A 113,407-nucleotide genomic window follows, 5' to 3' on the forward strand; every position below is an offset into this window, starting at 1 on the left:
GCAGGGGGAACCCCGGGATGGTGGGGAGGGTCGACCCTCACCCGGCTGACCGCCGCTTCTCCTCCTCCCCCTCCCTCTGCAGGGCAGCCTCGAGGGGCCGGGGGGAGGGATCCGCCGGCTCCTCCCGGGCGGTCGATGGAAACGGCCGGCCGCGCCGGACCGGGGTCGGGGCATCCGCACACGCGTGCCTGAGCCCGGCGCTCCCCCCGGACGTCGCCGCCGCTGTCTTGCCACGCCGATGACGTGACGCCGCCCGCGGGCTGACGCGGCCCGGGGGCGTACGTGCCCCGATCGGCGGCCGGACCCCCGGGCCCGGTGGGGGGTGGGGGAGGGAGGGGGGCACCGACCGGCCCCGCGCGGGCCGGGACCATGAAATTCCCATTCTACCGGGGCCTCGGGGAGACGGCTCAGTAGCGCGGGTCTGGCGGTCGCGAGCCCCCGGCCCGGGATCATGGCCCCCGAGCCGCCGTGACCGGCCGGGGTGACGGCCGCGCTGGGCCCGGGGCCGGGCTGGACCATGTGGCGGGGCGGGGGGCCGGCGGCGGCGGCGGCGGGGGCGGCGACCGGGGCCGCCCAGCCCTGGCTGCTGCGGCTGTCCAGCCGCGTCCGCCTGACGTGGCTGAGCTTCACGCTCCTGGTCATCCTGGTGTTCTTCCCGCTCATCGCCCACCACTACCTGACGACGCTGGACGAGGCGGACGAGGCGGGCAAGCGGCTGTTCGGGCCGCGGGCGGGCGGGGAGCTGTGCGAGGCCCGGCACGTGCTGGACCTGTGCCGCATCCGCGAGTCGGTGAGCGAGGAGCTGCTGACGCTGGAGGCCAAGCGGCAGGAGCTGAACGGCGAGATCGGGCGGCTGAACGTGAAGGCGGAGGCGTGCCGCAAGAGCATCGAGGGCGCCAAGCAGGACCTGCTGCAGCTGCGCAGCGTCATCAGCCAGACGGAGCACTCCTACAAGGAGCTGGTGGCCCAGAACCAGCCCAAGCTCTCGCTGCCCGTCCGCCTGCTGCCCGACAAGGAGGACCCCGGCCTGCCCCCGCCCCCGCCCCGGCGCAGCCGCGCCTGCCGCCTGCACGACTGCTTCGACTACTCGCGCTGCCCGCTCACCTCGGGCTTCCCTGTCTTCGTCTACGACAGCGAGCGGCCGCCCCTGGCCGCCCGCCTGGACCCGCTGGTCAAGCAGGCCTTCGAGGCCGCGGCCCGGGCCGACCCTTACGTGACGCGGGACCCGGACGTGGCCTGCCTGTACGTCGTCCTGGCCGGGGAGCTGCGGGAGCCCGGCCCGCCCGGCGAGCTGGAGCGGCAGCTGCGGGCCCTGCCCCACTGGCGGGCCGACGGGCACAACCACCTGGTGCTGCACCTGGCGCGCCGGCCCGGGGGCCCCGACCCGCTGGCCAACGTGAGCACGGGCCGGGCCATGGTGGCCCAGGCCACATTCCACGCCGCCCGCTACCGGCCGGGCTTTGACCTGGTGGTGTCCCCGCTGGTCCACGCCATGGCCGAACCCAACTTCCTGGAGATCCCGCCCCAGGCGCCGGCCAAGCGCAAGTACCTGTTCACCTTCCAGGGCGAGCGGGTGGAGGCGCCTCGCCCCCCGGGCGGCGGGGGGCCGCGGGGCGGCCGCGGGGCCGGGGCGGAGGCGGAGGCCGAGGCCGACGACGACGAGGAGGAGGAGGAGGAGGGGCGGGGCGGGGCGGCGGCCCCGGCCGACTACGACGACCGCATCGTGGCCACGCTCAAGGCCGTGCAGGACAGCAAGCTGGACCCGGTGCTGGCCGAGTTCACCTGCAAGCTCCCGGCCCAGCCCGGCCTGCCCGGCGAGTGGGCGCTCTGCGGCCGGCGGGAGGACCGACTGCGCCTGCTCCGCGCCTCCACCTTCGCCCTGATCATCGCGCCCGGGGACCCGCGCCTGCTGGCCACGGCCGGGGCCGCCCTGCGGCTCTTCGAGGCCCTGGAGGCCGGGGCCGTGCCCGTGGTCCTGGGGGAGCAGCTGCGCCTGCCCTACCACGACGTGCTGCGCTGGAGCGAGGCGGCCCTGCTGCTGCCCAAGGCGCGCGTCACCGAGGCCCACTTCCTGCTGCGCAGCCTCTCGGACGGCGACCTGCTGGCCATGCGGCGCCAGGGCCGCTTCCTCTGGGAGACCTACCTGGCCACGGCGGCCAGCGTCTTCAGCACGGTCCTGGCCGTGGTGCGCACCCGCCTGCAGATCCCCGCCGCCCCCATCCGCGACGAGGCGGCCGCCGAGATCCCCCACCGCTCGGGCAAGGCGGCCGGCACGGACAACGCCAACCTGGCGGACAACGGCGATCTGGACCTGGGCCCCGTGGAGACGGAGCCGCCCTACGCCTCGCCCCGCTTCCTCCGCAACTTCACGCTCACGGCCGCCCACCTGCACCGCAGCTGGAACACGCCCCCCGGGCCCTTCCACCTGTTCCCCTACACGCCCTTCGACCCGGCGCTGCCCTCGGAGGCCAAGTTCCTGGGCTCGGGCACCGGCTTCCGGCCCATCGGGGGCGGGGCCGGCGGCTCGGGCAAGGAGTTCCAGGCGGCGCTGGGCGGCAACGTGCCCCGCGAGCAGTTCACCGTGGTCATGCTGACCTACGAGCGGGAGGAAGTGCTCATGAACTCGCTGGAGCGGCTCAACGGGCTGCCCTACCTCAACAAGGTGGTGGTGGTCTGGAACTCGCCCCGGCTGCCTTCCGAGGACCTGCTGTGGCCTGACATCGGCGTCCCTGTTGTGGTGAGTCTCCCCCGCCGCCCATCCCCTCCGCGACACCACCTCCTCCTCCCCCTTTTCCGGCCGGTGGAAGCGTGGGGGATTTGTTCCCCGGGAAGGCTGGGCCGTGGGAAATGTCAGCTGGTCGGGTGGGTGTGTGGGAGATGAGCCGACCGGTGTCCACGATGGAGAGGGGTGAGCGAGAGTCGTCTGGGACGAGTCCCTCGGGGGAATCGGGGGAGGCCCTGCACACGGTAAGCGTTTTATGAATGAATGAATGAACGAAGATGGGAGAGTCAGGGTGATGTGCTTAGTCACTGAGGGAGAGTCAAGGATGGAGAGGGCACAGTCGGGAGGTGTCGGTCCATTCCTACCCCCGAGCGCTGGGGTCCAGGAGAGCGGTCGGCTCCTCCCAGCACGGCGGTGTCCCTCTTGGAGACCGAGTCCCGGGCGGGAGGATGGCGGGCGTCCCGTCAGGGCGGCCGCTGGCCTGGCAGGTCCCTTCGGCCGGCCCCCCGCCCCCGCCGCGGCACGCCCCGAGTTGCAGCGAGCGGTCCTCCCCGTCCGCAGGTGGTGCGCACCGAGAAGAACAGCCTCAACAACCGCTTCTTGCCGTGGGACGCCATCGAGACGGAGGCCATCCTGTCCATCGACGACGACGCTCACCTCCGGCACGACGAGATCATGTTCGGGTTCCGGTGAGGGCGGGTGGGGGCCCCGGATGGGGTCGGGCCGGTCTGGGCGAGGACCGGCCTGCTCTCGCGGGCCTAGCGGGGCACGGCGTAGAAAAGGGCTGCCGGGGGACCTGGGGCTGGGCGAGGGGTGGCCAGGCGCGGACAGTTTCCGAGGCCCGCGGGGGCGGCCATACCGGTGCCGGCCAGCGGACTGGCTTCGTCGGCTCCTTCCTGGGAGGACCCCGGGAAGGGGCCGTACCCTCCTCCCGCCAGGCTGGCTCAACCTGCCCATCCCCTGGCTGGCGGGGGGAGCGGCCTCGAGCCAGGGAAAGGAGAGGGGCGGCGGCAGTCGGCGCTGACGTCCGCTGTGGTCCCAGGGTGTGGCGGGAGGCGCGAGACCGGATCGTGGGGTTCCCCGGGCGCTACCACGCGTGGGACGTCCCCCACCAGTCCTGGCTGTACAACTCCAACTACTCCTGCGAGCTGTCCATGGTGCTCACCGGCGCCGCCTTCTTTCACAAGGTCAGGGCCCCAGGCGCCCCCCGCCCCCACCGCCGCGCTCAGCTGGGTCAGGGGGAAGGGTCCCTGGGGGTCCCTCCCACTTCCCGCCCCATGTCTGACGCTCCCCCCCGCTTCCTCCGGCCGGGGTCGGCACCGCGGGAGGGGCGAACGGGGTCGGTCCCCCACGCTGCCCTTCCTCCTCCGTCCCCGGGGTGGGCCACTCGCCTTCCCCTGGGCCGGGCTGGTGTGTGAGGCTTCAGGGAGCCCGGAGGCCGGGGCCCCGGGGTCCGCGAGGGCGCCAAATCCTCGGGGGCCCGGCCCCACGCCGCTCTCTGGCCGGGGGAGGGTGGGGGGCCCTGACGGGCACGGCTTTTCCGTCCCGCAGTACTACGCCTACCTGTACTCGTACGTGATGCCTCAGGCCATCCGGGACGTGGTGGACGAGTACATCAACTGCGAGGACATCGCCATGAACTTCCTCGTCTCCCACATCACCCGCAAGCCCCCCATCAAGGTGAGCGGGCTGCCGGCCCCGGCCCCCCACCCTTTCTGGCACCGGGTCCCCGTCACCACCTCCACCACGAGACTCTCCCAGCCCCAGCAGCTCTCCTCAAAGAGGGCAGGGCTTGATGCCCACCCATCCCACCTCCCAACAGTACGTTGGAGAGGGCAGCCGTTGCCCTCTGGGCCCCAGCTAGCGTGGCCGGGCAAGACGTGCTGTGCTCCCAGGGTTGGGGCTCGGTCCTCCATCCTCGCCGGGGTTCAGGGGACCACACTGACCGCTCCCGATCCCTCCGGCCCAGGTGACCTCACGCTGGACGTTCCGCTGCCCGGGCTGCCCGCAGGCCCTGTCACACGACGACTCCCACTTCCACGAACGGCACAAGTGCATCAACTTCTTTGTGCGGGTGTACGGCTACATGCCGTTGCTCTACACGCAGTTCCGGGTGGACTCTGTGCTCTTCAAGACACGCCTGCCCCACGACAAGACTAAATGCTTCAAGTTCATCTAGGGCCCGGCCCGCCGGGCGAGGGGATGACGGGTTGGGTGCGGGGACGGCCGCCGGGCCAGGGAGGGCCCGGCCCCTCGGGCACCCGCAGGTGGGTGCCCCGACCCATCGTGACTGGGGATCGGGCACCTCAGGCAGACGGGGAATGCTGCGACCGGGCCTGACCCCGGGGTGTCCCTGCCCCTGGGGCCCGAGCTGGGCCCGACTGAGCCTTGGCCGCCCACGTTTGCACACGCGCGCACACACACACACACACACACACACACACACATGAGCGCATGGAACTGAGGAAACGCAGCAGCTGACAGTTGGACAGGACATGGGGATGCACCCGAATGGTTACTTGTCCAGGGTGACTGGTTTGAGGTGTTTTTTAATATTATTATTTAAAATGGAAGTGTTTCAGATCAGCCTCCCAGGGCTTCTATATATACATATATATCTGTTTGAGTGTGTGTGCGTATATGTATGTGTGCATAGCCTGCTCCCGTGTGCCTCTCCGCTCCTCTGTCTGTCTCTCCCCCTCAGCCCCGTGTCCCTTTGTTGCTGTTTCTCCCCCAGACCCGCGTCTTTCGCGACCCCCAGCCCCTCCCCGAGGCGGCACTCCCTGCTTTCGTGTGACCTGAGGAGGGGCCGCAGACTCCCACCTTTGGCGGATGTCGGGGAGGGGAAATCTTGACCCACTCCCCCCCGCCCCAGTGCTCCCATCTGTCGTGGGACATCAGGTCAGTGTCCCCCCCCATCGCTACAGTCCCTTTCTGCCCTGGGGGTCCCCAGGGCCAGGCTGGGGAGGCTGGAGCATGAGCTGGCCCCCCCCACCCATCCACACCCCCGCTTCGAGCTGTGTGGACTCAGTGCCTGTAGCTGCTGCTGCTGCCCAGTATGGGGGAAGGGGTCAGTAATGGTCAGGCAGGACCAGGGGTGGGTGGATCCGGGGGGGATTGGCTAACTGTCCCCCCAAGCAAAGGTTGGGAAGAGCTCCTTAACTAGGCTACTGCCTGGGAGCAGCCCTGGATCCCGCCCCGTGCGCTCCTGGACATCTTCGGCCCTACCGGTCGGCTCGGTGGCCTCCGCCCAGGCCCGGCTCTCCTCCGCCTTCTTCCCTGGGTCAGGGCTTTGGGTTGAGCTGCCCCACACCCCGCCATGGCCCCTTTCTGCCCCCCCTTCTCCCCCCTCTCCCCCCACAAAACGGGGCGTCTCTGCTGGGAACCCCTGGGCGCCCCTCACCCCAGCACAATGGTTCTGGTATCGGGTTTTGTAAGCAGATGAATAAACGGAAAGTTACCTCATGCGGGGCCCAGGCCCGGTGTCCGGGGTTTCTGAGGGTGGTGGGGGCACTGCCCCTCAGACTGGAGGATAGAAGGGATGGATGGCCAGAGGGGAAGTGGGTGGGAGGGGCAGAGGCTCTTAGCCAGCCTGGTGCCCTCCTGGGAGCGGCTGTGCGGGGAGGAAGTGGTGGCCTAGGAAGTAAGAGGCCGGCAGGCTCTGTGTCCCCTGGCCTGGGCGGGCCCGCCATGCTTGGCGAAGGAGGGTGAGGCGGCAACTTGCGGACTGGGGTTGGCGGGGCCGGGCCGGTGGAGGAACCGCTGAGACTAGCAACCTCCACCCCTTTTCCATGGGGACACGGAGGGTTTGGGACAAGCCCTTGAGTGTGGCTGCCCTCCACTGTGCCCCACAGAGGTTCGACACCCCGGCCCCGGAGAAAGGTTCTTTATTTGTGGGTGGTGTTTTGGGTAGCGCACACCCACATTCAGCAAACATGGACGTGGAAGCCAGACCTCCGCCTGCGGCAGTCACCTGCTCGGGCGGTCACCAGGGCCGAGGCCCGACCGGCCATGAGCTGCAGCCGTGGCCAGAGGCAGCTCCGTGCCACGATGGGCCCAGACCCCGTGGTTCCACCCCTGCGTGCACAGCCAGTCTCAAGTAACACGAGAGGGCACGGGGCCCGTTCTCTTTGCAACGATGCCCCCGAAGCAGGGTGATGGTGGCAATGGGGATGGGCACCCAGGCGGAGCTCTTCCCTTTCTAATGCTAGTTCTTAGCTGGCCCGGCCCGGGATGGGACAGGGTGATGGCGGGCTGGATACCAGCAGCATGGGGTGGGGGGCCGGAAGGCGGTCCTCGCTCTGCCTCCTGGACACGGAGTTCTGGGATGGGCCGAGCTGAGCCGGGCCCACCCACCGGCTCCTAGGTCCGGGCCGCAGCCAGGGGGTAGGCCGGCCGGCCGGCCGGAGGCCCCCTCAGAACTTCTGCAGGAAGTTGAGGACGAGGTCACGCAGGCGTCCCCGCAGCGGCTCATCATTGTCACAGATGATGTGGGTGGAGTCCTCCTCGATCTGGATCAGCGTCTCCGCCTCCTGCAGCAGCACGATGTGGCCCTTGGCCGTGTCCTCCACCTTCACGTCGCTGAAGCCGTGCTGCAGGAACGGACGCGGGGCTGGAGAAGGCGGCCCCACCGGGCGCCCGAGGGGAACGTGGGCCCCCCCTGACCCTGGCCTGCTCCCACTGACCTCCCCGAAGTCTCAGCACCAACCCCTTGGCTCCCTCTCAGCCCAGCCACCCCGACCCGATTTCAAGCTCTCTCTGCCCCAAGCACCTATGTACCCTTATTCAGTCTATTGGCCAAATCTGCTCCATTTCTCCTCTGTACTATCCCTCCACCTCCCCAAATGACCACCACGCTGGTCTAGGTGCATGTCACGTCTTGGCTTGCCTCCTCTCCTGCCTCTCTGGTCTGTACTTCGCTCTGCTGCCTGGGTCATTTTTCTAAAACGTGGTTTGTGCCTGTCTCCCCCATCCTCTACCACATCCAGCAGAAACTCCTTGCCATTAGCCTTCAGGCCCTCAATCGGTCCCCTGCCCCCTATTTATTCACACTCTTCTCCCACTACACCCCAGATCGTGCTCCCTCTTCCTGTCGAGCCGACCTACTCGCTGGGCCTCGTTCTCGTCTCTACTGTCTCCTGACTCCCTTTTCACAAGAAAACAGGCCTTGGCTCTCCCCAGATCCCACCTCCTGCAGCTTCTACACTGTGGTCAGAGTGTGGGTTGTCCCCTACGGCACTCCCTCAGGCAGCGGGCAGAGGGTCCCACTCACAGGAGGTGCTCAGTAAATGCCTGGGATGGATCGAAGTCTTCCCGATGACATCTCTTCCCTCATCCCAACTCTGCATTGGGGCCCTCATGCCCACCTGGGCATTCCCAGGCAGATCAATGGACGTGCCCTCTGGGGGCAGACCGGGAGTGGAGGTGGGCGCCCCGCTTGGGTGTGGCTGGGCAGGATTCCTGGGCCCACCCCGGGGCATTCCGGGAGCCGGCACTCACCTTCTCCAGGGCCTGAACAAACTGGTCCACGGGGATGGAGCCACTCAGCAAGGGCTTCAGCGGCTTGCAGTCCGGGATGTCGTCCGTCACCCGCTTCCGCTTCTTGCCGGGTGGAGCCGGGCAGGACTTGGGCGGGGGCTGGGGCGAGAGGAGGCCGCCGGGGCTGGGACTGCCCCCGGTCCTGGCACTGGCCAGCCAGGCCCCACCAGGACCGGGGGCACAGGGAGGGCACCGCGCTGGGTTTACTGCAGCCGGCCCAGATATGTTTCTTTTGGAGGTCCAGGAGTCCCGCAGCGAATTAAGCCGGGCCCTAAGTGGTGCAGCTGCCCACCAACAACCCTTGGGCCGACTTGGCCTGTCGACCCACGGGCGGTGACAGGCGTGTCCCGGTCTGGGCCCTCGCAGCTACCTGTGTGTGTATGTGTGTTTGTCCTCCTCTGCGTGCCCTGTCCCGTGTGCTTTGCTCCGCCCCACCGCCTACCTGTAGAACGTGCTTGTTATCTTTGGTGTGCAGCATGGCAGACACGGTTGCCAGGGAAATGCCAGGCTTGATCTCCATGGGCACCAGGGAGTCTGCAAGCTAAAGAGATGGGTGTGGGCCCTGGCTTCTCCGCAGAGTGGGGCCCGAGGTCCTGCTTTCGGGATGAGGTCGAGTGTGGCCTTGTGGCCGACAGCTGGGACAGCCAGAGGCAGCGTGACCGAGACGGCCCGTACATCTGTCCGGAGGGGCCCACGGACCCTCCTGGAATGGAGGAACGGCGATGAGGTAAAAGCCAAGACGGCGCCCAATGTGCCACATGGGCCAGGTCAGGCCAGGCCGGGCTCCGCCCTGTCCCGGACCTTCTCTTTCGCCCCAGAACGTAGCCTGACCCGAAGCAGCGCCGCCTTGGGCGGGGGACCAAGGGGAAGGGGCCCAGGGTCCCCACCCGCCCCGCCCCTCACCTCGGGGACGATCTCGATCTTCTCGTAGCGCCGCTTGAAGGGCAGCGTGAGCACCTCGGCCCGGCGGTAGGACATGGCGGGGGGGTGGCAGCTGATCACCAGGTCCACGCGGTGCGCCTGGGTCGGGGGTGGCTGCGTGTACTGCTCCGGGCACACCACGTGGAGAGGCTGCGCACACGGTGGGGACGGGGGAGGCGGTGAACCCGGAGGGCCTTCTTCGGTCTCACCCCCCGGGCTTTCCCCCCCTTCGCTGTGCCCTCACCCTGAACTCCTCCCGGGCTGCCCGCAGAGACACAGAGAGGATTGTCCAGGTGCAGCCCGGGGGCAGGAAGCTGGTTCGGCCACATGGAACGGGGAGATGCACAAATGCACGCTGACAGGCAGGCAAACAGGCAGGGAGGGGAGGGAGGGGAGGAGGGGCAGGAGGGAAAGGACCAAGTAAAGAGTGCTGAGGGCCACCGCTGCCCCCGGCTCCTCTCCCCAGATTCTCCCCCTTAACACGAAGAGAGCCCTAAGATGGCTCTCTACTCTGTCGGGCGCTGGCACCGTCCACTGCTCCGCTGGGCTCACGGCCATCTGTCCGACTCCCCAGCCGCAGCGGGGAGGTGTGGGGAGGCCCGGGGCCGGAGCGACGCACCTGCACTTCCTTGAGCAGCTTAGACACCTGGATGAAGTTGAGGCGCGTGTCTATGGGGCAGTAGACGCACTTCATGGCCAGTGGCTGGTAGGGAGCCAGGGCCTCCAAGTACGAGAAATCAGGCTCTGTGGGAGGGAGGGAGGCAAGGAGGGAAGGGACCTGCCCTGAGTCGCCTCGCCCGATGCAGACTGGCGTGTGGTCCCCACCGGCCCGGCCCCTCTCCTCGCCCACGGCCAACGTGGGCCCTCTGGGGACCCGCCGCCCCGCCGCCCCGTCCCGCCCCACCTTCACCGACCGGTGAATATGACGGTGTTGAGGCTGGACCTGCCCCAGAGCTCCATGAAGTGGACGACGTCCCCGCAGCGCAGGGAGGGGTGTCCGGTGAACACCACGCACGGCTGCTTGAAGTCGTTGCTGAAGTCCCCGGGGATGCTGGGGTAGTGCTTCAGCTTGTTCGTCTGAATGAGCTGCCACGGCGGGAAAAGCGCCCCGTCAGCCCGCCCGGGCCCCCCAGACCCAAAGCGGGGGTCTGGGCCTCACGGGGCAGACTGGGGGGGGGCCCAAGGCCTCCACTTGGGGGCAGGAAGGGGAGCGGAATCCCCTTCTCTTTAAGGGGCGCCCCTCCGCAAAGACAGAACTGGGGCGGGGCTGAGGTGCTGCCTGCCCCGAGAGCCCCAGGGCACATGGAGTTTGGGGGGTAAGAGGAGGGGGGTGGGGTGGAGGCAGGGGGTCGGGGGAGGCTCCACTGTTATGGAAACAGTGATGAGCTGAGAAACCTTGGGCAGCAGCATAGTTTGCCTTCCTGATTTGTTTTTGAAGGAAAGCCCAGTGTCACCAAAAGCAGCTTCCCGGCTCTAATGCCATGGAAAACCGGCTGGGCCCCCCTCCAACTCAGTTCGGGTGCCAGGAAGGGGCTTCCCTGTCGGCGAGGCTACCGGCATGGGGCCGGGACCCCGAGGATCCCCAGCCCCAAGAAGGGGCCCTTCCGGTGGCAGGGGAAGCCCGCTGGCTTCGGCCTTCTTGCGCATGGGAACCGGGCCAGAAGTAGTGCGTGGGAGGCCCCTTCTGGTGTCGTGACCCTGACCGAACCCCGATGGCTGACTCCTCTTTGGCTGTGCCCCAGCCCTCCCTGCCCCGCCGACGCATGGGGAGAGGTGCCCTGCACCTGCAGGGCCCAGGCCAGGGGAAATGGCTTTTCTTACCTCTGCGTGAGGAAAGGGAGGCTCCGGGAGGTACACCTTGGTCTGCTTGTTGTGACAGAGCCTGGGACAGAGAAGAAAAGCTGAAGACGGGGGTGGGGGGACCCGCCGGCTGGGCTCTGGGCCTGCTGCTGCCACCTGCTCGTCCAAGGAACTGCCTCCGCGGCAGGAGGCGGGTGGTCCTGACCGACTGGAAGAACGCAGGGTGCGGGGGAGGAGGGGACACGGAGGCCCGCGGTTCCCAGAGCTGTATCCTGCCCAGCCCCTGAGTCTCCCAGGACCACTTCCCTCTGCGGCGTGCTCCTACTTCCCCTGCCTATGCCGGTGCCAGTGACTGACAAGGCCCAGGGGCTGGGAACTTCTCTGTAAGAAAGCAGAGTTCTGGCCAGACGGCGCAATTGACCCAACTGCCTCTCCCAAACTACCCTCCCACCCCGTTGGGATACATTCGATGGCGGCAGCCCAGCCCAGCGGAAAGAGCCCAGGGCCTGGGTGTCGGGAGACATGGGGAGGAGAGGGGCTGTGGGGTGTCAACTGCGATGGAAAAGTTGGGTTGGAGAGAGGATTTGGGAGGGAGGATGAGGTGTTTGGAATGTGTTGAGCTCCCAGGGCCGTCAGGACGTCCGGGGAGAGATGTCCTGGGGGCCGGAGAAGGTGCAAGACTGCAGAGCAAGAAAGCGGATGGGGCTGGCGAGGGAGATTGGAGTGTCATCATTTAATAATAATGATACTAATAATAATAAAGATGGTATTTGTTAAGCGCTTACTATGTGCCAAGCACTGTTCTAAGCGCTGGGATAGATACAAGGTAATCAGGTTTCCCATGTGGGGCTCACAGACTTAATTCCCATTTTCCAGATGAGGTAACTGAGACACAGAGAAGCGAAGTGACTTGCCCCAAGTCACACAGCTGATAAGTGGCGGAGCTGGGATTAGAACTCAGGACCTTCGACTCCCGAGCCCATGCTCTTTTCAGTAAGCCACGCTGCTCCTCATGGTGCTTGTGGAGAGAGCACCCCAGCATCTCAAATGCATGCTTGAACTCCACAAGTGAAAGGACAGTGATATTCGTTAAGTGCTTAGTGTGTGTCAGGTAACCCTCTAAGAGCTAGGGAAGATACAAGGTAATCCATGCAGACACAGTCCCTGACCCATGTGGGGCTCACAGTTAAAATAATAACAATGATGACATTTCTTAAGCGCTTACTATGTGCAAAGCACTGTTCTAAGCGCTTGGGGGGGGATACAAGATGATCAAGTTTTCCCACGTGGGGCTCACAGTCTTAATCCCCATTTTACAGATGAGGTAACTGAAGCTCAGAGAAGTTAAGTGACTTGCCCAAGGTCACACAGCGGACATGTGGCAGAGCCGGGATTCAAACCCATGACCTCTGACTCCAAAGCCCGGGCTCTTTCCACAGAGCACGAGGGAGGAAGGACAGGTATTTTGTCCCTGTTTTACAGATGAGGAAACCGAGGCATTGAGAAGTTAAGTGACTTGCCCAAAGTCACGAAGCAGACAAGTGGCGGAGTCAGGATTGGAACACAGGTCCTTCTGTCCCCACCCCACCACGCACGCTTCGCTCCAATCGAACCAACCAACTCACTGAGCCTCGTCCTCGTCTCCCTGGACGCCAGCCTCTTGCTCGTGTCCTCTCCCCGGCCCAGAACTCCCTCCCCATTCCTGTCTGTCCCTTATCTCGAGTCGGTGTCCCCGGCTAGACGGTGAGATCCCTGAGGGTGGGGAGTCGTGTCCTCTAACTCCGCCGTGCCTCCCACACGCTCAGTGCAGTGCCCTGCACCCAGAAGGCACTCAGTCCAGAGGGCCGGTGGGCGCCCGGCCTGGGGGACAGGGCGGGGGACGGATGTACGGACGGACACCTACCACTCAGCAAAGATCTGGGAAAACTCGAGCGAGCTGTTGGCCACGGGGGAGATGAAGTAGAGGGGGACGTTGGAGAGGCCGGCCGAGTCCATGTACTGATAGAGACATTCCAGCAGGTCGTAGATGACTCCGGACGGGTAGCAGGGGACCAGGACGTTGCCGCCGTTCCGGACTGTCATGGCTGGGGTTGGAGGGGTCAGGAGGTGGAGGGCGGGACGGGGCGATGGGGAAGGTGGAAAGAACAGAAGTTGGTCTCTAGAAAGCCGCTGTGGACAAACTCCCCGAGGAAGCCTGCTTCCTCCCTGCTCCCATGCTCTTTGTTGGGAATGAGCAGCCTCTGCTCTGGCCACCTGCCTTGCCCCTGTCCACTGGCCAGAGCCTTCTGGGCAGGTGCCACGACTTTGGAACGAGCCCGTCGTTGGTCGCCAGGCCCGGACCGACCAGATCCCACCAGGTCGGGGCTGGGGGGCCCTCCTTTCCTGGGCCGGCCGGCAGGAATCCCGGGCTCCCGATTGTCCCAGGCTCTTTGGCTGTCGGGCATGGGGCTCTTTCAGCTTATCCAGGGCTTGCCCGAGTGCCCAATGAGTGCCAACACTGAGCTCTGCAGTTGGGAGAGACCCTTGGGAGTATGACTGGCTGCGAAGCCTGGTGGGCAGCTTCTGCAGGCTGGAGGATGGGGCTGAGGGGGCCAGATGGCGAGTAAGGACACCCCTGCCTCCCCCCAGGCATCGCAGGCCATGGTCAGTCGCAGCCCTGGGTTATCCTGTGCCGCAGGGGGGCTGGGAAGCCCCGTCCTCCCTCACGGTGGCCTCGGGTGACGGGTCTCTGGGCTGCGGAGCGGGGTCCCAGAGACCAGAGAGCCCGTCTGCCCATGGCCACGGGCTCGGGACCGATCTGCCCCAACGTGTTGGCTGGCAGCCAGGCGGGGCAATTCTGGAGAGAGCTCCCGGGACACCCCCACAGCCCAGGGTTTCACGGCTCACTCGAGAAAGCAGGTGGCCTCTCCACCCTCTTCTTCCTCCCTTCAGCGGCCACGTGCTCAGAGTCAGTGTCCCTCCGCTAGGCTGGAAGCTCCTCGAGGGCAGAAGAGGACCCTTTAACTGCTCTATTCTCCCCATCACCTAGTACAGGATGCTGCACGCAAGAGATGCTCAGTCCATCCCCCGGCCAGGCAGGCCGCCGGGCCTCTCGCCTCCCCACAGAGAACCTCCGCATTCCCGCCTCCCTGCATCCTGGACCGGGGCCCTACCGAGGCTGCTGCAGAATTCCCCCACCATGCCGTCTGGGTTCGCCGTGGGGATCTGCGTGAGGCCCGTCAGAATCAGGACGTCGCTGTTCTTCAGGGAGGCCTGGTCCATGGGCTGCAACACAGGACAGGCAGTCAGTCAGTCAGTGGTTATTTATTGAGTGCTTATTGTGTACAGAGCACTGTACTAAATGCTTGGGAGAGTAAAACAGAACAATATGACAGACACATTCCTTGCCCACATGAGCTTACAGTTTAGAGGGGGAGATGGGCATTAATGTAAATAAATTACGGATATGTACATATGTGCTAGGGGGTGGGGAGAGGGGATGAATAAAGGGAGCAAGTTAGGACAACGCAGAAGGGAGAAGGAGAAGAGGAAACAAGGGCTTAATTGAGGAAGACCTCTTGGAGGAGATGGGGCTTCGATAAGGCTTTGAAGTGGGGGAGAGTAATCGTCTGTTGGATTCGAAGAGGGAGGGCAGTCCAGGAGAGAAGCAGGATGTGGGTGGGAGGTCGGCGGCGAGACAGACAAGATCGAGGTACAGCAAGTGGGTTGGCGTTAGAGGAGCGAGGGGTGTGGGTTGGAGGAGAGCAGTGAGGTGAGGTAGGAGCTGTGGCAGGTGATGTGAGATTGCAGAGGAGACAAAATCGAGCTGGAGATTTCAATCAACCAAATTGTATTTATTGAGTGCTTACTGTGTGCAGACCACTGGACTCGGTGCTTGGGAAAGTACAATACAGTAGAGTCGGTAGACGCAGTCCATGCCCATGAAGAATAATAATAACTATGGTACTCGTTAAGGGCTTACTATGTGCCAAGCATTGTTCAAAGTGCTGGAGCACTGTTATACGCACTGGGGCTATTGTGTGCACAGCAGCACTGGACTGCTGTGTTTAAAGTACAATCCAAGAGAGTTGGTAGACGTGATCCCTGCCCAAAAGGAGCTTACAAGGCTATACGGTATTTGCCATGGAACTCTCTCCTACAGCTGGGCAACGATCATTCCCACTGTCCCAAACCCACAGGACAATTGAAGCTGACTCTTTTCATACCCCAGGTCTTTCCCAGTTTTCTCCTTCTGTTCTTATCTGGGAGAAATCAGTCCAGTTTCCAGTAAAGAGAAGGGAAATCCTCTCCCCACGTCAAGGACGGAAGAACATGAGAAATGAACTGTGTGAGTCAGGGAAATAAGGCCATCCGCCTTATCATCAAATTACCCGATTGAAAGACAACAACAGATCTGGAGAGGAGTTATTTATGTTTCTTGATTTAAGCCAAGACCCCGAGATTAAGATCTCATGAAATTTCTCTCGGAAAATCAGTTTAAAATTGCTCAGCTAAAGAACCTCTGGACTGATTTTAAGGAGAGGCCGTCTGGCCTCAAGGGAAGAGCACGGGGCTGGGGGCCTGGGATCAAGTCCTGGTTCCACCGATGACCTACTGTGTGACCTCAGGCCAGTCACTTAACCTCCCTGGGCCAGAAGCTTCTTCTGTAGTACACAGGGGATAAGACAGATCGTGGGCTCTGGGTCGGGCAGGGGTCAACCGGGTCCTAACTTTACATCTACCCGGGTGTCTAGCACATTGGTTCTGCTCACCCAACAGCATGATGACTGAGAAGATGGACACTCCTGCCGGACCCCAGGGGACACCCGGCTGGGCGTGTCTGACCCGGCTCCCAGTTTCTGGGAAGTGGCAGAGGCGAGCGAGGCAGGGGGACACAGAATGGGCGCCGGAGGCGGCGAGCTCTGAGCCGGGCCAAGGGCCGGAAGGGAGAGTTGGAGGGGGCCAAGAAGAAACCTGCCCGGCGTGAGGCAGTACCAGCTGACCGGAGGAGCCAGGGAGGGGCCGACCATGCACTTGGCACCGCTCAGGGCACTGACTCTTCCCCGCACCCGGGACTCACCCATTTGGGAAGCCCCTAGCCCGGACCATCTCTCCCCACTGAGTCAAGCTGCCCGCGGTCCAGCCTCTGGGCTGCCCTTCCCCTGCCCGGAGGGCCCTGCAGGGCCTCCGCCCCGCCCGGGGTCAGCTCATCTTTGCCCCTCCACCTCCGGGCCTGAGTGCCGGCTGATACCGTGTCATTGATCTGGATTCATCTGTCTTTGCCCGAGAAAAACCATTCTGGGCCCATTAGCTCTCTGGGCTCACATTATCTAATTGGATATTCCATTTCTATTAGATGTACCAGAGGCAAGTCATTCGTAATAGTCCAATTTATTGTTTAATCAAACCTTTCACCAGGAGCCAACATCCCTGCATGGGCTAGGCAAAGTGTAACCAACGCCAAGCCCGCTGCCGACTGCCCAGAGTATCCGTCCTGAGGAACCTTCCCGAGTATCCACCCTGAGTAGCGGTGAGTGTCCGCTCTGAGTAGCCACCCGAGCCCACTTCTGAGGTCAGGGGCCCAGGCGGTCCTGGCTGAAGAAGAGATCTCTCTCTGGGGCCATGTGTACTTCCAGATGCGAAGGTCTGGTTGGAAAGAGTCCAGGGCTGGGGTCAGGAGACCTGGGCACAGCCGGACCGCCGGCCCCACACCCCCAGACGAGTCCTGTCCCTTTCATCCACCCCCTCCCGGCCCCCCTGGGCCGGGGCCTTCCGGTCGGAGCAGGGTGGCCGAGAACCCAGGGCCCGGTCATGGGACATGGGAGCTGAGACTCCCTCTGCTCCTCCTCCTTCCCAGAGAGTTTTTGAGGACAAACAGTACGAAAGCGCTTTTGGAAAATTTACATTCCATGTTGATTTGAGGTAACATTATCATTCTCATGATAGCAAACTTGATCCAGAACACCACCCAACCTGGTCTAGGACACCGGCTCACCTGGAGGGACTACGTGCTGGTCGCCCTCCCGGCCTCCCACCCTCACGATTAGGGACGGACCGTCCCACGCCCCCTGACTCTACCCTCTCCATCCCTGACTCTCTCTCTAGGGACCGATAGTGGGCCGTAAGCCCACGAATTTCTCCAAACCCTCATGGAGCCCACGGATAGTTGTAGCCCGTCTGAATTCTTGTGGTTAAGCATTCCACGACTTTCCACACTGCTAAGTGAAGAGAGGGCAGAAAGTCATACTGTCACCCATGTTTTTGAGGAAGATGAATTTGGTTTCATAGCGGGGGGAGACTTGCCTCCCAAAATACAGGTGTCCGCCCTCTGGCTCAGGTTCTGCAGTGCTCCAGGTGTGGCCAGGAGGGGAGGGGAGGCCCCAGGAGAATAGCCTGGGTTGTGCCGACACAACTGTCTGCTGCTTGCTGCCTCGGTGCTGTTTCGACTTCAGCCTCCCTCATGATTTTCTCCAAAGTCCTCTGCTGAGAGGGCTGCTCCTTTCCGGGTGGCAGTGCCCGGGGCACAGACGCTGCTGCCCATGTAAAGCGGTGGATGGTCCACCACCAACTGTTCCACACTTTGGGCCCTGCCCCTCCGTGTTCCCGGGAATACCCATTCTTCTCCTGGCTGGAAGCATGCATTTATACAGACACACACGTGCAAGCACGTACATGATTCCAGGTGGGGCATGGTCCTCCCCAGGGAGGGTATGCATCTGCATGTGCAAGCACATGCTTGCGCGCACACTCTCCCTCTCTCTGTCTCTCGCTCTCTTCTGGCCAGTGCTCAGTCTTTCCACTCTTTGGGGAAATCGGTAACTTCCCGGTTAGACTTGAACATGTTTTCCGCGGGTGAGCTGTCCTGGCCTGTGGAACACCATTCGCTTGGAGGAAGGGTGCTGGGTCACAGAGAATTGTACCTGGGCTGTCGGGCAAGCAGGTGGGCATGGCTCTCCCAAGCTCCAGGGTAGTCCCTGCCCCACTGCAGGCTGGTACCAAAGGCTGGCAGGGGCTAGCAGGAGCAGAGGGGCTGCGTATGGACAGAGGTTGAAGACAGCAGCAGTTTGGGAGATGGAGCAAGTGCTGGCACTGGGGGTGGTAGGGGGGCAAGGGGGCACCGGCTCAGTGTTCAGGCTATGGGAGTCAGCAGGACCTGGGTTCTAATCTCTGCTCTGCCAACTGTTTACTGTGTGACCTTGGGCAAGTGGCTTAGCTTCTCTGGGCCTCAGTTTCCTCAACTGTAAAATGGGGATACCTGTTCTCCCTTCTTCTTAGACTGTGAGCCCCATGCGGTACAGGGACTGTGTCCGACCTAACTTGGACTTGCCCTGGTGCTTAAAACAGCATTTTAAGTAACACAGTAAGGGCTTCACAAATACCATGAAAAGCAAAAAGACCACAAACCTCCCAGAAGAGACATTCCCTCTGGGCGAGTCGCCTACTGGGGGCTAACTCGGGCCCCGAACTTGATGAAGACGGGGCCGCCTCCATCCCTGTGTAAGCACTGTCTTCTCAGGAAAACGCAGCCCCTAAAGGCAGCCTGGCAAGAGCTACCGCGGGCACCCCGACGACCAGTCCCACCCTCAGATCACGGTTCCAGCTCCTCCAGAGCCTTGCAGCCAGCCTCCGGCCGACTCCCAATGCCCATGGATAAGCTTCGGTGCCGCTCCTCTCCTCTCTTCCCCGACGCTGTCCTGGGGCTCCCGTGATGGACTGCTCATGGCACTGGTCTCTGGGACCCCTCAACAGCCCCTCCCGGTGACAGTGCTTTGCCGGCCCAGGCTAAGGGGGCACTTCGGCAGCTACTACTACCAGACCCATTAGGAGAAGGGAGGACCCAGGTTGGCACGTCCCAGCCACCTCACAAAGCCTCTTTCTCTTTCTTCTGAGGACTCGCAAAAAGGAAAACTGAGACAACTTTTGTCTATCTGCCTGTCTGTCTCTCTCAGGTGTAAAGCTGGGGAACAGACATAAACATAGAGCGTGGGCTCCAGCATCAGAGCCCACAGACCACCGAGCAGAAAATGGCAATCAGAGTTCGCTCTGGGGGCACTGCAACCGCGAATGCCAAGCCCCAGCCGGTGACCCGCCAGAATTTGTGCTGTACACGACGTCTCGCCCGCTAGAGCCCAGCCAAATTGGATTGTGGGCACCGTGCCCCGTCGGAGCCCTGAGGACGAGGGCCGTGGCCTGCGGGGAGCAATGGGGGTGGACATGGGAGTACCTGTGGGTGCGTGGTCAGCAGAGAGGATCCGGAAACGTATGACACCTTCTCGTAATGCGACTGGATAATCCAGTTGGAGCTTCCGAGGGCATAGCCAGAGCTCAGTGGGGTCACCTGGACGGCACCAAACAGCTCCTGCCACACCCCAGAAAAAATGAGAAAACACTTAATCACAATGCTCCAGGGCGGAAATCAATCTCTCTCTCTCTCTCTCTCTCTCATACACACACACATGCCCGCACACGACACACACACACAGCATGGCCTAGTGGACAGAGCAAAAGCCTGGAAGTTAGAAGGGCCTGGGTTCTAATCCCAGCTCCACCATTTGTCTGCTGTGTGACCGTGTGCAAATGACTTTGCTTCCCTGGGCCTCAGTTACTTCATCTGTAATAAGAGGATTAAGACTGTGAGCCCCATGTGGGACGTGGATTATATCCAACCTGATTATCTTGTAATTACCCCAGTGCTTAGTACAGAGCCTGGCACATAGTAAGCGCTTAGCAAATACCATTAACAACAAATACTCTTTCCCTCACACACCCCTACCCCTCCTGCTGAAAGCCAGCTGCATCACTACCCTCCAGAGTTGGGCTTGGAACGCCTGACCTCGGAAAAGAAGCAATGAAACGCCTGTCCTGCTCATCAGCTCACTTGTGTTTCCGTCAGTCTGGAGGTGCCCCAGGACATGGTAGGGTACAGTAGGGCAGAGAAGGCCCCCCACCCTCCACCCCCTGTGATAAGCGCTCTGTCACCACAGGTCCCTGAATATTACTGCCGGTGTTTCACGGAGCACGAGCGTGCCCTTTCTCGGATAGCGCTCTGGGGCTGTGACCCGGGCCAAGCTTCCCGCGGCTCACAGGCTGCCCTCCCCCTCGACTTCGGAAGCGTGAGCTCGTTGTGGGCAGGGATCATGCCTACCAACTCTGTTGTAGCGTACCCTCTCAAGCACTTGGTACCGTGCTCTGTACGCAGTAAGCACTCAATATATACTATCGATTGGTTGATTGATCCAGGTTGACTCCCACCAACCCTCCTTACTCATGGTTTTCCAGGCCCCAGCAGGAGGTTGCCCATCAGGGCCACAGCTTGCTGCCTCCCTTAGACTGTGGCCAGTGCCAGGGGTGGGCAGGGAGATGGCCGCGTCCCCAGCTACCCTGATGAGCAGTGGGGTTTTTGTTGCTTTTTTTAAAAAAAAATCATAATTGTTAAGTGCTTACTATGTGTCAGACACCGTATTAAATGCTGAGGAAGACATGCTAATCAGTTGGACACAGTCCTTTTGTCCCACGTGGGGCTCACAGCCTTAATCCTCATTTTACAGATGAAGTGAATGAGGCCCAGAGAAGTGAACTGACTGGCCCAAGGTCACACTACAGACAAGTGGCGGAGATGGGATTAGAACCCAGATCCTTCTGCCTCCCAAGCCTTTGCTCTTTCCACTAAGCTGTGCTGCTTCCAATTCTAAAGGCCAGTCCAGGAAGGAGACACGTCCGGCCCAGCAGGTGACGTGGGAACCGCCGGCCCCTGTCCCGCTGCCCACCCTGCTGCCCACCCGCCCGCTGGATCGGAAGTGGCTGGTGCCCGGTCGGAGCAGGTACTCACGATTTTCTGGGAGTAGCCCACCAGCTGGATCTTGCTGAGGGCGGAGTTCACTTCTGGCATCGTGTAGCACCTCCTCCACGTGGCCACTTCCACGGCATCTTTGAGGGGAGCGGGCAGCAGCCTGGGCGGGGAGCAGGGATAGGTTGGGGTGAGCGCCACCCTCTCAGTCGCTCCCTCCCCGCCAAGCCCTGCCCTCAGAGGAGTAGACCCAGTGTTGGGGGTGCCAAGAGCTGCCGCAGCACCGTGTCCAGCGAGTCACGGCAGGCTCAGCCCACCACCGGCAAAGGGAAAGTACAGGGCTAAGCCCTGCGCCCAGTCCCAACACAGCCAAGCGGAGCCAGGCCCCACCCACATGGGACTCCATTCCAATCTAGGTCCAGCCTGGGGCCACAACTCTCTTCCACCATCCCAGAAACAGGAAGAAACCTCTTGGCCCTGTCTGCTGCCAGAGCCGCCGCCGGGAATGTTGCAGCAACCCTTACTCCTGGAACACCTTGGAATTTCATTCCCAGAGACTGGCAGACCTCCTAAGGAGTACAGAGGGGTGCTCCAGGGAGGAGGAGGTGGAGCAGCAGGGGCAAGCCTTCCCGATTTTCATGGTCAGTGTTGCAGGATTGACCGTGGACAGGGGCAATGGGCAGGGCCAGGTCATCGAGGAGTCTCCCACTGGGGTGTGTTTGTAAAGGGCTTCGCCTGCTTGACCAAAGCATGCCCGCCAAGCTGATTTGCCATCAGAGAGGACAGGAGCAAGGTTCTTCAGCCCAGGGTCGGTGTGGCACGCAGGGCTCGGCGTGGTTGGAGCCAGAGAGAAACACAAAGCGGCTGTCAGAGACGGGAGAGGGACGGCTCGATCCCTGGGAATAAATCTCCAGCGGCGGCCCCTACCGAGGAGGGCCCGGCTGCCAGGAGCGCCCGAGGGATCGCTTTCTCGGGAGATAAACTAAAGCTAAATCAAACGCTAATTCAAACCCATTTCCAAAGATTTAGGGAAAGTGGGAGGGTTTCTTGGGTCGCTTAGTTCAAAAGGTTGGGATTTATCGTCCCGTCCCTGAGGCGGGTGAATTTGTGGCCTGTGATTTAAGATCTGGGAGGGAACGTCACGGCTGCCCGCGCTAAGGCTCCCCCAGAGACCCGGAGCGTCCACAGTCGGCACTCGAGCAGGGGCCGGCTGCAGCTCCGGGGGCTCCGAGGGGCCCATCGCCCCCGATCTGCCACGTCAAGTGACCGAGCGTGACAAGGGTGGGCAGCAAACTCTACCGGCCCAGCCACTGGGCCTCGGACAGAAGGGGTGGTGAGTCCACCGGAACCATACGCTTCTCTACGGACCCGATCACCCCGGATCGGATACGGTGGTCAGCAAGCTCTACAGGCCCAGCCGCCGGGGCTCGGACAGCAGGAGTCGGTAAGCTCCTCGGGCCTGCACCTTTCTCTTTGGACCCGATCGTTGGGAATCAGCTACGCTGGACTGCAAACAGTTTTGTTTCTGCAGGGACGTGGGGGACTGGGGGAATCCCCTCAGGGGGTGGGGCAGGGAGTGGGGTTCAAAAGGCCAGTTGGAGCTCGGTTAACCCTCAGGATAAGGAGAGCACACCCCTAAGCTAGGAAACTCGCAGAGGAGGGAGGGGGATGTATTTAAAGAACCCACTATTCCGCCACCCCCTGAACCCCGCAGTTCCGGTCTCCGGGACAAACGTCGCTGAGGCATTTTCTCCCCTAAAGTCTCCCTCACATCCCCCAACCCAACACCCGACCCAGAAGTCGACAGCCCAAAACACACGAAAAAGTTCCAAGTAAGAGGGGGCATGGGGCTAATCCCCGGTTACGGCAGCAGGGCTGTACTTTAACTCGCCCTTACTGCAGGTCCATAATGCAGCTATCGGAAATCTCGGCTTTGACTTTCTTAATATATTATAGGGAATGATAGTCTACATGCATATTAAATTACATTTATTACATATCGATTTCTCGATCCTGAATTTCTTGAGGTTTTTGCATATAATTAAAAGAGCACGAGGGAAGGCCAAATCCGCCTCTCTCGAACCACTCATTTTTAAACAGCTTCCAAAGCTGCCCACGTAAGCACAATGACCTAATCGGCAGGTCCATGAGGCCCGGCTGGCTCTGTGCCCTGAAGCGGGGGAGGCCCTCCCTCGCTGGGCATCTGGGCCGAGCCCTGGGCGGGGATGGGGCGGGGGCCGGGCCGCCCCAGAGGAGGGCAATGACTTGCTGAAATCAGAGACCGCGCAGGATGGGAGCTGGACTGTTCTGAGAATGCCCGGCCCTTGGAAATCCAAGTCCAGGTGGACTCTGCCAGGCCCTAGCCCCAGAGCCTCGGGCCAAACCCCAGGCGGCCAGCCTAGGCTGGCAGAGGAGGCCCTGGCCGAGGTTTTGGTCCCGATGCGACATGGTGGCAGGTAAACCAGTGGGCAGCTCGGCTGGCCGGGTACGTGGGCGCTTGTCAGAACCTGCTCCCCACGTCCCTCGGTGGCCTAGGAATGGCCTCTCCTGGGTCAGGACTTTGGGGCAGCCAGCCTGGCCTCCCAGCGATGGCAACAGTTGACCACCTCCCTCCCACCCCCGCACAGCAGGCCTGCCAATAACCTAAGGCGGGCCAGCTCCTGTCTGGGTCGCCTCTCTCTGATGAACGCTACTGCCAACCTCCTTCAGATTTCTGGAGGTTTCAGTCAGGTCCTCCCCACCCCGCCTGCCTGCGCTCGGCCCTTCGCCGTCTGGTCCGCACCACGGCCCAGCGGCTGGCTTCGACCCAGAGATGGGGCCTCTAGTTGTGACCGGCAGCTCCCGGCCTCTGGGAATTCTAGGACACCAGTCTCGCTTTTCCCTCAGTGCGTTGCTCCGCATTTTCTCACTGTGAAGCGAAGTCCAGGTTCTGGCCTGGTCACTCAGCTCTTAGGTGCTCGCTGCCACTTCCGATCCAACAGAGGTGCCGGAAAGCTTGCCCTTCACCTAAACGTCTCCCTTCCAAAAGTGCTCATCTGACTCCGTCCCCTCTAAAGAATACCTGTCTGGTCATAGTCAACTCAGCTACAGGTTCATAAAAAGAGCAAGAGCGACAGAGACAGAGAGTGACCACGTCTAAATTCCCAGAAACCTGCTGAGAAAACCTAGGCATCACTTGGCGGCTCGGGCCAGAGTGCCCCCCGCCACCCCAACCCCACCTCCGCCAAGTCTGGAGCGGCCCCTTACCGCTGCACTTCCTTATTTTTCCACAGGCAAGCGGACTGAGCCTTTGGGACTCGTTCAATGAAATTCACCAGCTCTTCCATGAGCAACCTGGGAAAGGAAAGAGATGAATTAGCCAAGAGCCCTTGGCCGGAGCAGGACGGCCGGGAGGCAGCAGGCCAGCTCCTCAAGCTCCCCCAGTTCCCGGGAGGAAAACCTTGGCTGGAAGAGGTTAACTTCCGCCCGGCTGCACCGCTCCACCTGGCAGGCCGTCACTCAAAGACGGATGCGATCCCGTCTTCCTCTTGGGACGGCAACACACAAAACCTCCCTAAGCCAGGCACAATCGGGGCTCCTGCCTTCACCGGGGAGAGATCTGCCAGGCCCTGGAAGGTGTGGGCTGCCCCCTAAGCCCGGAGCCCTCCGAGAGTGGGCCCGAGGAACTTTTTTTTTTTTTAATGGTGCTTGTTAAATGCTTACTCCTTGCCAGGCACTGTACTAAGCTCTGGGGAAAAAAATAAGATAATCAGATTGGACATAGCCCCTATCCCACATGGGGCTAACATGTGACGGGAACTGCGTCTGATATGCTTATCTTCTATCTACCCTCGCGCTGAGTCTAGTGTGTGGCTTAACCATGACCACGATTATAACCGTCTTTAGTTTTGCCCCCCCCCCCCAAGCGCTTAGTACAGCGCTCTGCCCACAGTGAGCGCCCGGCCCTCCCTACCGCCTGACTGAAGAGGAGCTGGAAATACCTTGGCTCTTGCTGTCACAAGAAATGGATGACGCTGAGCAGCAGAGAGGGCTGGAGAACCTCGAGGGGCCCCTAGCAAGGGTCACCCCCTCCCCGCCCGGGTCCCTACACAGGGTCCCACTGCTGCCAAGAAGCCAAAGGGACTCAGATCCCACGGCCCCAGAGGGGCACCTTCCAATCCCTTGGTGGTGGTGGTGGTGGGGGGGGCTGTGATACTGAAATCCCCTTCCCGTATTCCTGCCATGCTTCCCCTCTTTGCTGAACAGAGACGCACGTCTCTTGGACACACCCTTGCTTGGAGCTGGAGTCTCTTTCAGTGGGGGGCTGCCCGCCTCCACCGGCACCCCCCCACCCCCACCATCCAGTCCCCGGCTGCTCTGCTCGGAGGGGAGGGGAGGCTGGGCGAGGGGAGGGGGCAGAGCCGAGCTCACCTGCCGATCTGCACGGTTGGCTCGGTGGCGTACACGGTCCCGGTGAAGCCGGTGTGCTCGGTGATGTAGGGCAGGGCCATCATGCAGTGGTAGTTGGATATGAGGATCACATCCACTGTGGACAGATCTATCAGCTCCGTCTGGAACCAGAGGGGAGCCGAGGAGACGGACCCATTAGGAACACATGGATGAGTCGGGGGCGGCTTGTAGTCTGTATATTAATGTCTGTCTCCTCCTCTAGACTATAAGGTTTTTTTGGGCACGGAATGCGTCCGTTCTATTGTTACAGTGTACTCTCCCAAGCGCTTAGTACGGTGCTCTGCACACAGTAAGCGCTCAATAAATGTGATCGACTGACTGACACAGACACCAGGTTCAGATTGGCGGGGTACAGATGAGCAGTTCTTCCGCCAGCCAACTACGACCTCCTCCCACCTCCTGCCCGCCAGGGGAAGCTACTGCTGCCGCTCCTGGCCCGTCGGAAAATGATGTGCCGGGACAAGCAGCGCCCACTGGCAAGGAGGGCCCAGACCCCGACCAGCCTATGGGCACTGAAGTGGTGCCTGCTGCAACCCAGCCTCTGGGGCCCGCAGCTCCCTGGGGTCCATACCCATGCAGGGGAATTCTAGGGGCGCGGCTCACCGGTGGGGGACACGGCCAGCACAGGTCACCAGTATGGGGATGTGAGTGGGGAAACTTATTTTGTTAGTATGTTTGGTTTTGTTCTCTGTCTCCCCCTTTTAGACTGTGAGCCCACTGTTGGGTAGGGACTGTCTCTATATGTTGCCAACTTGTACTTCCCAAGCGCTTAGTACAGTGCTCTGCACACAGTACGTGCTCAATAAATACGATTGATTGATTGATTGATTGAAACCCAGGGGACCCATGCGGGCACGGCCTCAAGGAGCTGAGTGGCCCAGGGCATACTGGGAAACACAAAACAAGAGGAGTCAGTGGGGGGGGGGGGGGGGGGGGGGGCGGTCTCATGGGCCAAAGTCCTTGTGCTCTGATGGCACAAGGGCAGGTCCACCTGACTGAGCCCCTTGAACTACATTTGAAACAACTGCTCGGCCAGCAGTGGGATGGATGGACGGACTCTCTCTCTCTATCTCTCCCTCTTGTTTACCCCCAGACGTGAGTGTCCCCCCACCTCCCAGCTCCTCTCCACTACTTCAGCTCAAAGCTGGAAGGCAGTCTCCTTCAGGCCCTGTCCCTCCCCACCTTCAAATACAACTACTTCCTCCAGCCTCCAGGAAGCTTTCCTCAGACCTGTCACGCCACCTTCCAGCTTCAACAGACTGCAGGCACCTGTGTACAAACTCCCTCCACTCAGCCATCCATCTTGCCCTTCTCTGGCTGTCACCGGTTCTATCGAGGTTTCTCCTCCCAAATGAAATCTGTGCCTGCCGGTCTCTCCCAATAGATCGTAAGCGACTCGAGGGCAGGGATCTAGTCTTTCCCCTCGGCTGTTCGCTCCCGAGCGCCCAGCTCAAAGCTCAGGATACGATATGGAGGGGTGGACCGGGCAGACGTCCAGCTTACCTCTGGCAAACAGAATTCGGGCACGGAGTCTACAAACACGTGGCCGGAGCACTCCTTGAGCTCCTAGGAGAGAGAGGAAAAGGCCAAGGCAGAAGCAGAGGTGAGCTCTGGGCCTGACGTCCAGTAAAGCGAGCCACCGCGGAAGCCACCTTCTCCGGCCGGCCAGGAGTCCAGCATGTGGGTGACACTGGCTCGTCCCTCCCTTTTGGGGGTCACGGCTCAGGGCTCTGTGTCATTGGTGAATCAGCCATTTATTCTCCTGTTCAACGTGGGGCTCCCAGCGATGCTTGCTACCCACCCTCCCTCCAGCTTCTCCTGGGATCCTCTGGTGGGACAAGGGCCACACGTGAGCTATCTTGCACTAACCCTGGTGCTCAGCACGGCATCTGGCACAGAGTAGGAGCTCGATCAAGAGCGCCATTACTATTTCTCAAAATCAGTCCCCTGGGGTCTCCTAACAGAAGTTGTCCGACAGAGTTCTCCCCGCTGACCGGAGCCCTCGGCTGCTGGCTCTGCCGCCTCGGTCGAGGGAGAGGCGGCGACCGATGGCCGTGTGGGATGGGGCAGAATGAGGCTGGGGCTGATCCTCGGTTATCGGCTCGGCGGTTGCCCGCCCACCATCCCGAGGTGAGGTTCGGGTCAGTCGGGGCTGACTGACCTGCTTTCACACTGGCCCCAAATTTCCTGGCCGGCGTGCCCGAGCCAGGGGCCCTTCGGGATCACTTCTCTCACCCTTCTTCCCCACTTGCCATCCTATGTCGTTTCCCCCTTGAGCCACCTAGAGACACTAGGAGCGAGAGGGAGCAGCCCCATGTCCTGCCTGGGCCCACCTCCCTTCTACTCATGATCCCCCGGCTGGGGGAGGGAGGCCCAGTTGAAAGTGGGGGCCGAGAACCTCAGCGATCAGGAGGGAGGGAAAGGGGACTAGTCCGGCTGGAGATGGGTTGCGGGGGATTACCTTATCCAAGAAAGTGTTTCCATCCTTCAGGACCCAGCCCGGGAGGTTGGACAGCCTGGGGCTGAAAAACAAATACAAAAGATTAAATGGCCTCCAATAAATCATCCATACCCGGTGATTTCATTGCGACTGCACTGGCTCTCCGTAGACTTCCAAACAGGCTGCGATTCCTGGCAGTCCCGTTCATCCAGAGAGCCGTTCGTTTGGAGGGAGGGAGACGGAGCTTCCACAGACAACCACAAGAAGAGTTATGCGGCGGCAGGAGACGAGGGGTCAAACGGGGTCCGCGGAGAGCTCTGAATTGGACTGGGAAATGCACTGGATGCCAGGGAAGAGAAGGAAGGAGAGCGGGGGACGGGAGAAGGAGACGGAGAAGCAGTCCCGGTCTCCCCGACAGCCCTCCGAGGGGGGTCCCGAGCCGCAGCCCTGCTCCGTCCCGGACGCCCCGGCCCCTCTCCGTGCTGGTGGTCGGGGCCGCCAGCCACGGTGCAGAAGGACAGACGTTTGAGCATTGAGGGGCTCCTGCTTGGGAAAGGGACTCAGGCCCAATGACCCAAGAGGTGACCGTTGGGAATGCTCTTGAGGTCAGGAGCACGGGGCACAGAGAGCTGGATAAAGGAAGTCTTCGATCACCGCACCGTCTTTGGGAGGGGAAGGAATCAGCGCAAGTATCCGGGCAAGAATAAGAATGATGATGGTATTTGTTAAGTGCTTCCTATGTGCCAGGTACTGTACTAAGTGCTGGGGGGTGGATAAAAGCAAATCGAATTGGACATAGTCCCTGTCCCCTGTGGGGCTCACAGTCTCAATCCCCATTTTACAGGTGAGGGAACTGAGGCTCACAGAAGTGACATGACTTGCCCCAGGTCACACAGCTGACAAGTGGCAGACCCATCCAAATCGAGTTGGACATAGTCCCTGTCCCCTGTGGGGCTCACAGTCTCAATCCCCATTTTACAGGTGAGGGAACGGAGGCTCACAGAAGTGACGTGACTTGCCCCAGGTCGCACAGCCGACAAGTGGCAGACCCATGACCTTTTGACTCCGAGGCTTGGGCTCTAACAACTGCCCCATGCAGCTTCGGAAGAACACCTGGTGGCCACGCAGAGAGGAGAAGGGTGAGAGAGGGTGGGGGGGGTGGGGGTGCCCCGGCCCCCAATTCGGAAAGAGGTATAGAGACTGTAAGCTCCTTGTGGATAGGGAATGTGTCTGTTCTATAGAGCTCAGTACAGTGCTCTGCCCGCATCAAGTGCTCAATAAATATGATGGACTGAGTGAGACAGACCACGAGCCAGGGAGCACGGCGTGTTCAGACTGCAAATGGCAGTGTGGTCTTCACCCCCCTCCCCCGCCGCCTCGACATCAGCCGGCCTCATTCTGACACTGCGCCCGGGTGATTGATTGATCTGAAAGAGTCTGAACGGTCCCATAAATAATGTGAGCAAACGTGTCACTCCCCGAGACAGGTAAGGTTAAGAGCTGTCGGCGTTTTCATTTTGCCCGTTTCTCTCTGTCTTCCCACCTGGGAGAACTCGAGAGAGAAGAAGGCCAGCAATCAGCCTAGAAGCTGAGGAGGGGGGCTCAGATGCCACCTCTCCGCCCCACCCCCAGTCTTTAGTCCTGCTCAGCTCCCTTTGGTTTCGGAGGGGACGGAGAGGGGGTCTAGCTTGTCCTCCATAATGGGTTCGGTCTGACTTGTTTTTTTGAAGATGTCTGATCCCTGGGCCTTGGCCCTTGAGCCCGACGGTGATCACGGCCACGGCCTTCCCTCGACCCCGATTTCGGCCAGCAAGGGGCCAGGCCGGGCCAACCGACCGGACACATACGGCTCCAGGCAAGCGCCCGCCTTTGATTTCTCCATCTCAAATAACGGGGCTGGGGGTGGGAGCGGGGAGAAGGGTCTGGCTCAAATCCAGCTTGCTTGGGTGAATTGCCGCCCTCTGACAGATGACAGATCCATCCCCACTCCGGGGACACCACTGAAACGAACCGGAGAACGGAAAAGGCTCAGGGCTAGTGGGCAGGCTCTGCCCCGGCCTGGTCCGATAGCAGAGTTCCACGGTAGCCCAGGAGTCAAGCGAGACAACCAGTAGGACGCCCAGAAGAACGTCCAACAGTCTCCTTGGCCAGTCTAGCACCAAAGAGAGAATCCAAACAGTATCCTTGACCAGTCTAGCACCACGAACAGCATTCAAACAGTCTCCCAGGCCAGTTACACTAACATGCGCTAGACGGTAAGCTCCTGAAGGGCAAAGATCATGTACACTAAATCTACTGTCCTTGCCCAAGCGTTCACTATACTCTCCGAAGCGCTTATGATAGTGCTGTGCATACACCAAGCGCCCAATGAATATGATCAATTCCCAGTGCTCTGCACACCCTAACACCCGCTTAATCCCACTGATGGATGAGCCGCAGCGCAAGAGGGCGAGTTTCATTCGAAGGTGGGATTTCCTTCCCAAGGGAGAGTGACATTCAGACGGGAAATTTCTGGACTGTCTCCTGAAGAAACGAGCCTCCACGGGTCCGGGTCGGCTTAAAAGCGGCTGGGCCCCAAGTCCGGGGGTCGTGTCTCGACGACCTCTCTTATTGACCGTCAGGGCCTGGGCAGGACCGGGGAGGGGTCGACGAGAGGGAGCGGGTGCTTTGGGGCGGGCCGCCCCGGGCCTCCAGCCGCTTCGCGTCATGGGTTCCTGCGAGAGCGATGGACGACTGCGCCCGGCCGAGCGGTCGCGGCAGTAGGGTGGCATGGGGGGAATGACCGTGGGCGGGCTGGTCAACAAATCAACAGGACATCTTCCTTCTCCCCAGCCAAAGGAAGCTATTTCACTGGAGGGCAGGCTTCGGGGAACTGCGTCGACGCTGGCCGACAGGAGCGGTGCTGGGGACTGTAGGAAGATGCGCCCCTTGCCCCCCGCGCCCCTGGCTCCCGGCACCTACCTCTGGACCAGCGGCAGGGGAAGGAAGCTGAGAGTGGAGGTCATGTCCAGGCCACAGTCCAACATGATGGTGGTGGATTTGAATTTGAGCACGTTGCACGGGAGCGTCGGGTGCCCCGACAGGCAGTACTGGAAGGTGGAAGCGAGGTGCCATCAGTGAGGCCGGAGACAGTCGGCCGATCCTATTTATTGAGCGCTTACTGTGCGCAGAGCACTGTACTAAGCACTTGGGAGAGTACCATATAACAATAATCAGACACCTTCCTGCCCACAACAAGCTTACAGTCTAGAGGGAAAAACTAGGTGGGGACAGGAAACTCATTTTCATCCACTCTCTCTCTCTCTCTCACCTCGGCAGCCAGGTGGGTTCCCAACTTTCCCACTCTCAGGTCTCCCTGTCTCCCGGGTGGCACGCCAACTTTCCCACCCTCTGTGAATTCTGTTCCCCAACGAGGTTCAGGGCAGGCAGAGACCACCTCGTCCTGAGGTTTGGATTTCTTTTCTAGGGTTTACCCAATTTAACTGGAGAGCTCTAACTAGCTGGGGAGCCACGAAAAAACTCACTGGGGGGGAAAAATCCTCCTTGCCATTCGAAACTGGTAAAGAGAAGTTTAGCTGAGTTTCTGTTAACATTTCCACTGCAGCACAGTCTAGTGAAAAGAGCACAGGTCCTGGGAATCGGGAGAACTGGGTTCTAGTCCCTCTTCTCCCACTCCCTTCTGTGGCCCCCTTGCACTTGGATTTGCCCATTTTATTTACACCTCCCTCAGCCACTTAGCACTTGTGTACATACCTGTAATTTATTCATATTACTGCCTGGCACATATCACTATATTATGCAGCAGTATGAACCAAGCACTATATTAAGTGCTGGGGGCGATAAGGACAGAGTCCCTGCCCCACATGGGACAGATGAGGTAACCGAAGCACAGAGAAGTGAAGTTACTTGCCCGAGATCACACAGCAGACAAGTGACAGAGCCAAGATTAGAATAATAATAAGAAGAATGGTGGCATTTGTTAAGCGCTTATTATGTGCCAAGCACCGTTCTAAGCGCTGGGGTATATATAAGGTAATCAGGTTGTCCCACATGGGGCTCACAGTCTTAATCCCCATTTTACAGATGAGGTAACTGAGGTACAGAGAAGTGACGTGACTTGCCCAAGGTTACACAGCAGACAGGTGGTGAAGGTGGGATTAGAAGCCACAACCTCTGACTCCCAAGCCTGTGCTCTTTCCACTAAGCCACACTTGGTGGAACCCAGATCCTCGCTCTACCCACTAGCCACACCACTTCTCTACATGAAAAAGAACACCAGAAATGTTGGAAGCTTACACACAATTTTTACCCAAACTAAGCATCCCGAAAACGCCGCAGAGAATGACTTTCTTTGGCCTGTGACCCCCACATCCCTGTTATGACCCGAGGGGATTTCAGAGCCACCTCCTCCTGGACCGTAAGCTCGTTGCGGGCAGGGAATGTGTCTGTTTATTGTTGTACTGTCCTCTCCCAAGCGCTTAGTACAGTGCTCTGTACACAGTAGGCATTCAATAAATACAAAAGACCGACAGACTCTGGGCGCTTTCTTCACAGCTACGCTCGCCAGACGGTCTGTCAAAGGTTGGAGAACTGAGGAGAAGCTCTAAGGTTGTTTGTGAAGCGCCGACTCTTGTCCTCTCCGGAGGCCGGAAGGTCCCCGGAGTCCCTGGGATCCAGGGCCCTGGAGCTGGAAGGCCCAGATCCCATTGCCCAAGGGGTTTGTTCCTTCTTCCAAGGCATAGAAGGGGCACTGGGGTCATCTTTGTGCAGAAACCTGCCCGGCCCCTCTCCAGAGAATCAATCAATCGTATTTATTGAGCGCAACACATCCCCACCCCCACCCCCGTCCCCTCTGGAGGGGCAGGCTCTCTCCCTCTCCCAAGGCCTGCTTCCTGAACCACAACAACCTTGTAATGAGGTTGCCTCCTGCTCTCTAATAACGCACATCATCACCATCATGATTGCGCTCTGCCGAGCAAGTCACTTAATCAATCAATCATATTTATTGAGCGCTTACTATGTGCAGAGCACTGTACTAAGCGCTTGGGAAGTACAAATTGGCAACACTTAACTTCTCTGGGCCTCAGTGACCTCATCTGTAAAATGGGGATGAAGACTGTGGGCCCCCCCCCGTGGGACAACCTGATCACCCTGTAACGTCCCCAGCGCTTAGAACGGTGCTTTGCACATAGTAAGCGTTTAATAAATGCTATCATTATTATGGGTTCAAATCCTGTGCTGGAGTAGATACAAGATGATCAGATAGGACAGAGTCCCCATCCCACACAGGGCTGGAGTTTAAGGAGGGAGAGTAAGGATCTGATCCTCACTTTTCACTTCAGAGGAAGAAACTGAGGCCCAGAGAGATTAAGTGACTCATCCGAGGTCACAAAGCAGACTCAGACCTGGGTCTCTGTGCATTCTCCACGAGGCCATTTTGTTTTCTGTGGTATTTCTGAAGCGCTTACTATAATAATGATGGCATTTGTTGACTGCTTACTATGTGCCAAGCACCGTTCTAAGCACTGGGGGAGATACAAGGTAATCAGGCTGTTCCACAGTCTTAATTCCCATTTTATTCATTCATTCATTCAATCGTATTTATTGAGCGCTTACTGTACTAAGCGCTTGGGCAGTACAAGTTGGCAACAACTCACTTTACAGATGAGGCCCAAAGTCACACAGCTGACAAGCGATGGAGCCAGGATTAGAACCCATGACCTCTGACCCCCAAGCCCGGGCTCTTCCCCCTGAGCCTTGCTGCTTCTCTAGGCACTCAAGGTGCCTCGCACGTACTAAGAGCTGGAGTAGATACCAGCTAATCAGGTTGGACACAGTCCCCGTCCCACCTGGGGTTCGCGGCCTGGACCTCAGTTATCTCATCTGTAAAATGGAGACTAAGTGATGTGCCCAAGGTCACACAGCAGACAAGCAGTGGAACGGGCTTAGAATCTAACAAGCCCACGCTCTATCCATTTAGGCCACGCTGTTTCTCATTTAGACGGCCATTTAGCTTCCCAACCTCAAACCCTGTCTACCACCCAGGCTCTTGGAGAAAGTTGGCCCTGACCTTCATCCTCTCTTTCCCGAGGGCAGTGGGCCCTCACTCTCTTTCCTGTGGGCAGCAGGGCCCACAACGGGGCCTGTCGAAATGGTTGCCCTCGCTTCAGGCTCGGAGGTCTAGAGTAGCCTCGCCCAATATCGCAGCAGGGATGATTCCGCGCCACTCATCGATCGTATTTATTGAGCGCTTACTATGTGCAGAGCACTGTACTAAGCGCTTGGGAAGTACAAATTGGCAACATCTAGAGACAGTCCCTACCCAACGGTGGGCTCACAGTCTAAAAGACTCAGCGCAGGGAGGAGAGTGTCGCCTGCCAGGCACAACCTCTGGTAGGGGCGGCGACTCTGCCGACCTCCAGGAGGATGAAAGGATCAGGGGAGAGGCCAAGATCAGCGCTCTTCACGCCTTAAGCGCTCAATAAATATCACCGCCTAATCGATCACTCCGGTGGGTGTTAGCCGGGGAGGTGAGGCATCCTCACACAGTCCTAGATCCCACCGGCAAACACTGGGTCTGCTCCTGCTAAAATTAGGGGCAGGGGGAAAAGGGGAAATGGCCCATGCAGAAGATACTCGCTTGATTCCTTCAACTTGAGCATCTGGGTAATAATATATACCTGTATATATGTTTGTACATATTTATTACTCTATTTATTTATTTGTTTTACTTGTACATATCTATTCTATTTATTTTATTTTGTTAGTACGTTTGGTTTTGTTCTCTGTCTCCCCCTTTTAGACTGTGAGCCCACTGTTGGGTAGGGACTGTCTCTATATGTTGTCAATTTGTACTTCCCAAGCGCTTAGTACAGTGCTCTGCACATAGTAAGCGCTCAATAAATACGATTGATGATGATGATGATGATTACTCTATTTATCTTACTTGTACATATCTATTCTATTTATTTTATTTTGTTAGTACGTTTGGTTTTGTTCTCCGTCTCCCCCTTCTAGACCGTGAGCCCGCTATTGGGTAGGGACCGTCTCTATGTGTTGCCGACTTGTACTTCCCAAGCGCTTAGTACAGTGCTCTGCACATAGTAAGCACTCAATAAATACGATTGATGATGATGATGATGATTACTCTATTTATCTTACTTGTACATATCTATTCTATTTATTTTATTTTGTTAGTACGTTTGGTTTTGTTCTCCGTCTCCCCCTTCTAGACTGTGAGCCCGCTGTTGGGTAGGGACCGTCTCTATGTGTTGCCGACTTGTACTTCCCAAGCGCTTAGTACAGTGCTCTGCACACAGTAAGCGCTCAATAAATACGATTGATTGACTGATAATAATTTTGTTATTTTTTAAAAATGCCTACTATGTGCTAAATACTGCATTGGGGTAGGTACAAGATAATTAGGTCCCACAGTCATCCCACCCCCCAGCCAACTTATGTCCACATCGTTCAACTCTGCTGCTTCCTCTACCTGCAATTTATTTCAGTGATGGTCTCCCAGCTAGACTCGAAGATCCTTTAGGGATAGTGTCTACTAGGTAGCGAGGTTTCTCAAGCGCTCAGTACAGTGCAAAGCAGACTGTAAGCTCCCTGTGGGCGGGGACCGTGTCTTCCAACTCTGATGCGCTACCAACTCTTCGAAGCGCTCCGTCCCATGCTCCGCACACGGCAAGCGCTCAGTAAATACCACTGATTGATACTGCCCTCTCCTAAGCGCTCGGTTTAGCGCTCTGGAAACAGTAGACTGGAAGCTCCTTGAGGGCAAGGATCGTATCTACCAACTTTTACATTGCGCGGCCTAGTTGACAGGGCACGGGCCTAGGAGTCAGAAGGTCACGGGTTCCAATCCTGACTCCACCTTTCGTTCACTCATTCATTCAATCGTATTTATTGAGCGCTTACTGTGTGCAGAGCACTGTACTAAGCGCTTGGGAAGTACCAGTGGGCAACATATAGAGACGGTCCTTACCCAACAGCGGGCTCACAGTCTAGAAGGGGGAGACAGACAACAAAACAAAACATATTAACAAAATAAAATAAATCGAATAAATATGCACAAGTAAAATAGAGTAATAAATATGTACAAACATATATACAGGTGTTGTGAGGAGGTAAGGCTGGGGGGGATGTGGAGGGGGAGGAGGGAGCAAACACCTTGTCTGCTGTGTGACCTGGGGCAAGTCACTTCACTTCCCTGTGCCTCAGTGACCTCATCTGCAAAATGGGGATTGGGTCTGTGAGCTCCACATGGGACAGGGACTGTGTCCAACTCGATTTACTTGTAATGATAATAACGGTATTTGTTAAGCGCTTACTATGTGCCAAGCACTGTTCTAAACACTGGGGTAGACACACGGTCATCGGGCTGTCCCACGTGGGGCTCAGTTTTCATCCCCATTTTACAGACGAGGCAACTGAGGCCCAGAAAAGTGAAGTGGCTTTCCCAAAGCTGATCAGGGCGGAGCCGGGATTAGAACCCACGACATCTGACTCCATTCAGGCATTCAATCGTATTGATTGAACACTTACTGTGTGCAGAGCACTGGACTGAGTGCTTGGGAAGTACAAACCGGCAACATATAGAGACAGTCCCCATTCATTCATTCAATTGTATTTATTGAGCACTTACTGTGTGCACAGCACTGGACTAAGCACTTGGGAAGTACAAGTTGGCAACATATAGGGACAGTCCCTACCCAACAGTGGGCTCACAGTCTAGAAAAGGGAGACAGAGAACAAAACAAATCATATTAACACAATAAAATAAATAATAATCATAATAATAATAAAATAATGGCATTTGTTAAGTGCTTACTATGTGCAAAGCACTGTTCTAAGCGCTGGGGGGATACAAGGTGATCAGGTTGTCCCTCGTGGGGCTCACAGTCATCATCCCCATTTTACAGACGAGGTAACTGAGGCTCTGAGAAGTGAAGTGTCTTGCCCAAGGCCACACAGCAGACATCAATCATCAATCGTATTTATTGAGCGCTTACTGTGTGCTGAGCACTGACATGTGGTGGAGCCGGAATTCTAACCCATGACCTCTGACTCCAAAGCCCGGGCTCTTTCCACCGAGCTACGTTGCTTCTCAACAGAACAGAATAAATAGAACAATAATAGTAGCAATAGTAACAATAATAATCATAGAATAAATATGTACAAATAAAATGAATAAATAGAGTAATAAATACAGGCGCTGTGGGGAGGGAGAGGAGGGAACTCCTAGACTGTGAGCCCGCTGTTGGGTAGGGACCGTGTCTAGATGTTGCCAACTTGGACTTCCCAAGCGCTTAGTCCAGTGTTCTGCACAGAGTAAGCGCTCAATAAGTACGATTGAGTGATTGATTGATTGATTCCCAAGCAAATGCGATTGAATGAATGACTGGAAAGGGAAGGCCGGGGGGCTCTTCCCACTAAGCCACGCTGCTCCCACCCGCCAAGCTCGCTCTCTTCCTCCCTTCAAGGCCCTGCTGAGAGCTCCCCTCCTCCAGGAGGCCTTCCCAGACTGAGCCCCTTCTTTCCTCTCCCCCTCGTCCCCCTCTCCATCCCCCCGTCTTACCTCGTCCCTTCCCCACAGCACCTGTATATATGTATATACGGTTGCACATATTTATTACTCTATTATTTATTTATTTATTTATTTTACTTGTACATTTCTATCCTACTTATTTTATTTTGTTGGTATGTTTGGTTCTGTTCTCTGTCTCCCCCTTTTAGACTGTGAGCCCACTGTTGGGTAGGGACTGTCTCTATGTGATGCCAATTTGTACTTCCCAAGCGCTTAGTACAGTGCTCCGCACATAGTAAGCGCTCAATAAATACGATTGATTGATTGATTGATTGATTGATTGCTCCCCTAACCGCTCAGCGCAGCGCTTGGCGACCCCCCCCCGTTATTATTCTCCCAAGCGCGGCGTCCAGGGTCCTGCCTGCGGCGGGGCGCTCAGTAAGTACCACCGGCTGCCGCCGTCCTCTTCGGCGGGCTCGGTGGATGATACGGATCGATCGCAAACGCGATTGATTGATTGATTGGTCGATCGACGGATGGATGGATGGGTAGACCGTGCCCTGGCGCCCTCCCGGTGCCCGCTCTGCACGCAGTAAGCGCCCGATAAATACGACCGATCGATTGATTGATTGATTGATTGATCGATCTCTCACCAGCTTCATCCCGGACGCGCGACCCCTCGACGGCTCCGGAGCCGCTTCCAACCGTCTCCTCCTCCTCGCACTTCCGGCCCCGCGCCGCAGAGCCTGCCGGGAGTTGTAGTTCACACCCCCCGTCACGTCCCGGCGTCCCCACGCCGAGGTGACGTCACGACGGCCCGCCCCCGGGGCATGCCGGGGACTGTAGTCCCCGCCCTGGCGCTTGGTGGCCGGCGGCGGCGGCAGGGCGCGGGGCAGGCCGGGAGTTGTAGTTTATTGGGGCGGGGAGGAGCCCGGCCGGGGCCCGCAGCCGGGGGAGGAGGGGACTACAACTCCCAGGGCCGCCCGCCGCCCGCCGCCGCCGGCAGGTGGGAGCGGGGCTGTTGATGTCAACATGGCGGGGGCCGGGCAGACAAAGGCAGCCCCGCTGGTGTGGTAGAGCAGGGGGAGCCTTTCAGGGGGAGCCCGGGAGACAGGGGCCTCCCTCCCCTCCCCTCCCCTCCCCTCCCCGGCCCGGCGGGAGTTTGGGGAGGGGGCCGCCGTCGTCGTCAAGGAGGAGGAGGAGGAGGGACAAGTACCTCCAGGCTGTCGAGGTGAGTGTCGCCTCCCCGAGTTGGGGAGGGGGCTGCTTGTCTTTCTTTTAACCTCCAAGGGACCCCCGCCCCCCCCCATTAATCCCCCATCATCAATCGTATTGATTGAGCGCTTACTGTGTACTAAGCGCTTGGGAAGTCCCAAGTTGGCAACATTATTTTATCTTGTGAGTAGGTTTGGTTTTGTTCTCTGTCTCCCCCTTCTAGACTGTGACCCCACTGTTGGGTAGGGACTGTCTCTAGATGTTGCCCATTTGGACTTCCCAAGCGCTTAGTCCAGTGCTCTGCACATAGTAAGCGCTCAATAAATGCGATTGATCATGATACAGAGACAGTCCCAACAGTGGGCTCGCAAGTCTAAAAGGGGACTTACCTCCCCATCTTACCTCCTTCCCTTCCCCACAGCACCTGTATATATGTTTGTACATGTTTATTACTCTGTTTATTTTACTTGTACGTATCTATCCTATTCCATTTGTTTTGTTAGTATGTTTGGTTTTCCTCCCCCTTTTAGACTGTGAGCCCACTGGTGGGTAGGGGCTGTCTCTAGAGGTTGCCAACTTGGACTTCCCAAGCGCTTAGTCCAGTGCTCTGCACACAGTAAGCGCCCAATAAATACGATTGATTGATTGATTGTTGTTGGGTAGGGACTGTCTCTATAGGTTGCCAACTTGAACTTCCCAAGCGCTCAGTCCAGTGCTCTGCACACAGTAAGCACTCAATCAATACGATTGATTGATTGTTGGGTAGGGACTGTCTCTAGAGGTTGCCAACTTGGACTTCCCAAGCGCTTAGTCCAGTGCTCCGCACGCAGTAAGCGCTCAATAAATACGATGGATTGATTGATTAGTCTGCGTGCCGGGGGTCCCTCCATCCCCCCGCCCCCAGGCCGTGAATTGTACTCCACGTGCGGGGGCTTCCAAGCGCTTAGTCCAGTGCTCTGCCCACAGTAAGCGCTCAGTAAATACGACTGAATGAATTTGGGTGGGGGTCGCGGCCCATCCACCGCGTGCCCCGCACCCCGAGAAGCGCCCGATCAATACAGCCGATCGATCGATCGATCCCCCGGCCTGCCCAGCTGCGGGCCTCGTGGGGAGAATTGATTTATTTCTGCTGAGTTGGTGGCCTGCCCTGCGGCCTCCATCCCTCCCTCTGCCAGCCCCGCCTGGCCAGATTCCTTATTTTTTTTTTTTAATGTATTTTGACCTCCCTTCGTGGGGCGGAAAGGGAACCTCGCCCGAACTCGGGATGCTGCAGTCTCTACCGTCCAACTTTATTCGGATTTTACGGCCCCGGGAAGCGCCCAGCTGAATAATCTTAATGGGTCGGTGGGACTTGCGTTTCGGATCGCCACCCGGACTTTTCAACCAGCCTCGTGATGGGTGGGCAACTCCAAAAAACGGCCCCGGGCCTTCCGTGGGAATTTCGAGCCGGTCGCAAGTTGACAGCCCCCAGGAAGCGGGTGTCTTTATTTCAGGGAGCCCCTCCGCCGTGAAGAGGGATTGCTTTCGCCCCTGCTGCTGGGGAAAAAACGACTTTTCCCCCCCCATGAGCAGCCGAAAAGGTTGGCGAGGTCGCCCGCTGGGACCCCCACCGTCGTCATCCAGGCTTCAAAACGTGGGCTCCGCTCCCTGTGTCGGGAATCTCCCTCCCACCGTGTCTGTTTTTGTGTGCATCGGTGTGTGGGCGTGTGTTTGTGTGTGCAACTCCGTCCGAAAGTCCTAGTTTTGTCCTGTTTATCGAGCACTTCCAGCGTGCAGAGCACTCTGCTAAGCGCTTGGAAAGTACAGTGCGGCCCCGAAGGCCGGTCCTCGCCTCCCACCACCCCTCCACCGTGAACTCATTCATTCGGTCGTATTTACTGAGCGCTTAGAGCACTGTGCTAAGCGCTTGGGAAGTACTGGGAATTCCAAAGTCTAGGTGCTTCACGGAGCGATGAGGAAATGAGAAGGAGGGTGTTCTCCGGCCCGTACTTAACATTCTCGCGTCTCTCGAAGTTAACCATTGTTCGGACCCTCGGTGTGAAACAGCATCGTGGCTCAGCGGAAAGAGCACGGGCTTTGGAGTCAGGGGTCATGGGTTCGAATCCCCACTCTGCCAGTCGTCAGCCGGGTGACTTTGGGCAAGTCACTTAGCTTCTCTGTGCCTCAGTTCCCTCATCTGTAAAATGGGGGTTAAGACTTTGAACCCCCCCCCCCCCACGTGGGACAACCTGATCTCCTTGTAACCTCCCCAGCGCTTAGAACGGTGCTTTGTGCATAGTAAGCGCTTAATAAATGCCATCATTATTATTATCATTAAATGCAACGACGCATTCGGACCTCTTGGCCTTTCCGAGGCCCAACCGGGGCGAAGCCGGTCTTGGCTCCCCGGAGAAGGGGCCACCGACGGAAGGAGTGTCACAGGGAGCGTTTTGCCAGGCTTACAGGTGGCAAAGCCTGCCGGGCCAAAATCACGGCTGGAAAAGTATGATTAGTTACCGTACTGAGCCGTCTCCCTCCTCTCCCCCTCCACCCCGTTAGACGCTTCCCGGCCGATAGGTCGAAATCGGGTCTCGGATGCCCAGCGGGTTATAGTCTTAAGCCCGGGCGCGGGGCGTTCACTGGTGCGGTCCGAAGGGCCGACGGTCATTGAGGGGGAAATGATGAAAACCCAGTCGCTGGATCGTTGTAGGATCTTCATCGCCCGCTTGAGCCGAGAGCGCCTACTCCACACCCCGACAGTCAGATGGTCTGCCTCCAGAGGAGGGAGGCAATAGCCTTCTGTAGCTTTGCCAACTTCAAATTTCATCTTGTAACTGTGAAAGACACATTTATTTTTGTGTGGCTTCAGCTAAAAACGTTGCCCACGTTAGACTCTTTGGAAAATCTGTTCCGTTTGGGAATCCAATCTGTTTTTTTATTTATTTCCAGAGTCATATTGTGTTTATGTTGGATCGTCCTGTGTCGGCAAATCCGCTGCAAGGGCCTTTAAGGACCGGCTTTAGAGGGAGGGTCCCCGTGCCGCGTGGGCCCGGCAGGGGATGTGTGTGTAGGGGGGTGGCCGGTGGTGGTGGGCTCGGCAGATCGCTCATCTTGGCTTTCGGGGGGGAAAACTGCCTTTTGGGTGAACCCTCCCCCGAGCTGTCCAGCGTAATCGCGGGGGATCGATTGATCCTCTGCTGGGCGTTTCCAAGCGGAGGGTCAATACTGTAGTGCCATCCTCCTGGGCCACGCCAGTAGACAGACCGAGTGACCCTCCCTCCCCAGCCCTGATTTTAGCCTTTGAGGTCGGCGTCCCCACCCGAGAAGCCCCCCACCTACTAATAGCAGTAATAATAATTACCATCATCATCATCATCATCAATCGTATTTATTGAGCGCTTACTATGTGCAGAGCACTGTACTAAGTGCTTGGGAAGTACAAATTGGCAACATATAGAGACAGTCCCTACCCAACAGTGGGCTCACAGTCTAAAAGGGGGAGACAGAGAACAAAACCAAACATACTAACAAAATAAAATAAATAGAATAGGTATGTACAAGTAAAATAAATAGAGTAATAAATATGTACAAACATATATACATATATGGTACTTGTTAAGCGCTTACTATGTGCCAGGCACTGTTCTAAGCCTTGGGGTAGATACAAGTTAATCAGGTGGGACAGAGTCCCTGTCCCACATGGGGCTCACAGTCATAATCCCCATTTTACAGATGAGGTAACTGAGGCGCACAGAGAAGTGAAAATCAATCAATCAATCGTATTTATTGAGCACTGTACTAAGCACTTGGGAAGTGCAAGTTGGCAACATATAGAGACGGTCCCTCCCCAACAGTGGGCTCACAGTCTCGAAAAGACTTGCCCAAGGTCACACAGCAGACATGTGGCAGAGCCAGGGTCCGAACCCAGGCCTTTCTGACTCCAGGCCTATGCCCTTTCAACTAAGCCGCACTTCCGTGTGGGCTTTTCACTTTGCATCAGTCAGTCAGTTGTATTTACTGAGCGCTTACTGTGTGCGGAGCACTGGACTAAGTATTTGGGAGAGGATCATCATCATCAATCGTATTTATTGAGCGCTTACTATGTGCAGAGCACTGTACTAAGCGCTTGGGAAGTACAAATTGGCAACATATAGAGACAGTCCCTACCCAACAGTGGGCTCACAGTCTAAAAGCAGTCTAAAAGTCTAAAAGGATAATACAACAATATAACAGACACATTCCCTGCCCATAATGAGCTTAGGGTCTAGAGGGGGCTGCGCCCGCAGACATCTTTAAATACAAGCCGTTCTCGCTCCATCAGAATCAGAAGCTGATCAGTAAATACCATTGATTGATTTACTAGTGTCCCATCTCCCCCTCTAGAGTGTAAGCTCGTTGTGGTCAGGGAGCATGTCCGCTAATTCTGTTGTATTCTTTTACGTGCTTAGTACAGTGCTCTGCGCAGCGTAAAGCGCTCAAGAAATATGATCGATTGATCTCTGCCCGGTCGTTTTGCCCCGATCCATTTGGCGGGCTGTTTTCCCCGCTTCTTGCTTTTGATCGACGCAGTCAGCGGGGAGGATCTCTACTTCTGTTTGGTCTGCTGGCCTAAAAGTGTCTCTCTCTGTCTCTGGGTCTCCACGAGGCCCTATGCCCCCAGGCAGTCTCCCCGTGGCAGCCGTGACTTGGCCCAAGGCTGTCAGCACAGGCTTGGTCAGGCCTGGTGGGCCCAGGTTTCTGGTTTTCAGGTTGTGGGGGGCTTAGTATGGAATATGTATATACCGTACCTTGTGCGCTGTTGGTACATATGTGTGCACACGCATGAGCAGGATGGCATACACGCTCCCCGCCCCCGGTCCGGGTGCTCAGGCGTCGGCGGAGGACAACCCCTCGTCCCCCTCTCCATCCCCCCCATCTTACCTCCTTCCCTTCCCCACAGCACCTGTATATATGTATATATGTTTGTACATATTTATTACTCTATTTATTTATTTATTTTATTTGTACATATCAATCAATCAATCAATTGTATTTATTAAGCACTTACTATGTGCAGAGCACTGTACTAAGCGCTTGGGAAGTACAAGTTGGCAACATATAGAGACAGTCCCTACCCAACAGTGGGCTCACAGTCTAAAAGGGGAGAACAAAACCAAACATACTAACAAAATAAAATAAATAGAATAGATATGTACAAATAAAATAAATAAATAAATAAATAGAGTAAAAATATGTACAAACATCTATACAGGTGCTGTGGGGAAGGGAAGGAGGTAAGATGGGGGGGATGGAGAGGGGGACGAGGGGGAGAGGAAGGAAGGGGCTCAGTCTGGGAAGGCCTCCTGGAGGAGGTGAGCCCTCAGCAGGGCCTTGAAGGGAGGAAGAGAGCTATATATATCTATTCATATCTATTCTAGTAATACATATCTATTCTATTTATTTTATTTTGTTAGTATGTTTGGTTTTGTTCTCTGTCTCCCCCTTTTAGACTGTGAGCCCACTGTTGGGTAGGGACTGTCTCTATATGTTGCCAATTTGTACTTCCCAAGCGCTTAGTACAGTGCTCTGCACATAGTAAGCGCTCAATAAATGCGATTGATGATGATGATGATGGTGACAACCGGGTCTGGATAGAGGCCGGGAAGGGACGAGGCCGAGAGGCGCCGCGGCTGCGGGAACGAGCCACCCGACCAGCCTCCCCGGGCCACCCGGTCTGCAGGCCTGTCATCTTTCAAGGGTGTGGCTGGGGCAGCCGGACAGTGGAACAGCATTCCCGCTCCCCCACCCTGGCCTTCCCGGGATGCTGATGGCCACTGCCCCGGCTACTGAGGCAGCCCAGGGGCTCCATGAGCACCCAGCAAGAGGAGGGTAATAATAATAATGGTGCTTGTTTAAATGCTTACTATGTGCCAGGCTCTCTACTAAACGCTGGGGTGGATGCAAGCAAGTGGGGTTGGACACAGTCCCTGTCCCACGTGGGGCTCATGGTCTCAATCCCCATTTTACAGACGAGGGAACTGAGGCACAGAGAAGTCAAGTGACTCGTCCAAGGTCATGCCTAGGCGAGTGGCGGAGCCGGGATAAGAACCCATGACCTTCTGACTCCCGGGCTGGTGCTCTCTCCACGACGCCATGCTGCTTCTGGTAGGGACCCAGAGGACAGCCCCGGATGATCCTTCCCACCCCCGCCCGCACATCCCTCTCACGCGGGCTTCCGGCATCGGGAAAGGCACCAGGCTTGGGCTTCGGGGGTCGGGTCTGCCTGTGGGGCCTCGTGAGAAGCAGTGCGGCCTACAGGACCGGGCCCGGGAGTCCGAGGACTTGGGTTCCGATCCCGGCTCTGCCACTTATCTGCCGGGTGACCTCGTGTAAGTCGCTGAGTGTCTCCGGGCCTCGCTTATCCCATCTGTAGAATGGGGGTTAAATCCTACTCCCTCTTCCTTAGACCGTGAGCCCCCCCGTGAGACTTTGTCCAACCCGATTATCTTATATCTACCCCGGCTCTCAGCGCAGTTCCCGGTGCACAGTAAGCGCTTGTCAGTCCGTCGGTCCGTCCGTCCGTGGTATTTCGCGCCCAGCTGTGGCGTGCAGAGCTCGGCTCCAAGCCTGCAGTCCAATGCAGTGTGGGCCCGGGGCGGCAGAGAAGTGAGGAATGTCCGAAGTTGCTGTTTTCCTCCCCCCGGCTCCCTGGCCCTCTCCCGTCTCTCTCCCTCCCTCCCTCCAGTCCTCTCCGCTTCCCTGGGCGTGTGCTGTGGTGACATGATTAAAAACAGTCACAGTCACAGAAAGACAATGCTCTCGCTGCGTCCTCACATTCCACTGTAGGAAGCAACAGCCCGACAGCCGTCCGCTCGACAGCCGTCCGCTCGCGACAGCCCGACAGCCGACCCATTGTCAGTGACAAACAAGGCCCGGGGAGCTGGTGCTGGCAGAGAGGCAGCGGAGAGTGGGGGAAGGGGTGAACCAAGCACAGGGACCGATTTAGCAATACTTAAAGACAGAAGGGAGGGACATTTTCAACCTCCACTCATCTCCCTTCTACTGATTCCTTCCAGTCAAGCTCTTTATTTTTTTCTGGTATTCATTAGGGCGCTTACTATGTGCTGGGCACCGTATGAAGCGCTGGGGAAGAGAAGCAGCGTGGCTCAGTGGAAAGAGCACGGGCTTCGGAGTCAGAGGTCATGGGTTCGAATCCCGACCCCGCCCCTTGTCAGCTGTGTGACTTTGGGCATGTCACTTCTCTGTGCCTCAGTTACCTCATCTGTAAAATGGGGATCAAGACTGTGAGCCCCCTGTGGGACAGCCTGATCACCTTGTAACCTCCCCAGTGCTTAGATCTGCACATAGTAAGCGCTTAATAAATCATCATCAGTCGTATTTATTGAGCGCTTACTATGTGCAGAGCACTGTACTAAGTGCTTGGGAAGTACAAATTGGCAACATATAGAGACGGTCCCTACCCAACAGTGGGCTCACGGTCTAAAAGTCTAATAAATGCCATTATTATTGTTATTAATATACAAGGTAATCAGTTTGGACACAGTCCATGTCCCACATGGGGCTCGCAGTCCTAATCCCCATTTTACGGATGAGGGAACCGAGGCCCAGAGGAGTGAAGCGACTTGCCCAAGGTCACACAGCAGACAAGTGGCAGAGCCAAAATTAGAACCCAGGTCCTTCTGATTCCCAGGCCGGTGCTCTGTCCACTAGGCCACACCGCTTCTCTCCAGCCAAGCGGCTCTGTTTGTGTTTTTGAAATGGGAGCCAGGGGTCTTAAAGCTGGGGTTAAGAATTGAAACTCTGCCTTGCGGTGGGTCAGCCCCTTCAGACCCCACTGGGGCAGAATGGACCCAGGCGTCCGGCCGGCCCGGCGACGAATGAGCCAGCCCATCCCGATTCTCAGACCCGGAGAGAGGTGAAGAGTTGACGTTCTCCCCGTTAGCGAGGCTGTAATACTAATCCAGGCCAAAAGCACTTAGTTGCTTCTAAAACGGTCAGGGCCGCCTCTGAGAGGACTATTTATTCAATTCTTCAGTCCGGATGTTCGTCCGAGCTCCGATGGCTTCTCTGCCCAAAGAACCCTCCCGTTCTGCTGTTCCTTCGTCGTTTATGGCTTTGTTGGCAGGGAGCGGGCGTGCTCCGCCTGCCCGCGTGCGGGTTCTAGTTGGCGAGGGCCCCGTCTGGTCAGAACGGTGGCGAGAACGCGGGTCGTGTTGTACTGGGGAGGGGGAGCCTCCAGACCCCCGGTCCTGGGACTGCCAAGGTCTAAGGGCATCGCAAGTAACGGTTTTTACGGCCAGCCTGCCCGGTGCCAAGGTGCTGTGCTAAGCAGTCGCGAAGATTGAGGAGGAACGTGGGCCCGGTGTCCTGCCCACACTGGGCTTCCACTGTGATTGGGGAGAGTCCCCCTTCAAGCACAGTAAGCTCGTTCTAGGCTGTAAGCTTGTTGTGGGCAGGGAATGTGCCTTTTTATTATAGTGTACTTTCCCAAGTGCTTAGTACAGTGCCTTGCACACATTTAGCTCTCAATAAATATGAATGAATGACTGCTTAGGACCTGATGGATGGATGTGTTGTGTCTGAGGTGGTGGCTTCGGCCCCAGGCTACCAAGTGGATGAGAGCTCCCTGTGTTTGGCCTCGGGCAAGTCACTGCTCACAGTTGCCTGCCTCCATTTGCCCCTCCAGAGTAGAGTTGCTGGACCGGTCAGTGGTATTTATTGAGCACCACCTGTGTGCAGAGGATTGTACTAAGCACTTGGGAACTTGTACTTCCCAAGCGCTTAGTACAGTGCTCTGCACACAGTAAGCGCTCAATAAATATGATTGATTGGGAGGGTACAGTACACGACAGCTGGTAGGTGGGTTCCCCGTCCTCAGGGGGTTTACAGTCTAGTCAGCTGCCCATGTTCCAAAGCATTAATCGATTTAGGGAAGTTCCAGGAGCTCCTGCTGGAAGTAGAAACCCGGTGTGTATTTAAGGGCTCATTCAGCCACTCAGCCACTTTCTCTTTCCCCTGTTCCATCAGGAAGTTATCTCTGGTCTGGCTCCTCTGCCAGACCGTGAGCCCTACGCGGGTAGGGATTGCATCAGCGGCGAGTAAGATGAGACAGAGGTTCTCTCAGTGAGTAGGTTGGAATGAGAGGAGTGAAGTGTGTGGGTTGGGTTGGAGTGAGTTGGAAATCAAGGAGGTTAGGCAGGAGGGGGTGAGGGGATTCAGGACTTTAAAGGTCGGTCCTTAGTTACTCCTTGAGAAACCCATTTAGGTGGCCACCTACATCTGAGGCCACGATCCTGGGCCAGGCCCGAGAACAAGAGAGGTGAGAGGACCAATACCCTGTCTATGGGGCGATGGGTTCCGCCGTAAGACCGCGCTTTCAGGAACCAGATTGTCACAAGTCTGAGCAAAGCCCGGAAAAGACTTTGGAGCTTCTGGGAAGAGGCGTTATAAAGTCGAGGCTGCGGTTGTTAATATTGTATTCTAATTAATATTTTGCCTGAAGCCTGCCCACGACCCAAGGAGCTTGGTCAGCCCCTCCTCAGCCGGGGAGCGCCAGGGACCACAGGGGGTCAGTCATTCTGTCTTCGAGGGTCCCTCTGTCTTCAAGGGGTGAAGTGACATGCTCAAGTGACATGAAGTTGGGATTAGAACTCAGGTCCTCCGACTCTTGGGCCCTTGGCTCTTTTCACTAGGCTGTGCTGCTTCTCATTCGTGCCCCTTTTCGGCGGTCCTCAGGACTCCTGAAAGATTCCAGTTAAATTGCATTGTTAGGAGAACCGGGAATTAGGCAGGGACCGTCTCTATATGTTGCTGACTTGTACTTCCCAAACACTTGGTACAGTGCTCTGCACACAGTAAGCGCTCAAATACGATTGAATGAATGAATGAATTAGGCATAATTGGAAGAGAGCAAGTAGCAGCTTCTGTAACTTGCGCTGAAACTTGGTGGGCGACTTCCGAACTCCGGGCAAGCGAACCCAGTATGGGGTTCCGGCTGGAGCGGCAGGCAGGCCTCGGTCCGGGGCCGGACCGCATGGTGCTTCTGGGGGGCCCAATTAGGGGAGGAGTGAGCTGTCCCCTCCAGCTCATTTTCCCAAGGCCATTCTCACTGGCGTCGGAGCTGAGTTTTATCCTTGCTCCTTCTGCCTGTGACAACGAATGTGGCATCTCCATCCCCTTCCCCACCCCCAACACTATTTTCTGTCTTAGACTCTTCTCTCCCCGCCCTTCTCATGGGATTCTGGACCCAGAAGCGGGAGAGGAGCGTGGGGCACTGTTGAGGGACCTGGGGACCGGGAATGCTCACCAGGCTCCTGGGAGTAGCCGTGGCTAGTGTCCCGGCCATTCTTCCCAACTCTGAAGACAGCTGCTGGTGGCCGACTGAGGAGCGGTGAAGCACGGGTGTCGTGGAGGTTTTGAGGGGTCTCTGGCCAGGGAGCCTTCTGACATCGCAAGGTTTTCCGGGGAAGGTTTCCTTGGGGGCAGACATCTAGCGGGGTAACTTCACCCACACTCTAGCAACTCCTGGTCTGCACTGGACATCTCCCTGCCCACCCCATCCCTCCTACCTGAGGGAAGCCGGCATGCCCTGTTCCCTTTTCCGCCCAAGCTGAAAGGAGTCAGATATTGTAAGAGAAGCAGCCTAATGGATAGCGCGTGGATGGGCTTTGTGGGGCTCGAGGGAAACTATCAATCAGTCAATCAATCAATCGTATTTATTGAGCGCTTACTGTGTGCAGAGCACTGTACTAAGCGCTTGGGAAGTACGAGTTGACAACATATAGGGACAGTCCCTACCCAACGGTGGGCTCACAGTCTAAAAGGGGGAGATGGAGAACAAAACCAAACATACTAACAAAATAAAATAAATAGAATAGATATGTACAAGTAAAATAAATAGAGTAATAAATATGTACAAACATATATACAGGTGCTGTGGGGAAGGGAAGGAGGTAAGATGGGGGGGATGGAGAGGGGGACGAGGGGGAGAGGAAGGAAGGGGCTCAGTCTGGGAAGGCGTCCTGGAGGAGGTGAGCTCTCAGTAGGGCCTTGAAGGGAGGAAGAAAAATGGGCAGACGATACTGATGGTTCTAGCGCCTGTCCCCCGACTGTGTGCCCGCGTCTGGGACTGGGAGCGGGGAGACCTGGGTTCTAGTCCTGGCTCTGCCACCTGCCCATCTGCTGTAAGGCCTTGGGCAAGTCACTTAACCTCTCTGGGTCTCGGTTTTTTCATCTTTCAAATGGGGATAAGATCCCAGCACTTAGCAAAGTGCCAAGGGGCAGCACCGGCCGGCCAGAATCCCAGAAAACCTCAGCCACCAGGCCAGCCTGGTCTTGCATGGGCGGATGTTGGGCTTCGGGGATTGGTGGGTGGAGGTGTCTCGAGGGCTGGGACTGCCTGGGTCTCAGGCCCTGTGCCCGCTCTCCCTGCTCCCCCTCGGGCGGCCCGAGGTTCGTCGGGGCTCTGAAACCGGCCTGGCTGGAGTGCCCCCCGAAAGGATCTGGGAGCAGCCCCGCAGCAATTAGCTCAAAGACGCAGACCCCGGGAATGAGAGAGGGAAGTTTCAGGCAACTTAGAGGTTTTCTCAGGTCCCAGCCTTTCTGTTCTTTAAGGGAACCGCCACAGCTCTGTCAGGTTCTGATTTCAGGCCTGGACTGCCGGGGCAGAAAGGAGCTGCGCCCATTTCTCAGCATCCCAAGAACATCAATGTATTCGGGCCCTGGGCTGGGCGGGCTGACCAGGGGAGCTCAGAGCCCAGCTGAATTCCACCCTTCCGCTCTCCTGTTGATCCACCCCTCTGCCTCTGCCCGGGCCTGTTCGCTGTTGACCAACTTGCACTGGGCCCAGAAGCTTCCTACCGTGAGTGCCAGCACTCCCTTCCAAATCTTGTGCTCATTCGCGCTTTCTTTCTCTGTCTCGTTTGAAATCTGGCCTGGCCTCAAGAGTCGACACTACTCCGTGTGACTCTGGCAGCAAGCCGGGGTCTTAACTGTGTGATGCTTTTTCAGCGGCAGAGTAAACAAGGCGCATCCTCCCCCCACCCCATCTCCTCTGAAATCTTCACGTTTGCAGGTGCAGGAGTCCTGCACTTTAAGAAAATAAAATACTTTTCCAGCGGGCCTGTTTGGGAGGTGGAGAGACATTCAGTGCGTTTGGGCTCTCCTGAGCAAGCCCTCGGTCCTAGACATCGGCATCGGCTGCTAGCGGCCCGCGCGGTCTCCCGAGTCCAGGCGGGGGGCCTCGGGGGCTGGCTCACCCCTCGGGTAGGGGCCCGGAAGGAGTCGCTTAGCTTTAGAAATGAGTTCGAGGGCTGATAGCCTCTGAATCTGAAGGCCTGTGAGAAAGGCTTTCTCCCCTTCTGGTCACCGAGTGGCCATCAGAGCACGGTCTAGCGGGGAGAGAGAGCCCGGCTCCCCCACTGTCCTTCACTCCCATTCGCTTCTCTGGGCCTTTATTTCCGCATCTAGAAAACGGAGATTCACTAATAATAATGATAATAATTATGGTATTTGTTAAGCGCTTACTACGTTCTAAGCGCTGGGGTAGAGTCCCTCGTGGGGCTCACAGTCTGAATCCCCATTTTCCAGATGAGGTATCTGAGGCCGAGAGAAATGAAGTGACTTGCCGAAGGTCACACAGTAGACAGGTGGTGGAGCCGGGATTAGAACCCATGACCTCGGGACTCCAAGGCCCGGGCTCTATCCATTATGCCATGCTGCTTCTCTAGACTGGTAGCCCCATGTTGGATAGGGAATGTGCCCGACTTGATTTGCCGTAGCTATTCCTCAGTTTTGAACAGTGCTTAGCTCCTAGGATGAGCTGAATGGATGCCCTCATTGGCATTATCAGGGCAAGCAGTTGGACCCTGATCTCAGCCCACTCGAGGGTTTTTTTTTTGTTTCTGTTTTTGTGGTATGTGCTAAGCACTTACTCTGCGCCAGGCACTGTTCTAAACATTGGGGTAGATACAAAGTTAATCCATTTGGACACTGTCCATGTCCCATGTGAGGCTTTCAGTCTCAATCCCAGTTTTTACTGATGGAGGCCCAGAGAAGTAAAGTCACACAGCAGACAAGTGGCAGAGTCTAGATTAGAACCTATGTCCTTCTGAATCCCAAGCCTGTGCGCTATCCACTAGACAACACTCTGTCTTGTTCCTACTAGAGTATCCAGGTCATTCATTCAATCGTATTTATTGAGCGCTTACTGTGTGCAGAGCACTGTGGCAGAGTTGGGATTAGAACCCAGGTCCTCTCACTCCCAAACCCATGCACATTGCACTAGACCACCCTGCCTCTTGTCGCATCTTGTACAGCGCTCGCCCCGAAATCGGCACTCAATCAATTCCGTTGATTGATTTTCTACTTTTTAGTGCGTGCTCCCGAGTGCTTGGTACTGTGCATGCGGCAGATGGTGGGGATGAGGAGGGTGATGATGATGAAGAAAGAAATTACTGAGAAAGGGGGAATTCAGCCAACAGAACTGTGATTTACCCTGTGAGTGGGGGTAAACTAGCAAATGCTGGCTTAGGATCAAAGGGAAAAAAATGTGTCTTCCCCTTGAAGCGGAAGCTCCTCAGACCACACCCGACATTTTGAAAGAAACGAACCCAAAACAAATCGTTTGAGACACAGTCAGCGACGGAACTAGAAGCGATCCCAGGTAATTGTGCTTGCGTGTTTCGGAAGCGCTACCTTGAACTTCATTTTCAAGAGGGCAGACAGCACTGAGTATGCCAACGGTGTCCAGCCCGACCATCTCCTTGATTTATTGGAAGCAGGGCTGATGCAATTAGGCCTCAGAGTGCACTAATATCATCTTAAGGAGGACATCGTCACGGAGAAGTCTCAAAGAATACAAAATCAGCCAAACTGCAGCGGTTCTCGAGCAGGCCGGTCCTGGTAAAATGCCCCCAGTCTCCGCCCCTTCCCCCTAAAACCAGCGACGTGCCACAAAGGATGAAAATGGCTTGAAGTCGGCCCCCGGGAGGAAAGTTTCGGGGCTCGGGAGGATTTGGCTGGCAGGGGAGGAAAGGCTCAAGGCGGGGTATCCGGAGACCGTGGATGGTTTGGATGGGAAGGCAGAACCCTGGGGTCCGCCTCGCTGCCCCCCAAAAGCTGAGGGTGAAGACTCTAAGCTCGTTGTGGGCAGAGAATGTGTCTGCTAAATCTGTTATACTTTCCCAAGCGCTTAGTACAGCGCTCTGCACATAAGGAGCACTCAGTAAATACCGTTGATGGATTGATTGAATCTGGCCCAGATTCCAGCAGGGGCACTGTCGACTGAATGGGAGAGCCTCCCACCCGTGGGATGATATTTGTGGGAGTGGTCTCATCATCATCATCATCATCGATCGTATTGAGCGCTTACTATGTGCAGAGCACTGTACTAAGCACTTGGGAAGTACAAATTGGCAACATATAGAGACAGTCCCTACCCAACAGTGGGCTCCCCAGGCCTTATGATCCCTAAAAAGAGAATTCACCCGATCGGAGGGGAGGGGCCAGGCCCGGGGCCCCCCGGAGGTCCCTGCCCCCGGCCGGCCGATGGTCATTGACTCTCCCGTGGGGCCCCGGCCCGGGCAGGGCTCCCCGGCCAATGCTTAGGGATTCTGACTGTTGGCCGAAACGTGCGCTTCACCTCTGGGAGCTTCCACTCGGAGGGAGACTTACTGCTGCCGGCACACGTGTGCATATGTGGACACTCGCATGCACCCAGCCAGACTATGGAACCCAGTAGCAGTCAAAGTTCATAGGTCGCGTCAAAAGAGAAGCAAACGCCCCTTGTTCCGGCCTGCAAGGGAGGCCCCCGGCTTTTGGGCTTGTGCAGCCAAGGTGGAACCGGTGCCACCACCGAGCAACAGTCTGCGTATTGTCGGTTCCCGGCACACGTCGAGCCGGCCCCGTCCCGTTGACACGTGGCGGGGAATCAAGGTCAGTTTTTTGGGCGGGCAAGTCGCAAACGCCACCCCTGGCCACAGGTGAGCCACCTGTACGCGTCTTTGAAGACAGGTGGGTGGAGGCGCGGTCAGCGAGTCTGCGTCCTCCCCTCCTCCGGCCTGCCGTCATCCCTCGGCTACCCTGCTGTGGTGACCGTGTTGAAATGTTGGGGTCCTCCGGGACGACTCCCCCCTGCTCCCACCTTCGGTGTGTCCCCTCATCCTGAAGCTACTTCCTCAGCCCCGGCACTTCCCGTTTGTTCCCTCGGCCCCCACCAACAAGCAGCAAGAATCCTTCCCCTGCAGCCTCTTCCTCCTCCTCCAGGAAGACTTCCCCGCTTACCTTTCACGCTCCGGCCATGTCCCCTCACAACAGGGCCCCCCCCCCCCCCGCCCCACCCGGCACCAGTGTAGGTACATACACCACCTCTTAAGCTCTTTGTTGATGTGTCCCTTATTTTTTCCATATCTTTGCTGTAGCCCATTCTATCTTCCTACCTCCTCCCACGGTGAGGGGACAGTTTATGGCCACCTGTCTTCCCCATTTAGAATGAACACTCCTCGAGGGCAGGGAGGGTCATCTCTGACTTTGTACACTCCCCAATGCCTAATCTAAGTTTCTGGGCCTCTGTCCCTTTTATCCTGCACACTGTCCCCTCTGAGCTATTCCCCGGGCCCAGAACACCGCCCACCCTCCGGGTCTCCAAACCCCAGCTCAAAAAAAAAAAAAAAAAAGACTCCTCTCTCACACCAAGCTGCTCTGGATTGACCGCTCGGACCATTCCACCTGGCCCTGGCTCTGATCCATAATGTTTCATCCCTTTCGCTCTTTAGCCTCTCATCCGCTGCGTGATTTATAGCTGTGTGGATTTACCAGTAGTCTGAGCTCCCTGAAGGCAAGGGTCATGTCCCTTAACTATTTCAGCGTGTCCCCCAGTGTCCAGCCCAGTGCTCTGCCTTTAGTGGGCACTCATTAAATGCTGGAAATGTTCCATTGCCGTGGCCCATTTTTCTGCACCTGCCGAGAGAGGAGAGAGAGCGAGACAGACGCCGTCTCTCTCTATTTCTGCCGCAAAACCCAGATTTCATGATTTGGGCGTTCTTGTGGTGTGGCGTGGGCAGCTTCTTTTAGCACTGCTACCCATGTGGCCAGAATCACATTCCATTAGCCCCCCCCGAATTCTCAGCTCGCTCCCCCAACAATGGCTGGATCCCATCGAGTCCAGACGGGATCTCTGGGCAGGGACCGGTTGGAATGATAATTCCAAGCAGAGGAGCAGTATGGCTTAGTTGCAAGAGCACGGGCTTGGGAATCAGAGGACGTGGGTTCTAATCCCGGCTCCGTCACTTCTCAGCCGTGTGACTTTGGGCAAGTCACTTAACTTCTCTGTGCCTCAGTTACCTCATCTGTAAAATGGGGATTAAGACTGTGAGCCCCACGTGGGGCAACCTGATTGCCTTGTATCTACCCCAGCGCTTAGAACAGTGCTTGACACATAAGAAGCGCTTAACAAATACCATCATCATTATTATTATAATAGTACATGCAGTACTTTGAGAAAAAGCGTGGCTCAATGGGTTCAAATCCCGGCTCCACCACTTGTCAGCCGTGTGACTTTGGGCAAGTCACTTAACTTCTCTGGGCCTCAGTTCCCCCATTTGTAAAATGGGGGTGAAGACCGTGAGCCCCCCATGGGACAATCTGATCGCCTTGTATCTCCCCCAGCGCTTAGAACACTGCTTTGCACATAGTAAGTGCTTAATAAATGCCATCGTTATTATTATTATTATTATTATTTTTTAGGCGCTTACTATGAGCCAAGCACCGCACTAAGTTCCAGGGTAGATGCAAGAGAGTCAGCTCAGACATAGTCCCCCGGGTCCTGCTTGAGGCTCACAGTGTGAGTAGGAGGGTAGCGGATATTGAGTCCCCCCCACCTCGTGCAGATGTGAGGGACGCTGCCAGGCATCCTGGGCCGGGCCGCCCTCTCTCCCGTCGCGTTTCTCCTTCGACATCTCTGTCGGGCACACGCCCCGCTCCACTCCCAGAGCGCCGCTCCTCACCGGCCGGCTCCTCTTACTGGAAACGGCCAACAGAGATGAACTCATCCTCTTGGAGCGGAGGAGGATTAATAGCCAAATGGGCCGTAAAAAGCCGCAAGGTGAACGAGCCGAAATGACGGAAATTTAACGGTATCGACTCAGGGTTGCCGCTCTGCGTTTTGGCCACGTCTCTCGACGGAGGAACGAAGAGTCGTAGGGAAGATCACGTCCGATGGGTGTCGGGACTGACTGGCGCTGGCCTCTGCTCACAGGTCTCCCCCTCCCACCCCACCGTCCGGCTCTCTCCGTGGTTCGGGGGTGGGGCATTCGGGGAGGGGTCTCCCGGTTGCGCTGGACATTTCGATCTTAGGAGATCCAGGACGCGCGGAGGGGATGGGGGAGAGATGAGGCTCGAGAAGAAGTAGCGGCACTGAGGGCATTTACTGAACGATCTCGTGTGCTATACTAAGCATTTGGCCAAAAGTACAACAGAAACACGTGTCCCCCTGCCTACAAGGAGCTTCCACCCTCAAGCGGGAGATAGGCATAAAAATATTTACAGACAGGGGATTCAAAATAAGGAACTGGCCATCCAGTTGAGTGCACAAATAAAAGAATGGAATATTGAAGCACGTTGAAGAATGTTGGGCCCAATAGGGTTTTCTGATTAATTTCAGAACTGGAAGATAGACCCCTCCCTTCCCTAAAAGGGTTTTGTGTTGTATAAAAAGATAGCCACTAGGCCAAAATTTGAACATCTCAGGTGGCCCAGTGTCATTCCTTTCTTTGCCCTGGTAGCCCAGCGGCCTCTCTTAAGCTGGGTCTCCGTTTTCCCATGGCCACCGTTTCCTCCTGGAATCATCCACATGTGCAGCTGGCCATCCGGACCTTTCCCCCTCTGAAGCATTCCTTCAGAAATGGTTCTCTCCCGGTTCCCATCAGTTCTTTCATTATCGGTCAGTCATTATGTAATTTCTGTCGGTCTCCCCCTATATGATTCCCACACCCCCTTAAGGGCAGGGAGCTTTTTGCCCTTGCCTGACACGCATGCCCACGGGTGCGCCTAGTAGGCAGGGAACCTAAGTACCGACTCTGTTGTGTTGTAGTAATAATAATAATAATGGCATTTATTAAGCACTTACTATGTGCAAAGCACTGTTCTAATAATAATAATGATGACATTTATTAAGCGCTTACTATGTGCAAGGCACTGTTCTAAGCACTGGGGGGGTTACAAGGTGATCAGGTTGTCCCACGGGGGGCTCACAGTCTTAATCCCCATTTTACAGATGAGGTAACTGAGGCACAGAGAAGTGAAGTGACTTGCCCAAAGTCACACAGCTGACCGTTGGCGGAGCCAGGATTTGAACCCCATGACCTCTGACTGCAAAGCCCGTGCTCTTTCCATTGAGCCACACTGCTTCTCCGTTGTACTCTCCCACATTGAGCCATGTTGTACTCCCCCAAGCACTTAGCACAGTACTCTGCACCCAGTAGAATGCCACTGATGGATTGATTTCAACTGCGGTGGGCAGGCTTGACACAAAAGGGCTATGGGGCAGACCCGTGGCAGAAAGCCAAGTGGCCCTCCTTGGTTACATGGATTTGCCCATCCTCCTCCCCTTCCCAGGGCACCTCACAGGGTGCTGTCCTACATCTCTTCTCACTCCCCCCCCCACCCCCCCCCAGCCTGTTGATTAGGGGCTGCTTTGTTTATCAAGAAAAACAATTTGAGCCGTGGACCGGGCAGCGTCTCTTGAAGGTGAATAGGTTGCGGGGCCCGACAAGACCACCCTGCATCCTGGCATAACGGCGTAGTGGGTTGGGCACCGGCCCCGTTGGGTGGGGGCCGACAGTCGCCAGGCCCCTCCCCTCCTCCCTTCCCCCCGCCCTGGAGCGGCTTCAATTGGAAGATTGGAGTCATTTTGTCATTAGGGAGGATATTAAGGATTTAAAGTATTTTCCTCTAGATTATGGAGATTGGGAGCCTGTTACCCTTGACAATGTCACTTGTAAACAAAATGTATATTAAAAAGGCAGAGCCTTTCCATCTGCTCTTCCGATGCAGGGAGCAGGCAAAATGGCAGAACCTTCACCGAGGTTGGGGAGTGACGGACCGGGCCCCAGCCCCCAAATGTATATTTTCAACGGGTCACTTCCCCCCGCCCCCCGTGTTTCTAAGGGTTCTGCGGAGCTCCGACATCTGATCTCTAAAGGATGTTGTTACGATGGCTACCGGGGAGACAGGCCCTGGTAGTAATTCCACCAAGAGATTCTGCAAAAGCAGGAAGAAGCTGATTTAATGGAGTACTTAGTGTTAATTTCTGGAGCATATCTATAGCACTAACTGGAAATCATGCTTACTTCTGTAGTCCACCAGCGATTTGCATTAGTGGATGCCGATCAGCTCAACTTAGCCTCTTTGAATTGGTGGAGAGCCCTGTCCTCAATAATAATAATAATAATGGTTTTTGTTAAGCGCATATTATGTGCCAGGCACTGTATTAAGCGCTGGGGTGGATACAAGTAAATCGGGTTGGATACAGTCCCTGTCCCATTTGGGGCTCACAGTCTCAATCCCCATTTTGCAGATGAGGTAACTGAGGACCAGAGAAGTGAAGTGACTTGACCAAGGTCACACAGCAGACAAGTGGCGGAGTCAGGATTCGAACCCATGATCGTCTGACTCCTAGACCCGCGCTCTAGCCACTAGGTCATGCTGCTTCCCAGACTTCTTAGACCGCGAGCGTCATATGGGATGGGAACCATATACGATCGCTTCTAGTCTGCTTACCCCAGCGCTTAGTACAGTGCTTGGGACATAATAAAGGCTTAACGAAAACCACCACCATTAACGTTGTCGTTATTATCGTTATCAAGTTGCAGTGCACCCATAAGTAGAACTAGCAGTAATAGCAGTGAAGGTGAGGGGGTTAAAATGGGGTGAGGGTCAGGAGGCAGAGAAGGCTGAAAAGCGTAGCCTGGGGAGAAGAGGGACAGCCAAGGAGACTGTGGGGTGGAGGCCTGACCAAAGAACTTGGAAGGGAACAAAGGAGAAAAAGGCAGTTAGGGGAGCGGCGGGGTTGGCAGAGAATGCACCAGTCATTGGCATTTTTTGAGCACTTTCTGTGTGCAGAGCACTGTGATAAATGCTTGGGAGAGAGAGTACAGTACTAGAATTGGTAGTCACATTCCGTGGCCATAAGAGAGGAGGAGTGTACAATCCTCAGAGGAGACAGAGGACATCTGCTCAGAGGCATTTCGTCATCTGTCTCTCTCGTACTTGTCCAGTCTCTTCTCTCACTCCACCCTAGCTCACACCCTTCATTCCTCTCCATCCGACCTACGCACCATGCTTCATCCTGGTCTCTTCTGCTCAGCCACCCAGCCCTTCCCCTCCTTGCCCTGCCTCTAACCCCCATTAGCCAGGAAGTCCCTACATCTCCAGGAGGCCTTCCCCGATTAATTTCCACTCTCCCCAGGTTATATCCCCCCCTTGGCCCCCCAGCCGCTACTTCAGCACTTCCGTGCAACCTAATCACTTAAGTATTCTCAGCCTCCTGTAGCACTTATGTACATATTTTACATGCCCTATTGCTTCGGCACTAACTCCTGTGAAGAACCTCATTTCCTTCTTCCTTTTTTCTGAAACTTATCTTAGCGTCTGTCTCCCCAACTAGATTGTCCAAAGCAGAACCCCTCGTCTTCCCGGCCAAACCTTGTCCTCCTCCAACTTTCCCATCACCGAAGGCAACGCCACTATCATCCCTTTCTCACAAGCCCATCACCCTCCACTCAACTCTCTCCTTCAAGCCGTGTATTCAGTCCATTACCAAATCCTGTCAGCTCTAACTTCACAACATCTCTAGAATGTGAGCTCGTTGTGGACGGGGAATGTATCTGTTGTATTGTACTCTCCCAAGTGCTTAGTAAAGTGCTCTGCACACAGGAAGTGCTCAATAAATCTGATTGACTGGCTGACTAAAATCCGCCCTTTCCTCTCCATCCACTTATATCCCACCTCGACTACTGAATCAGCCTCCTCACTGACCTCCCTGCCTCCTATCTCTCCCCACTCCAATCCATACTTCATTCTGTGCCCGGATCATTTTCCTGCATTTTCATGCGGAGCAGCATGGCGTAGGGGCTAGAGCCCAGGCCCGGGAGTCAGAAGGTCGTGGGTTCTAATCCCGGCTATGCCACTTGTCTGCTGGGTGGCCTTGGGGAAGTCATTTCACTTCTCTGGACCTCAGTTACCTCATCTGTAAAATGGGGATTAAGAGCGTGAGCCCCATGCGGGACAGGGAGTGTGTCCACCCCAGTGCATCGTACAGTGCCTGGCACATAGTAAGCGCTTAACAAATGCCAGAATTATTATTAAAAACCATTCAGCCCACACCTTCCCACTGAAGAACCTCCAGTGGTTGCCATCCACCTCCACCTCAAACAATCAATCAATCAATCAATCAATCGTATTTATTGAGCGCTTACTATGTGCAGAGCACTGTACTAAGCGCATGGGAAGCACAAATTGGCAACATATAGAGACAGTCCCTACCCGACAGTGGGCTCACAGTCTAAAACAGGGAGACAGAGAACAAAACCAAACATACTAACAAAATAAAATAAATAGAATAGATATGTACAAATAAAATAAATAAATAAATAGAGTAATAAATATGTACAAACATATATACATATATAAACAGAAACTCTTTACCATTGTCTTTAAAGTGCTCAATCACCTTGCCCCCTCCTACCTCACCTCGCTGATTTTCTACTACAACCCAGCACACTCACTTCGCCCCACTAACGCCAACCAACTCGCCACACGTTGATCTCACCCGCTCACCAGCGATGACCTCTCCCGCCCCTTTTCTAGGAGGTGGCAGGGCACCTCGGGCCCGGAGCACCACCGGAGGCGACCCGAAACGACCGGGGTCACCAAAACGAGGTACATTGAGTAGGCCGGAGTTAGTGGAGCAAAGTGTGCGGGCTGGGTTGCAGTAGGAAATCAGTGAGGCGAGGTAGGACGGGGAGAGCTCATTGAATGCCGTAAAGCCTACGGTGAGGACTTTCTGTTAGGGAAGCAGCATGGGTCTGGGAGTTGGGGACCTGGGTTCTGGGTTCTAATCCTGTCTCCTCCACTTGCCTGCTATATGACCTTGGATGAGTCACTTCACTTCTAGGTGCTTCAGTTCCCTCCTCTGCAAAATGGGGATTCAGTACCTGTGTTCCCTCCTGTTTAGACATCTGCAAAATGGGGGTTCTGTACCCGTGCTCCCTCTTACTTCGACTTTGACCCCCTTGTGGGACAGGGGTTGTGTCCAGCCTGATTGACTTGTATCTACCCCAGCACTTACAACAGTGCTTGGCACATAGTGAGTGCTTAGCAAGTACCATCGTTATTACGCAGAGGTGGATGGGCAACCACTGGGAAGTCGTCGCCGAGCCCCCTTAGAGGCAGGGCAGAGGAACCGTTTTCTGTCCCCAGGGATTGCTTGGGTTTTTGTTTTGGCCCCGAGGGCAAAGACACCATATCGGACTCACCCAAGCACCCAGTGCAGCATTCTGTACAGAGTAGTGCTCCATAAATACCGTTTTCTGGTTGCCTGGTCCTCGCGGTCAGGATCAGGTGACCAAATGCCAGGTTTTGCTGTACGAATCCAAATCCAGATTAGGGCTGGGGATGGCGATTCAAGCATTTCCTTTCCCGAAGGGGCACGGAGGGGATCCCGTCTTGCTTGTCCCTATCCAGTCAATCAATCAGTTGATCCATCAGCTTCTATAGCCATCCAAGTACCAGAGGATCCCTTCCTTCTGCCCGCCCTCCTCTCTGTCTCCCGCTCTCTTCCTACCCATGACTTCCATCAGCTACCTCTTCCGTTACCCCGATGAGGTAGATTTGATGGCCAGTTCTGTGCTGAGCGTCCTGTGGCTTCACGGGACCGAGAAATGTTTCGTTCGACTCAATTCAGTAGCGGCCCGGACCATTAACTGTTATGTAACCGACAGCCTTTTACGTCCATCCTCACGAACGTGTCAGTTTGCATTGGCCGAGGCCTCCTACATGAAGACCCCTTGACAGGAGGTATGGTCCCTGCCCCCAAGGAGCTTACGATCCAATAGGAGAGACGGGGCAGATGGAAATGGCGAACTTGCAACTGGAGCAAGGGGTCAGGGCTTCAGTAGAACTGACCAGAACGACGGCGGATCAAAGGAAATCCGAGACAGATGTTCCCCATACCTTTGGCAGTCTTGTTGTTGATGTCGTGGTGACTCTAGCATTGTCTCTTTGTGGGATCTCATTGGCCCTGCGGAAAGTGGCCTGTCAGTCAATCAATCAGTCGTATTTATTGAGCGCTTACTGTGTGCAGAGCACTGTACTAAGCGCTTGGGAAGTACAAGTTGGCAACATATAGAGACAGTCCCTACCCAACAGTGGGCTCACAGTCTAAAAGGGGGAGACAGAGAACAAAACCAAACATACAACAAAATAAAATAAATAGAATAGATATGTACAGGTAAAATAAATAAATATCGGTAGGATGCCAAATAATAATCGTAGTAGTTGTATCTGTTAAGCACTTACTACGTGCCAGGCACTGTACTAAGCGCTGGGGTAGATACAAGCAAATTAAGTTGGTCACAGTCCCTGTTCCACATGGGGCTCCCGTCTTAATCCCCATTTTACAGACGAGGGAACTGAGGCACAGATAAATGAAGCGACTTGTCCTAGGTCACAAGCATACAAATGGTGAAGCCGGGATTAGAACCCAGGTCCTTTTGACTCCCAGTCCCATGCTCTATCCTCTAGGCTACGCTGCTTCTCAGCATTTCCTCAAGTACAACATTAATGCGGTGCGGAGTCGTTTGGGGCACATCATTTCACCTTTGGAGGCTTGGCGGGACCCAGGGGTGACCGGATCTGGAAATCACAGCCAGTGGCAAAGCCGAGCCAGAGGCTGGATGTCTCATATATCATCCAAAGCTCTCTACAGCCCCCCTCCCCTCCGGCCCCCAGAACACTTGACTGGCATTTTTGTGACTGCCAGCAAAGCAAGGCGACCGTATCCCTTTCCCCCCATTTTCTAGCTGGGAAAACAGTGGGAGCCGTCACCTGGATGGGTCGCTTGCCTTTCTTTGTTCAGGAGATCGGCCCCCTCCCCCGGCGATCAGAGCTCCGCGTTGGGTAGTTACCAGATTGGTCGACTGGTGAGGATATTGATCGAGTGCCCGCCGTGTGGTGGGCACCGGGGGAGAAAGCCAAATGAAACCATTCAGATACAACCTGTGCCCCTAAATAGCCCTCAGAGCCCCAGTCTCCTGCCTCTGGGCTCAGGCTCTAAAAGTCTTGTGGTGTTTAATTTAGAGTTTTGTATGCATCAAAGCTGCAGATATTAAATTAATAGTTGTGGTATTTGTTAAGCGCTTACCGTGCGCCAGGCACTGTACTAAGCGCTAGTGTGGGTACAGGCAAATCGAGTTGTCACACTCACTGTCTCAGGTGGGGCTCACTTTCTCAATCTCCATTTTCCAGATGAGGTAACTGAGGCACAGAGAAGTGAAGTGACTTGCCCAAGGCCACACAACAGATAAGTGGTGGAGGTGGGATTAGCTTCAGCCCATGACCTTCTTACTCCCAGGCCTGTGCTCTATCTACTATGCCATGCTACTTCTAGTGTTAATAGAATTACTTATTGCTTACCCCCCAGCCTGGGTATAGTATCTGGTGCCTGCCCCAGTAGTGGGCAGGAGAAGCAGCATGGACTAGTACAGAAGGAACTGGGTTCTAGTCCTGGCTCCACCACTTCTTGCTGTGTGAGCTTGGGCAAGTCGCTCACCCTCTCTGTACCTCAGTTTCCTCATCTGGAAAATGAGGATTAAGACCGTGAGCCCCTTGTGGGTCATGGTCTGTGTCCAACATGGTCACTTTGTATCTATCCCGGCGCTTCATACAGTGCCCAGCACATAGTAAGCACTTAACAAATGCCATGAAAAATAAGAGGACCAGCTGGTCCGGCGTGTGCAGGATTTGCTTCTCCCAGGCTGGCCAAGGCCGGGGGCCCCCATTCCACCCTTGGAGCCCAGGGAGACGGTCATTCAATCATTACTTATTGAGCGCTTGGGAGAGTACAGTATAAGAATCTAACAGACGCATTTCCCGCACAGGTGGGCTCTCTGTGGAAGGAGAGAGGGCAATCTTGGAAATGAGTCAGGTAGATGCGGTTCAGACATCCAACTTGCCCCTCTCAGTTGAGGCCAGAGGGGCTAATCTGCCCATACCCGGACCAGTGACACCAGCGGGGACATCTGCGCTCCAGGGGAGAGGATGACTTAACTGGTCACTGCGCCTCAGCTACCGCATCTGTAAAATGGGGGTTCGGTCCGCCTCCTTCCAAGTTGGACTGTGAGCCTCATGTGGGACGAGGACTGCATCCGACCAGATGAACTTGTATCTACACCAGCGCTTAGAACAGTGCTTGACACCTAATAATCACTGAACAAACAGCGCAAGTATTTAATGGACAGTCACGCGTCCTGCTCAGACTACTCTGAGGGAGGTGTTTGAGGGCAGCGATGAGCAGGAGTCAGTGGCAGTTGGCATCCCCGCCACGACCCATCCCGCTTGCTTTGGGCCAAGGCGCCTGCATCCACCTCCCTCGCCTGAGCCGTGGTCACCTTTTTTAATTCTGTTTTTGTAATTGGCATCTGACCTAGCTGCTGTGGGGAGACTAGAAGGAGGGGAAACTAGAGGTGATGGTGGGACAGCGTACCCGTGCCAACACCGGTATCGGGGCGTACTAAGAGCCTGCCGGGACGGTGTGCCCGAGTGAACGCTGGTACTGGGGAGCACTAAGAGCCCGATTAGGCGGCTCGACTTGGGGCAGGCCTCCCTCGCCCTGGTATCTGGTATCTACCCCAGCGCTTAGCCCAGGGACTGGCACGTAGTAAGCACTTAATCAATGCTGTAATTAATCAGTACTGTAATTATGATCATTAGGGGCACTGAAAGCAGCCCCCCGCAGTGGCAGGCAATCACCTTTGTCTCCAAAGTCTTCCTTCTCCCTGGCCTTGGCTCTCTTCTCTCCCCACCTCCCACCTCCTTCTCTCTCATTCTCCCCTCCCTGCTTTCTGCCTTCACTCTCCTCATTTTTTTTTTTTTTTGTTTTTGTTTTATTTAACTCTAACAGCTTTGGTTGATTGAAAGAAAAAAAAAACCCACCCACCTGGCATTTCATCAAGAACATGATCTCATTGCTCTCGCTGGCTGAGAAAGTCGCATTTTCGAGCAGCCGTGCGGTTCAGCCCTGGAGAGTGGCTACCCACGTCTCCAAGGGCCGGTTCCCAGCAGAGCCCCGGGCCTCCTTCTGAGAGCCGCCCCCCCACCCCCAACCTTTCCATCTGGGCCCCTCCTCACCGCTGATCGGGGGTACGCCCCGAGAAAAAGCCTTGCTTGTGGTCACTTCTCCCTCCTCTCAACCCAAACGCCTCCAGCCAACAGCGGGATGAGAGGGTCGGGGACCGGTCACCTGGTTTCTGCGTTCTGTCCGGTGTCTAATCTTCAGCCTCCCATGTCCCCCCAGCCCCCACTTCCCAATCCCTGGCCAAGGGCTTTGGGGATGTTCTTCCTCAGGACCCCTGCTCTCTTCCCCTCTTCGGGTTCCCCAGGTCCCCCAGAATCGGGGGGAGGCGGGCCCCGGTTGTCTGCTGGATTCGTAACCCCTTCAATCTCGCCGGGATCAGGTGTGGGCCACCCGGAGGGCCTGGGCCCCGGGCCAGTCGGGTCTGTCCAGGAGCCTGAGGAAGCTCACCTTCAGGAACGCTCCCCCGGCCCCCTCCAGACCATTCTGCCCTCCCCTGCCTTCATCGTCCAGGACCAGCCCAATACGGCTCGTGGGGGGGATCTCGGCTAATGAGCGGAACGTCGTAGGGGAACTGTGGGAATACCAGAGAAGTCGGAATCCAAGCGGTGTTGGCCACTGCTCCGGCCACGTGACAGTGGGAAGGCCAGAAATACTAGTTCCCAAGGCCCCTCCGGACTGGGCGGTGATAGCAAATGATGAGTCCCCTATCCCCCATCCCCAAAAGGTGCAGGTGTCCTTAAACAGCAACAAAAAAAGGAAGGGTTTTCGTTGTCCCTTTCAAAATCGATTTGGTGAGCTTCTGGTGGGCTAGGACCTGCTTGTCGCAGCTGCCAACTCCTCCGTCGGTCTTGGGCTTAAAAGCCTGCTTGCCCCCCTACCCTTTTTTTAGCTCTTACTGTATATATATATATATATATAGCTCTTACTATATGCCAGACACTGTTCTAAGCTTTAGTGTAGATACAAGGTAATCAGATTGGACATTGTCCTTGAGCCACAAGGGGCTCACAGTCTTAATCCCATTTTCCAGATGAGGTAACTGAGACACAGAGAAGTCAAGCGACTTGCCCAAGGTCACCCAGCGGAGAAGTGACGGAGCCGGGATTAGAACCAGTCTTTTCTGATTCCCAGGCCCGTGCTCTATCCACTAGGCCACATTGCTTCTTTTAAGAAAAGCTGCGGGCTGGGGGAGTTCCAAGCTGACTGACCTCCTCAAGAGAGGAGAATCCAGTGCTTTCGCTGTTGCAGTGTTGGATCAGTCAGTCAAACAATAGTACTTATTGAGCGCTTATTCTGGGCAGAGAGCACTGTATATACTAAGTGCTCAGGAAAGGACCAGACAGTGAAGTTGGTTGGATCAGGGCACACATCTCCTCTGTGTCCGGGGGCCACCCATTTAATAATTCTGCTATACTAATCGGTAGAATTTATGGAGAGCCTTCTGGGCGAGGAGAGTGGTACTGGGTGCCGAAACCACCTCCAATCCTACTGCATTTGTGTACATATCTTCACATTATATAGTATTCATTATTTATTTATTCATTCATATCATCTTCATATTAATGACTGTCTGCCCCTCTAGACTGTAAGCTTGCTATGGGCAGGGAACGTATCTACTAATACTATTATATTGAACTCTCCCAAGCACTTAGTACAGTGCTCGACACATAGTAAGCTCTTAGTGAATATGATTGATTGATTGATTAATGGGAGAGTACAGTAGAGTTGGAAGGCCTATTCCCTCCCCTCTGCGAGCTTCCCGTTTAGCTGTAATCAAAGTAAATCGTTGACTGGGAAAGGGGCTGAGGTGGGTGGAGGTTGCAGGGAGTAGTGGGCAGCTTGGGGGGCTAGGAGCTCCTGACGGAAGACTTGGAGAGGAGGTGGGGTGGCAGGAGGGCTTTGAATGTGCTGAGCGCTGCGGTCTGCCAACCTTGGGGAGGGAGGGAGTTCCAGGTCAGGGGAAGTGTGGTGCGGGAAAGGTGAGAGCGAGGGCCAATCAGGCTATGAGCTTGGGAGGGATGAAGAAGGCGGGTGGGAAGAGGAGCGATGCAGGATGGGGGGCGTCAGCGGGGGAATGTTGAAGTTGAATGGCCACGCGCTGCATAGTGCTCTCCGTCCCCAGGGACCGTGGCTTTGACTCGACGTCTTGGATCAAGGCGGACCAACTGATAAGACTGATTCAGTGCCCCACCCGTCCCCTTTTTCGTGGACGCTATCCTCACCCCTCCGGGGCCACACCACTGCCAGCTGGGTGACTTTGGGCAAGTCTCTTCCCTGGGCCTCAGTTCCCTCCTCTGGAAAATGGGGATGAAAACTGGGAGCCCCCCGTGGGACAACCTGATCCCCTTGTAACCTCCCCAGCGCTTAGAACAGTGCTTTGCATATAGTAAGCGCTTAACAAATGCCATCATCATCATCCTCACCGTATTCTCCCGTGCCCCCGGCTCACCGTCCTCACTCCGATGCCCCCCCCCGCTCTCTCTTTGCCCCCCGTGGGACCACCTGATCCCCTTGTAACCTCCCCAGCGCTTAAAACAGTGCTTTGCATATAGTAAGCGCTTAACAAATGCCATCATCATCATCATCATCACACCAGATCTTAGTCTTTAATCAGGCCAGGGATACCCGGGGCCTTTTTCTCGCAGAAGAAATCAGGCTTACTGTCCCCAGCGGAGTGGCTTCTCAAGGCCCATGTCCAGATGAAATCCCCTGCTCCCTCGCTTGGACTGTGACTGTGACTCCCCTTGTAGACTGTGAGGCCGTCGTGGGCAGGGAATGAGTCTGTTTATTGTTCTGTTGTACTCTCCCAAGTGCTTAGTACAGTGCTCTGCACACAGTGCTCAATAAATGCAACTGACTGACAGGACAGTCTCTGTACTCTTGGGGTCCTGGCGCATCCCAGCCCGGGAGATGAAAGGCCAAGTCCCACCCCTCGTGCTGCACCGAACGGGGGTGACGCTGCTGTGGTCTCTGTGTGACGTGATGAAAGTTTTCTTCCCTCTCTCCTGATCAGCTGGTAATTCTTTCTCCGTTTTCTGTCTCTGCCTTGCAGAATGGTAAAGCAAGCTGACGCTGTGCAAGAATCTTTCTGACTTTCCCCTCCCCATGTAAAGTATGCTCAGCTCCTTTCCAGTGCTGTAAGTACCTATCAATCACTCAGAACTTTCTCTGGCTTTTTGGGGGGCCGGGCGGGCGGGCGATGCTGGTGGGGGGGCAGGGAAGCGTGGTTGAGGCTGAAATCGGCATTTGGCTCTCTTGAGTCTTGAGCCGGGGTCAGGGCTCAGCGTGGGAGGCCACCGTCCTTGAACTTGAATCGACACACAAGGTGAATTGATGCTTAAGGTAGTAGGGGGGTAAGGTCTGCTGGCTGCAGGGGGGCTTGGGGCTGATTTGAGGGGTCTCCAGTGGCCTCCTTTGTGCCCACGGGGAGAGTCGCAGACCCTCTTTTCCCCCCGCGCCTCCAGGTGTCTTCCCATCTCTGTCTTCTGGCCAACGCCACTTGATCCATTTCTGTGGGGACCCTGGGGAGTTTATTGTAGAGGATGAGGAATAAGTTCCATATAGCTCCCTTCGTCCACCGTGACCCGCCCTGTTCCCCCTCTACCGTTGCCCCTGGGGTGGGTGCCAGGACAGTGCGGTGTTTACCCATAGGCTGGGGCGGGAGGGCGGACCAGAAGCAGGTGAGGTGTCAGCGAGGTTGTTACGTTTTCATCATGGATCCGCCGCCCTGGAACCGCCACGTGTATTAAGTCAGGTCCGGAACGCAGGTCTTCCGGGAATTTGAGAAATTAGCGAGGGAAATGGATCTCATCAAGCGCCCCTCTGGGGCCTTAATGCATGTTCCCTTCATGCGTCGGCATCGCCTCATGTTCCGTTGGCCTGGAGCGATGGCCCATGGGGCCAGCCTCCATCCTTTCCGGAGCAGGGCGGGACCCCGAGACCGGCTGGATGGCAGACCGCTCGGTAAACGGCGCCTTCTCCCAGGCCTCGATGGCGAGACTGGGAGAGGCAGGATGCTCTCCCTTTCTTTCCACTCCTCTGAAACTAATAATGGTGATGGTATCGATTAAAGTGCTCACCCTGTGCCCTGCGCTCTGCTGAGGCCTGGGGGCGAGGCAGGGTCATCAGATGGGACTTGGTTCCTGGACCGCCCGCTGGGCCTCTCTGGTCTGTTTATTGTTACATTGTACTCTCCCAAGCGCTTAGTACAGTGCTGTGCACACAGTAAGTGCTCAGTAAATGTGATCAGCTGACTCTCCGGCTTCCCCCAACCCCTGGAGCTTGGAATCTTCTATTCCCGCCTCGCCTCAGATGTTCTGTGGTGCAGGGGAAATGGAGGGTTTTCACGAAATCTTGAAACTCAGGGTCCCCTAGTGCAACTTGGCAGAAAGCGGGGAGAGCGGGAGCGGGGAGAGCGAGTTCTTTTCCGGGCTAAGACAAGGGAAGGCTTCCTTCATGGAGCTTTGAGAGGAAGATGCGTTCCATGCTCTCTGCTCGTGGGGCCCGGACCTGGGAACCAGCACAAAATAGTGGCTGAGGAGTTATGCACAGTTACAGGCCGCTGAAATAACGCAGGTGAGCAGGCTGGGGCCAGGCAAGGCTGGAAAGGGTCTGGTGGCCCCCAAGGAGTCCTGGCCCTTTAGTAACAGCCATCCCTAAGGCAGATGTTGGGCATGTGCTGTGGCCTTCCTTGGCCTGGCAGCCCCCAGATAATAATAATAATAATAAAGGTATTTTTTACGTGCTTACCATGTGCCAGATACTGCACTAAGTGCTGGATCACTCAGTCCTGGGCACCAGCTTGGATGGGGCGCTGTGCCGAGCGTCCACTGTCTGCAGAGCACTGTGCCAGATGCCTGCTGGGCATCTGCTATGTTCATCATCATCATCATCAACAATAGTATTTATTGAGCGCTTACTGTGTGCAGAGCACTGTACTAAGCGCTTGGGAAGTACAAGTTGGCAACATAGAGAGACGGTCCCTACCCAACAGTGGGCTCACAGTCTAAGAGGGGGAGACAGAGAACCAAACCAAACATACTAACAAAATAAAATAAATAGAATAGATATGTACAAGTAAAGTAAATAAATAAATAGAGTAACAAATATGTACAAACATATATACATATATACAGGTGCTGTGGGGAAGGGAAGGAGGTAAGATGGGGATGGATGTTCAGAGCTCCGTGCTACACAGCTGGGGCATCCAACTAAGCAAGGAGGCACAATTTCCCACCTTCAAGGAGCTCACAATATAATAATAATTATGGTATTTTTTAAACGCTTACTGTGTGCCCAGCACTGGACTAAGCACTGGGGTAGATACAGGTTAATCAAGTTAGACACAGTCCCTGTCTCACGTGGGGCTCGCAGTGTTAATCCCCATTTTACAGGCGAGGTAACTGAGGTCTGGAGAAGTGCAGTGATTGCCCAGGTCACACAGAAGACAGGTAGCGGAGCCAGGATTAGAACCCAGATCCTTCGGACTCCCGGGCCCATGCTCTGTCCACTGTGGGGACCCAGCCCGAGGCAGGCCAAGTTCAGCTTTGGGGCTTTCTACCCCCGGCCCCCACTGCCGGACCCGCCCACGCCCACCCTGTCCAGTGCTCTTTGGGCAATCCCTCGCATGGAGAAGTCACGTGCCTCTTTGCCTCTACTCTATGGCCAAGTCGGGGAGTGGGGTGGGGCAGCGCTCAGTGTGGGAAACTCCTTCGTCCAGTTAATAAAAATAGAAACTAACAATCACTTTTTTAAGGCTTTGCTGGTACAAACAGTTGAAGCCGAGGGATCGGCTGCATAAAAAAAGCATGAAGCCTTACGGAGGAGTGGCTTCTGGTTAGGGTGTGGATTAGGGTCTGGGCATGTGGGAGGCGATAACACCTAGGATTTGGTGGTCATTAGCAGGGTTCTTATCGGTAAATTTTTAGCATTTCTCAAGCTACAGCTTTCTCTCCGGGCCGGCAAGGGTCCCTCATCTCTCCCCACCGGCTTCTGCGGGGAAACCGTGGGTGAAACGGGCACCCTACGTCCCCGCTGGCCCGCCCACGGCAGCCGGTGGCCCCCACGCTTGGCCAGGCCTGGCCCCCGGGGCGGGGTTACTTAGTTCCAAATAGTACAGGGCCCTTCACCCTAGACGGGAGCTAGCCTCCCCTGGGGAGCGGGGAGGAAGGAGGGCCCCCAGAAACAGGGAACGGTGGCGGATTTGACAGGGCCCGGCCTTTCCAGTCTCCCACTCCAAAGCCCACCCACCGGTGCCGCCCTCACTGGCAGGCTGTGCCACAGCCGGCACCCATCATCATCATCATCAATCGTATTTATTGAGCACTTACTGTGTGCAGAGCACTGTACTAAGCGCTTGGGAAGTACAAATTGGCAACATATAGAGACAGTCCCTACCCAACAGTGGGCTCACAATCTAAACGGGGGAGACAGAGAACAAAACCAAACATACTAACAAAATAAAATAAATAGAATAGATATGTACAAGTAAAATAAATAAATAAATGGAGTAATAAATATGTACAAACATATATACATATATACAGGTGCTGTGGGGAAGGGAAGGAGGTAAGATGGGGGTATGGAGAGGGGGACGAGGGGGAGAGGAAGGAAGGGTCTTCCTTCCTCTGCACCTCTTCCCATGCACCTAGCTACCCAGCCACCCAGGCAGGGATGGGGGAAGAACTTAAAGTGGGGTCTTGATCCCTAATTTATAAAAGAAAAACCAACAAAAGAACTATTTTGTGGGTAGGAATTGGGTTAAGGAAGAGGAAACCCTAAAAATTCAAACCCTCCCTATAATATGTTCACGATTGTTTCGTTTGGCTCTTGGGGGTGGGGGACGAGGGACGGGGTAGGGGGTGGGGAGCAGGAGGGAGGTGGGAATTTGACAACCTCTGGAGGAATGTCAGGAGGCAGCATGCTGGATGTTGCAGTGGGTCTTTGATTCTGGGGGCTCTCGTTTGGGGAAGGTTAGAATAGGCGACTCTTTCCGGGGAAGTGTTTGGATCTAAAGAAGCAACACGGATTAATGGGGAGAGCCCAGGCTTGGGAGTCAGAGGTTTTAATTCCAGCCCTGCCTTTGCTTGATGGGTGACTTGCGCAAATCACTAGATTTGTCTGAACTTCAGTTTCCTCATCTGTAAAATGGGTATTCAGCCCTAGTCCCTCCTACCTAGCTTGGGAGCGCTATGCAGGACAGGGACTTTGTCCACCTGATTAATTAGTATCTAACACAGTGCTTTGCACATAGTAAGCAGTTAACGATACAGTAGTAATAATAATAACCGAGGCTGGCGCGCTTCAAAGCATGAGTTGACTGCAAGCCCCCCAATTAAAGAAACCGCTGTGTTCTAATCTGTTCTTTAGGCACTCACTTTAATTGTGAAATTCTGTGGGGTCTTTCCTCCTCAAAGGGATGTGACTGTGCAGATTATCAGTTGGGTTTGTACATCTTCCGACATAGAGGCCTGCAGGTGGCTGGGAATTGGAAATCTAAGAAGTTCTGGGAGGGAATCATGAATAGAGAAAAGAGGAGGGCAACAAAAAGAGATTTAGACTTGAAGGTCCAAGGGTTTGTTTAGGGTAAACTCACAAACAAAAACTTAGGAAACTTTCCTGAATATCCATTATTCCGTCAATCTTATTTATTGAGTGTTTACTGTGTGCAGAGCACTGTGGCAAGCACTGGGAAGAGTACAGTATAGCAGAGTCGGAAGACCCGTTCCTTGTCCACAAAGAGCTTATGGTCTTGAGGGACTGAATTCTTATATTCTGTCGTGTTTATGAGCACTTACTATGTGCAGAACACTGTATTAAGTGCTTGGGAGAGGACAATATCACAGAATTAGCAGGCATGTTCCCAGCCCATACGAGCTTACAGTATAGATTATTTTTGTTACTGCTGTGAAAAGCCGCATGGTCTCATGGAAAGAGCGCCGGCCTTGGAGTTAGGAGACCTGGTTCTGATCGCGACTGTGCTGTGTGATTTCAGCCAAGTCACTTCACTTCTCTGTGCCTTAGATTCCTCATCTGGTAAACGGGATTCAGTACCGGTTCTCCCCCCACAGGACTGTTACTCTTATGTGGGGTAGGTTTGTGCCTGATCTGTAATCTACCCCAGTGCTTAGCACAGAGTCAGTGCCTAACAAATATCATAATAATAATAATAATAACAACAACAACAATGGCCAGAGCAGGTAGGCTTCTTTTGTTAGTCTCATCCAAAGCTTTCAGAGTCCACGTTGAGGCTGAGATTGGGCCCAGGTGCCTTCCCTTCGCCCCTCAGTCCCCCGCTTTGGCCACTTTTCCTGGGGGACTTCCCAGAACGGCTCTCGGCTGCGGGCGGGTGACGGCCAAAGCCGTGGCACTCTGGATTGGACTGATGGGCAACCTCGGCCGTGCCGACACCCTGGGCATTTGGCGAGGCCGCGTGATGCTGGTCCTCCCTGTGTCCAACTTCAAGGCCCAGTGGTCTTCTGTCTCGTCCTCCCCTCTGGGCAGCCCATCCATCAGGTGGCCCCTGCCCCTCCTCCTGATCAACACATTCTGTGGGCATGGGTTCCCCATGGCTGTCAGGCATGGGCATGGGTTCCCCACGGCTGTCAGGCGAGGGCATGTGCCCCCAGGGTGGTTCTGAATCCTGGCAAGCTGAGATCTGGGGAACAGGACTTGCGTGTTTCCCCTGCCTCCTCCCAGGAGATTCTGGAGACTTTGATTCTGTCCACTCACAGCTTGCGTCTGTTCGGACTGCGGAAACCCGACCTTTTGGAGGTCCCTGTACTCCCAAGGAAATGGCTCCGGTCCCCAGGACTCTAGAGGCCACCTGGGTTTCTTTCTGTAATCACTTCATGACCCAGTGCCTTCAGGGAAGTCCTCCGGCCTCTGCCCCGAGGGCAGTCCTCCCCCGCCCGCCGAGGGCAGTCTGTGTGCTCTGGCAGCCAGCCTTGCTGTGCAAAGTGAAGCTGGTTAAATGGTTGAGGTCACCTAGCCTGTCTCTGGGCTTCAGGAGCCCTGTCAGCCTGGGCTACCAGCCCACTGCCGTGCGCGTAGGTGGGCAGGAGTAGGGTTCAGCCGTTTTGGCCAGTTAGCCAAAACGGACCGACCAGAAGAGGATAAAAAGGAGTAGGAGCCGGATGAAAGGCAGGGCAGGATGGGGCTTCAGAAGACCCAGAACCCCGGGAAGACTGTGGCCACGGCAGCAGCAGCAGCCACCCTGAGCCACGAAGGGCCTGATGCCCACCTGCTTGAGCCCCAGTGGCCGGCTGCTTTTTTATTTAATGTGTCCGTCATGGCTCTTAGGTCGTTTTAGTATTTCTGTCCTTACCCCTCCACCCGTGTTACATCTTTGGATTGGGGGCCCTCGAGGGCCGGGGACTGGATCCAGTTCCCACCCTTGCGTTCTTTTGTAGCACTCAGTAAGGTGCTCCGCACCCCGCCAGTGCTTAGTAAATGCAAAGGCCACGACCGAAAACAGAGGAAGATAGGCTGAGGTTGACTGGGCCCAGTCCACCAGGCCCAATGCCCTTCCTGACCTCTTACCCTCTACCAGGGCTGTGTCGATGTCTGGAGGGTGGGACCAATCGTTCGATCCAAGACGGTGGGGTGGGCCCGTCACTTGACATCTGGGAACCACCGGGCTCCAGTCCGATGAACTGCAGCTCGTGGTTGCCATGTGGCCACAGGCAGTGGAGCTGGGCAAAGGGCGGCTTCCGTCAGGGCTCCTGGGCCGCCTCTCCCACGAGGCGGGGCTCTGCCCTCCAAAGGGATTTTTCGCATCAGCCGCAAAGGCACGCCGCCGCGTTCTTCTCGTGCCGGAACTTTTGATTCCCGGGGGACCCGAAAAGGGGAAGTGCCCATCAGGGCACCGCGCCCTCCTTCACGGGTTCCACGTCCGACTCCAAGAAGACGTGGTGTCTCTTCCGCCCGGAATGTTTCCCATCGTCTGGGGGAGGCGGGGAGACCCGGGGTGGGGGCATGGGTGGGGAGGAGGTCCGGACGCGCCCCCAGAGAGTGGTGGGCGCGGCGGACACGGCGGGCGCGGGGCCGGCGCGACCGGTGGAAGTGGAGTGTTTTACTTGTCACTTTGTCTTTAGTCTGCTGGAAACCATGTCTCACTACACAGATGAGCCCCGCTTCACCATCGAGCAGATAGATCTGCTCCAGCGCCTGCGCCGCACTGGCATGACCAAGCCCGAGGTCCTGCACGCCTTGGAGACCCTGGACCGCCTGGACCAGGAGCACAGCGACAAGTTCGGGCGGCGGGCCGGCTACGCGGGCGGCCCCTACGCCAGCAGCGCCGGCGGCGTGCCCGCCTCGTCCTCCACCGCCACCGCCGCCACGCAGACCCGGCCCTCCGGCATGTCCCCGTCACCCAGCAACAGCTACGACACATCCCCGCAGCCGTGCACCACCAACCAGAACGGGCGGGAGGGGGCCGAGTGCCTGGTGGCCTCCAACGGGAAGTTATCACCCCCCCGCTACCACGGTAACAGCCTGGGCCAGCGGTCCTACAGCTTCGAGGCGTCCGAGGAGGACCTGGACGTCGACGACAAGGTGGAGGAGTTGATGAGGTCAGTGGCGCGCTTCCTGCTGGGCTCCCGAGAGGGGCCCGGGGTCGGTCGGTCGGCACCCCGGTTCTCTGGCCCTTGATTGATAGTAGGTGCTTAATGAATACCATAAAAAAATTTTTTTTTGAAATGCAAAATCACCCCCCAACACCCCAGCCATTCACAGGCAGTATTGTCTGAGCGCTTCTGGTAAGCCCTCCCTGATTAAGCCATCCTCTCCTCATCCCCCACTCCCTTCTGCACCTCTCTTACTTGCCCCTTCATTGGTCCTCCCATCCCCACAGCACAGTATATATCTTCAATTTATTTATTTACTTATTTATTTATATTAATGTCTGTCTCCTCCTCTAGACAGAGCTCGTTGTGGGCAGGAATGTGTCTGTTGTTATATTGTACTCTCCCAAGCGCTTAGTATGGGTCTTTGCACACAGTAAGCGCTCAATAAATATGATTGAATGAATGAATGAATGGTACTAGCTGGGTGGGCTTTTCCCTCTAAAGCCTAAGGGAGCTGGCCTTCTTCGGTCCAGTTCTCGTTGGTCAAAATCAGTTGGCCCCTCCACCGGAGCCGCTGGCTCGGGAAGGGCCCTGATGGTAATGCTATCGCCACGATGACGGTCTCAAGAAATCATTTCCAGGTTCCAGGCACTGTACTGAGCACCACGGTGGACAAAAGATCATTAGAAGGGACATAGTCCCTGGCCTCTCCAGGGCTCGCGATCTCAGATTTGTGTCCTGTATTCATCCCACCCTCAGCTCCCTCAGCACTTATGTCCATAGCCGTAATTGATTTTAATGTTCGTTTGAGTGTAAGCCCCTTGTGCTCAGAGCACGTCTGACAATTCTGTTGTAGTGTACTCCCCCAAGCATTTAGTACAGTGCAGAAGCACACACCAAGGGCTCAATAAATTTGATTGATAGGTGGGAAGGAGAGAGCGGGAGTCATAACCCCATTTTACAGATGAGGAAACCGAGGCCCAGAGAGGTTCACTGACTTGCCCCAGGTCACCCAAAGTCCTTGGTCTGATTTTTCCCCCGTATATTCTTTCCCAGCACTTCATAAAGGGAAAGTCACAGCACCTGTATATATGTATATATGTTTGTACGTATTTATTACTCTATTTATTTATTTATTTTACTTGTACATATCTATTCTATTTATTTTATTTTGTTAATACGTTTGGTTTTGTTCTCTGTCTCCCCCTTCTAGACTGTGAGCCCACTGTTGGGTAGGGACTGTCTCTATATGTTGCCAACTTGTACTTCCCAAGTGCTTAGTACAGTGCTCTGCACACAGTAAGCGCTCAATAAATACGATTGATTGATTGATTGATTAGTAAACACCGTTACTGTGAGATGGCGGAGCCGGAAACGGAATCTGGGTCTCCTGAGCCCCTGCCCTGGGCCCGTTCCCTCTCTGGCTCCCTACGGCTCCAAACCCTCCCAGCAGCTCCGTCTAGGTGAGCTGGTGAGCCTCGCTAGCCAGCAGGTCGAGCACGGTGTGAAGTGAGAAAGGTGGGCCCAGCCAGCGGGCCCCCGGGCAAGTCTTCCCAGCTGGTCTTTTATGTCCACTGCCCGCTTGCTGGGGAAGACTGTGAGGTGAAGAGGCAGAGCGACTGCGACAGGAGGTCCTTCACTCCCCTTGCCCCTGCCTCTAGCCGGGCCCTTCAGGGGATGGTCAGAAGCCCTTGGGCGTAGCAGGGCATTTTATTAATGATGGCATTTTATGGAGCACTTACTATGTGCAAAGCACTGTTCTAAGCGCTGGGGAGGTTACAAGGTGATCAGGTTGTCCCACAGGGGTCTCACAGTCTTAATCCCCATTTTACAGATGAGGGAACTGAGGCACAGAGAAGTTAAGTGACTTGCCCAAAGTCACACAGCTGACAGTTGGCAGAGCTGGGATTTGAACCCATGACCTCTGATTCCCAAGCCCGTGCTCCTTCCACTGAGCCACGCTGCTTCTCTAGCAGGGGTGGGGGCTGGACCGTCCTGGGCCCAGGAGATGGATGGGGTACTTAGCCGAGGTGGGGGTCTGGTCCGTTGAGGTCCCAGGGGAGGGACCGGGCACTTAGCAGGGGTGAGGTCTGGTCCGTTGAGGGCCTCGGGTGTGGACCATTGAGGGCTCAGGGGATGGTCAGAGCACTTTGCAGGGGTGGGGTCTGGTCCATCTCAGGCCTAGGGGGTGGAGGTTGAGGGCCCAGGACGTGGAAAGGGCACTTAGCAGGGTGGGGTCTGGTCCACCGTGAGCCCAGGGAGCAGACAGGGGTCTTTGGGTTTGACTGCTCAGTTAGCTTTGGTTCTCGGAACCTAGGGAGAGCATGTTCCCAAACGGAGAAGCTGTATTCTTTCATCCAGGGACAGCGGCATAGTCCGTCTGTCACCAGATCCTGTCACTTCTTCCTTCATTAAGTCTCCGGAACCAGCCCCTTCCTCTCCGTCCAGACTGCTTCTAGGCTGGTCCAAGCACTTAGCCTGTACCCACTCAATTTTTGGGAACAATTTCCCTTCCAGCTTCCATGCCTCCTGCGTCTCCCAACTCGAGCCCATACTTGCCCCTGCTGCCTGGATCATTTTTCTAAAAAAGCATTCAGTTCTCGTCGCCTCACTCCTTAAAAACGTCCAGTGGTTGCCGATTCCCCTCCACATCATCATCATCATCATCAATCATATTTATTGAGCGCTTACTGTGTGCAGAGCACTGTACTAAGCGCTTGGGAAGTACAAGTTGGCAACATGTAGAGACAGTCCCTACCCAACAGTGGGCTCCACATCAAACAGAAACACCTTACACACCAAACAGAAACTCCCCCAGCTGAGTGCTTGCTGTGGGCAGGGATTGCCACTCTTTATTGCTGTATTGCACTTTCCCAAGTGCTTAGTACAGTGCTGTGCTCACAGTAAGCGCTCAATAAATATGGTTGAATGAATGAATGAATACCTTCAGCTCTGAGGAACTCAATCAGCTGTCCCGCTCCTAGCACAACCCAGGAAGCATGCCTCACTCCTCTAACATCAACCTGTTCACCGTACCTCAGTCTCGTCTAACTTGCCGTCGACTCCTTGCTCTAGAACTCTGTCCTGGAATTCTCTCCCCCATCGTATCCCACAGGCCACCACTCTTCCCATCTTCCAAGTCTTAGTAAAACCACACCTCCTCCAAGAGGCCTTCCCTGATTAAGCCCCTATTTCCCCAACTATTTGCCCTCCCTTCTCCACTTCTGCACGTGCATCTGTACACCTTGAGGACTTCGAAACTCACTGCAGCCCGGCCCCACAGCATTTATGTCCATATCCATATACTCTGCCGCTTCTCCTGTCAGTAATTTATTTTAATGTGTGTCTTCCACTCTAGCCTGTAACTCCTTGTGGGCAGGAATCGTGTCTACTAATTCTGTTGATTGTGCTTAGTACAGCGTTGTGCACACAGTAAGCGCTCAATAAATACTATTGATTGAGTGATTGGAAAGATGCACAAGTAAAGGCTCGAATTTGATTTTGCTGTGAATTCTCTCTTTTCTTTTAAAGCTTAATAGAAAAAATGCCCATCTGTTCCAAACTTAATAATAATTCTTCAAATTTACATTATGCTTTTATTTTTCTCACTTCATCATCACATTGTCTCTGTGAGGCAGGGAGGGCCAGGGATTATTATGATAATTTTACAGACGAGAAAGTTAAGGTCCAAAGTGGTTAAGTGGCTTCCTCAAGGTCTTAGAGAGGGCTGTTGGCAGAGCTGGGACTAGAGCCCAAATCTCCTGACTTTCAGACTTGTGCCCTTTCCATTCGATCATTCATCAATCCTCTTTAATTAATCCTCATTAGTCTTCTAGACTGTGAGCCCGTTGTTGGGTAGGGACCGTCTCTATATGTTGCCAACTTATACTTCCCAAGCTCTTAGTATAGTGCTCTGCACACAGTAAGCTCTCAATAAATACGATTGAATGAATGAATGAATTAAGCACTGTACTAAGCACTGGGAAGAAATGCATAGATGAAAATCAGGCACAACCATGCCCCCTCAAGGGTCTAAGAATAAGGGAGGGGAGTGGGGATAGTTGGTAGACACACGGAAGACTGAATCAGGACAACATAAGAGTGTAAAAGTCAAGGCCCACAGTAAGTAGAATGGGAGTAGAAAGGCTCAGTGACTAGAGGGATTTTTGGGCTCCTCGCAGCTTAGAGTCCAGCAGTCTCCACGGCCACAGCCTCAGCCATGGCTTTCCCTGCACTCTAGTGGTTGGAAAGCCTCACACTACTGCCACTTCCATCACTGCTGCCGTCCCTGCCGCTGCCACTCCCCACTAATCTATTCCATGAGATCCTGAGGTTAGCACGGACATGACGTGGCTGGTACTGCAGGGTCTGTGCTCCTGGTTCAGGTTAACTGGTTATTGTTGCCTTGGGATTGCAGAGTCCAGTGGCAGGAGGCTCAGATAACACAATTCTCATAACAAAATCATACAAAAACACACACACACACACACACACACACACACAAATATACTCTCTCCCCATAGGTGAATTTCACCATCACTGATGTCTTCAAAGTGGAAGGTCAGCTAGTATATTTATTCATATAATTGCCCCGCTTTGGACATCATTTTTGCAACGCAGAATGAAAGGAGCTATTAGGTGGGGAATTAAGCCTAGCAATAAGGGGTTCAGGAGGAAAAAAGAGAAAGGAGGAGGAAGGTAAGAGGACAGTTCTTTTGCACTCTCCCAAGTGCTTCATACAGTAAGTGCTCAGTGAATTAAGGTAACCCTCCCTCTCCTCCACTTTTCTTCCCCTACAGTGTCCAGATCCTGCCTTTCTTCCGGTCTCTGCACGTGGTCCTACCCCTGCTTACAAAAATAGTCTTCTGTTTCCTCAAAAATTGGGGTGTGGGTGTGTGTGTGGGGGGTATTATATGATGGAGGCAGTCACATGAGTAAATTAAGTGTCTGTTCTCCTGCAGGAAAGAGCACAGGGCTGGGAAGCAGGAGACCGGGGTCCTTGTCCCAGCTCTGCCTAGGCCTGGGGAGTGTCACATTGAGCTGGCCACAACCTCCCTGGGCTTCAGCGATCCAGATGAGATAGGTTGTGATACACACCCGCCTCCCCCCCCCCCCCCCGCCACCCTACGTTTATCTGCTTTCATAACTGGGTATTTAATCCCCATCGAAGGGTTTAGCACCTTGTAAGCCATCATCAGTAAATGCCATTGCTTGAATGAAAGCTTGGGTGGAGGTGGCCAGCCGTCTGGAGGATCGGACTGAGACGATGGCACCGCCACAGTGGGGGCACTGTCTCAAGCTGTCCCTCGATTTGTGGGTGAGCGGAGAGGGGTCAGGGGCTGGGGAAGCTGGTTTCTGGAGCGGGGCGGGGGTGTTGGCTGGCCCTACCTTCTGTTGCTCCTATGGTGGGGATCCCCCATTGGGCAGAATGCCACCGTGCCGGCCCCAGGGATACCCCCGCCTCCTCACACCCGACTGGACACGGGCAGGGTCAAAGACCGTGCCCACTGGCGTCTTCCTGGCTTTCATTTCTCTGACTTTTTCCCGTGGGGGAGGGGGGAGGCGGGACTCATTCTTCTGGCACCCGGCTGGTCTGTTCTGTCCATCCTGTCCCCCTCCAGCTCTCTCCCTCTCTTGATATCTCCCCTTGAGGGTCCGGAGTTAAGTTACGGCAGCCCCCACCATTGTCGTGCCCCCCAGTCAGAGGCCCGCTTTCCCGGGGCTCCAAAGACACTCCGGAGAGGATTCGGCGTCTCGGAGCTAGTCCAGAATGCACCCGTGGCTCAGGACTCTCTGGACCCTGTGTTGGGGCAACACGTGCCCATATTTTGCCCTTGACAATCGCTGTTCTGTCAGCTGCCAGCTGGTGATCTTTCAGGGCAGTGGAGCTGAGCCTTTGAGTTGCCCAGGAGCCTAGAAACCTCCCCTTAAAGTGTCTGACTTTCTCCCTGCGAGGGATTTCTGGTCACCCCGCTGCCCCTCCCCACATCCACCTGCCGAAGCTCGTTGGGCTCTGCAATCCCAAGGCTGATTGAAATCCAATCAGCGCAAGGGCGATCAGGCCACTGCTGCCACGGGGACCTGGAGGATCCCCATCTTCATCCGCTGCCATGATTGTCCCTATCCGCTTTTGGGAGAGTGGGAGTACCCGATTCACCGATTTGGGGCCGATGGAGGAGCTGGGAGCCCCCGGCTGGAGTGGGGCTCAGACCCTCTTAGGGAAGAGACCCTTGCCGGCCTTATCGACAACCTCTCGTTGACCCTCAAGGGGCATTAGGCTTAGTCCCAGAGAGACCCCCAAGAGGAAGGGAGAGCGGTACGTGCTAGCTGTGGCGGGCCAGACGGAGACTACGGGTTTCAAGGATCTGCTTCCCGGAACTCGTTTGGAGGGGCCTTAACCGTGCCTCACCAGGGCTCCCTGAATCCGCCAGGGCAGCGGGCCTGCCGGGCTCTTCTTGCCCCAGATTTGGCGGCCAGGACGTGTCCAGCCCGTTGATCCTTGGGGCTCCGTGGCCTCCCCGACATTATCATTTGCCCACTCTAGGGGCTTGCCAGGCTTCTTTATGTCATCTTCCACCCAACTCTCTGTGATCACCGTTACTGTAACAGCTGCAGGTTTTATGCCTGCGTCAGATTTATGTGTCTCCCAGAAACAAAAGTCTGCATGTGCCGTCTGGCTTCCCCAGCCAAGGACTCCATCCTCCTCCTGCCCCAAAGCATGAGGGCAGGACAGTTGAAACCCAAAGGCGTTTCGGGGAGGGGGCAGGTGGTTGGCTTTAGTTTCCATCCCTACCGGGGCTGAGTCTGTTTTCCAGTATCACCTCTCTCTGCCCCCAGCCCCCACTCCCCCACCTCTAGACTGTAGGCACACTGTGGGCAGGGAATGTCTGTTTATTATCTTGTACTCTCCCAAACAGTACAGTGCTCTGCACACAGTAAACACTCAATATGAATGAAATATGATTGAACGACTACCCTGACATTGACGCACCCTCACCCTTCTTGTCTCCTGTCTGGCTCAGGAGGGACAGCAGTGTGATCAAGGAGGAAATCAAAGCCTTTCTGGCCAATCGGAGGATTTCCCAGGCGGTCGTGGCCCAGGTGACAGGTAAGAGCCCCCGAGTTCCATTGTCATTTTCTTGTCTCAGTGCACATGCCCTTGGGGGCATATGCCTCCCATTGTGTGTATGTGTGTGCATGCCTCTCGGTATGTATCCCCATGGATACATGTGCCCAGGTTGTATGTACCTCTAAGTACATGTGTCCCTGGGTGCCTCTACTTCCAGGACAGGTGTGTGTCCACGAGTGGGTGCGTGTGTGCCCGTGGAGGCTGGAGTGTGCCCGCGTATGCTCCCAGTGCGTGTGCAGCTGTGGGGAGCGCCGGTTGCGTTTCTGCATTGCAGTGCAGAACTGTCAGCCCAGTCATGAGAACGTTCGCCTTTGATTTAGGACCCATTGTCTCGCACATCATGGAACTTCCCCAGTGAATCTATTTTTTTTTTTTTCTGGCTTGTGCTAGCAGTTTTTTTTCAACAGCATTGTGATAAGCACACAGTTCCAATTCTGTAACTGAAATGGTTTCTTTAAATAGTTTTCTTTTAATTGCATTTTTACACGTGGTGGTGTGGGGGCGGGGGGGGGGGGGGGTGTAGCCGAGGCGGGGCTCCGCGTACTCCTCAGCCAGGTTCTGAGCGCTCTGGGGGAAGGGGCCGCTCTGAAACCCCAGACCTGGGGTGGGTGGAGATGAAAACCAGAAGAGAGGGGCAGGATTGCTCTCTTGCCCCGGGATGCCAGCCTCCACGGGCAACGCATCTCCACCCAGTGAGCATTGGCCAAGAGGGGGTTGGAAATTGGCATCGGAGCTGGCGTAACCCTGACTTCCTTTGGGGCCGGCTTTTTCCTCGCCATTTCAAACAGAGCTGGCCCTGCAGCCCAGAGTTCAGCCTGGCACCCCCCACTCCGCTGCCAGAGCTTAGCTAAGCCCACTGGCCTCGGGCCCTGCCCGGGTGCCATTAGTCCCCGCCGGACGTGATGGCTTCCGGCTGGTGCCTGAGAGCATCCCGGGAAGGCCCTTAGAGCCGCCCGGCTGATCGCCGTGGGGTCTAGCTGCCTGCCCGGTTCTGAGCCCGGTCCTTGCCCCCGCCCGATGCCTCGTCATCGAACGGGAGTTCCCTATGGGAGCGGCGGAGGAACCTCGGGGCCGGGGAACCTGGGCAGAGGAGCCTTTTCCGGGGCTCCACCTGCTCCCGCTCGTCTCCGCTGGCCGGCCGATTCCCACAGAGTCCTGAAGCCCGAGGAGCAAGATAGCAGGCAGAACGTTGCAAAGGGGTCGGGTGGCCTGGTGCTCCAGCTATAGGCAGAACCGGGATGAGATCCTGAGGGTCATGATCCCCAAAAGCCCTGGACACAGATAAGTTAGCCCTCTGCAAGGGGGAGCACACAGATTCCCGGGATGGCGGGGCCGGCGGGGGGCTTTCAGAGGGTGGTGATGGGGACATTTCTTGGGGGGGCTCTGGGTGTGCCCTCGCCGGCGTCCTGCGAAGGAAAGGTGTCCAGTGGCCATCTTTCTCCCCTCAACCGACTGCTCCATCCTGGTCACGTTTAGAGCATTGCAGAGGAACAAGCAGAGTCAAGATCATTGCAGTTAGTACTTAGCGAGCATCTTCTGTGTCAAGAGCACTGTATTAGCCATCTACTGCGTGTGTGTGGAGAGCTATATTAGGGAACTACTCTGAGTGGAGCGCTAGATTGAGCATCTACTGTGTGGGGGGCATTGTTCTTAAGTGCCCATTAGCATAGAGCATAGAGTAATAATAATAATGGCATTTATATGCAAAGCACTGTTCTAAGCGCTGGGGAGGTTACAAGGTGATCAGGTTGTCCCACAGGGGGCTCACAGTCTTAATCCCCATTTTACAGATGAGGTAACTGAGGCCCAGAGAAGTTAAGTGACTTGCCCAAAGTCACACAGCTGACAATTGGCAGAGCTGGGATTTGAACCCCTGACCTCTGACTCCAAAGCCCATGCTCTTTCCACTGAGTCACGCTTCTTAAGTGCCCATTAGCATAGGGGGTAGAGTAGACTAGAAGACACAGTCCCTGCCCTCTAAGAGCTGACAGTCTAACGAGGGAGAACATAGCTAAAACTGATGAAAACCAAAGAAGGCAGTCAAATCGGTGAAATAAATGAGCTGATAGTCACTTGTGGTCTGAAAGAAGCTAATGGGAATGTCGTGATCAAGGAGGTTGGAGTTGATCAGGGAAGTTCTCCTGGAGGAGGTGGCTTTTCAGGAGGCTTTAAAGGTGGTGGGGTAAGGGTTTGGCGGGGTGAATGGATGTGGAGGAGGCCTTGATTTAGGAACCAGTGTCTCGCACATCATGGAATTTCCCCAGTGAAATCTATTTTTTTTTCTGGCCTGTTAGCAATTTTTTTTTACAGCATTGTGATAAACACACTGTTCCAATCCTGCAACTGAAATATTTGGGGGGAGGGGGTAGTCCCTGCATTCCAAGCAACAGTCAGAGGTCACACAGATGTAGGTGTGGTTTGGCCGTGAGAAAAGCAGAGGGTCTGAGCTGGGGCCCGGTGGGAGGAGAGAGCCAGAGGTAAGAGGAGGAAGTGGTCAGGTTAGTGGTACTGACAGTTTAGCTCAGACGAGCAAAGCTGCTGAGTGCATCTTCCCAGTAGGCCAACGGGATCCGAATGTCGGTCCCTTCCTCTTGTGGCTAATGGCAATTGGCCTGGAGTCCCCGCCACCCAGGGCTTGAGGTCGGAGACAGCATCTCCCCCACTGCTTCCCAGTTTCCCCTCCATCCCCCAGCTTCCCCTCCATCCAGTCCTCCCCGACTTCATCTCTTCCCAGACTTTTTCTAAAAGTGTCTTGCTAAGTGAAGCGCCGTGGGTCCAGAACCTGTCTTCCAGGCCTCAGCAGCCTCTAGACTGTAAGCTTGTTGTGGGCAGGGAATATGTCTATCTTTATATTGTACTCTCCTAAGCATTTAGTACAGTGCTCTGCACGCAGTAAGAGCTCAATAAATACGATTGACCGATTGGCAGTGGCCCATCCTGGTGGGAACCCTAGGCCGTGGGGCCACCGAAGCCTGCCCGGCTGCCAGGCCCGGGCGTGGGATGGAGGGAGAGGGGAGAGACGTCCCCGGCCTGGCCCTGGCAAGGGAGCCCTGAGCAGGGATAGGGAGAGGGCGGTTCAGGGGGTAGTGTTCCCGGAGACCTGTGGCCATGTAGCTGTTGCCCCTGGCAAGGGAGCCCTGAGCAGGGATAGGGAGAGGGCGGTTCAGGGGGTAGTGTTCCCGGAGACCTGTGGCCATGTAGCTGTTGCCCCTGGCAGTGTCGAAGGGCAGAGGTGGGCCCCTGGAGGGAGAGAAGGAGGCGCTTGGGAGGGAGGAGGTGAGAAAAGGAGAGACACAAGGCCAAAGCAGGTGCTAAAACCAAGCCGGTGTGGAGGGACTGCGTTAGGGATTGGCAGGAACAATGCGGAGGTTTCTTTTTATAGACTCTCCGGGCTTCTGTGAGAAGACAAACAAGGAGTCCAGGGTGGGGTCTGTATAAATAACCTCCTTCTGATAGGGAGAAATGACAGTGTAAACAGGAGCTAATTACAGTGCCCCCACCAAATTTTTCCACTTGCTGTTGGCAGGGCCTGGCAGCCGGGCACAGCCCCTCCTGCCAGGAGTGGGCTTTCACCCCCGGGTGGGCTGGGTAGATTCCAGACTCTCCCGGATGGGTGCCAGGGGGGACGGGGGGCACCGGGAATACCAGATGGACCCATTGTCGTGTATCAGAGCGTGGGACTCTGCCCTCCCAGCCCAGGGTGGTGTTGTAGAGAGGGGTGGGCTTGTCTCAGGTGTCCAGGGATGCCAAAGGGTGGGTTTTCGCAAGGTGCGTCGGGGGGGCACTGAAATTGGCCCTCTGACTACCAGAAAAGGTATATGGAATTATGATCTTTATTAGGCGCTCATTCCGGGCCAAACACTGTACTAGACCCTGAGGTAGATACAAGAGATTCACACGGGACCTAGTCCCCACTCCCACTAGGAATTCACGGTCTACGAAGGAGAGCTTGGATTATTATCCCGTCCATTTTGCAAATGGGGAAACCGAGGCCCAGATTAGTTACATCACCATGAGGATTTCAGAGGAGAAACCCTGGAGCCGTGGAGCTTGTGGCACCCCTGGTGTCCCTACCAGACCAACGGGTCCGGTGGGCAGGCCCTTCTCTTCTTCCCTTCTCCCTCCTTCTCCCCCCTTCTCCTCCCTCCTCTTCCTTTTCCTCCTCCTCTTCTTCCCGACTACGGTGCTCTCATCGATTCCTCAGGAGTAAGGGAGGACACACTCTCAGCCCCTGTCAGCTCCTGGATTTCTCTGATGTGGGGGCGGGGGAGGCAAGGGTGAGAGAAGGCTGGACCAGGGACAGGGCCAGACTCACGTTTGATGGCTTTATTTCTGGGCTCTCCGTCCCGGCTCGCGGCCAGCAGAGATCGGGAGACCCCATGCGCCTGGGAATCTGGGAGTCCGGCCAGGACCGTTGTGTTCTGAAGGGAGACTCTTCAGGCCTAGTCTCTGGGTCTCTCCTCTACGTCTTTAAGGAAGAGGCACCGGGGTAACCGTGTCTTCTCAGCGGGGGATTTGGGGGTGGTACGAATGGAAGGGTGTGACCTGGAAGTGGTCCTGAGTGAAAGCCCAGCCAAAACAGGAGCAGCCCCGGGCCTGCTGCCACCCCTGTATAGGGACTCCCCTGGCCACCAAAGCCCCGCCCCTGCCCCGAGAGATGCCGAACAGGGTGGACAGACATTCCTTAGGGTGGGCTAAGCCATGAGCCACTCCTCACCCTGGGCTTCAAGGCTGTCCATCACCTCGCCCCCTCCTCCCTCACCTCCCTTCTCTCCTTCTACTGCCCAGCCCGCAACCTCTGCTCCTCTGCCGCTAATCTCCTCACCGTACCTCGTTCTCGCCTGTCCCGCCGTCGACCCCTGGCCCACGTCATCCCCTGGGCCTGGAATGCCCTCCCTCTGCCCCTCCGCCAAGCTAGCTCTCTTCCTCCCTTCAAGGCCCTGCTGAGAGCTCACCTCCTCCAGGAGGCCTTCCCAGACTGAGCCCCTTCGTTCCTCTCCCCCTCGTCCCCCTCTCCATCCCCCCATCTTACCTCCTTCCCTTCCCCACAGCACCTGTATATATGTATATATGGTTGTACATATTTATTACTCTTTATTTATTTATTTATTTATTTTACTTGTACATTTCTATCCTATTTATTTTATTTTGTTGGTATGTTTGGTTCTGTTCTCTGTCTCCCCCTTTTAGACTGTGAGCCCACTGTTGGGTAGGGATTGTCTCTATGTGTTGCCAATTTGTACTTTCCAAGCGCTTAGTACAGTGCTCTGCACATAGTAAGCGCTCAATAAATATGATTGATTGATTGATTGATTGATGAGGGAGTCAGGGAGGCAGCCATTGTGGCCGACCCCATTCAGCCCTGTTCACATTCAGGGCCCCCTTCCTTCCTTCCCCTTGGGGTGAGTGAAATGATCCTCAGGACTCCCCTCTCCCCAGACACCCGGCGTCCCCTGCGGCCGAGGCCCTGAACGTTTGTGTCTCCCGACAGGGATCAGTCAGAGCCGTATCTCGCACTGGCTGCTGCAGCAGGGCTCAGACCTGAGCGAGCAGAAGAAGAGAGCGTTCTACCGCTGGTACCAGCTGGAGAAGACCAACCCCGGTGAGTCTCTGGCCACGGGCTCCACGTGTTTGTCTGCCGGGAGGAAGTCCCCGCGCCCACTGGACAGGGGTGCGAGAGAGCGCCGATCTCGCCCCAGCTCCCCCTCACAGGAAGGGGTGGCCATAGTCCCCAGAAAAGAGGACGGGTCCTTCCAGCACAAGAGCGCGGTCTCAACTTTCCAATGCCTGCCGGGCACGTGGTCACTATAAGCCTCTGGGCCTCTGGGTTCCATGACCTGGGACCATGAGAGAGTCTTTTAGACTGTGAGCCCATTGTTGGGTAGGGACTGTCTCTATATGTTGCCAATTTGTACTTCCCAAGCGCTTAGTACAGTGCTCTGCACACAGTAAGCGCTCAATAAATACGATTGATGATGCTGATGATGGCCACTCAGGGCCACGCACCTCGCCCCTTCCAGCCCAAGGCTCCATCTCCAGATTTCCTAAGAAATGCTACCATCGTGCCTTGCCCTTGACGTTTGCCTGTTTGGTGTTTCTTGGGGCACAGAGAGGCCCGCTAATGGCTGGAGCAGGCCAAGGGGGGCACATTGCCATGAGGAAGCCCTTTCTCCCCAGAAAACAAATCCAGATGGAATTGTTTTTTTCTAGTTAAAACAAAATCAGGAAATAATGGATTCAGAATAAAGTGTATTCTCTGGAAACATCCCTAAATTCATTATGGAAGAATAACTCGGCTTCACTCGGCTTTAGAGGAGCAGGGTGGCTCAGTGGAAAGAGCCCGGGCTTTCGAGTCAGAGGTCATGGGTTCAAATCCCAGCTCGGCCACTTGTCAGCTGTGGGACTTTGGGCAAGTCACTTCACTTCTCTGAGCCTCAGTTACCTCATCTGTGAAATGGGGATGAAGACTGTGAGCCCCACGTGGGACAAGCTGATCAACTTCCTCCCAGCGCTTAGAACAGTGCTTTGCACATAGTAAGCGCTTAATAAATGCCATTATTATTATTATTATTATTCTTCTTATTATTATTATTCACCAGCATATGCGTCTTTCTCCTTCTCTGCCTCTCTCGTTTTGTCGACTTCTATCTCTTTTCCTCTGTTTGTCTCTCTCCCTTTCACTGTAGCTCGCTCTTTCTGCCTCTACTTCTATCTCTTTTTTTTTTCTCCTCTCTGTTTCTCTCTCCTTCCTCCTCCAGTGCAGGTGTTTATCCTGGGGAATGATGTTCAGTGTTGTGTTTACCTGGAAAAGCAGTCCCAAACTGAGCTGCCTTCATCTCCATTTTACAGATGAGGTAGCCGGGGCACACGGAAATTAAGTGACTTGCCCAAGCTCACACAGCAGACAAGTGGCAGAGCCGGGGGTTAGACTTTTGACACCCAGGCCTGTGCTATATCCACTAGGCCATGTGGCTTCCAATCGGTGTCCAGTCTGATTATCTACATCTACCCCAATGCTCAGCACAGCTCCTTAGTACATAGGAAGCGATAGATATCGATTTTTTCATTATATGGCGGTTGAGTGTTTGCTGGGTCTGTGGACCGATAGGCTGAGGGCTGGCCTAGCTGTGACGTGGCTCAGGATGTTGGGGACGGAGTAGAGGGGGTCTGCCAGCTGCCCGGACCACTGCCGGGTGGGAGAGGTGCCCGGCCCCCGGCACCCATCGAAATAGGCGGCGTTGGCGAGGGTGTCAGTGGTGCATTAGTCACCCCCTGCGCCCGCTGGACAGGCCGCCTGGCAGGCGAGGGACCTACTGTCTGCTTGGAAAATTCCGACCCCCTCCACTCCCCTTCCCCTGCCTGAGCCCAGGCCCAGGGAGAGGGCGCGAAGCGGGCACAACCCACGGGGGAAGGGCAGGGAAGCCGGTCTGAGGTCCGGGAGAGCCACGGTCTTCATTCGTTGTTCCAGGGGCGACTTTGAGCATGAGGCCGGCCCCCATTCCAGTGGAGGACCCAGAGTGGAGGCAGACCCCCCCGCCCATCACGGCCACCTCCGGGACTTTCAGGCTCCGGCGGGGCAGCCGCTTCACCTGGAGAAAGGAGTGCCTGGCGGTCATGGAGAGGTACCCGTCTTCATTGCGTGCATCGTGCGTGTTCCGTGCTGTGGGGCTGCAGAGGGCCACAGCTTGGGATGGGGCAGGGGAAGAGGCCCAATTTGGCCCGGTTCAGCCATTCTGTCAGGGAGAATTCTGCCAGTCAGGGGCGGGGTTTGTTGCATCCCTGCCCGGGGTTGTTGGGGGTGGGTCGACAGAACCTGGAAAGCCAGGGCAAGGTGGTCCCAGCTCCCGCCCTCCTGCACTGCTTTGTGCCCGGTCTCTTCGGCCAGTGCATTCGGTGGGCCCGGCTCGTCCCACCAGGGGCTCCGTGGGGTCCTGACCACACTGGATGCCGTCACCCACATCCGCACCCTCTTTTCTCTCTGACCTACCCCCCATCCCGCTGATGACATCTGATTAATGGCCCGTTCAGGCTCCCCTGAACTCTGGAGGGTCAGGAGGAGGACAGAGGAGGACAAAATACAGAGTAAGCACTGAAATTTTGACTCTAAATATGGTGCCGATGACGGCAACCCAGTGCACGTGCCAGCCCGGACTGGGGCCCCAGGCTGGTACGCTAAGGCATCTTGACACACATCATCTGGGCACACGGTGGGGTGAGGACGGTTCTGTTTATTCGGTACATTTCTAGAGCGATGCCTGCGGTTTCTGTAATTCAGTTCTCCCATCTTTACTGCTTTTTGGACTTCCTCCCAGGACAGCTTATTTAATTGTTAGGCCAAGGTTTGGGACAGTAGATTCAGAAGGTCTTTTCTCTGCTTCTGCGTCTCTCTTACTGTTTGTCCGTCTGTCTCTTTCTTTCTCTCTCTGTCTCTCCCTCTTCTCTCTCCTTTTTTTTTCCTTCTGAATTTTTCAGCGAGTGTTTGTGCTGTGAGGGTAGAGGGCCCGTAGTCCCAGAAAGGAAATTCTGTCTTTATCTGCAGCCTAGGTGTGGCCCGTACCACTGCCTCGCAAGATCCTTGTTCTGCCTTCCTGGCCACCTCAGATTCGACCTGCACATAGAGAGGGATTTTTCCTCCGGGCTCCCAATCGGGAAGGACGCCGAGTTGGGTTTGCACAGCAGAGGGGCCCGTGGAGGGAATGCTGTGTCCAGACCCTGATGATCATCGTGGAATTCATTAAACGTTGGCTAATGGCTGGGGTAGATACAGAGTCAGATTGGATCAAGTCCCCGTCCCATGTAGGGCTCACAGACTAAGAGGGAGGGAAAGCAGGGATAATAATAATAATTATGGTATTTGTTAAGCGCTTTCTATGTGTCAAGCACTGTTCTAAGCACTGGGGTAGATAACAAGATTATCCATTTGGACAGAGTCCCTGTCCCGCACTGGGCTCACAGTCTAGGTGGAAAGGAGTAGGATTTAATCCCCATTTTGTAAGTGGGGAAACTGAGGCATGGTGCATTTAAGTGACTTGCTCAAGGTCACACAACAGACAAATGGTGGAGCCGGGATTAGAACCCAGGTTCTAAGACTGCCAGGCCTGGGCTGTTTCCCCTAGACCACATTGCTACTCAATCAATCGATCAATCAGTGGTATTTACTGAGCATTTATCACGTGCAGAGCACTGTACTAAGCACTTGGGAGAGTACAATACAACAGAATTAGTAGCCACATTCCCTGCCGGTAATGAGCTTACAGTCTAGAGGGATCTTAACAATGAGATCTTATCAATCAGTGGTATTTATTAAGTGCTTAATGGCTTGGGAGAATTCCATATAGTAGAATTGGTAGACCCCATCTCTCTCACAAGGAGCTTACAGTCTAGAGGAGGAGATGGCATTGAAATAAATTACAGATGGGAGAAGGTAAATTACAGAGACCCCTGAGGCCCAGAGAGGTTAAGTGAGTTGTCCTAGTTCACTCAGTGTGACAGGGATAGAGGTAGGACTAGAACACAGGTCCTAAGACTCCCAGCCCCGTGCACTCTCTGCTGTAGGTCAAGCCAGAAGCTGTCCTGAAAGGGTTTCTTGCCTTGGGTTCCCCTATTACTTTCTCCCGAACTGCTTCTTCAAGATCACACCATCTCTCTTTCTTCCCTTCCTGTCCATGTCTCTCCCACCCCAAGGAAGGTTCTCTCCCTCCCTAAGTGGCTCTTTTTTTCTGGTTTTATTTTTCCCTTTATTTTATTTTATGGTATTCGTTAAGCACTTACTATATGTCAAACACTGCTCTCATTCAGTTTCATTCAGTCGTATTTATCGAGCACTTACTGTGTGCAGAGCACTGTACTGAGCGGCTGGGAGAATACAATATGACAATAAACAGACACATTCCCTGCCCACAACGAGCTTACAGTCTAGAGGGGAAGTGCTCTTCTAAGTGCTGGGGTAGGGACAAGTTAATTAGGTCGGATACAGTGCCGGTCCAGCATAGGGCTCACGGTCTAGAAGGGAGAACAAATATTGACTCCCCGTATTACAGATGAGGTAACTGAGGCACAGAGAAGTGAAGTGACTTGCCTGAGGTCACAAAGCAAGCAATTGCCAGAGCTCGATTTAGAACCCAGGTCCTCTGACTTTCAGGCCTGTGTTCTTTCCTCTGGGACACACTGCTTCTCTCAATTTCTGTTTGTGGGCTCTGCTTTAAGTGGGTCTTCCCTTGGCTCCTCCCGCGGCCTCCCCCTGAACTCTGGGCGTCCTCCAGGGCTCAACTTTGGGTCCCTTTTCCTCTCTGCTCTGTCCTGGGGGAGCTCACCCACTCCTGCAGCCTCAGCTTCCCACCCTAGTGTCTCTCCCTCCAGCCCCGACCCCTCTTCTCCTTTGCGACCTCCCCCTTCCTCTGACATCCAGGACATCTCTCCCCTCATGTCGTGTAACGTCTCTAGCTCAGCGCATCCAAACTTGAACTCCTCATCCTTCCTCCCAAGTCTCGTTGACATCGCTACTGTCCTCCAACCATCCTCCCCCCTTCCCTGAAGCCTGCAGTCTCAGCATCGACCCGTATTTCTCCTTCACTTTCTGCCCCCTTATTCAGTCTGTTGTCAAATCTGTTTTGTTCTTCCTCCAAAATATATGTAACGTGGTTTTCAGAGTCTGCCCTTCCCTCTCCATCCAAACGGCATGATCCAGGCACTTGTCATTATCCTGGCATTACCACTGCCTCCGCATCCTCGCTGACCTCCCTGCCTCCAGTTTCTCCCCTCTCCGGTCCATGCGTCTCTGCGAGGTCCGCTGCCTTTTTCTAAAATGTGACCTCCCCGCTCCTCAAAAGCTTCCAGTGGTTGCCCATTCCTCTCCGCATGGAGCAGAAACTGCCAACCATCAACTTCCAGGGAAGCAGTGTGGCCTAGTGGAAAGAGCCCAGGCCTGGGAGTAAGAGCACCTGGGTTCTCAGTCTCCTTTGCGGGTCCCCCCTCTGCCTCTCACCCTCTAACTGCAGGAGTCCCTCGAGGCTCAGTTCTGAGTCCCATTCTATTCTCCATTCACACCCACTCACCTGGAGGTCTCACTCATACCGATGGTTTCATCTGTCATCTCTACGTGGATGATTCCCAAATCTACCTCTCCAGCCCTGATCTCTCTCCTTCACCGCCCTCTTGTACTTCCTCCTGCCTTCAGGACATCTCTACTTGGATGTCCCGCCAACACCTCGCACTTAACATGTGTAAACTAGAACGCCTCGTCTTCCCACTCAAACCCTGCCCTCCTCCTTATTTTCTCATCATTGTAGACAGCACTACCGTCATCCCTGTCACGAGCCCATAACCTTGGCATTGTCCTGGATGCATCTCTGTCATTCAACCGACATTCATTCTGTCACCAGATCCTATCAGTTCAACCTTCATGGCCCCAAAATCCGCCCCTTTCTCTGTATCCAAACTGCTAAGCACTTATCCTATCCCGCCTCGATTACTGCATCAAGCCTCCTTGCTGACCTCCCTGCCTCCTGTCTCCCCACTTGAGTCTAATCTTCACTCTGCTGCCCGGATCATTTTTCTACAAAAAACGTTCAGCCTGTGTATCCCCACTCCTTAAGAACCTCCAGTGGTTGTTCATCCACCTCTGCATCAAACAGAAACTCCTTACCATTGGCTTTAAAGCTCTTGATCAATTGGCCCCCTCCTATCTTATTTCCCTGATTTTCTACTCTAACCTAGGCTGCACACTTCCCTCCTCTAATGCCAATCTACTCACTGTACCTCTATCTCGTCCGACTCATCGCCGGCCCCTGGCCCACGTCCTGCCTCTGGTCTGAATTCCCTTCCTCCTCGTATGCGACAGATGATCACTTGCCCCACTTTCAAGGCCTCATTAGAAGCACATCTCCTCCAAGAGGCCTTCCCCAACCAAGCCCTCTTTTTCTCTTCTCCCACTTCCTTCTGCGTCGCCCTTACACCAGGATTTGCACCTCTCCTTTTCATTCACCTCTCCCTCAGCCCCTCAGCACTTATGTACATATCCGTAATGTAGCCCTGTTTTAACCGCTGGGGTAGATACAAGGTAATTAGGTCGTCCCACATAAGGCTCGCAGTGTTAATCCCCATTTTACAGATAACTGAGGCACAGAGAATTAAGTGACTTGCCCAGAGTCACACAGTTGATAAGTGGAGGAGCTGGGATTAGAACCCACAACCACCCAAGCCCGTGCTCTTTCCACTAAGCCACGCTGCTTCTCTAGATTTAAGCTCATGAGGTCGGACACAGTCCCTGTCCCACATGAGTCTCACCGTCCAAGTTATTTATCTCTATTAATGTCTGTCTCCCCCTCTAGACTGTAAGCTCATTGTGGGGAGGGAACAAGTCTACACATATCTCCCAAATGCTTAGTATAGTGCTCTGCAAACAGTGAGGCCTAAATAAATTCTGTTGATTAATTGATTGATAGAGACCATTCTTGTCTCTATCAAAGGCAGCCTCTGATCCAGGGGAGATGTTTGCCCCTCCTGCCCCCCGAGACCCTGCCTCCTGCCCGCAAAGGGTCCGACCGGCCACCCCAGAGCCCAGCCCTCAGCACGGATCCAGTCAGGGCTGAGAGTAGAGTCGTCCCTTGGCTCCTGGCATACCGTGAGGAGGAGGAGAAGGTTGGCAACCGTGGGCCAGCGAGGCAGCAGGGCCAGACGTGACCTCATGCCAGTCCATTAGGCTAATTGGGGAAAGAGAACTTTCCCCTTGGTCAGCAGGTGAAGGTGGAGGCCTAGTCCATTAGGCTCCTTCCTGTCCAGAGCGGAGTGTCTGAGGGGGGTGGGGAAGCGCACAAACCTCCTTGAGTGCTGGGGCATTAGGGGTCGGAGCCTTCAGTCTCAGGCCCAGAGAGGTCAAGTGATTGGCCCAAGGCTACACAGCAGACTTGGGGCAGAGCCGAGCCTAGACTCCAAGGATCCTGACTCCCAGCCCCAGACTCTGCCTCCGTGGGGTCAGAACTCCGAGGTGCGGGGCCCGGGGGTGTAGCAGAGGCCTCGGGAAATCCAGGGTGGGCTCCGTCCCCTTTCCTCAACGTGCCCTTGGGTTGGCACAGCCAGCTCAGGCTGCGCCCGACTGGGTCCGTCCTGTCGTGTGTTTCTCAGTGGGTGGGGTGGAGACTGGTGGGTGTGACTGGCCCACTGGTTGAGGTGGAGACCAGTTGTTGTGGCATGGACCCAAATGGTGTGGACCAGTTGATTGGTATGGTGTAGACCTGTTGGCTTGTCATGGACCAGTGGGGTCCAGTGGATGGGCGCTGGGTTTAGTCTGTCCAAGAGCGACACCCCTTCCCAGCCAACTCTCCCTTCCCTTCCAGTATCTTGCAGATCTTGGGTTACTAACCCTCTCTGGGCTCAGCGTCCTTGTCCACAAAGGAGAATAATGCAGTCTTCTCCCTTCTCCCCTTCCTGTGTTCATCCCTCTGTTCCCTGTCCCCTCGTCCCTTCGTTCCCCTCGTCTCGACTCCCTCCCTAGTTGGCATGCCGGAGGATTGATGCAGTGATGTGCATAAAGCACTTAGAGTTCCTGTGACTCAGGCTGCTTTATCAGTGTGGGGGAGGTGGAGATGATTTGCACATTGTTGCGTCGTGTCATATTTCACAGATATTTTTAAGGCAGCCCGCCCCAGTCCCGCCCAGCCCTCCTTCCGCCCAGTCCTGTCCAACACACCCCAGTCCCACCCAGTCCACCTCCAGTCCCTCCCAGCACCCCTCAGTCCTGCCCAGTGCCCCTGATCCAGCCCAGTCCACCTCCAGTCCTTCCCAGCACTCCCCATGCCCCCTGACCCACCCAGTCCTGCCCAAGACCCCGTAGTCCTGCCCACCACCAGTTCACCTCAGCCCCGCCCAGCACCCTCCAGTCCTGCCCAGCACCCCCACTGTTGCCCAGTTCACCCCCAGTCCCACCCAGTCCATGCCCTTAATCCCACCCAGCACCCCCAGCTTTTCCCAGCTCACCTTTAGTCCTGCCCAGCACCTTCCAGTCCCTCCCAGCACCCCCCCCAATCCCACCTAGTCCACCCTCTAGGCTCACCCAGGGCCAGTGGGAGTCAGACAGACTGAGTTCTCCAAGGGGCGGGGAAGAGGGCCCCAAGCTGGGGCCTGCCCCTAATCAGGACCCCGGGGTCCCCGGCAATGGCCCCGAAGCTCACGTGCCGGCCCGGCTGCCCGTGACTGGGACCCTCACCATCCTGTTGGCTGGGGAGGGGAGGGCTGGGGGGAAGGCCCCAGAGGGGGCCCCCAGAGACAGGAAAGACTGGGGACCAGAGGGGCCAGTTTTCTACTGAGAGCTGGGAGGTGTGGGAGGGAGGAGTGGGGGTGACAGGTGGGTGAGGGCTGGGAGGGAGAAGGCAGGCTCTTCAGAGGCAACAGGCCAGGACAGTCTTTTCAGCTTCAGATGGTCATCTTCCAGGTGTGATCAGAGCCTTGGGGCGTGTCCAGCCTCAGGACCCCCCCTCTGTCAGTCTGTGCAGCTCTGAGCACATTCGAGGCTGTAGGAGAATGGCTGAGGATTTTTAATTCTTTCCCCAAATGGACCCTTTTATCATTCAGTTGATCCATGGTACTTACTGAGCCCTTACTGGGTGCCGAGCACTGTGTTGTGCGCTTGGGAGAGGACACTAACAACGGAGTTGGCAGATACATTCCCCGCCCACAGGGAAGTTAGGAACCATGTTAAGAACTGGCCCCACGATCGTGTTTTCAGCCCCAGTGGGTCCCAGGGGTCCATTTCTAGGAGCTGGCCCTCCCATGGACTCTGGCTTTGGGGGCAGAGTTGGGGGAGAGTCCTCCCAGCCTCCAACAGGAGTGAGGGATTTTGTTCCCCGTTCTCTTCGTCTCCAGAAGCTGAGCCGCCTGGGCTCTGAAGCTCCTGAGTCTTACCCGCAAACTCAGAGATCCGCCTTCACCCCATCGCAGCAGCCTTAGGCCCGTTAGGATGCCGGTTTCCATCCCGAGATTGGGCTAGATCCCAACTGAAGGTGGAGCGAGCCTTTGTGGCCTGGTGCCGCGGACTGCGGTCCACATGTCGGCACCAGCAGAGATGGCCGGGCTCGCAAATAGGTGTGGTCAAGACGCTCAGGGTACCGCGCGCTTCATGGTCTGCCCCTGATGGTGATGGATTGAACGGGGCCTTATGTGTTTCTCCGTGTTTTGGGCGACTTGACGGCACTTTGATGCGGTGCAGGGCGCCGTGCATTCAATCGTATTTATTGAGCGCTTCCTGTGTGCAGAGCAGTGTACTAAGCACAGCGAGTGGCGAGGGGTTAAGGTGTTCAGCAGGGGCACAGAGGGCCTCCGACCCATCTGCCCCCTGACCCACCCATTCCTACGGACTTGCTGGCTGCGGTGAGGCCTGTCTTCCCCCTGCTGCTCCCCAAGGACCCAGCTTGTGCATCCCAGTCAGGATAGTGGCATGGATTGCAGGCCTCCCTGCCTCAGTGGGTCTCCAAGGGTTCATACTGAGGCTCCCACACTGGGCAGACCTCTTCCCTCAACACCTCAAGGGGCACAGAGAGAAGCCCGGACCTCGTGTGGCCACGGACGTCCAGTCTCCACATCTGACTCCTCTCTGGGAGGTAACCCTCCGCCCCTCCCATCCTGTCCGAGCCTTAAGTCCTTAGTACAGTGCCCTGGACCTCAGGGGCACTCAGTACATCCCATCATTACTCTCCCGCACGCCTCCCCCAGGGGCACAGGCGGCCGTGCCCAAATGAGGTGTCTGGTCCCTCCTGTGAGAGTCTGAGCCCCTCGAGGGTAGGAAAAGTGGCCCTGGGGCGCTCAGTAAATACCCTGGGTGTGCCCGTGGGGGGTGGCAACCCCTGGGGGTGGGAGAGGCCACCTTCCTCCATGAGCAGCGAAAGGCCAGGGAACGGGAGGGTGGCCGCGCCCGCGAGGGGTACCCCCTGCCCCATTTGGGGGCAATGGTGCCGGCCTTTTCGCCCCGCCACAAACGGCGGCGGCACCGTGGCCGACTGGGTTATTGAGACGGGAGGGCTTCAAGGGCACCGCCGTTCGTTCCCAGCTTATGGATTCTCCTCCCATGTAAATGATTTTGCCACTTTTCATTTGAATTCTTTCCTGTCATCCTGTGGCGAGGAGATGTCTGGTTTCTCTGGGGGAAAGCGGGCCCCGTCAGCGTGCTGACAGCTGCCCTTTGTCTGGAGAGCGGGGGCCTCCCGCCACCATTCGCTTCATCACTCTCTTTTTTATTGCTGCCTGGCGGCTGCCTTTCCCACCCCCGCCCACCCTCCTCGGGCTCCAGAAAGTTCCAGGGCTCCGGGTCTCCCGTGGGTGCACCGAGGCGGGACCGAGTTCCCCCACCCCAAGGTTCCCCAGGGGCCGACGCCGGGGAGCTCCTCCAGGGCGGGGACTTGGGTCTTTTGCCATTATTATTATCATTATTATTATTATTATTTTGCTTCCGGCGTACGTTCCCAAGCAGCCAACCCGGGGCTCTGCCCTGCCACTCATTCACTCAATTGTATTCATTGAGCGCTTACTGTGTGCAGAGCACTGTACTAAGCGCTTGGGAACTACAAGTTGGCAACATATAGAGACGGTCCCTACCCAACAACGGGCTCACAGTCTAGTGGGGGGAGAAAGACAACAAAACAAATCATGTGGACAGGTGTCAAGTCATCAGAATAAATAGAAGGAAAGCTAGATGCACATCATTAACAAAATAAATAGAATAGTAAATATGTACCACTGGGACCCGCTACAGTTTCTGAAAGCCCCTTCTGGGTGGCAGCGTGTCGGGGCTGGTAGGACCCCAGTTCGAGCCCCGAGCTCCAGAGGGTGAGGGTGGCAGGGGGTTGCAGGTTGATGGGCGCATTGGAGGGACACGGTCCACGGTCCGTTGGCTAGCCTCAGTCCCAACTCCGCCGAGATGGGCCGGTCCCACAGACCGGCCGAGGAAGGCCTCGGCAGAGCGGGGATCTCATCGCCGAGACCCACGGGGAGCTGGGAAGCAGTTTCTGCCCCTTGCGAAGGGCATGGGTGTGAGCTTGGGCATGCCACCTGCCATCTGCGTGTGCTTCCATGGCCTGTACTGCCGTGCTTTTGCCAAGCAATTTCGGGCTCCACGGACCCTCTGTTCTGGAAGCTTTCCTGGCTCTGCCACCATAGGCAGCCAAGCTGCCCAAATTCATCTCTCAAATGTGCCTGCCCTCCTCCTTGGCTCCATTCTGTTCCTCCCTCTTGCTCTCGCTGCCATCCCTGGTCCTCGGGCACTGGGATCCTCCACAAAACCTCCAGGGACTCGTGACAGTAGCAGCCTCTTCTTTTCCAATGCCCCCCACCCCTCCCCGCACCCAGCCCAGTACCGAGCCCTTCCCCTGTTCCTCCTCCATCGTATCCCGGATTTCCGGGCTTTGCCCCGACCCCATCCTCCCTGCCGCCTCTGCCGTATGGTTCCCCACCCTCCCCTCCCGCTTTGCTCCCTAGACCCCTCCTACCCCCAAACACTCCCACACTGTGACTGCCCTGCCACCTGCACCCCATCCTCAGGGAGCCCCTGGGCCCAGACAGGGCCCAGGACCTCCCCCCAATTGAGTTTCCACGGCTGAACATTGAGCAGCCCCAGCCCAGAGGGGCTAGCCCACAGATGGGCACTGGGCAGCCCCGGCCCGGAGGGGCTCATCAGCAGCCGGGAGCCGGGGGTCTCCGGAATCGGAAACTCGGGGCCGGCGCGGCCAGGCTGGGTTTGCCGCTGGGCCGGTTTTCAACCACGGCTGGTTTGGCTCCACAGTTACTTCAACGAGAATCAGTATCCTGACGAGGCCAAGAGGGAGGAGATCGCCAACGCCTGCAACGCCGTCATCCAGAAGCCAGGTGAGGTGCCACCCCTGGAGTGAGCCGCGCTGGCTGCCTGTCCGCGCCCTCTTCCCCCGGCCTGTCCTCGGTCCCCCGGCCCCCACCCTGGCCCCTCGGCACCCGGGCCCTCCTCGGGGCTTAGAGGGCCAGAGCCGGCGGTGAGGGGAGGGGAGCAGTGGCCCATCACACCAGAGAATGGACCGCTCCCCGGCCAGGCCGGCCTCGGGCATTAGGGGCAGGTCCAGCTGAGGTTGGCTGCCTGGGCTCCAGCCCTCCCTGGACTTGGTGGGCTGCTGCTGGCCATGGGTCTGTTTTTTGGGTCCCTGGGCTCGGCCCCCAGTGGCGGCTGACCCGCGCTGTCCCATCCGCAGGCAAGAAGCTGTCGGACCTGGAGCGGGTCACCTCTCTCAAGGTCTACAACTGGTTTGCCAACAGGAGGAAGGAAATCAAGAGGCGAGCCAATATCGGTAATGTATCTGCGAGGCCGCCCCCAGTCCCCACCCCTGCTGAGGGGACAGGAGTCCTGCTGGGGGGTGGAGGGGAGGGGTTCACCCTGAGGGGGCCGGGGCAGCAGCGGCTCTTGCCCTCCAGGACCAGCGGGGCCTGTGGACAGGGGGCAGATGGGCCCAAGCCCTCAGTTCATGAGTTAACGCCCTGGGGGCCGTCGGGCACTGGTGGGTCCTGTTGCACCCGGGGCTTGCAGTCTGAGAGAGGGGCAGGACAGGGGCCTTCTTCTCCTGGGAAAGCTGAGCAACAGAGGCCCAGAGAAATCCGGTGACTGGCCCGAGGTCACCCAGCAGCCTGGGGGCAGAGCCGGGGCTAGAACCGGACCAGGCCTGCCGTTGGGTGGAGGCCCGGCTGCAGGGGACCCGGGACCCTTTCGGAGTGACTCTGCGCAGCAGCCCTCCGCCTCCCAAGTTACGCCCCAGATCATTTAGGGGTCCGTCTGCTTTTTTCGAAGAAGCAGCAATCCTGGAGAGCCATGGCATCGACGTCCAGAGTCCGGGCGGCCACTCGAACAGCGACGACGTGGATGGCAACGACTACTCGGAGCAGGTGGGAAGCACCGAAGTGACCCTGGGGGCGGGGCGGCCGGGACCCTGCAGCTCCGCCCAAGGGAGGCCACTTTCCTGGGAGGGGGGAGGACAGGGCTCTGCCCTCTCCACCCCCTCACCTACCCCGTGCCCAGGCAGACCCCGATGCGACGGGAGCAGGGGAGAGGTGGGCGGCGGCGGTCCCGGGCGGCGCGAGCTTTCTGTCGGCACTCACCCCCTCGCGGATTTGTTGTCACACAACAGGACACTTGGCAAGTGCGCAATGGGGAGGAGGAGGAGGGAAGAAGTTCAGAGGGAGGCAGAGAAGCAGAGAAGGTAGAAGAAGAGAGGAGGATCTGACCCAAACAAGCAAGTTACCCACCAGCCACCACACAGCGCCCCGCCCCACCCCGCCCAAACCCTGCTCCTCTTTCATCCAGCGGGGCCAGGCACTGTGGTGTTCCCCTGCCCGCAAGACTTGGGGGAGCGGGGTCTTGGGCATTCCCCACGGGCACCGGAGGCAGACAGCCGCCTGCACAGACACCACCCCTGCATGCCCTCCCACTCCACCTCACCATGGGGCATGAGAGGGAATGCCCCCTCTCAGCCAGGTGGGGTGGGGGGGGGCACCGCTGGAGCCGCAGACAGGGCTTCCCTTAGCTCCTGTTGTCAGCCGGAGGGCGGGTAGGGTCGGAGCGAGGGGAACCCGTCCTCCCCAAAAGTAGGGAAACAAGCTCCAGCCCCCTGCACCTCAAGGTGCCACCCGAGGACTCCCCTTCTTTAGGTCCTGAGGGCACTCAACCCCTGCCTCTTGGATTGAGGCTGCCGCTGATCTGGGGAGATCTGTGGCACCAACCAGAGGGGCATGGGTGACTAGGGAAACATGCTCAAACCAGGGTAGGAGTCCCTCACTCCCCTATTCCTGCCTTATCTGCCCTCACCCCAGAAACCCAGAGCTTCTGGGTTTGAGGGGATGGGCGAGTGGGCTTAAAGAGCTAAAAGATCCAAGTTTGGATCCCATCAACCTGCTCAGGGATCCAGCTGGGAGAGCAAGGCCGAGGGTCTGTCCTGGGCGGCTTTCGGGGACAAAAACAATGGGTTCTCCTCCCCATCCGGCAAACTGCAGGGACTGGGACCCTCGCCCCAACCCGGATCCATGGGGAAGGTGACTCACCCGACTGCCAGTGTTTCCAGTCAGCTCCCGTGTTTTTACACTGTAAATAGGGGTGACGGCAGCAGTATTCCTGGGGCTGTTTGGACTGGGGTCCCTCTGGCCAGCCTCCCCCGTAGGGTCCCCCATAGAGTGAGGATCCTGGCCCAGGATTTGTAACCTCAATGCGTGTCGGCTGGTGTCCGCTCCAACGTCCGGCTTCTCTTCTATCTTTGAGCTGGTTTCCAAGGGCAGGGCCGTGAGGGGCTGCTGCCCATCAGCACCACTGCGTCACAGTAGCCTCAGCCACCGCCCAACTGCTGGCTGGGACGTCCCCCTCCTCCCCCCCCATGTCCCTAAGCCTCTTCGCTCCCTTCCCCCCACAAGGGACTTACTCTCCCATGGCCACTAAGAACATTTCCCTTTTTTATTTCTGTATGTGCCAACAGGCCCACGTAGGCTGCCGAACCCTGTGGGGCCACGGAGCTTCCTCACGGGAGAGCCAGGTCCCGGGGGCCGGAGCCTGGAGCCAGCAGCCGCCACGTGCCAACTCCTGCCTTGCGGGCGTCTCTCACGTCTCTCGGCCCTGGCTCCTGCTCCCTCGGGCTCCGGTGGACCGGCGTCCCCCCTGAGAAGGCTCGATGCCCGCAGTCGGACCTCGTTTCCCACCCGGCGTGCCGGCTCCCAAGGGCCCGGGCACTAACCGTCCTCCTCCCCCGCCCCCCATGTCTCCTCTCTCCTCTGGCAGGATGACAGCACTAGCCATAGCGACCACCAAGATCCCATCTCGCTAGCCGTGGAAATGGCAGCCGTCAACCACACCATCCTGGCCCTGGCCCGGCAGGGAGCCGGCGAGATCAAGACAGAAACCCTAGACGACGACTGATGGAGAGGGTGGGGGTGGGGGGGGCAGGGGCGGGCCCGGCGCCGAGGAGTAACTTAGTTTTAGCCGTAGCACCTTAGCAGAGCCCCGATGGTCCTGAGTATGTGTTCTTACTGTCCTTACCTTTGCAGTGTCTCGTCCGCCCGTTAGCTGTTAGGGTCTTGTCCGTGACGATGGCATGGTGCCACCTCAAGACTTTGCGCCCACTCGCTCAGTATTAAACTCCCCGTCGGTGTTAGCCCCCCGTCTCCCAGCCTCCCCGGGGCGCCCGGTCCTCGCCGCCCCGACTTAGCATTCCGAGAAAGTGCTTCCAGGTGTCTCCGCCGGGCCTCGATGCTTCTCCTGGGGGAACCCGTGGTCCCCCAAGGCTTCTCCCCCAACCCCCTCCCCCCCAGCTCCAGGAGGGCACGCACCAGGGCAGGTGGGCACCGGGGAACCCCAGAACCGGGGAACCCCAGAACCCTCCCGTCGGTTGTCAGAAGGGTCATTTTTTTTTTCTTCCAGCCACAATAAGCCATGTCCGCTAGCCAGCCGGGGCTCGGGCGCCTGGTGGGAAGTAGACCGCCCCCAGCCCCGGGCCGGCCGGGCCGCTGCGGGCTCCCGGGAACCCGGACTGCCTTCCTTTCCGCCTTGGGGACTGCGGGAGGAGCCCAGCTGGAGATGCGCGAGGATGGGTGAGCTGATGGACAAATGTCCCCGGCTCTAACCACTGAGCTTTCCGGCATGGCTCCTGCCCAAAAGGCCGCCCTCCCGGGAATTTATCCCCATGTCGTATTGCCTCCTGGCCTCCTCTCCCCGCCCCACCATACCGCCGCTGCCCCCCAAAACCAAACCATCGTGAGAGTGAGGTGGTGGCCAGGCCCGAACGGGTCGGGGGGAAGGAGCGGCTGGTCCTGGTGATTGGGTCGGCGGCCTGCAGCGGGCGGGCCGAAGTTTGGATGCGTGCAAGGGGTCTCCGTAACGCGGGTTCTGCCGGCCGGCCCGAGGGCGGGTTGTTGGAAGAGCGGTGAGGGTACGGGGCGGCGGTGGGGTGCAGGGAGAGGCCTTGGAGAGCTGGACCGGCTATCTCGCCGACCTGCCGCAGGGGTCCACTCCGGGCTGGACGTTGGGCGGGGCTGCAGGGGTCGTCTACTTGGAGCAGCAGGAGCTAATGGGTTTTTTTTCCGTGATCACATATGTAGCACTTTTTGTTACTTTTTAAAGATATTTATATTTGATAAATCCTTTCTTTTCTTCCTTTTGAGAACTCAAAATACCAAACCGTGAACGTGCACTCTGGAGTCGCCGTGGCCCACCCCGGTCTTCTTGGCTGCTAGAGACCCGGCCAGGGGCATAGGGAGAGGGCGGCCTCCTGGCCCAGCTGTGGGGGCACTGGGGCGGGCTGAGAGTGGTGCCTCTGAGTGGAAGGGGGCCCGCTTCCATCCCCGCCCCCTCTCTCCCTCCGATTTGGACTGGGGAGAGAGACGGGGCGGCAGGGGCCGGCCTAACCGGCTGCCATACTGGACGTGGAGGAGGTCGGTGGGTGCCAGCCTACAGTTGGCACCCACACCACACTCGCCCCCCGCGCCCCACCGTGTTGTCTCCGGCCGGGGTAGTTAGGGTTTAGGGAGGGTTGGGGTGACCCCATCTGATTTCCCGCTTTGCCGGGAAGGTCTGTGCCACCCTCGGGTGCAGGCCCCAGAGAGGATGGGCAGAGGGGAGGGGAAGGGAAGAGTGGGGAGGAGACGAGCCTTCCCAGGTTTTCTTGTAGGTGATTTGGGGCAAGGGGGGCTTTAGGCTGGGGAGTGAGGACGTGTGATTCACCCTGTAGTTTTCTCTCCAGCTGGCGTTGGGGTGGGCGTCTGTGGGGGTGTGGCTTTGGGTGGGTGGGGCTGGCGTATGTGTGTAGGGGGTCAATGTTGGGGCGTCCGGCCGGGGTTGGGAGGATGCCAGTGTATTTGTGTCCTTAAGTGTGTTGGGGGGGGGGGGAGAAAGAGTATGTATGTATGTATGTATATGTCGCGAAGCAATGTAGCGAAGGGAGGCCTTGTTTCCCAGGCAAAGTGTTGGCGGGGCGGGGCCCGCTGGAATTGAGGCCGCCTTTCCCGTGCGGGGGGCGGGGAATCCGCCTCTCCCAGGAAGTGGGGAAGGGGCCGCGGCCTCCCACCGACTGTCCGGCCGGCCGGCCGGCCGTCCTTCCCTACCGCCGGGACCCGGTAAGAGCCCTGGAGGGAGCCCCCGGCTGCCGCTAGCCCGAGGCCTCCCTCCGACCCCGGGCCTCGGGCCCTGTTTGGGGTCGGAGGTCGGCGGAGGGGCCCTTTGGGTGCGCCGCTCGGAGCCCCTTCACCTTCCCCCGCCCCCGGGGGTCAACGGGCAGGCCGGCCGGGCCGGCGGGCGGGTGGTCAGCCCAAAGTAACCTGGGCCGGGCCGCAGTAGTTGTTTGTTTGTTTGTGAGTTTGTGCTGACCTTTCCGGGGCCGCCGGGACGTTTACTCAGGGTTCGGGGGTTGGCGGGGGGGCCCCGGGTCTGGGCCCAGGCCAGCCGACCAAACCACAGGCCCCACCATCTAAACTCCCTCCTTCCTCGCCCCCCCGAGGGCCCGTCGCCCTCCGGGAAAAGTGTTTATTGAACGCTTACTGTGTGCCAAGCACTGGACTGAGCGCCGGGAGAGAAGGCCCGGGCGGGAATTGGGCAGGGTCCCGCCTCCCCCCCCCCCATCTGGTCAGCCTCTACCTACCCCAGCGCTTGGCACAGAGTAAGCGTCTAACCAATACCCCAGTTACTGTTGTTCTACCCTCCTGAGGCCCCTAGTGCCAACCGCAGGCCCGACCCCCGACCGTCTGGCAGACCCCTCGGGGCTTCCCCACACTCCCCCTCAGGCCCCCCGGCCTCTCCCCGCCCCCGCCCGAGGGTCAACCCACCGGTGGTATTTATTGAGCACTTGCTGTGTGCGGAGCACTGGACTAAGCGCTTGGGAGCGGACAGCACGGCGGAGGAAGCGGGCCGCGGGGGTGGGGCCTAGGAACCACCCTTGGGCTCCGGCCGCCTCCAGCCCGAGGGGGCAGCCCTGGAGGGGCGTCGTTTATTCCGAAAAAGTGCCTGATTGGGACAGACTCCGGCCTCCTCCCTGTCCTGTCCCGTCCCCCCTCTTTCCCTCCAGCTGCGGCCCCCCGGGGCCGGTGGACGGGGCCGGAGTGGACTTTGTAGGGACCCCCGAGGGGGGGAAGGGTCCAGGCCGGGCGGGGATTTGGGGGTCTTTCCCCGGAGGAGCCGAGGGGGGCGGGGAGGGGGCAGCAGGCTGCGACCCCTCCCCTCTAACCCCGACGGCCCGTCCGGCCGCCCGCCGTCGGGGGTTTAGTTCTACCTCACAAGGACCACCCCGGGCTCCAGGAGCCCCCCCATCCCACACCCTCTCCACCAACACTGGAATGTATCCGGCCCCGTCCCCCCAAAAAAAGGAGCCCTCCCGACCGGACACTCCCCGTAACCGCCACCGACCCCCCTATTGCAAATTGGATGCTGCTTTAAATGTGAAAACAATTGTTTCAGAAGCTATAAAACCTGAATGAAAGCTAAAGCCGAATTTATAAGCCTTGATGTATATGAGCCGAAAGCGTGAAGAGCTCTCTATAATGAACTAACCTGCCACTCATATAAATATAAATATATATATAAATATATTAAATCGAGACTGTTCCACAAAATTGTGTATTTGTATTTTTGTGTACGTACAATTTTCTGCTAAGCAGAAGGAGGATGTAGTATAGGATGACGTGAGAAGAGGTTTGGTCGAATCCTATTTCTTTGTTCCGTTGCCATCCCGTGTCAGTCTTTTGTCTTCTACGTGTGCGACACTGTTGGGGAGACGCGGTGCCTCTCCCCCAGGGCCGAGAGGGCAGGGTCCACCCTACACACACACACACACACACACACACACACACACACACACACACACAGGGACCCCCCGACCCCCTCGGCCCCCGGGAGAGGGACCGCACCGGCTCCTGACGGGACTCATAATCGCTGACCATGTGTAATAATAACTGTAGCAGACGCCCTTGTTTCCAGCCGTGCAAGGACGGAAACAAGCGCCCTATCGTAACGATGAAAATAGTTCCGATGAGTCCGTATCCTTCTATCTCCTACTCTGGATTAGTGCCTTTTGGACAGTAGACTGTTCTGTAATTACAATGTAGTATACGGCTTTTTTGTACAGTTTTGTTTGAATAAAACTTTTTTTTAATTTGTGTTTATTTTAGTATTGTACCTACTAGACAATAAAACGTATAACTGAACCGAGAGCCGCTGGACAGCCTGTCTTTGGTCGCGCCCGCTGGGGGCCGGGAGGGGTTGGCCCTGGGGCTGGGGTCTCTTTGCCAAGGAAATGCCCCCTCCCCGCCCCCGCAGATCATTCAGTTGTGTGCTCTGAGCGCCTACCTGGTGTGTGTGTGTGTGTGTGTGTGTGTGTGTGTGTGTGTGTGTGTCGGAGGCATACTGAGCACCTAGGAGAGTACGCTCGACTTGTGCACCCGAGAAGCAGCATGGCCTAGTGGCTGGAGCCCAGGCCTCGGAGTCAGAGGGACCCTGGCTCTGATCCTGGCATCGCCCCTTGTCTGCTGTGTGACCATGGGTAAGTCGCTTCACTTCTCTGTGCCTCAGTTACCTTCTTTTGTCAAATGGGGATTAATTGTGAGCCCCGTATGGGACACGGACTGTGTCCAATATGATTAGCTCGTATCTACCCCAGGGCTTAGAACAGTGCCTGGCATATACCATTTAAATACCATTTAAAAAAAAAACAAAAACCAATCCCTGCCCTCGAGGAGACTACAGTCTAGCTGGGGGGAGACCTACGTGGAAATTTATTAAATTCCCTGTCTCCCCCTCAGACTGTGAGCCCACTGTTGGGTAGGGACTGTCTCTATATGTTGCCAACTTGTACTTCCCAAGCGCTTAGTACAGTGCTGTGCACACAGTAAGCGCTCAATAAATACGATTGATGATGATGATGATTTGTTACAGGTAGGGGGAAGCAACAGAGTTGAAAGATATATTCGTAATTACTGCTAGTGTGGAGGGTGCGGATGAGTTCCCAAGGGCTTAGGGAGTGGGAACTCAAGTGTGTGAGTGATGTGATGATGATGATGATGGTATTTATTAAGCGCTTACTATGTGCAAAGCACTGTTCTAAGCACTGGGGTAGATACAAGGTAATCAAGTTGTCCCACGTGGGGCTCACACACACTTAATCCCCATTTTACAGATGAGATAACTGAGGCACAGAGAAGTGAAGTGACTTGCCCAAAGTCATACAGCTGACAAGTGGCGGAGCCGGGATTTGAACCCATGACCTCTGACTCCAAAGCCCAGGCTCTTTCCACTGAGCCATGCTAGTCCTGAAGTGGCAGGACTAGTCAGGGAAGGCTTCTTGGAGGAGCTGTGATTTCAGAAGGGCTTGGAAGATGGGGAGAGCAGGGGCTCGCTGGTTGTGAAGGAGTGAAAACGTCCAGGCCGGAGGGAGGACGTGGGCAAGGGATTGGCGACCGGAGAGTCGAGAACAAGGGAAGCAGCATGGCAGAGTGGATAGAGCATGTGCCTGGGAGCCAGAAGGTCATGGGTTCTAATCCCACTCTACCATTTGTCCGCTGTGTGGCCTTGGGTAAGTCACTTCACTTTTCTGTGCCTCAGTTACCTCATCTGTAAAATGGGGATTAAGAATGTGAGCCCTATGCAGGACAGGGACTGTGTCCAACCTGATTTGCTTGTATCCAGCCCATCGCTCAGTACAGTCCCTGGCACGTAGTAAGTGCTTAGCAGATATCATAATAATAATTATTATTATTAACGAGTCAGTGAGAAGGTTGGCTTGAAGGGAGAAAATTGTGTGAGTCGGTGTACAGTGGCAGAAGACGGAGAGGAGTTGGGGAGAGAGCCGATGGAACCATTTAAGACAGTGGTCAGGAGTTTCTGCTTGACACAGAGGGATGGACAACTATGGGAGGTTTTTAAAAAGCGGATTGATGTCACAGAATGATGTAGAAAAACGACCTGAGAAGCATGGACTGAGAAGGGAGAGGCTGGAGGCAGGGAGGACACAGGGAGGAGGCTGATGCGGTATTCAACAGAGGATATGACAATAATTTTTTAAAATGGCATTTGTGAAGTGCTAATTATGCTCCAGGCACCGTACTAAGCACTGGGGTAGATGCAAGCTAATCAGGTTGGACAGAGTCTTGGGCAAGTATATTTTATGGAGGAGGTGGATGGCAGAGCTGGCACGTTCGGAGGTTTGATCTCTCATCTCGTTTGGTCTTCCCTTCGTCCACGTGAGATAGGGCGAGGCTGGTGTGTTGCACCCCATTTTCAAGAGGAGGACAGCGATGCCGAGAGGTTGTGACCCGACAGGCCTCGAACCTCCAACCCCGCATGGGTTTCACCAGGCCGTGCTGCCTCTTGGAAAGGTGAGTGATTCGGGTCTCATGGAGTGGAGCAGAGGAGTAGGGGAGAACAAAACGCGAAAGGTCTTTCTTCCCTGTAGGCATTTTCAATCCTCTCCCAGCTTTCCGCTGCACCCCCCGCCCAAAACCCACCCTTTCCCTTCTCTCCTTTTCTCTTTCCAATCCCGCCACGGTCTCCCTTTTCCCTTGCTCCCCTCCTGTCCTACCATTCTTCCTTTATCTCTTTTTCATCCCGCTAGGCTCCCCCTTTCCCTTCTCTCCCTCTGCTCCCACCAGCTCCCCTCCCTTACATTTTCTCCCTCCCATCCTCTCCTTCCAGTCTTCCCTTTTCTCCTTCCACTCCTGTCATACCCCTCTTCCCTTTTCCCCCTCCCCTCTCACTGTACCCCTCTTCCCTTTCTCCCTCCACTCTCATCAGGGTCCCCCTCTTCTCTTCCCTCTCTCCCCTCCTGTCATACCCCCTTCCTTTATTCCCCCACCAATCCCCCCAGGCTCCCCCTTTCCCTCCACTCCCAACAGCCCCCCCTCTCTCACATTCTCACCCTCCTCTTCTCTCCCATCTTCCCTTCCCTCTGTCCCCTCTTGCCATTCCCTCTTCCTTTTTCTCCCTCCATTCCCATCAGGGCCCCTCTTTTCTCTTCTCCCCCTCCCCTCTGGTGAGGCCACTCTTCCTTTATTCCCCACCAATCCCCCTAGGCTCCCCCTTTGCCTCTTCTCCCACCAGACTCTTTCCCTTCTATTCGTTCCCTCCTCTCCTCTCCTTCCCGTCTTCCCTTCCCTCTCCCCTCCCGTCTCATCTCTCTTCCCTTTTCTCCTTCCTCTCCCATCACGACCCCCCTCTTCTCTTCCCTCGCTCCCTTCCTGTCATACCACTCTTCCTTTAACCCTTTTCCATCCTGCTAGGCTCCCCCATTTCGTTCTCTCCCTCTGCCCCCACCAGTCCTCCTCCTTTACATTCTTTCCCTCCCATCCTCTCCTTCCCCTCTTCCCTTTCCTCCCTCCACTCCCCAGGGTCCCCCGGTTCTCTTCCCTCCCTCCCTTCCTGTCTTACCCCTCTTCCTTTATCCTCTCCAGTCCCACTAGGCTCTCCCTTTCCCTTCTCTCCCTCCGCTCGTACCAGGCTCCTTCCTTTAACTTCTCTCCCTCCCCTTCACTCCTTCCCCCCCTCCCCTCCTGTCATGCCACTCTTCCTTTATCTGCCCCCAGTCACACTAGGCTCCCCCTTTCCCTTCTTTCCCTCCACTCCCACCAGACTCTCCACCTTACATTCTCTCCCTCCCTTCCCCTGTCCTACCACTCTTCACTTGCCCCCACTCGGCTCTCATCAATCTCCCCTTCACCTTTTCCCTCCCACCCCTCCTGTCATACCCTTCTTCCTTTATCCCTCTCCAATCCTACTAGGCTCCCCCTTTGTCTTTTCTCCCTCCTCTCCTGTCCGGCACCCCTCTTCCCTTCCCTCTCTCCCCTCCTGTCATCCCCTTCTTTCTCCCTCTGCTCCCATCAGGCCCCTCTTCTCCTTTTTCCTTCCTCCCCTCCTGTCATACCACTCTTCCTTTATCCCCCTCCAATCTTACTAGGCACCCCTTTTCCCTTTCTGCTTGTCAGACTCCCCCTTTTCCCTTCCCTCTTCCTTTGTCATCTCTCTCTTCCCTGTTCTCCCTCCACTTACATCATCTCCTTTCCCCTCCCTATCCTCCTGTCACACAGTGGTTTCCTTTATCCTCTTCCAAACCCACGAAGCTCCCCCTTTATCTTCTCTCCTTCCACTCACCCCAGGCTCCACTCCTCCCCCCATTGTGTTTTCTCTCTCTCTCTCTCCTCTTCTCCCTCCCTTTCACACCCCTTATCCCTTTTCTCCCTCCCCTCCTTTTATACCCTTCTTCATTTATCCCTTCCAGTCCCTTGAGTCTCCCCCTTTTCCTCTGCTCCAATCCTCCCCATCTTTCCTTCTCTCCATCCCCACTGCTCCTGCTATGCATGTTCCATTTATGGTGGTGGAGCCAAAAAAACCCAAAACCTGGGCCAAATGTTGGAGTCAGGTTTAAGTACAAGATAGGTGGCCCAGAGAAGTAGCTCATGCTGCTGGGATCAAGACCAAATTCAAGTTTGCAGGACAAAAAAACTTAGTCTGTGAGCTGGGATTGATTTCAAAAGCAAACATGCAGAAATAAAAAAAACCCAAGCAATAACAAAAAAAAAATCAAGGTCAAGTTCAAGGTCAAGTTCAAGGCCAAGTTCAAGTTCAAGGCCAAGTTCAAGGCCACAGACAAAAAATTTTTAAAAAGACTGTGGGGCCAAGTTCAAGGCCAAGGCCAAGTTCAAGGCCACAGACAAAAAAAAAATTGTGGGAGCAAGTTCAAGTTCAAGGCCAAGTTCAAGTTCAAGGCCAAGTTCAAGGCCACAGACCAAAAAAAAAATTTTTTTTGAAAAGAAGTGTGGAAGCAAGTTCAAGGCCAAGTTCAAGTTCAAGGCCAAGTTCAAGGCCAAGTTCAAGGCCACAGACAAAAAAAATTTTTAAAGAAGACTGGGAGCAAGTTCAAGGCCAAGTTCAAGTTCAAGTTCAAGGCCAAGTTCAAGGTCAAGACCACAGACCAAAAAAAATTTAAAAAAAGACTGTGGGAGCAAGTTCAAGTTCAAGGCCAAGTTTAAGTTCAAGGCCAAGTTCAAGGTCAAGGCCACAGACAAAAAAAATTTTTAAAAAAGACTGTGGGAGCAAGTTCAAGTTCAAGGCCAAGTTCAAGTTCAAGGCCAAGTTCAAGGCTAAGTTCAAGTTCAAGGCCACAGACAAAAAAAATTTTTAAAGAAGACTGGGAGCAAGTTCAAGGCCAAGTTCAAGTTCAAGGCCAAGTTCAAGGTCAAGGCGAAGTTCAAGGTCAAGGCCACAGACCAAAAAAAATTAAAAAAAGACTGTGGGAGCAAGTTCAAGTTCAAGGCCAAGTTTAAGTTCAAGGCCAAGTTCAAGGTCAAGGCCACAGACAAAAAAAAATTTTTAAAAAAGACTGTGGGAGCAAGTTCAAGTTCAAGGTCAAGGCTAAGTTCAAGGCCACAGACCAAAAAAAAAAAATTGTGGGAGCAAGTTCAAGTTCAAGGCCAAGTTCAAGTTCAAGGCCAAGTTCAAGGCCACAGACAAAAAAAAAAAATTTTTTTTTGAAAAGAAGTGTGGAAGCAAGTTCAAGGCCAAGTTCAAGTTCAAGGCCAAGGCCACAGACAAAAAAATTTAAAAAAGACTGTGGGAGCAAGTTCAAGGTCAAGGCCAAGTTCAAGGTCACAGACAAAAAAATTTGAAAAAGACTGTGGGAGCAAGTTCAAGTTCAAGGTCAAGTTCAAGGTCACAGACAAAAAATTTTTAAAAAAAGACTGTGGGAGCAAGTTCAAGGCCATGTTCAAGTTCAAGGTCAAGTTCAAGGCCAAGGCCAAGTTCAAGGCCACAGACAAAAAATTTTTTTAAAAAAGACTGTGGGAGCAAGTTCAAGGCCAAGTTCAAGTTCAGGGCCAAGTTCAAGGTCACAGACAAAAAAATTTTTTGAAAAAGACTGTGGGAGCAAGTTCAAGGCCACAGACAAAATTAAAAAAAAAAAAAAAAAAAAAGACTATGGGAGCAAATTCAAGGCCAAGTTCAAGTTTAGGAAAACAAATAGGGCTTTAAAGCAAAATGGTGAGCTCAA

At 56.1% G+C, this 113,407-nt stretch overlaps 3 protein-coding genes across 13 annotated transcripts; 2 read left to right on the forward strand and 1 right to left on the reverse strand.

The window, feature by feature from the left end:
• The first annotated feature begins 517 nt into the window (after positions 1-517).
• EXTL3 (exostosin like glycosyltransferase 3) lies at positions 518-5,303 on the forward strand. Its single transcript, XM_038771449.1, has 5 exons — positions 518-2,737; positions 3,284-3,411; positions 3,765-3,909; positions 4,274-4,402; positions 4,692-5,303. Exons 1-5 carry the CDS (start codon positions 518-520, stop codon positions 4,899-4,901), a joined length of 2,832 nt encoding a protein of 943 aa, XP_038627377.1. The 3' UTR covers positions 4,902-5,303.
• Positions 5,304-6,599: 1,296 nt separating this feature from the next.
• On the reverse strand, positions 6,600-37,830 carry INTS9 (integrator complex subunit 9). Its single transcript, XM_038770859.1, has 17 exons — positions 37,822-37,830; positions 30,598-30,725; positions 27,658-27,718; positions 26,700-26,762; positions 25,158-25,297; positions 23,994-24,080; positions 20,790-20,910; positions 19,185-19,319; positions 14,134-14,245; positions 12,885-13,065; positions 11,003-11,063; positions 10,096-10,267; positions 9,801-9,925; positions 9,164-9,331; positions 8,703-8,801; positions 8,222-8,359; positions 6,600-7,314 (listed from the first exon to the last, which is right to left on the reverse strand). Exons 1-17 carry the CDS (start codon positions 37,828-37,830, stop codon positions 7,138-7,140), a joined length of 1,977 nt encoding a protein of 658 aa, XP_038626787.1. The 3' UTR covers positions 6,600-7,137.
• A 462-nt stretch (positions 37,831-38,292) lies between these two features.
• Positions 38,293-105,114, forward strand: HMBOX1 (homeobox containing 1). 11 transcript variants are annotated; one of them, XM_038771292.1, is made up of 11 exons: positions 38,293-38,399; positions 67,765-67,849; positions 74,807-75,283; positions 82,300-82,385; positions 87,898-88,008; positions 89,875-90,028; positions 100,174-100,256; positions 100,610-100,705; positions 101,200-101,294; positions 101,537-101,641; positions 103,171-103,254. In XM_038771292.1, the coding sequence occupies exons 2-10, from the start codon at positions 67,827-67,829 to the stop codon at positions 101,630-101,632; spliced, it is 1,221 nt and encodes a 406-aa protein (XP_038627220.1). In that variant the 5' UTR covers positions 38,293-38,399; positions 67,765-67,826; the 3' UTR covers positions 101,633-101,641; positions 103,171-103,254. The 11 variants fall into 11 exon arrangements, with proteins under 11 accessions (XP_038627220.1, XP_038627221.1, XP_038627222.1 ...); XM_038771293.1 differs by having other exon boundaries at positions 101,203-101,294; XM_038771294.1 differs by having other exon boundaries at positions 101,206-101,294.
• The last annotated feature ends 8,293 nt before the right edge of the window (positions 105,115-113,407 follow it).

Source organism: Tachyglossus aculeatus, chromosome X2 (genome assembly GCF_015852505.1).
Source record: "Tachyglossus aculeatus isolate mTacAcu1 chromosome X2, mTacAcu1.pri, whole genome shotgun sequence".
Classification (NCBI taxonomy): Eukaryota; Metazoa; Chordata; class Mammalia; order Monotremata; family Tachyglossidae; genus Tachyglossus; species Tachyglossus aculeatus.

Coding starts and splice junctions, on each gene's coding strand:
- HMBOX1 (XM_038771283.1), top strand. CDS start 67,827: ATGCTCAGCTCCTTTCCAGTGCT. Junction 75,284..82,299: donor AAGGTGGAGGAGTTGATGAG/GTCAGTGGCGCG, acceptor TGTCTGGCTCAG/GAGGGACAGCAGTGTGATCA. Junction 90,029..100,173: donor TGCCTGGCGGTCATGGAGAG/GTACCCGTCTTC, acceptor TTGGCTCCACAG/TTACTTCAACGAGAATCAGT.
- EXTL3 (XM_038771449.1), top strand. CDS start 518: ATGTGGCGGGGCGGGGGGCCGGCGGCGGCGGCGGCGGGGGCGGCGACC. Junction 3,910..4,273: donor GCGCCGCCTTCTTTCACAAG/GTCAGGGCCCCA, acceptor TCCGTCCCGCAG/TACTACGCCTACCTGTACTC. Junction 4,403..4,691: donor CCCGCAAGCCCCCCATCAAG/GTGAGCGGGCTG, acceptor CCTCCGGCCCAG/GTGACCTCACGCTGGACGTT.
- INTS9 (XM_038770859.1), bottom strand. Junction 25,298..26,699: donor CCGAATTCTGTTTGCCAGAG/GTAAGCTGGACG, acceptor CTCTGGTTCCAG/ACGGAGCTGATAGATCTGTC. Junction 11,064..12,884: donor TCCCAGATCTTTGCTGAGTG/GTAGGTGTCCGT, acceptor TCTCTGTCCCAG/GCTCTGTCACAACAAGCAGA.